This window comes from Lactuca saligna, chromosome 4 (assembly GCF_052625555.1).
Source record: "Lactuca saligna cultivar CGN05327 chromosome 4, ASM5262555v1, whole genome shotgun sequence".
NCBI classification, from domain to species: Eukaryota; Viridiplantae; Streptophyta; class Magnoliopsida; order Asterales; family Asteraceae; genus Lactuca; species Lactuca saligna.
In genome coordinates, this window is record NC_136420.1 from 113,698,873 (window position 1) to 113,843,051 (window position 144,179).

Below are 144,179 nucleotides of genomic sequence, written 5' to 3' on the forward strand. Positions count from 1 at the left end.
TTTAGTCTTTGTCAACAACCAGCATATCGGATCTGCCCATAGCTCATCCATATTCTCTTTTCGATAATTGTAGCCACCATCCTTGTATATTCCTTTGTAGCAGGCTCAAATAGCTCATCAACAAGAATAATCTAATGAATTGCAAGCTGATGAATGTCCCGCTCACCAAACTGGAGTAGATCCCTTTTGTCATACAAGCGAATGCAATCTTCTTTGAGCTTGATAACAGCAGCATCTGATGTTTCATCATACACCCAATAATGTATAGAGTGTAGAGATCCATCAGGACAATTTTAAGGAACAGGGATGTGTTTGACATGAGCAGTAGCAGGCCACATCACTGCCCGAATAGGCTCGCTGGTTTCAGGATCAAAAACACGCTTGTGGACTTCAACAAAAGTCTCCACAGTTTTCATTGATGGAAAACCCTTAGCCAATTGATCTTACAAGAAAGATTTGAATTGGCTGGCATTGGGATTTTTTGATGGATTAGAGAAGGGAGCTTTGGATAGCTCAATAAGATCAACCTTGGTAAAGGAGTGGAAATCATGAGCATCCTTGTATAATTCTTTATTCCCGTTCTTCCTTCTTACCATAAACATGTCCTGCGTGTCATGAAATCCCCACGATATGATTCCTGACCTATCACCATATGCGTCTCTGAAAGTTTGAGTGCTTAGATCAGTGAAAGTTATGCGAGGCCTATCCCAAGGTGATTTATGATCCACACTTCTTTTAAATAACCATTTGTTTTTGTCGGTCGATTTATCAACAACTTTCTTCCTTTTAGCACCTTTTGCCTTTGCAGCTCTGGAGGCCAGTTCTGGATCCACTTCAAAACAATCTACAACGATTAGGGATCTGATTGGTTGAGAGGAAATGGGAGCATCAACATGGCGAGTATCTGGAACAGGGGGATCGAAATGAGGTTCTTCAGCAGTTGTCCTGAAATCATCACCAAACCTGCCTTCAAGCTTCTTTTGCAATTCTAGGAGATTTGCAGCCAGATGACCATATTGTGTCTAAAGATCTGCAATTTGCTTTGTCTTCAGAGCATTTTCTTCATTAAGTTCGGCCATTTGAATATTGAGCTCGGTATTTTCAGATTGGAGGTCTGCGATCTTGATGACTAGCTCAATATTTATTTGATCAAGTTCTACATTTTTCTTTTTGATGGTGTCGAGCTAGCTTTGAAGTCCATGGAGTGATGGGGAGTCATCTCTTGTGTTGTCACCTCCGATGAAGATTCCCTTTCCACGAGGAAGTGGTGTCGAAAATTGATCTTCAGCTATCAGATGAGCTAGCTTAACTGAGGCATCATCTTTGTTTGGTCTAGGAGTTGAGAGATCTTCTTGAAATGAGGAACCACTAGCTTCAAATATAGTACTGGGACCCTCACTGATGGGTTTGGCAGAGACAATAGTTGGCATGATTGTTGGTAGAGCGATAGCACTTTGGGTTATTTTATTCTGAGTTGCTAACCTCAGTACGAGTCTACGGCGTTTGTTTGGAGTAGGAGTGGCATTAGTGGTGGTGGTATCTTCTTCCATTGGCATGGACGTAGGTAAACCAGTGTCAAGGGGAGGAGTCCCAGACACTATCACCATAGGAATTACTATTTCCGCCGCTGGATTGGAAACAGAAGGAGAGACTACGAAAACATCTTCTTCTACCCTTGTCTCAGTGGTCACATGAGCAACTTCATTGACATCGTCAAGAAAATTGTCGAGGTTTATTTCAGGCAGAGAGTCTTCATTGCCATCAAAGTTCAGTGGGATATCATCTCTATCAAATCCCGTTAAGTCAACATCCTCATCTTCTTTGTAATCTTTTCTCGAACCCTCATTGTAGTCACTTTGAACCTGAACAGATTGCAATTCGAGTTCATCATCAACTTGAGTCTTTGGAGCAAGAGTCTCGTCATCTTCATGATCGGAAGCAGTGATGATAAATTCACAGCACACCTTTTCAGATGAAGTCGGCTCTGATAGAGTCTTCTCATAAGTTTCATGGGATTCGGAAGACTCAATGATCTCTGCAAATTGTCCGAACTTCACCAAGGGATGTAGACCTTGAAACACCAGTTTTGCCTTTCGATTTTTTTATAAGACCAACAGTGTGAGGGCCTAAGGACTTTGTGTCCATCTTTTCACCAGACTTGACCATATCCGAGAATTGATCATCAATGAAAGCTTGAATGAATTGGGGATACAGCAGAAATGCGTCTCTGTTTCCCCGAGTCATAGCATCAATGTTCACTACAAACTTATCAAATACATATTTCGAGAAGTTAAATTTGCTGTCGGCTCCCAAAGACACAATTCCTCTTGTGCTTCTGATTGAGATCTCATCTGCTCTTGATCTCCTTCCTGATACACAGCTAATGAACACGTGAGCCAAGATGCGCCAGTAAGGAGGCAGAAGCTTTTTCATGGTAAGAGGATAAGAGCCCTCATATCCCATCCTTTCAAGAATTATTCGAATTTCTTCAACATCAGCTTCAGTTGGATCATCAGTGTGTCTCTGATATATTGCTCCGAAATCCTTACATTGCAGTTTTGCACTACAGCTTCAATAATCATTTCTTTATTCTTCTCGATCACCTTGGCTGTTCTCCAAAATTCTTGAATAAGACTTCATAGATGACAGGATTCACTGTGATAGCATAGGCCAAGCAGCATTCTCGTAAATGATACATCATGGACATGAAATCTTTGTGAGCCTCTGGTGGATCATCCAACACTATTGCAAGGTTGTGCATCTCAACTGTCTTAAGATATGCCATTATCTGCACTAAACAAGCCAAGTAAGAAAACAAGGTATCTAAAATTGAAATGCTTAATGTTTTCTTAATTTTTCCCAACTAACAAGTCAACAAGGGTTTACGGTCAACAGAGGTCAAAATATAGTTTACGGTCAAACTAGGTCAATGGACCGTAAACAGGGTTTATGGCCGTAAGGTCAAACCTAGTTTACGATCGTAAGATCAAGGGACTGTTTACGGTCTATGAATTTTCGGTGTATGAGTTTGCAGTCTATGAACATTCTAACACCGTAAACTCCGATAGACTTTAAACACAAATTACTCCTATGATTCTAAGTTGATTCGAACAAAAAAATTACAAGTTCATGGTCGGAATTGACGTACCTTTGACGTGGACTAAACGATTTTGAGAAAGCTAACACTTGATTTGTAACACCATAAAAATTTGAACAATTTTTCACTTTTTAACCCATAAAATATCATTTGTAATCATAAATAAAACATTGTATCAGTACAAAACCCAAGATCAATATATATATATATATATATATATATATATATATATATATATATATATATATATATATATATATATATATATATATATATATAAACTCTGGTGTGCGTGTGTACGAATCATGTCGGCGCCTTTCCGCGATCATCACTGGTACCTGAAACACATAACACAGAACACTGTAAGCATAAATGCTTAGTGAGTTCCCCAAAATACCACTCTAACACATAATAGCCACTCGAGGCTATAACTCTGTTGACCCTCTGGTCTAGGTGTCTCAGTGGGGCCCTCCAGCCCCAACTCTCTACAGGCCCTCTGACCCTAACTCTGTGGACTTGAAAGTCCTAACTCTGTGGACCCGAAAGTCCTAACTTTGTAACTCTGAATCATGTATAGCACATATCACAATAAATCATAGCACATAAGTAACATGAAATTACACTGGCATATAACTCTAAAATACTCTATCACATAACTCTGTTACGACACTAGGTAAAGTATAGTGAGAAGACTCACCTCGGGTATCTCGGTAATCTTTGACTTAGTAACGCTGGTCTAACCTTCGCCTCTAAGTGTAGTCCCTTGCTCTGTAGGTCTCAGATCCAAAATGGCACCTTAAGCTTTAGCTTCCATAGACTCCCAAAAAAAAGCTCAAAACAACACTCTCACACACTAAGGACGATGGGGGCTCTCTTTTAGGGTTTCACTCCTTGATATGGAGGCTGATAAATGAGCCTTAGCACCCTTTAAATAGTGCACAACACAGAATTAGGGTTTTGCACCTGGGCCGGGTACGCCCGGTGTAGCTCTTGGTGCGCCCAACGTACCTTGGCGATAAGCGTTCTTTTTAAGCACTTGAGTACGCGCATCGTACCCCTATGGTATGCCCAACGTACTCACTTGCTAAAAAAAAGTTCACTCGAGGGCTAAACATGACCAAACACAAAGGACAAGGATGAAAGAATAATACCTGAATCTCGGGGTGTTACAATTCTCCCCCACTCGAACCAGACTTCGTCCCCGAAGTCTCATTCCTCGAACAACTCTGGATGCTGCCCCCGCATCTCTGACTCTGACTCCCAAGTCTTCTCGGACCGCTTCCGATGCTGCCACTGAACCAAAACCAGAGGCACTTCCTTGCTCCTCAAAACCTTGATCTTCCGATCCCTGATCACCACCGGTCTCTCAGCATAATTCAGGCTCGCATCCACCTGAATATCCTCCAATGGCACTGCTGCCGACTCATCTGCTATACACTTTCGCAACAATGACACGTGGAAGGTGTCATGAATCTGACCCAACTCTGCAGGTAGCTCCAAGCACTACGCTACCCTGCCCACCCTCGCGATCACTCTAAACGGCCCAATATACCGGGGTCCCATCTTGCCCCTCTTTCTGAATCGGATCACACCTTTCCAAGGAGATACCTTCAAAAGCACCAAATCACCGACCTGAAACTCGAGCTCGGATCGTCGCCTATCAGCATAACTCTTCTGGCGACTCTGAGTGGTCAATAACCTCTGTCTGACCTGTTGGATCTGCTCTAACGTCTGAAGCACTATCTCCGTACTACCCATCACACGCTGCCCCACTTCTCCCCAACAAATGGGGGTTCGACACCTCCTCCCATACAACAGCTCAAAGGGTGGCATACCAATGCTTGAATGATGGCTGTTATTGTAGGAAAACTCCGCCAAGGGTGAGTACGTGTCCCAGCTCCCGCCGAAGTCCAACACACATGCCCGAAGCATATCCTCGAGCGTCTGAATCGTCCGCTCACTCTGTTCGTCAGTCTGGGGGTGGTATGAGGTACTGAAAAGCAGTCTAGTACCTAATTCCTCATGGACTTGCTTCTAGAATCTAGAGGTGAAACGCACATCCCGGTCCGAGACAATCGAGATCGGTACTCCATGCTGTGCTACTACTTCCCTTACATACATCTCTGCCAACCTCTCTGTGAAAGAGCTTTCGCTAATAGCGAGGAAATGAGCGCTCTTCGTCAACCGATCTACAATCACCCAAATTGCATCGACACCCCTCGCAGTCCTTGGCAATTTGGTGATAAAGTCCATGGCAATATGTTCCCACTTCCACTCAGGAATCTCTAACGGCTGCAACTTGCCGTGCGGTCTGTGATGCTCAGCCTTAACCCTACGATAGGTTAGGCACCTATCCACGAACCATGCAACGTCCCTCTTCATACAGGGCCACCAATACTCCCTTTCATGTCCAAATACATCTTAGTGGCCCCGGGATGGATCGAGAACTTCGATCGATGAGCCTCTTCCATCAAAATGGTACGCGTTCCTCCCACATGCAGCACCCAAATCCGACCCTAAAGCGTCATAAGCCCCCGACCATCGATAATGAACTCTGATACTTGCCCGATAACCTGCTCTCTCTTCTGGTTTTCTGGTCTAATGGCCTTGGTCTAAGCTCCTCGAATGGTGTCCAACACCGGAGTCATCACCGTCAACCTCATACAAATCTCCCGCATCAGAACACTCTCATCCCTACGACTCAAGGCATCGGCCACAACGTTGGCTTTTCCCGGGTGGTACAGGATCTTGCAATCATAATCCTTTACCACATCCAGCCATCTCCTCTGTCGCATATTCAGGTTGGGCTGATCCATCAAGTACTTCAGGCTCTTGTGATCCGTGTATATGGTACACCGGACCCCATATAAATAGTGACGCCAGATCTTGAGGGTGAACACCACTGCCCCCAACTCTAAATCATGGGTAGGATACCTCACCTCATGAGGCTTCAGCTGCCTCGATGCATACGCTATCACATGACCCCTCTGCATAAGTACTGCTCCCAATCCTGATATCGACGCATCACAATATACTACAAAATCCTCCATTCCTTCCGGAAGGGCTAACACCGGGGCTTCGCATAATCTCTGGCGAAGTGTCTCGAAGGAGGCCTGCTGCTCTGGACCCCAAGCAAAAACTACATCCTTCCGGGTCAACTTAGTGAGTGGCACGGAGATCTTGGAGAAATCCCTGATGAATCTCCGATAATAGCCTGCCAGTCCTAGAAAACTCCAGATCTCCGTGGATGACCTCGGCACCTCCCAACTCATCACCGCCTCAATTTTCGCCGGGTCGACCAATATCCCTTTCTGGTTAACGAGATGTCCCAGGAACTCGACCTCTCGTAACCAGAAATCACACTTGGAGAACTTGGCATAAAGCCTCTCCGATCTCAAGACCCCTAGGATCTCCCTCAAATGCTCCTCATGCTGCTCCCTAGATCTCGAATACATCAAAATGTCATCGATGAATACGATCACCGAGCGATCCAACATCGGTCTACACACCCTGTTCATGAGATCCATGAACACCGCTGGTGCGTTGGTGAGCCCGAAAGGCATCACCACGAACTCATAATGCCTGTAATGATTCCTAAACGCAATCTTCTGGATATCCTCATCTCGCACCCCCACCTGATAATATCCAGACCTCAATTCGATCTTGGAAAACCAAGATGCTCCCTGCAACTGATCGAACAAATCGTCAATCCTCGGCAACGGGTAATGGTTCTTGACCGTCAATTTGTTCAACTCCCGGTAATCAATGCACATCCGGTGTGAACCATCATTTTTCTTAACAAAAAGGATAGGAGCTCCCCACGGTGAACTACTCGGCCGAATAAACCTCTTTCCCAGCAGCTCCAGCAGCTGCGAGGATAACTCCTGCATCTTTGGAGGCACAAGGCGATAGGGCGCCTTGGCGATAGGCGCGGCCCCCGGAACCAGATCAATACTGAACTCCACATGCCACACAGGAGGTACGCCCGGAAACTCCTCCGGAAATACATCCAGGAACTCATGCACTATTGGAACCTCTCCCATAGACCTCGGTCTCTACGTCTCAACCCTCGCATCTATCACATACGCTATGAATCCCTTACATCCCTGCTGAAGACTCTGCCTTGCCCTGGCGGCTGAGCAAAACGCTGAACCGGAACGTGTACCCTCACCGTACACCGTAAGAACTCCCCCACTAGGGTCTCGCATGGTCACCAGTTGTCGCTCGCAGTCGATGATCACTCCAAATCTGCTCAACCAGTCCATGCCCATGATGACACAGACATGCCCCATCGCAATAGGGACCAAAACTATCGGAAACTCAACCCCGAAAATATCAAGTACACAACCACGAATCACCTCGGTGGCATACACCGCTCTCTCATCCGGTATGGAAACTCTCAGAGGTCGACTCATCGCCTCTCGACTAATACTGATGTGTCGGCTAAAGGCCAACGATACAAAAGATCGACTCGCACCCGAGTCAAATAACACTAGAGCAGGTACAGAATTCACAAGGAAGGTACCTACGTATAACATAATATAAGCACAATCATCACAGAATATAAAAGAATACATGAAAGAGTACATACCGGCCATAACATCGGGCGTTGCACGGACCTCCTCCGCAGTCAACTGGAAGGCTCTCCAGCGTGCCTTCGGTGCCTCAACCTTTACAGGCTGAACATTCGCAGCTCTCACTGTAGTAGGGGTTGATCCTGGAAATGCTCCCTGCGCTGACCCCCACAACTGTGGACACCCTGCCTTCCAGTTTCCACTCTGGTTGCAATGAAAACAGACTGAAAAACCCTTGGGAACATCCTTGGCCATGTGCCCCTCCTTGCCACACTTGTAGCAAGACCTTGCTCTGCATATCCCATCGTGACTCTTGCCGCACTTGACACAAGTGCCGCCCTTTTGGTTCCCAGATCCTGAATCAATGAGTTTGGCCAGCTTGGCTGCCGGCTGAGACTGAGTCGGCTGCCGATCCCTCCCCTGAGACTCAGCCTCCTCCCTGGCTTGGGTGTCCAGCTCTATCTCCCTCATCCATGCATTTGCCTGAAGCTTGGCAAATGTCCGGTTGGTCGAGTTCGCCACGAACTCATGTATATCCCTCCTCATAATGCTCAAATATCTGCTCATGCGTACCTGCTCGGAGGACACGTGCTCTGGACAAAACATCGCCTGCTCATGGAACATCCTCGTAATCACCGTAACAGACTCAGTACCCTGTTTAAGGGTTAGAAACTCCTGGGACAAATGCTCACTCTCTACCTGGGGAACGTACTCATCTCGGAACATAGTGGTAAACCTCTCCCAGGTCACCGCAGCAAGCTCAGCAGACGTAAAATGCGGAGTCAAAAACTTCCACCAGTCCTTTACTCCCAAGCGAAGCTGGTTCAGCGCGAACCGGACTCTCAAATGCTCTGGAGATGAGTAAGTAAAGAAACACCCCTCTATGTCTGAAATCCATCTCATCGCTGCGATTGGGTCCTGGGTCCCGTCAAACTCCGGTGGTTTTGTGTTGCTGAACTCTCGGAACAACAACGCATCACCACCCTGCGACCTAGTCGCAGCTATATCTGTAGTGGCCGCAACAACAGAAGCCTTAGAAAGAGCACCGTATCTCTCATCAAATGTCTCCATCAGATTGGTCTTGATAGACCCGAACATCTCTGGTATCTCTGCCCTGATGGCCACAGCCACCTTCTCCTGGATGATCCTACGAATTTCCTCATCGCTCGAACTGCTGATCCCTGGTGTGTGGCGCGTCCCAACCATGGTCTCCTTCTGAAATAAAACATAAGAATATTAGAGACCCCCTTCGAGTATAATCACACTCGATAAATCCACCCTACTCGTTCCTTGGTGCCCCAAGGATTCTTACTTGGACTGCGCATCGACCCGGTATCTTCAGTAGTACGGGCCTAATACTACTTTCCATACCGCATTGGCATTCATCCCAAGTCATCCTCCTTAAGCCCCAAATTCCAAGTACTCTACTCTCTCTATCATGTGCTACTCACTAGCAAAACTCTCATAAGCACCTCGATGCTATCTAAATCACTCCTAAGCATCTCTAGCAGCAAAACCCCTAGACTAAAGCATCATATATCAGGCCACTCTAGTCTTAATAAGAATATCTAGTCTAATATAGCATGCACATCGTAACTCATCATATAGCATGCATAATATATCTGATAATCACTTATTATGAGGGTATTTTAGGAAATCATCATTTGGTGCTGGCTGATCATACACACGGTTCTGCTCTGTTTGTCTCAAAACTCTTTTTACACTTTTTCAAAAATATTTTTTTTATTATTAAAAAATTCCTCAAATCCCCAGTTTGAGTTCAGATATGCCCGAAGATGTATCCGAATCCCTCAAACCAAGGCTCTGATACCAACTTGTAACCAACTTGTAACACCGTAAAAATTTGAATAATTTTTCACTTTTGTAACCCATAAAATATCATTTGTTCACATAAATAAAGCATTGTATCAACATTCTATCAGCACAAAACCCAAGATCAAAATATATATAAACTCCGGTGTGCGTGTGTACGAATCATGCCGGCGCCTTCCCGCGATCATCACTGGTACCTGAAACACATAACATATAACACTGTAAACATAAATGCTTAGTGAGTTCCCCAAAATACCACTCTAACACATAATAGCCACTCGAGGCTGTAATTTTGTTGACCCTCAGGTCTAGGTGTCTAAGTGGGGCCCTCTAGCTCCAACTCTCTATGGGCTGTCTGGCCCTAACTCTGTGGACTCGAAAGTCCTAACTCTATGGACCCGAAAGTCCTAACTCTGTAACTATGAATCATGCATAGCACATCTCACAATAAATCATAGCACATAAGTAACACGCAATTACACTGGCATATAACTCTAAAATACTCTATCACATAACTTTGTTACCACACTAGGTAAAGTATAGTGAGAAGACTCACCTCGGATATCTCGGTAATCTCTGACTCGGTAACGCTGGTCTAACCTCCGCCTCTAAGTGTAGTCCCTTTCTCTGTAGATCTCAGATCCAAAATGGCACCTCAAGCTTTAGCTTCCAAAGACTCATTTCCTTCTTCTTCACTAAATAACAAAGGCACACAAAAAGCTCAAAACAACAGTCTCACACACTAAGGACGATGGGGGCTCTCTTTTAGGGTTTCACTCCCTGATATGCAGGCTGAGAAATGAGCCTTAGCACCCTTTAAATAGTGCACAACATAGAATTAGGGTTTTACACCTGGGTCGGGTACGCCCGGCGTAGCTCTTGGTACGCCCAACGTACCTTGGCGATAATGCGTTCTTTTTATGCGCTTAAGTACGCGCAGTGTACCCTTATGGTACGCCTAGCGTACTCACTTGCTAAACAAAAGTTCACTCGAGGGCTAAACATGGCCAAACACAAAGAACAAGGATGAAAGAATAATACCTGAATCTCGGGGTGTTACATGATTTTCGAAGATTAGAGAGAAAAGAGGAGTTGTTTACGGTTTTTGAATGAGGGAAGCAGTAAAAAGGGTTTACCATAGTATACTCCTACTTTTATACCACTTTGACTTTTCAAACCGTATACACTATTAGATTATCAGTCCAATTTCTAAACATAATTTCAAAAATAAAACTTTTTGAGGATTATTAAAATAAAAGTAAAAAATAAAATTAAAATTAACATCAAAAATATCCTAATTTCAAAAATAAAAATTAAAATAAAAATATCCTCAACAATATAATAAAATAAATTTTAACTAAATAATACGCGTAAGTAAACTTTTGACTTCATCTTGTGATATCGGGATCAAATTTGTTAGATAATCTTTATCCACTTGTCGATACCTTTCATATTCACATCTTTGTCTGATCGATCGTCGGTATTGTGGTCCACTTAAACACGAAAAATTGTGACAGATTTAGGACATACTATTTGTTACATGGCAAGGTGAACTTAAGTTCCTAAAAATTATACTTGATCCTAATTCCTTAGATAATATATCTTAAGGACCATTCATCTGACGACGACTAGGGATATTGTTGTCCACCTAGATTGAGCAGCGAGATCTGTAGACAATCTTTGAGTGTTCAATTTTAATTGTACTGGAGCATGTCTCCCGCTTCTAGATATGCCCCGGTAATCAAGGACTTCCAGAGTACTCTTTACATCATATAAGAAGACCATCATTAGGGGAGAAGATAGATTCAGAGTATTATCATTTATAGTGAATATGATGTGTACCAGGTCGGATTGTTAGTCACGCAAAGGAGACAACATATGTCTAACAGATAAAAGGAATTTCATATATATATATATATATATATATATATATGTATGTATGTATGTATGTATGTATAGTATGTAGAGAAATAGAGTTGCATATGTTATAGTCCACGTCAGATCTCTTCCAATCACGCAGAGGAGGTAACATATGACTAACAGATAGAAAGAAAGAAAATGATTTTCTACAGACCTAATTTATCGGAATTTACCAGTTGCCCCATCAATACCGGAATTAATGACAGAATCCGCACATGGAGGAAAAGTTAAACCACGGTTCCAGATACGGGTTCAATTAATGTGACGAGTAGATTCCTATATATATCTCCCTACTCAACCTATCCGAGCATCGTATTGTCATGTTGAACGGATCTAACTAGGTTAAAATTTGTCAAGTCTTTAAACTTCCTAAGTTCAACTCTGCCTAGTCAAGTCCATTTAGAATCTTTCGTGCCTACCGACACATTAAACCAGAGCATAGACCCTTCAACTTTGGGTACATTACGTAGACTCAAGTTTCCTGTTATCACTTGATAATATCACTTCCTAGTCCTTCAACAACAAACAAAACTATTAGCAACAATATTTTTTAAAAAATTCTGAATTTTTGATGTTTTTGGATTTTTGAGAGTTTTTCTGAAAAAAAAAAAAAAAAACAGAAACAATTTTTTTTTTATGTTTTTGGATTTTTGATTATTTCTCCCCCTAACTTTGTGCATGGGAAAGAATGAAATGACTAAAAATGCACAAATTTAAACTAAGAAAACCTAAAAATTAATCCTTAAAACGAATCATTTTTAAAAATCCCACAAGCACATCGAATCGAGCTTTATTAAAGGGCTTTGTGAATAGGTCCGCCACATTATTGTCAGTGTGAACATGTTCTAACCTGATGACTGAACGCTCATAACAATCTCGGATAAAATGAATTTTGATGTCAATGTGCTTGGTTTTGGAATGTTGGACTGGATTTTTAGTGATTTGAATAGCAGCCTCATTGTCACAGTGAATTGGGGTTTTTAGAAAGTTCAAACCATAGTCCAACAGCTGATGTTGGATCCATATGACTTGAGAACAACAAGCAGACGCAGCGACATATTCTGCTTCTACTGTTGAGGTTGAGACCGTATGCTGCTTCTTGCACTGCCATGAGACCAGTCTATCTCCAATAAGTTGGCATCATCCTGACGTCGATTTTCTATCAAGCTCACACTCACCATAGTTGCTGTCTGCAAAAGCATAAAGATCAAATTTTGGATTTTTCGGATACCAAAGGCCCAGTTTTGGGCAACCTTTGAGATACCGAAAAATTCGTTTAACAGCAATAAGATGAGAAATTTTAGGATTGGCCTAGAAGCGTGCGCATTGACAGACTGCAAACATTATGTCTGGACGTCTAGCAGTCAGATACATGAGTGAACCGATCATCGATCGATAATACGTCTGATCTACGGATTCACCTTCAAGATCAGGAGCCAGTAAAGGTCTCTCTGCCATGGGTGTAAGAGCAGTTTTCGCATCTCTAAACTCGAACTTCTCCAGTATATCATCCACATACTTTTCTTGATGAATAAGGATTCCAGTAGAAGATTGTTTGACCTGAAGACCCAAAAACATGGTCATCTCCCCAAGATAACTCATCTCAAACCTTTTCTTCATTACGCCTTCAAACTCCTTGCAAAGTTGTGGACAAGTTGACCCAAAGATAATGTCGTCAACATTGATCTGAACAAGTATCTGATCATTACCCACATGCTTAATGAACAAAGTTTGATCAATGGTACCGCGAGAGTATCCATGCTCGAGCAAATGCTTTGTAAGAGTCGCATACCATGCACGAGGAGCTTGATGTGACCCATACAATGCTTTGTCCAACTTGTAGACACGATTAGGGAATTTTGATTCAATAAACCCAGAGGGTTGATCAACATAGATTTCTTCCTTCACCTTTCCATACAAGAAGGCAATCTTGACATCCATTTGGTATACTGTGAAATTCATGAAAGAAGCATATGCGAGAAAGATGCGAATAGCCTCCAACCGAGCCACGGGAGCAAATACCTCAGTATAATCAAGACCCTCAATCTGTCGAAACCCACGAACGACTAACCTTGCTTTATTTCTGACGATCACTCTTGAATCATCTTGCTTATTATGATAGACCCAACGCGTGTCAAGATCCCTTTTGCCCTTTGGTAAGTCAACCAGCTTCCGAACCCCGAGCTTTTCAAACTGATTAAGCTCCTCATGCATCACATCCACCCAGCTGGGATCATTCAGAGCCATGTCAATGTTCTTCGGCTCTATTTGACATATAAAGCAAGAGTAGAGACATGCATTAACATCTCACTCTGACTTCTGGTTTTAACTCCATCTCCTAGCTAGCCAATGACATTTTCGATCGGGTGATCGCGTTGGATTCTGGAAGGTATGACTTGGCTGATATCATTAAGAGAAACAGGAAGAGTGTGAATATTGAAACCTCCATCATCTGCTGATTGAGTTCTATTTGATGACTCTGCTACAAACTCATTTGCAATTTCTTCAGGAAAGAGTAGTTCCATAAAAGTTGAAGTGGCAGCGGAAGTATCTCTAGACATGAACTCTCTTTCAATAAGGGTAAGAGGTGTAACATCAGTATCAGGAGTTCCATCTTGAACTTTAGACTTTGGAGTAGATGTTTGATCAGATGGCTCCCCTTCGGGTGTAGCAGAGGACTCTTCATCACGTGTAGCAATGAACTCCCCCTCAACCGATGGGGGTCTGTAGACAACTTCTTCGTCTTCGTCTTCATACACAAGCTTCAAACTAGAGGAGGATCCACTTGAACTATCTGAAGACACATTAAATGATTTGAAAAGAGATGTGTAATCAAATAACCAGTCGGGACCCACTCGAGCATCTGTTTCATTCTCCTCCAGCCAACGCACGTCATAGGATTCAACAATCTGTTTCGTCCTCTTGTTGTAAACTCTATACGCGGTGCGCGCGTCATACCCCACAAAATAACAGTCATCAGCTTTGGCATTAAATTTAGGGTTGGAATCTAAGTGAAGAAGGGTGCAAGGACAGCCAAATACGTGGAAATGGCTGACAGAAAGCTTGTGTCCATAAAGCATTTCATACAGAGTCTTCATCTGTGCTTTGTTGATTAGAACATGGTTTTGCACGTAGCAAGCAGTGTTAATCGCCTCGGCCCAAAAGAAAACAGGTAGTTTGGAATCACACAACATCGTCCTTGCGGTGTCTTTCAACATTCTATTTCTCTTTTCAGCAACACCGTTTTGTTGAGGCGTGTGAGCAGAGTTATATTGACGTACTATCCCCTTTTCTGCGCAAAAATGGTCAAGAATCGAATTCTTAAATTCAGTTCCATTGTCAGTGCGAAGCGCCTTCATTTGATTGTTAGTCTGCTTCTCAATCATCACCACAAACTTCTTTATTAGATCAGCAACCCCTTCTTTGTTGGATAAGAAGAAGACCCATGTAAATCGAGAGAAATCATCGATCACAGCGAGACAGTATGAACTTCGGTTAATGCTCAGGATGTTGACCGGTCTAAATAAGACCATGTGTAACAATTGGAGCACTTGACTTATGGAATTGACTTGCTTGGGCAGGTGTGGTTTCCGATGATGTTTGCCTTGAGCATAGGAAAGACACTTTTTAAACGTGATAAAGTCTTTGACAGGAAGGCCTCGGACCATCTCATTTTTTGCAAGACGATTCAAGTTTTTCGCTTTAGCATGACCTAGTCTTCGATGCCACAACATTGCATTGTGTCCGGAGACCTTTGAGAAAAGACAAGTGACTTGTTCAGGGAGATTGCTATTCATATCGATGATATAAGCATATCAATCCCGTTTAGATTTGACTAGAATCCACTCTTCTGGGATGACAATGCTAGGCTTGAGAATCATACACTCTTTATCAGTAAAATGAGTTGAGTAGCCTTTGTTACATATTTGAGAAACGCTCAACAAACTATGCTTTAACTTGGGAGCATAGTTGACATTTTCGAAGCTCAGCACTCCATTCATAACAGTTCCGCGCTGTGTGAGCTTTCCACCATCTCCGCCCGCAAAGGAAACATAACCCCCATTAAAAGATTGAATTTCGCTAAGTTGGGAGATGTCTCCAGTCATATGTCGGGAGCAGCCGTTGTCGACGTACCAAGGACGAACGACATTCCTCCGCAATTGTCTCTGCAAAATAAGCGGAATCATTTAGATTTAGGGACCCAGGTCATCACTATCCTGGGTTTCCTTTTCACTTTTTCTGATTTAGATTTTAAAATTTGAAAATCAGGATCTTCATTCTTAATCACTTCAGAGGGTGGTAACAATGAATTAGAAAGTGATTTGGGCTTCCATTGAAGTTTAGGTTTTACAACATTCTCTGGTGGTTTTGAAATAGACTTCACAGGAGTTTGCACAAACCTTCTAGATGTTCTACCAAAACTAGTAGAAGATCTAGAATTGCTTTTTGACGAAACCGATCTTGGTGGAACCTTGTTCGGTTTTGGCAAACAGTTTTGAGTTTTGTCAGTAAAAACCTTTTTATTTGTTTGAAGACCAGCCCTTTTTCTGTTTTTATTATCTTTCTGATCATTATTTTGAGAACGAGTTCTTGAGGGTTTTCTAATTAAAGACCTTCCTCAAGACTCATTCTCCCCTCTTGGTGACAGATAGTTTACAAAGATCCTATTTTGACAATTCCTAGCTATGTGACCACCAAAACCACAATTAAAACAAATCTGTTTATTATTTGAACTTGTATTGCATTTTTCAGATTTATTTTATTTACAGACACTCTTACTCTACTCAGAAGAACATGCATGAGAATTAGATTGAGAAATAAGTGAGAATCACAAGCATCAGAATTACCAAACAATTCATCAAACATATCGAAAAAGTTAAATTCAATACTATCATATGATGAGCCAACACAAGAAACATTTTCAGTCTTAACATCAGAAACACAATCAAAATTATTCATGATAGAAACATCAGGTTTAAAAACAAAATTAGGTTCTCCAGCTTCGTGCTTTGCCTGATCTAATGGTTGATCTGCAGAGGAAGTAGAAACATTAGTATTTTCAATGTTAATAAAACCTCTTGAAACAAAACTGGTTGGTTTGCCATATCGAAGATGTGACTCCTTGTCAGTTTCGTCCTCTGTCATAGGGATGGATGTGTAGTTATGATTGAAAGGTGGAGGAACACAATCATACCCTAGACCCTTGTTTTGATTTTCTTTGAATTTTAATTGGGTTTCACACAAGGACTCAACTGTCTTACTTGATGTAGTGTAATTTTTGAAACAAACATCTATTGTATCATTCTTAATTTTTAAAGCGTCAAGTTCTTTGGTTACTGCATCAAATTGTCTTTTAACATAATCATATAGTTTACATTTTTCACTGTATTCTGATTGAATTTTTCGAAAATCCTTTATTTTAGCTTCTAGTTGGGCCTTAAGAGGTTTTTGTCCTTTCCTAAGTTGATAGCCCTCATACTTAAGGTCCTCTACTTTCCTACGTAAGACTTGTATTTCATCACGAAGAAGTGTAACATATTCATTACAAGCAAAAGAAGAAGATGGTAGATTTACGTCGCTTTTCTTGGGCTCGGAAGAGGTAGATACCATTAGGGTAAGCTGTAATTCCATCATCTCTGCTTCGGGATCAGCATCAGCATTCTTTGAAAAAGTATCATCAATTTGAGCTAGGTGAGCATTTTATGGACCTGAGATATTCAAGGCTTGAATTTGGTCCTCCCAGTCAAATGATTGTGCAACCATAGCTGTTTCTCCACTAGTTGTAGCTCCTGCACGGTTGTTTCCTACTGCAACCATCTGCCTGTTGTTGTTGATTCTGCGATCTGGTTTTGGGCAATCACGAGCAAAATGACCTTGCTCGTGGCAGTTGAAACATCTTAGCATGCTTATATTGAATCCCACCTTCTTGTCAGCATTCATGGCCCAATTGTTTTTTCCGGTTTTCTTGGCGATTTGTTTGGCTCTGAAAATATCCATGGCAATTTGCCATGTAATGTCCATTTCCTCTACATCTTCAGGATGTATCTGGTCCAAATCAGCAAATGATAGTTGAGGTGGAAGATCTCCAGCAACAAAGGAATTGTAACAATTGACTAGCCCAGCAGCTAGAGCCAGATTTTCATCAGATTCTTTGGAGTTCGAAGTAGAGGCTTTAACTGACACATTGGGAGCAAAAATGGGTTGAGGGATAGTGAATGACACATTTTGTGTTTGATGGTGAGGGATGGATGGTACAACATTGAAAGTTTGAATATGAAGTTGTTGAACTGCGAAAGCTTGACCTGAGGGAGTCATTTATGATGATAGAGCATTATTGGATGAAACTCCAAGATTTGCAGTATAATAAGAATTCACACGGTTGATTTCTCTCTGTTTATCATCAATGTCACATGCCTTGATAACCGCCATGACTTCTGCAAGAGGGAGATGACTCAAATCCTTGGTTTTCTTAATCACAACAACATTCATATCCCATGACCTAGGAAGAGCATTCAGAACTTTCTTGTTGATTTCTGACTTGGTCAAGAAAATCCCTGAAATGTTCATGTCAATTGTGAGTGCAGTGAATCATTGCAATTGAGCTTCAAGAGTCTCTCCTGGAATGATGTTGAACATGTTGAATTTCTGTCTCAGCATGTCCTGCCGACTCTCTTTCATATCTTCATTTCCCTCATAGACCTCAATAAGTTCTTCCCATAGAGATTTAGCTGAAGAGTACTCATGAAAACCTTGAGCAATATCAGGGGATAATGCCATGGTTAAGGTGGCTAAGGATCTTTCCTGTTCTTCAATCAACTCAAAATCCTCATCAGTATAATTGTCAATAGATTTGTCAACCAATTGACCTCCAATATTCACAGTAATTCTGACAGGATCTCTAAGAAGGCTTCTCTAGATCTTGAAATCTTTCATCTTAATGTATTTTTCTATCTTATACTTCCACTCTGGAAAACCATCAGCAGACATCAACCTTGGAATACGAGTAGTCGTGCCGATAACAACATCAAGTTCTTGAAATTGAGTTTGACTTTGAGAATCCATTTAAAATTGAAGTGATTTGAAGTTCCAAAAAGGTTTACGGTTAATCTATAAAAATAAAATGTTTATAGTCGTAAAGAGAGTTTACGGTTGATATGTTTGCGACCGTAAACTGAGTGTACGGTATAAGTTCATGGTTTATGGAGTTTACGGTTTATGGGTTTACTGTTCTTCAATCCTGTTTACGGTGCTTGAATATTAAGAGATTACGGTTTTTGAATATACCCTTTTACAACGGTAAACTGAGTTTACGGTTGGCAGTAAACTCTCAAATAGCCTTCAAAACTCGAGCTTTCAGATAAAATCAGTTCCTTCAACGCCTGGAATGTAGAATTTAATGATCAAACAATGAGAATAACAGCTTGAACACTCAATATCTCGATCGAATGAGTTTTGATACCAGTTTACGCTCTGATACCAATTGTAAGTCCCCAAATATGCCTATGTATCAATCAAATCCCTTTGATGGTGCAGAATCCCAATCAAATGGATGATGTCAGATTCAATAGAAGAGAAGGAGAAGAAGAAGAAGATGATGAATCTATGTATGATATGATTAGAATGAAGATCTGGATACAAAGATTCTCACACACAAAACTTATCTCTAATTTCTCTCTCTAGAACACCTTCAAATGCACACACTTAAGCTCCTTGGTGTTCATAACTCTCCCTCACACCCCTCACCCATATATATATATATATATATATATATATATATATATATATATATATATATATATATATATATATATATATATATATATATATATATATATATATACTTGGGCTGCAAACTAGGTTTACGGTCGTAAACACACTTCTTGACGGTAAACTTATAAAATATTACAAAAAATTACAATCAACAAAAAAAACAAAGTATAAACCATATTTTTGACCCAACAATCTCCCCCTTGGTTTATAGCTTTCTTTTCTTTTCTTAAAGTTAGATATCATTTTTATTTTTGTTAAATTTGTTCATAGTTTCTTCTAATTTAAATATTAGGGTAGAATTAAAAAAAAAAACAGAAAATTAAAAAAATCCAAATAATAGTGTTATTTATGTTTTATTTCTTGTTCAAGAAAATCAAAATTCCAAAAATATTTTTGTTTCTATGATAAATGTTCTTTTAGTTTTGTTTTGTCTTGAAAAGTGATTTCATGTATAGATAAGACTCATAAAGTTTGTGTCGAAGAATTCTGAGCCAAGGCTTCATCTGTGAGCATCGAAGAATTCGCATTCGAAGGAGCAAGAAATGAAGATTATTCTTTCGACATTCAATCCTTCAACCTTAGAAGAAAGGTCAAGCTGACTTGAAGAATATGTGACAGATTGCATTGAAGCCTCCTCAATCAGTCTGCTGCTATCTTAAACCTGCTGAAGTGATCTAGAAGATTTGTTCTCTCTGAAGATTTGTCAAGTTGAAAGTGCTATCTTTCAAGAATCAGTACATCAAGCCTCCTCACCCGACGTGTGTTCAAAGCCAAATTCTGAAGAAAAGCCCAACCACTCAATATGAAGTCTTTATTGAAGATTCATCAAGTTCATCTTGAAGTTGTGAAGAATTTGAAGATTAATGTTGAAGCCAATCTCCCATTGAAAATTGATAAGAAAAGCCAGCTACTTTTTAGGAGGAGCTTGTTGGGTCATTTAAGAAAAGAAAAGAAAATTATAAACCAAGGGGGAGATTGTTGGGTCAAAAATATGGTTTATACTTTGCTTTTCTAGTTGATTGTAATTTCTGTAATATTTTATGAGTTTACGGTCAGGAAGTGTGTTTACGGCCGTAAACACGTTTACGACCGTAAACCCAGTGTTTACAACCGTAAACCTAATTTGCGGCCCAAGTATATATATATATATATATATATATATATATATATATATATATATATATATATATATATATATATATATATATATATAGGGGTGAGGGGTGTGACGGAGAGTTAGGAACACCAAGGAGCTTAAGTGTGTGCATTTGAAGGTGTTCTAGAGAGAGAAACTAGAGAGAAGTTTTGTGTGTGTGAATCTTTGTATCCGGATCTTCATTCTAATCATATCATACATAGATTCATCTTCTTCTTCTTCTTCTCATTCTCTTCTATTTGATCTGACATCATCCGTTTGATTGGGATTCCACACCATCAAACGGATCTGATTGATACACAGGCATATTTGGGGACTTACATCTACAACTTTCGTTTAGACTCCATTGTCTATTTTTAACTTCATTTTTAATATTATATTTTTAACAAGCCGGGATAGGAAAGGTCCGTTAAAAATTCATAATTTCTTCATCTGATGTCCGTTTTCGTCTGTTTTTTTTTACCGTTGGACTACTATTGACGAGATCTTCGATTCTCGTTTAGTTTATGTCAGCTAAAAATTTCTCGGTCTGTAATTCGAATTTTGAGTTGTATACTGTTACGTTGATTTTTAGAAAAATCATAACTTTCTCATCCGAAATCATATTTAACGTTCTTTTTTTCATGAATGTTCTCGGTTTAACGAATATTACGACTTTCATTTAGATCACTAAAGCTAAAAATTAGTTTATCATAAACTCACATTTTACGTCATATGGCGTCATGTCAGTTCTGTCATGAAACTTCAATAAGTCATAACTTCTTCGTTATAACTCGGATTTCAGTGAGGTTTTCGCCTAAAATTTTCTAACGAGATAATTTGCAACTTTCAATTACATTAGTTTTACTTATTTCCGACTTCAATTTTACAGTTTCGTTAATTTCAATATTTTACTTTTTATTAGAATCTCATAAGACTTCCCATCACTTTTCCGAATGATTCTAAACATAGTTTTACTTCAAATCTCATAAACTATCTTGTTAAAACTCAACGTTCAAAATCATATATTATATAATAATATTCACTTTTAAACTAACAAAACACAATAACTAAACATGTATGTTACAAAAACATTCAATTATACAGTACCTTCTACTTACAACAGAAAATATAGGATTTTCTGGAATACTCTTGTTATACATTTTTAAAACAGAAACACACATGCTATACACAAGATTTGACACAAAACTTTCAAACCGATTTACAAAAAAATATCGTATTTTCTGGTGTTGACAAAGTGATACATGACTTTTCTTACACCATGCATATGGACTCACCAACATTATATATGTTGATGTTTTCAAAATAACCAATATTCTCAGGAAATCGTTAAGCAGGTGGACATCAAGAACGTGTGGATTTTTTTGCAATTTGTTGTTATCATACACTTTATCTTTTTGGGATGTAACTTTTATAAACAAGTACATTGGTGTAAACCCAGTACTGTTGTAATATTCTATGTGTGATGATGATGTTGTCTCGTTTCAATTATATACACTATGAATGTATTAAAAGATGAAGTCACCCAACTCCCAGATATTTCGTCATTTCTCCAGTTCAGGGGTGTGACAGATTGGTATCAGAGCAATGTTTATAGTGAACTGGCATATCTAATCATACAACATATGCAACTATAAATACATTGGGGCTAAACTAATCTGAACAAAATAATTAAAATACATACCTATGTGTGCATCATTAGAATAACAATAAAAGTATTTGGAGGAATTGAACATTGTGGTTAAACCCGGACAGTTATGTAGTCGTATTGAGGATAAATATAGCCCGATCAACAATATTTATTCAAAATACGACCAACATGTGTTTGGGAGTGATCATGGTGGGAAATGGCTCTAGAAACTTACCTCGTATACAAAAAAATTTAAGGAACTCAAACATAAAAAGTTAAAACACTATAGGAGTTTTTTTGGCATGCTATCTACATATACCCCCTTACAAACTTCTCACACCTCCATTTCTCGCACAGATATCATGGTCGAGCACCAGCACGGTGACCTATACTATCAGGCCTTAGAGGCCAGTGGATCGGTTGAAGAAGAACCACAAATGGTTCAAGAAGAGAATCCAGAAGTGAGGCCTGAAGAGTATGTGGTAACAGACTATGAGGATGGCGAATATGACGAGGAATCAGATGAAGGAGAAGATATTAAGGAAACCCCTAGTGAACCCCACCCTACGGAGACCCCACTAAACCAGCACGTAGTACAGGAGAGCACTACTGGCCGTATACTCTCTCACACACTCTCTCTCTCTATCTCTCTCTCTCTCTCTCTCTCTCTCTCTCTCTCTCTCTCTCGAGCAAGAAGTAGCCAACCTCAAGCAACAACTTTTTGTGGCCGAAGCTAGGGCCATTCGAGCAAGGAAGAGGGAAGATGTGATCACTCAGGAGTCGAACGAATTGGCCGAACTTCTGGTGCGTCAGTTCGACATTTGAGCATCGCTAACACTGTTGATAGGACTCTCTTTCCAGTCACTATTGTATGTAGAACCGACTTTATGATTAAGTGAGTACACTACTCATAGAGCCGCTGTGTTGTCGGATTATGCATTCTCTATATGTACTATATGCTTTTTTTAAAGGAAAATTTTCATACTCTGTACTACGAATATTATATCTTTAATGAAATAGTTTTATGTGTTGGGTCTATTATGTGTTGCATCTTGGGCTCGTTCCTTAGCCCAGTTTTGTATCCGGATTAGGCTTGTCAATTCATGATTTAATTATTAGGTTTTTAGTATTTATAGATGCTTGCATGCATCTTGGTACGTAGCTGTTTAGTTGATCATTCATAATGTTTATTGTTTCTATCGATTGTAACCCTAAAAGCCTCTACAACGGAAGTTCTTCATCGAGCTCTGCTGAGGAGTGAATTTATTGAATCATTCAGCTCATTGTTGGTTCATTCTTTTGTTTGTTATTTTGTTTGCATGATTCTGATAAACCTATGTAAGATCTAAACGATCAAAGAGAATTTTCATCTCATCAATTGGTATCAGAGCGGGAGACTGTGTAATTCATACACATCTCTTCTGTCAAAGAAGTGATTAGGGTTCATTCCACATTCATTGATATTTATTGAGCTGTCATTCCTTAATTGACTATCTCATTAATTATTAATCTTGCCCTAATATTACGTGTTACGAAGTCTGATCTTATAATAGGTTAAACAATCAAGCTTGGACGATTCTCAAATCCAATCCCATCAACATCTCTAATAGCATTGGAACAACAACCAAGATCCCAATTCTCTACGTTCAAGACTATGAAGTGTGGACACACCATTTTGAAGATTACATTATTAGATCGGAAGATAATGGGTATCTGATATGGGAAGCAATCACAGTTGGCCCATTCGCTCATTCAAGCACTTCAAGAATCATTAAAACTCAGAAGGAGTACAATGATCTTTTAAAAGATCTGAAGGACGTCGCTCAGGACAAAAAGGAAAAGTTCCAATGCAACATTAAGCCATTGAGACTAATTCGATTCGCCCTTCAATCCGACACGTTTCGATTAGTAAGTTCATGTGGTACGGCAAAGGAAATCTAGGATCGGCTGCGAGAACTGTATTCCACAGATGAAGATCTGTAGTACTCGATTTAGACCCTACTTCTCTCAGAATTTGGAGAGTTCAAGCAGAAGCCAGAGGAGGTTGTAACACAAACGTTCAATCGGTTCAATCATCTTCGCAGTAAGATGATCAAACACGATATAGAAAGAAAACTCATCGAACAGAAGGTCACTTTCTTAAATGGCTTAAGACCCGAATGGAGGGTGGTTGTGTCGACAATTAAAGCACACGAGCAGTTTAACTCATATTCTTTGGCGAAACTTGTGGGGATTATGAAATCCCAATTAAAGACTATGTTACAAGAGAAGAGTGTGGTCTCAAACTTTGGGTCCTTGGCCCTTCTGTCGAAGGGGCGGCAGAAGAAGAAGAATATCTGAATCTGGGAGACTACGATCTGACATCTGAAGACTATGCAATGATGGTGTCAAATCCCAAGAGGTTCATCAAGAAGAAGTTTTCTACCAACAAGAACCAAAATTAGCAAGGAAGCTACAACTCTGAAAAGGCAAAAGAGGAGCCGAAGGTTGAAGAATCAAAGAAAGAAGCGCAGGGTGAAGCTGATTCTGGTGTCAGCTGTTTTTACTGTGGAAGGAAAAATCACTACGCAAAAGATTGCGTGTTGAAGAAAATGGCAGAGAAAGATGATGAGAATGACGAAGAAGAGAGTCTCCTGAAAAGACTGGAGGAGATCAAAAGGAAGAAAACTACTACTAATCCCTCTATGAATGCTCTAATTGTACAGGGTTCGGTAGATGATGATGAATTCGGTGGCGTACAGGTGTGGTCGACCGACTCAGAAGATGATGAAGTGAGAAAGCCTTCTCATGGAAAGGCTTATGTGGCGAAGAGTGGTGACGCTAGTGGAAGATGTTTGATGGTGACAGATGTATCCCAGATGAGGGGATACAATACTGATGGTGGAAACGAAGTGACTAAGGAGTGAGAGGATGTGTGCTTTACAGCGAAGCCTCTCAGTGTGTAGATCAATGAACTGATCAAGAAGATACAATCCATTTTGTTTCATTTAAAATCCCACAAACATCGTATGAAAAAGAATTAAATAACTTGACTTCAAGAATTTCAAATCTAGATAGTTGTTTAACTCAAACACGTGTCACAAATTCTAATCTAACAGACCAAATGAGCAGGGTGTCATCCAAGAGTGAGGAGCGAAGAATGTGGATTGAGCAGAAAGAGATGGAGCTGGTTAGGTCCAGGGATGAAAATATCTATTTGTAAAGAGACAATCTTAAATTATTAAAACAAAGAAACGTTTTTTGTTTGATTGCAAAAAGACTTTATACTAACATTACACAACTGCATTTGAACTGTGAAATAGGCCAGAAAATACATCGCATGATTTTTCCCTTTCTTGAGCTAAAGGAGGATGAAATTGATGCTGAAGCATACAACTGTAAAAGTGTTGTATCTTATGATGATGTAAGTCCAACTTATATATTTGGTCTGGACAAAATTGAATCATTTATTAAGTCCAAAGACCATAAGGACATGCTTAGAGACCTTTTGGACGAATATGACAAGTTGAAACTCAGAGCCAAACCATACAAAAATTTGACTTATTGAGTACCAAATTAAGTTCAGAAAATAAAATTGATGTTGAAAATGCATCTGGACTCAAGGAGGACGATGACATGAATGAAATCTTTGTAGAGGATGAGGTTGACTGTTCAGATTTTATTAAGAGCGAACCTGAAAACAACAAAAACTTGATTTCTGAAAATTCTGTGGAATTCGCTCGTTTATCCAAAAGTAAGTCCCCAGTCCTTAAAGAAAAAGCCGTTGTTTACCAAAAGGTAAGAACAACTCCTAATCAATTTTATAAGGTCACATGAGTAACTGAACATCAGACAGCCGAACTCACTGCACTAGTGAATGAAGATAATGCAGATGTGAGTATTTCTGGTCTGCACCGATAGACAATGCAGATGAAACAGTTGGTTTTTCGGAGCGAACATCATGGAAGGACAAAGGTAGATACGTGGCAGAACCACTAAATAAACCTACCAACTATGACGTACCCAGTACCAGTGGAACAAAAGAGGTTCTACTGGAATACGTCTCCTCAACAAGCGAAACCTCTTCCATGAAAAGTAAACCTGTTGTTCAGAAGCCGAAAAAGAAGGTAAATATTCACAAACAACCGAAACAGGTGAACAATCAAAATCGCCAGAGGAATCTGAGATACAAGAAAAATCTCTCAGAGAGAAATCAATTTTGGTGCTCCCAAAATCCTCACTACAATCACTTTAATAGAAACTACAAGCCAAAAGGAGAAGAGAATAAGGATAAAAGGAGCTTCGGTCAGTTGGATCAAAAGAACCAAAAGTAGACTTTCGGGCAACAGAAAGTACAAGACCGAATGAATAGGTTCGGTCCCAATAGCAACAGCAACCGAACGCCCGGTTTCGGTCCACCAAACAACAACAGAGAAAGACTTGAGTTCAGTCTATCAAGCTCTTATAGTAGAAGATCCAGTTTCGGTCCAGAAACTCACAACAACCGAAAAGGCAGTTTCGGCCCATCAACAAACAGCAACCGAAGGTTCGGCTTCGGTCCCTCAAATGATCAAAACCGAAAGGATCATTTCAAACCACAAGTCAGGAAATATTCTCATTCTAAATTCTATTCCTCTAATTCTTCTCGTTCTCATTCCTCTTCTAAGCCTAATTATTGTCCTACACCAAGCTCACAATCGATGAAGGATTTGAAAGGAAAAAGTAAGATTTCTTCAGCATATGAAGACCGAAAGAAAGCTAAAGTCCAAACTCCTGAACCTAAATCCAAAACACATGAAACTAACCCTAATAAAATCAAAGTGTTTACTATTAAGAGGAAAGATAAAACAACTTTAATAAAATGAACTTATCTTGTTGATGCTTCTTTTGTTATTCCTGTTTCTGTGAAAGGATCACTAGGACCCAATAAAATTTGGGTTCCTAAATCTGTTTAATTTTTACAGGTTATAAGTGACGAGCAGTTCGACGAAGAATGGTACATAGATAGTGGTTGCTCGCGTCACATGACAGGAAGAAAGGAAGAACTAAGGGAGTTTCGGTCCTTTCAAAATGGTGGTAACGTCAAGTTTGGTAACAACTCCTATGGAACGATCAAGGGTTATGGGATGATAACCAATGGAGATTTTACAATCAGGAAGGTGGCTTATGTAGAGGGATTGTAGCATAACCTCATCAGTGTGTCTCAACTGGTGGGAGGTACAGGTCTCAAAGTTTCGTTCGATGACGAAGGTTCAGAAATAATAGAGAAGAGGACCAACAAAGTGATTCTCAAGTCAGAACGAAAGGTGAAATGTTCCCTCTGAATCTCAACCCAATCAAAGGAAAACCAACCATATGTCTATTGTCTAAAGCTCATTCAGACAAAAGCTGGTTGTGGCACCGAAGGCTCTCGCACCTCAACTTCAAAGACATCAACAAGCTAGTCATCGGTGATCATGTTCGGGGTCTTCTACTGCTCAAGTTCGATTGAGAACATTTATGTGCTGCTTGTGAAATGGGGAAACAAAGTCGCCAAAGTCACCCAACAACCATAAATACAAAAGTTGTTGAACCACTTGAGTTGCTTCACATCGACTTATGTGGTCCATCCTCAATTGAGAGCATTGGCGGTAACAAATACATCCTTGTTATTGTTGATGACTTCTCACGATTTACTTGGGTGTTCTTTCTAAAGCTCAAATCTAAGGCAACTCCCAAGCTAAAGATCTTTATCAAGCAGGTTGAAGTGCAACTGAGAAAAGTCGTTCGAAACATCAGGAGCGATAATGGACTAGACTTCAAGAACAAAGGATTGGAAGATTTCATAGCAGAAAAAGGCACAAGTCACAATTTCTCATCCCCCTATACTCCTCAACAGAACGGAATTGTCGAAAGGCGAAACCGATCCCTGTGTGAAGCAGCCCGAACCATGCTAAGTTTTGCCTCTCTTCCTCTATATTTCTGGGCAGATGCCATTGCTGCAGCTTGCTACTCTCAAAACAGGTCTTATCTCAATAAGCGTTTCTCTATCACCCCTATGAGATTCTTAACAACAGGAAGCCGAATGTCAAGTTCTTCTATGTATTCGGCTCGAGGTGCTTCATCTTCAACTCCAAAGAGCATCGCAACAAATTCGATGTCAAAGCCGATGAAGGCATCTTTCTGGGATACTCTCTTACTTCAAAGGTATACAGGGTTCTGAATAAGCGTTCTAAACATATTGAAGAAACATATTATGTGACGTTTGATGACAATTATGTCAAGAAGTTAAAGTCTACCGAAGGGACAATTAGAGAGATTTTCTCTCAAACCGGTCAGGTCACAACATCAATCGCCAATCTTTTTGACCAGTTCATGGATTTATTTGATGAACCTGAGAAGGCTATTCATTTTGAAGCTGGGGCTGCAGACAACAAAATGGATCATCTTAAGAAGATTGTTGAAGATGCAGCCAAACAGATTACAAAAGAAGAACCGGTTAGAAACTAACCTCCTCAAAGCAATACCTCAGTCGAGGGAGAGAATCAAGTCTCTTCAGATCAACAGGACTCACAAATCCAGGGGGAGAATCCAATATTTGATAGAACCGAAATTTTGGAACGACCCGATAGTCCAGAACGACCCAAAAGCCCGGTTGCACCCGAAAGTCCGAAACGACCCGAAATCCCGGTTGCACCCGAAAGTCCGGAACGACCCGAAAGTCCTGTAGCAACTGAAAGTCCAGAAGGAACAGAAAGTACTATAACACCCGAAAGTCCGGAACAGCCTACAAGCCCAATAGAAGAAGGATTTTTTGGTTCACATCCACAAGTTTCATCATCTGTCGAGGGGGAGAATTCCGATATGCTTTATGATGATGATTTACAATCAGAGTTGGAAGAAGAAGTAAATGTTGAGTTGGATCCCTCTTATGATCCAAATTATCCTCCTCTCACCAAATGGACCAGAGATCACCCTGCATCTCAAATAGTGGGTGATGCATCAGAAAAGGTTCTAACTCGATCACAACTAAAAGCGAAGCAAACTGCTCTATTCTCCAAAGTAGAATTATGCATGTTTAATTAATTCGTCTCCAAAATAGATCCAAAGACCGTCAATACTCCTCTCGATCATTGTGATTGGGTTCAGGCAATGCAAGACGAACTCAATGAGTTCGAAAGAAATAAGGTCTAGAGGCTTATTCCAACACCGAAAGATGCCTCAGTTGTCGGTCTCAAATGGGTATTCAGAAACAAATTGGACAAGGAGGGAAATGTGATCCGGAATAAGGCTCGGCTACTGGTGAAAGGATATTGCCAGGAAGAAGGAATCGATTACGAAGAGACATTCACTCCAGTTGCAAGATTGGAATCAGTTCGAATATTTCTTGCCTATGCCGCACACAAGAACTTTGAGGTCTACTAGATGGATGTGAAGTGTGCCTTTCTGAATGGTGAACTTGAAGAAACCGTGTACGTGGAGCAACCTCCTGGTTTTGTAAATGAAAAGCATCCAAATCACTGCTATATCTTGGATAAGGTAGTTTATGGTCTAAAACAAGCTCCTATGACGTGGTATGAAACTTTAACTAAGTTTTTAAAGATATCTAAATTCAAATAAGGTTTGGTTGACCCAACCTTCTTTCGTAAAAAGGAAGGTAACCACCTTATGATTGTTCAAATATATGTTGACGATATCATCTTCGACTCCACGAATCCCAGCTTAACAGTTGAATTCAAGAAGTTGATGGAGACTAAATTTGAAATGAGCTCAATGGGGCCGGTTAACTTTTTCCTTGGTTTAAATATTAGACAGGGACCCGAAGGAATCTTTCTCAACCAGGAAGCATACACAAAGACTCTCCTTGCTAAATTCGGCATGATGGGAGACTCAAAGGTCAAAGTCCCTATGGCGTTCGACACCAAACTCACACCTTCTTTGGAGAAACCGGCAGTCGACATCACGCTATATCATCAAATGATTGGTTCCCTAATATACCTTACAGCTAGCAAGCTCGATATCATGTTTTCAGTATGCTATTGTGCCAGGTTTGAAGCAAATCCTCGTGAACCACACATGCTGGCAGTGAAGAATATCTTCCGATATTTGAAGCGAACCACCTCTCTTGGTCTCTGGTATCCCTCAAACTCAGGTTTCTTTGTTCAAGCCTATTCAGATGCAGACTTAGGAGGATGTGGTCTAGACTGCACCACAGAAGGCTGCTAATTCCTAGACGGGAAGTTGGTTAGCTGGCAATCGAAGAAACAAACATGTGTTTCTCTGTCTGCAGCCGAAGCAGAGTACATTGCAGCCGCCTCCTGCACATTACAAATGATTTGGATCCAAAGCCAACTCGGGGATTATGGAATCAATATGAAAAATATCCCACTATATTGTGACTCAGAAAGTGCAATTAGGATCTATCATAACCCAGTGCAACACTCCAAGACCAAGCATATAGCACTAAGGTATCACTTTATTAAGGATCATGTGGAAGATGGAAACGTCGAAATTCACTTTGTTCGAACAACGGATCAACTGGACGACATCTTCACCAAAGCCCTACCTGAAGAAAAATGAACCGAACGCTCGGTCTATTTCGGGCGTGGTTCACACCGGAACCAAAATGAACCGAACGCTCGGTCTATTTCGGGTTCGGTCCCACTAAACTTGTTTTCACTTAACTCAAAAATGTGATGTATTTGGTTGTATAGTTTTGTACAATTCTTTTCCAACAATCTTTTTTTATTTTTATTTTTTGTTTGTCATGTTTTTGTTTTTCTCTTTTCAAAAATATCAAAATTCCAACAAAAAAAATTATATCTTTCGTCTCTACTTTTGTTTATGTTAACAGTTTCTAGAATATCGATGGGGCAGGTATCATTCTCACACTTTGTACTAGCTAAGTGTCCCTAGAAGCATGCTGCTGCATGTTGTCCAAAGCCTCACTTGATTTTGAATAAAGCCTTACTGACTGGGCATACACAAACCTTGTCTTCCCAATTAGGCTGCTAAATTTATTCTAATCATGAGCTACCTTACTCTTTTCTCATATGAGTTAAGAGTTTTCTACTTGGTCACTCTTTTTATAGTAGAGGTACTTTGCTTTCTTTACGACACCTCAAACATTTTTCTCCATTATATTTCGGTTCATACATGTAACCCTTGAGACTCTCAGATATAACCATTGAGGTTTATGGTTACACAATCTCTGTGTTTATGATCTTAGCTTCGTGTCACTACGTGCTAAGTGAAACCCACAATTCAATACCCACAATGCATTGACGGTGAACAATTAAAATTGCTCTAGCTTTCACCCATGAATTAACGAATCCACCCAAGTGGTTGTACCATGAAATCTCTAATTTTCTTTTTGTGTGATTCTTATGAAATTGTTAGATACCATAACATTTCTTCCCTTAGAATCCAGTTTTAAATTTTTTTTATGGGGATTTCATACCAAACGTTTCCATCAAGTCACTGAATATAGTCCAAACCTACTTGTTCAACAGACCACATCGGTCTCACAGCTATTTCGTTCAGTTTCGTTCTTATGTCAAGATCCAGAATTCTGCACTGAAGCGAAAGCCACCCTTCTAAGCCTCATCAAAAGAAGCCTTTCAACACTTCTTAACAAGTGTGTGATCGTAATTCAACGGGAAACCAAACAGACACTTTAAAGTCTCTCTTGACTTAGAAGGAAGAGATTCGTGCCCGAGATCCATTGTTTCGTGTCTATATTGAAATCACAAATTCCGACGTAGATATAGCTTTATTTCTTTATCTTTGACACTCTATGCACGAAAATCTTTGATTTTCCAAAAGTATGTTCGGTTCTCTACCAACTACTTTCCTTTATGTAGCTTCGGTTCTTAATGATGTACTCAACAAGGGAATGTTGTGGTTTTTATAAGTCTTTGCTTTTCTTTACTGATGACAGCTCATTTAAAAGATAAGATGCTGACTCAGCCGGAAGATTAACAGTATCAAAACTGATTTGACGGGCACGCTTGCTAAACGGAAATAGTATTCTCTCTCATGCGTAATCATCGGGGACGCCAACTGTCAATTTTCAATCACATCAAGCACCGTTCCGAGTTCCGAGAAGATTTGGGAGCGAATTTTTCTCTCTCCTCCATAACCGATATAAAGGGTTCAACCCCGAATGTTTTCCCTCTTCACCACAACCCACATTTCTGAGAGCAAACAAAGGTTTTTCTCCCACTGTTCATCTTCTTTTTTTGAAGCATTAAACAATGGCGGATTCCTCCTCAGTTCATGAAACATCTTCTCGATCTACCATTCTCCCAATCAGACCTTAGCAAAGCTTGGTCATCGATATCAACCCAATCTCTTATGATGCCTTTATGTATCCCATAGTGGAGTGTCTCAAATACTCTCCACTAATTCTCGCACTCTCCAAGGTTGAAATCGTGCCTATGGAATGTCTCTCGCAGGTTTTCTCCACGGCTCACTACGACAAATCTGTTGATCGTATCTACTTCGACATTCTTGACAACAAAATCTCCATCTCAAAGCAACGATTTTGCTGGCTTCTAGGGTTTGAACCTGATGAATCAAGGGTTAACCCTGATTCAATCTCTGTGGGTTAAGTTTTCTCCATGTTTTACAACATGGGTTACACAGAAATCCTTACACCTGTGACGAAATTCAAGAAGTCATGCCTTCCTCCCCAATGGAACGGCTTTTTCATGATTTTATTCAAAGGTTTATCTGAGTGGAGTGCAGGTTCTGACGGGACCATCCGTTTATTCATGACCATTCTTTATGGTCTGTATAATGGGATCAACCTCGATTATGGCTCGGTCCTTTGGCAACAGTTGATTCAAAGCCTCGGCTCTACTTCTCGGCACACTAAAATCTCTTATGCCATGTTTTGGATGCTCATCGCCAAATGGGCTATGGAAAAATATCATGTCCCCACTGTGGCCAATTCTCCTCTTTCCTCGATTGGTGTGTTTCATACCACCAAGATTATTGTAACTGATCCATCCAAATTCATTTTTGTTGGCTCAATTCCAGAGTCCATGTACACCGGTGTATCCAAGGAGAGCCGAATCTTCAAAACCTACAAAGAGTTTCCTCCTTCGGGTCCGAGAGAGTTGACTCCCGAGATGATTCAGTCTATCAATGAAGCAGACAAACCTGCTACCAGGGGCAAGAAACCAGAGAAGGGGAAAATCAAGAAAGTAGCAAAAGGAGCAATAGGCCCTACTCCTAAGAAGAGAAAGTTAACAAAAGCAGCCCAATCACCTCCACCGAAGAAGAAGAAAACATAGCCTAAGCGTAAACTTGTTCTTGCTTCTTCCTCGAGCGAATCAGAGGATGAAGGTTCAGAATCAGAAGAGTCGATTCGAGGCGACTCACCTCCCCGATCTCCTATACATGAGGTACCTGTTACAACCAAACTTGTCTCTTCTCCACCTATCACTATATTTGTTTCCATTCCCATCATAACCTCATCTATTTCTATTCCCCCCATAACTACCTCTACTCATATTCCACCCACTTCTATTCCTATACCACCACCCATTTTCTCTGAAGCCACCAAAACAACAACTACTGGAGTTCGAACCAACGTATCTGATACGGGGGATTGTACTTCAGCACCCGAACCTACACCTACACTCGAACCAACTTCAGCACCCAAACCTACTCCCATCACTGAACCATCCACATCACCTTTATCTCCCACTCACTCAGCCGAAACCGAGACATTTCTAGGAGGGGAAGAGATGACCTTCGATTCCATTTACTACAGCCCCTACTAGGTTCAAAGCGATGATGATGATGATGCTCCTGTCACCAAAAAGCACATCAAGGAACTCCACTAGAAGATTGATAATCTCGTCGCTTCTTCCTCTTCCTCAAAGTCCCATATCTCGGGAGCTGTCATTAAGGGGATGGTGGATACTTTCACCAAGGCACACGAATCCTCAATCAACTCCACTACTACTGCTATCGACAAATCAACAAAGGCTTGTGTTGCGGCGACCGAAAAATTCGAAAAACTATTTCAAGATGCTAACATCATTTTGGAGTCTTTGCAGGGGCAACCGAATCTAATGCCACAACGGTTAGTTCGGTTGTGGAGAAGCTGGCCACTTCCTTAGAAAAAGAAAAACAACATTTCGCCAGTCTTCGCCAAACCCTCAAAGAAGACAACCAATCATTTCAGTCATCCGTTGAAGATCGTCTGCTCAAGTTCCAACAAACCCTTGCAACGAAATATTCTTCAAGGGATGAGCTTGCCCACAAAACGTCTGAGCTCCAACTTACAAGTCATCAACTCTCCCAATCAGAGAAGGTTGATTCTCTTCGGTCAGAGAAAGATGTGGTCAAGAGTTGTGTTTCAGATGTCCATGGAGCCCTCTCAAATATAATTGAAGCTCATGACCCGATTAGCCGAATTGAGGGGCTTCCTGAGCAAGTGGACCACCCGAAACAAAGGGGGAGAAAAGACTTCAAAGGGCAGAGCTCAATCTCAACCTTCTCTTATTTCCAAAGCTCAATCTCAACCACTTCCAGTTTCTTCATTAGTTCCACCTAAAGCAACCGAACCAACAACTGGACCTGCATCAGGTTCGGGTGCTCAAGACAAACGCAAACAGGTTCTTGATGACAGTGATGGAAGTGAAGACAAAGAAACCATTTCTAACATTCTGAAGAAACAGGTCAGGGAGAAGGAACTTGATACGAATGCTCGGATTTCTAGGGAGGCCGAAGCTAATGAAAGGAAGATGAAGGAGGCTCATGATCTCCTTGAAAGTTGAAAAACCATATTCCCTCCTTGGCCTCTTGAATAGATTGTCAAAGAAGCTATCGAGTCCCCCAGCATCCTTTGGCTTGAACCCGTGATCTCCTTGGACAGGGTCAATTCGGTTGATTCTCAGTTTGACATGCCCTTGACCAGAAAGGCTTTCATCTTTCATGCATTCTCCCACATAGTTGAAGTCCCTCATCCTCACCCGAAGGTTGATAGGGAACTTGTTGATTTCTATCTAAGGACTCCTCAACCTCAGTATCAGACGTGGAGTGCACATAAGATTATCAACGTTCGGGTCCTCAAACTCGTTCAGGGGGTAACTTCACAAATGTTAGATTCAAAGTCTTGAGGGGGTCCGATAAAGCCAAACATGCCATTTCTCTCGCTGATCTTCCCAATATAAATCCTCATGACTGGATCATCCTGCACAACATCCTCTTCACCAATGAAACGGAATATGGGCCAATCATAGATCACCTCAAGAGGATGTTGGTGTGTTACATTTTGGAGGTTGCCAAGTTGGATCAAGAAGTTGCAAGTGTACTCAGAAAGAAGCCCACTATCACTCCAGTCAGTTCTGCAAGTAAAATGCAGATGGTGAAGATTGATCCACAGTGAAACTCAGTCATGTTCACTAGGGCAGAAGGTCAGAAATGTCTATTCGCTTTGGCTGACAAACATCTTTACACCACTTCGTGTTTGGAGCATGTTATGGGGATCATCAATTGATGCAAGCAAAATTATGAAAGTGATAAGAAATACTTCAACGACATGATCCACTGGTATATTCATTTCCAACAAACTCTTCTGTCCATCATTCCTTGCTTGTTCAAAACCGTGAAGAAAGCTAGTGCTGTAGGTTCAAGTAAGCCGAACTAAGGTCTCGCCCCAATTGACGCAAAGGGGGAGATTGTTGGGTCTATTATGGGTTGCATCTTGGGCTCGTTCCTTAGCCCAGTTATGTATCTGGATTGGGCTTGTCAATCCGTGATCTAATTATTAGGGTTTTAGTATTTATAGATGCTTGCATTCATCTTCATACGTAGCTGTTTAGTCGATCATTCATAACGTTTATTGTTTCTATCGATTGTAACCCTAAAAGCCTCTACAACGGATGTTCTTCATCGAGCTCTGCTGAGGCGTCAATCTATTGAATCATTCAACTCGTTGTTGGTTCATTCTTTTGTTTGTTATTTTGTTTGCATGATTCTGATAAACTTGTGTAAGATCTAAACGGTCAAAGAGAATTTTCATCTCATCACTATGTTTTATTTGTGATGTTGTTATCTGTTATGTATTTACATTCCTTGTTTCATGATATTATATGAAATCACTTATATGCACAGTCGAACCACGAAAACCACTATATGCCAAAGGAACTCGAAACCACAAACAACTATGTACTCACCATCTTTCTGTTCTATGACAGAAGATGCCTCAAAGACCGAATCACTGAAACAACACGACACCACCTGCACCACCACCTCCACCGGAGGTAGAATCTGTTGCATTCCAGGCAGCAATATCGGTTGTGGCCATCGTAACATTGGCACATATTCATAATGGAAACAACAGTGGAGGTAATGGTCAAGGGACTGGAAGCTCAAACCAAGGTCCTAAAAAATTTTGCACCTACAAGGACTTTTCAAACGCCAAACCCCGAACGCTCAATGGAACGTGAGGCATGATAACTTTAAAACGATGTATGGGAAAGATAGAGTCATTCTTTGAGATCTGTGGATGTCTTGAAGAATGCAAGGTGAAATTTGCAGCTTTCATGGTTGTCGACCAAGCGCTCTCATGGTGGAATGGTCATGTGTAGGCTAAGACACTCCTAGTGGCAAATGCCATGCCATGAGAGGAGCTCAAGGAAATGTTGATGGCATAGTACTGTCCCTGTGGGGAAATATATAAATTGGAGCAGGAGTTATGGAACCTCACATTACAAAACTCAAATATCGAGGCTTACATCTCAAGGTTCAGTGAACTAGCCCTTTTGTGCCCGGGTATGATCACATCAGAAGAGAAGAAGATCGAGCAGTTCATTTGGGGATTAACTTCACTAATCCAAGGAAACATGATTGTGTCAAACCCAAAGACTTTTGACAATGCGAAAAGGCTAGCTCAAAAGCTCTATGACCATGGCAACAAGCAATGAGTCAAAACTACTAAGACTAAGATCAAGAAGGAAGGGAATAACAAGAATAATAGGGACAACATACGAAAAGGGCAACAGAACCAAGGATCCTCCAAAAAGCAGCAAACCGTAGCAGTTAACGTTGCTACCGCTAAAGTTATGTCAGTGCCAACTGCTCCAGCCTCAACTGTGCAAACCACTACCAGACAATACTCAAGAGCTTTAGCAAAATATAACAAATGCAACTACCACCACTACGACGAGTGTAGAGAAATACAGTGTACCAACTACAACCGCAAGGAGAACACCGCTCGGTACTGCAGTGTAGCATACATGTTTTGAAATCGTGTTTTGTAATGAATAAAATTGTGAAATACTATGTGAAATTGAGTGTTGATTTCTAACAGATAGTTTTTACTAGAAATGAAGTAAAACTATGTTTAGAATCACTTAGAAAATATTGGAAGTCTTATGAGATTCCAATTAAAAGTCAAATAATGAAATTTAGCGAAAATATAAAATTTGAAATAAGAAAAATTTTATTATTGAAAGTTTTAAATAATCTCATTAGAAACTTGTAGGTGAAAACCTCTTCGAAATCCGAGTTATAACGAAGAAGTTATGACCAATCGAATATTCGCGATAAAACCGACACGGCGCCGAATTACGTAAAAAGTGAGTTTTGATAAACTAATTTTTAGCCTTAGTGATCTAAATGAAATTCGTAGTATTCGTTAAACCGAGAAGTTCGATAAAAAGAACGCCAAAATCTGACTTTGTATGAGGAAGTTATGATTTTTCTAAGTTTCGGATTAGGAGTAGACAGTTAAAAACTCGAATTTTACATGGAGCGATATTTAACCGATACAACCTAAATGAGAATTTAAGATCTCATTGTTTGTAGTACAATGGTAAAAATTCTGACGAAAATGGATGTCGGATGAAGAAGTTATGAATTTTAACGGATTTTCCTGTCCCGGTCTGTTAAAAATAATAATATTAAAAATAAAGTCAAAATTAGCTGATGGAGTCTAAACGAAAATTATAGAGTATATTCTCACCTATGCGTACATATAAATAACGTCAAAAACGGAGTTCGTACGCAAAAGATATGAATTTTTGAAGTTATTAAATATAAATAAATGAAAAATCAAAATCTTATCTGAGGCCATACGCCCCGCGTACACAAGGCTACGCCCAGCGTACCTCGCATGTATCTGGTCCAGAGTCAGCCACGTCTACCGTCTTCGCAAGGTCGCCACATAGAAGCCACATCTGAGGCCCAAATTCCGAGCTGGTGACACCTCGCGTACGCCCATCATACTTCAGTACGCCCAGCGTGCTCCGAGGCTTCAGCCTACTATAAATAGTAAGCGAGATTCTCTGGAAATTTTTGCTTATTTTCACTCTTTTACACCCTCTTTCACCCATTTAACCCACTTTTAACCCCTCGAAGTCCTGGTATCATCCCCGACATATGTAGCAAGCCCAGAAATCCCGAAGTTCCCAAGAAAATCTTATTTTCAAGTCAAAACACTGCCCAGAAAGTCCAGTTTTCAACTAAAAACCCCGGTTTCATCCCAGAAAGTCATATTTGGAGCCGAAGTGTTGCCCAAATTATTATTTTAACCCCCGTTATTTCAAGGTGAGTTTAATATATAGGAACAATTGTATGTTATGTTTTATATATGCTATGTGCTTTTCAGTGTTATTATTCCGAGTTATTTTCCCGTGTTATTTTATTCGCTATTATTATAGCAAAAGTAATACCTTTGACCATGTGATCAGTGAAAGGACTTAGATTCACTTTGGTACTGGTACGTAGCCTCTGGCCATGTAGAGCATGTCTCCGTAAGAGAATGACTTCTATTCTATGGTATTGGTAAATGGTTAGACAGGGCTATAAGGCTGAAATCTACCAAGATATTAATCAGAAATCTTATGTCTTCTGTGCCATTTGGGCCGAAGTTTTATTGATGTATATCAAGTTTGGAAATTGTTATGTCTCATTGATTGTATACCTTTGAATCAAGTCATTGTTTGATATGGAAAGCTTAACACATGATTCACATATGCCTTTGTTGCTCCTTGATTCTCTTTGCTTCTGCCATATTGAAGTATATATATGACATAACATTATATTGTATCTATTATTGAACTCATTAAGCGTCACCGCTTACCCTATCAATGTTTAACAATTGCAGATGATAAGTAACCAATATAATCATATATTGTTGAAAGAATTAGAATAGTGTGTAATAATACTTTTGTACTTTAGTTTATGTTTGTATAAATTACAATATCCTGGGTAGTTATGTAATATATAACACTTTGTAATAGTCGGTTTGTGTCCAATAGTTTGTAACCTCTTTATCAATGTAAAATATTGCTTTTATGAATATACAAGTAGCATGTTTTGGAGTAATAGTATTGTGAAGTATGAAAGTTTGGGACTTTCATAAATACGAAAGTTGGGGTCTTTCATGCAGATCTCAACCCCAACAGAACTAATAGCCAAACAAAAAAAACACAACCACCACCACCAACAACGACAACAACAACAACAACAAGAAGAAAGTTGAGGCAAATTGTACTTGTTATGGATGTGGAGAAACTGGCCATTTTAGACGCAATTTCCCCAAAGACAACAACCAAGGGGCAGGAGGATCGGGTAGGGCCCTGACCTTGGGTCAAGGAGAGCTGAGCGGTCACTGGTACGTTCCTCTTTAACAACACTTACACATGCATTTTATTTGATAGTAGAGCTGAGCAGAGTTTTTTGAGTAATAAATTCAAACACTTACTAAACCAACAACCCCAGAAGCAAAACAAAGCCTTCACAGTGGAGATGGCTAATGGGAAAAATGAAACAACCAAAGACGTTTACGTAGGGTGCACATTAACATTAAACAACCATTCATTTCAAATAGATTTGATGCCAATAAATATTAGGAGCTTTGATGTGATAATCGGGATGTATTGGTTAAGCCCATACCATGCTGACATTATGTGCCACGAGATTGACATTCGCCTTCACCTCCCCAACCACGAAACCCTAATAATCTTTGGTGATAAACCTGGTGCCAATCTCTGTCTTATCTCGTGCATCAAGACACAAAAATGTATGCATAAGAAAAACTATGCCTTCCTTGCTCACGTTGTGGATAAGCCAAATGAGGAAATAACATCAAAGATATTCTAGTGGCACGCAACTTTCTGGATGTGTTTCCTGAAGACCTTCCGGGAATACTCCCAGAAAGACAGGTTAAATTTCGAATTGACCTAATACCGAGAGCCACATCAATTGCCAAATCACCCTACATGTTAGCTCCCACCGAGATATATGAGTTATCCAGTCAATTAAGCGAACTTCTTAAAAAAGGATTTATCATACCAAGCTTCTTACTCTAGGGAGCTCCGGCCTTGTTTGTCAATAAGAAGGACGGATCCTTCAGAATGTGCATCGACTATTGGGAGTTGAACAAACTCACTATTAAAAATCGATATCCATTTCCAGGAATTGATGATATTTTCGACCAGCTTCAAGGAGCTAGTTATTTCTCCAAAATAGATCTACGGTCTAGTTATCATCACTCCGAGTCCAGGAAAAGGATATTCCAAAAATTGCTTTCCGAACCCGATACGGCCAGTACGAATTCGTGGTTATGCCCTTCGATCTGACAAATCCCCCCGCATTGATGATATACTCATATACTCTCGAAGTAAGGAGGAGCACGGTCAGCACCTACGCTACATCTTGAAAACTCTAAGTGCTGAAAATATATATGCAAAACTCTCTAAATGCGAGTTCTGGATTCACAGGGTGAACTTCTTGGGTCATGTAGTCAGTGAGGAAGGGATCTATGTGGATCCTTCCAAAATCAAGGCTGGACGATTCTGAAGACACCAACAGAAACCCAACAATTCTTGGTCTTGCGGGCTACTACTCAAGGTTTATTCAGAACTTCTCCAAGATAGCCAAGCCCCTCACCACTATAACACAAAAGGTGTACCCTTCAAATGGACGGACAAACAATAAGATGATTTCCAAACCTTGAAGTGAGCCCTCTGTAGTGCTCCAGTGCTATCTTTACTAGAGGGAACCAAAGACTTCGTAGTATATTGTGACGCTTCGAATCAAGGGTTAGGATGTGTTCTTATGCAGCATGGAAAAGTGATAGCTTATGCATCTAGGCAATTGAAGACACACAAAGTAAAATACACCACCCATGATCTTGAGCTAGGAGCCGTGGTCTTCGCCATAAAGATTTAGAGGCACTACCTGTATGGTACAAAGTGCACCATCTTCACGGACCACAAAAACCTCCAGCACATTATAAATCAAAAGGAGTTGAACATGAGTCAGCGAAGGTGGGTTGAACTCTAAAATGATTATGAATGCAAGATCAAGTACCACCCAGCAAAGGCTAATGTGGTAATCGATGCCCTGAGTAGGAAAGAATAATCAGGTTGATGGGTGAAAACATTATCGATAACCATCCATTCTCATCTAACCTTACAAATCAAGGAAGCTCAATTAGAAGCATTGAAGCCAAAGAATGTTGCAAATGAAGCCCCATGTGGCATGGATAAGAATCTAGAAGTCAAAGGAGATGGAGCTTATTACTTCATGGAGGGTATCTTGATCCCAAAATTTGGAGGATTTAGGGATGTTGTCATGAACGAAACACAGAAAACACTATACTTTGTCCATCCAGGGTCCGATAAGATGTACCTGGACAATAAACAACATTATTGGTGTCCGAACATGAAATCAAAGATTTCCACTTACGTGGGCAAGTGCCTCACTTATGCCAAACTAAAAATGGAATATCAGAAGCCCTCGGGATTGTTACAACAACTAGTAATACCCGAGTGGAAACGGGAAAGGATTACCATGGATTTCATAAGCAAATTACCTAAGATAGTGGACAGATTGGATGCTATCTGGGTGACTGTCGATAGGCTAACTAAATCCACCCATTTCCTACCAATAAATGAGATGTACAAAATGGAGAGGTTAACAAGAATCTATATAAAGTATATTGTGAGACTTCATGGGGTGCCGACATCTATTATCTCGGATCGAGATATTAGATTTACTTCACAATTTTTGCAGACGCTCTATAAAGCATTAGGAACACAACTAGACATGAGCACTGCCTATCATCCTCAACCTGACGAACAAAGTGAGCGAACCATTTAAACGCTTGAAGATATGCTCCGAGCCTGTATGATTGATTTTGGCAGGACATGGGATACTCACTTTCCCTTAATAGAGTTCTCATACAATAACAACTACCACACGAGCACTAAGGTTACTCCTTTTGAGGATTTGAATGACCGCAAATGCAGATCGCCTCTTTGTTGGGCTGAGGTGGGAGACACCCATTTGGCAAGAGGACAAACACCAAATAGACTCTTACATGCCCCGACATCATTTGGGAAACGACATAGAAAATAGTTCAAATCAAGGCATGACTCCAAGCATCGCGAGACCGATAAAAGAGTTATGATGATAAGCACTGAAAGCCTTTGTTATTTCAAGTCGTAGATTGGGTGTTATTGAAGGTCTCTCCCTAGAAAGGGATGATCCATTTTGGGAAGCATGGACAACTGAATCCATGATACATCGGGCCATTTGATATTCGTGCCCGGATTGGTCCGGTGGCATATAAGTTACAGCTACCTGTGGAGCTCAGCAATGTACACCCCATATTCCACATGTCAAATCTGAAAAATTTCTTATAAGATGAAACTCTTGTTGTTCCCTTGGATGAGATCGAAGTAAATGAGAATCTCTTGTTCGTTGAAGAGCCAGTTGAAACAATGGACAGGAAAGTGAAGCATATGAAGCAAAGCCGCATTCTGATTGTGAAGGTTCGATAGAATGCTAAGCGCGGACCGGAATTCACATGGGAGCAGGAAGTCCAAATGAAGAAAAAGTACCTTCACTTTTTCTCTAATTCCTAAGAATAACCTTCAAAAGAATTTGGGGACAAAATTCCCTTTAACGGGGGGATGATGTCACAACTAGCATTTTAGGCTAGGAAATTCCGTCTATGTGTGATAAACTCTTGATGTATCTTGTAACTTTAAGATTGATGCTACACATGTTATTCAATTCAAAAAAAATTGTTCAAATCAAAAATCACTCGTGAATCCCTAAAATCCGATTCAATGAACTATATTCACTCAATGTTGGGTTGTAACCCTAATTTCCCGGTTCAAACCTTTATTGGGCCAGAAATCATTTATTGGGCCTAATGGGCCAATAAACTCTCAATTTGGATTACTTTGGGTAAGTAATCCTTGTTTGGGCCCTAATTGGACCCACACCCATTAAACTATAACATTTTGCACCATAAGACTTTTCATGGGCCTTATTGGGATGTAAACAATTTTCTTCAACCTAAATGGACCGTAAACCCATTCTTTTTGTCATGTTGGGCCGTAAACACCTATTTGAGCCCATATGGATCAAAAATACCTAATGGGCCAAAGCAAGATCAATCCCAAGGTCCCTAATTTCCTCTTTACCTCTTATTGACGGCTCTATACAAAAAAAGGAAAAGTTGGGATAATATAATGGAAACACCTCAACATTACATGTTGAATATCCAAGCACATTACACATCATATAACAAGGCATTCCCATATCTCCATGCAACATTTTGTCCCCCCCCTCTCTCTCTCTCTCTCTCTCTCTCTCTCTCTCTCTTCTCTTCTCACTCTCGAACATAAAAGCCTCCACCACCACCATCCTTCTTCATTTTCAAACATATTATCCTCTCAACTCTCCAAAGAAAGTCTCTCATTTTTCCTCCTAAAAATCGTGAATTGGTGTGTGCTTCAAGAGATCCACTTCAGGCTTCTCATCAACTTGGTAAGTTATTGTGAAGCCCTATAACTTTTAATCCAAGTTTACACTAGAAACCTCTCCTTAAACCACTCTTATTTTGTGATTCATGCTCTTAGAACACCTTAAGCTTGAAAACTCCTCTCAAGAAGCTTGCTAAGGCCAAAAAATCCTTCCAACTCTTCACCAAAACCGTATCCAACACCTCAAAGTGCGTTCATACCCCTTATTTTCGGTTTCTACTGTGTTTTGGGGGGAGGATATTTATGCATGTTTATGTCTGTTTTCCATGTTATATGTTGTGACTATGTGTTGAAACTACATAAGTTCAAAAGATCTTCTATATCTTGGTGATATTTGCAAAACAAATCATTACATGCAACTTACTATTAAAAAGGGAAGTTTAAAACATGTTATGATACACTAGAAACAATACCAAGTCGTTTTAGGGGCCATTTTTGACAAATAAACAAAAAGGTAAAGCCTTTAGGGCATTCACGGTTTTACAAGGACCAAAGGAGCCATTTTATATAAAAATGGGTCTTAAATATACTTATATTTTTAAATGGGCCAAAAGTGTTAATTTTCACAAAATGGGCTTAAAGATCGGCCTTCACGGTTTTATATGGGCTAAATATGTCCATTTTGGCAAAATGGGTTTCACTTAGCCATTCATGGTTGTCAAGGGCCTAAAAAGGGTAATCATTGATTTTTGTGGATTAAATTTGCATTTTAAACAAATTTAGGCCAAATATGTAAATTTCTATACATTGGGACGCAAATGTAAATTTTCATCAAAGATTGGGCCAAAAAATCCATTTCTAACAAAAGTGGGCTAAAATGTTATTTTAATTTAAATAAGCCTTTATATGTAAACTTTTGGTTTTAAGGGACCTAAAGTGTCATTTTTACCAAAAATGTGCCTAACTTGTAAATTTTCGGTTTTATGGACCAAAAATGTCATTCTTACAAAAAGTGGGTCTTTTATGTTATTTTGGTAAACAATTGAGCTTAAACAACCAACTTAATAACAAATGGACTAAATACGTAACTTTCACTTTGAATTAGGCCTGAAAATATACACTACATGTTTATTATGCCTTTGTGATCCATTTACATGCTAATTGGGCCTGAAAAATACATTACATGTTTATTGGGCCTTTGCGGTCCATTTATATGATTATTGCTCCTGGAATATAAATTACATGTTTATTAGGCCGTTATGGTCCATTTACATGCTTGTTTAGCCTAGTAAACTTAAAACATACACGGAAACATTATTCACTGTGTTACATAGTGTAATACAATAGTTGCGTAAATTCAGTTAAGGCTCTTGCGAGACATTTCATTCACACATACCTCTCTAGTCTACAACCATAAGCATGTAGTTATAACCAGAGTCTCCTGGAGGGAGAGCGAGAGTTTGTGTATGGATCTATACAGGGTTGACCCCCCCACACACACACACACCTGAGCTGTTCACTACAGTTAGACTAAGCCAATCTAGGGTGACAAACCTTACCTTAAATAAGTCGGCGCCTGAAAAATGTCAAGACAGGCAAATCAGTCATTATCAAGTATGGTTATAACAACTCACATAGAGATTAATTCCACTGTAAAATTTACGGCATACATAAACAGTTTTGATTATACAAAAACATACATGCATACACTGGAATCCGGTCTTCGGGTTTTAAGACCACAACACTTTTATAAACAGAAAATATCAGATTTTCTGGGAAAAACATATAGTTATACAATACCTTCTACTTACAAAAGAAAATATAGGATTTTCCGGAATACTCTTTTTATACATTTTCAAAACAGAAACACGCATGCTATACACAAGATTTGACACAAAACTTTCAAACCATTTTACAGAAAATATCAGATTTTGTGGTGTTTACAAAGTGATACAAGAATTTTCTTAAAACATGCTTATGAACTCACCAATATTATATACGTTGACGTTTTCAAAATAACTTGTATTCTTAGGAAATCGTTAAGTAAGTGGACATCAAGAACTTGTGGATTTTTGTTGCAATTTGTTACTATCATACACTTTATATTTTTGGGATGTAAATTTTATAAACAAGTACAATGATGTAAACCTAGTGTTGTTGTAAGACTCTATATGTGATGATGATGTTGTATCGTTTCAATTATATACAATGTGATGATATTACAAGATGAAGTCACCCAACCCCCAGACCTTTCCGCAGTTTCTCCGGTTCAGGGGTGTGGCAGTTGCTGACTGGGTTAGAGCTGACTGGGTTAGAAGCTGACTGGGTTAGAAATGCTGACTGAGTCCATATCTGACTGAGTTTATGTTGTTTGATTATTTATCTGAATGGTTGTGCTAAATGAAAAAATGACCATATTACCCTTATGTTGTCTCTTGTGCTGGATAAAAAAATTATAAAACCACAAATTATCATATAAAATCCAAATTAAACATACATCAATTAAAATCCAAATACAAAGTGTAATAAAAAATCCAAATACAAATTGTCATACATAATAAAAAAAGTACACCATTTAACGTGAACCATTTGAAAATAACTGATTAGCAATCTGGTCACGCAAATTAGTCATATAGTTAACGGCTTCTGAACCCCATTCTATGCCTTCTATGTTTTGACCCTCATTTCCTCCACCACCCACATTATGACTAACCATAGTGTTTTGTTCAAAGTTCGTAAATAATTCATCTTCAATATCATATTTCCTTATAAAATTATGGACCGCAACACAAGAAATGACTATGTCTCTTTGCACTGGAAAAGGATAAGGAGCCATTTGTTTTAAAATTGGAAATCTCGCCTTCAATACACCATAAGCACGTTCAATGTAATTTCTAAGTTGTGCATGAGCATAATTGAACATTTCTTCCTTAGTCAAAGCTCTGTTTCTTCGAAAATCGGCTAACCAATACCTAGTATTGCGGTAGGGGGCCATAAATCCACGGGTGTTGGTGTATGCGGCATCACAAAGGTAATATTTATCTGTAGATGCATGACAAATTTATCATATAAATAATATAGATAATAAAATGTATAGTAAAGTTACAAACCTGGTGGAGGGAATGGAAATCCGGAAGTTGGGTTAAATGCAACTTCTTTCAAAACTTTAGAATCATGTGCTATGCCCTCCCATCCAGCCCATACAAAGGTGAATATCATATCAAAATTACAAATTCCAATTACATTTTGATAACATTCACCTTTTCCTCTTCCCCTATAACGAGTTTGTTGATCAACAGGCACAACTGCATGTACAAGTGTTCCATCTAGTGCACCTATTGCTCCGGGAAATATTTGCATTAGTCGTCTATGTCGTTCTGAGGTATTTGTTGTTGAATTAGACGAGGTTGGTACTATAATTTCTCGTGCAAAACACATCATTGCACGTAAGACCTCATGAAAACATTGATGAATCGTTTGTGTGGAGTGATGAAATCTTTCTTTAACGGCTCGAAAACGTTCATTATGTCCAATAACATGTAAAAACATAGCCATCTTCTCTTCAACGCTTATCGTCCTACTAGATTGCAACCAATTTATTTGTGTAAAGTGATTGCATAACAGTACAAATGCATCTTGTGAAAGACGTATCATATCGTAACATTGTATAGGACATCCGTGTATCAAATCTTGCGTATACACATATCCCTTTGCTACCTGTTCGCTAGCTCTTATTCTTTTAATTATTCTTTGCCTTTGTCGGACCAACATCAACCAATACCACGAGAATATAAGAAAATATAAAAAGTCACCTTCTTTATCCATGTGTCCTGTTAGATGTCAAATACAAATTACATTTTAATCAATAACATAGCAATCAATAACATACCAATCCATAACATAACAATCAATAACATAACAATCCATAACATAACAAATCGTAACATGTAAATACGAAAAACATAACCGCACCTAAGAAAAACAATCCATAGAATACTAATGTCTAACAATGAACCATAACATACTAAAGTCAAACGTAACATGTAAATACTAAAGGCAACCAACTAATCCAAACTTTTTTCCTGCATTTGTTACCCACGACTCGCAAGTTGACAAGTTAAGACGCAACCAAATTTTCCTATTACCAGCACTTTCAGCAAATAACATAAGAGCAGTGGTGTGTTTCGGATCATATTCTCCCCACTCCAAGCTTGTCAACTTCGCCATACAAGCATCCATCTCCTTGTCAAGATTATTTGCTTCGGTGAATGCTTGTGCAGCCTTGATAATCTCTTTTCCAACTTCTTTCAACTCATCATCAAGTGTGGTTTCTTTAGGACCATTTCGTTTGCCCCCCTTGTTTTTTGTCCGCCCAGATGATTCCTCACTAGTAGGTTGAGGTACTGTTGAGCTTGGGGTATCTGCATGAGGTGCTGGCTCATCCATCTCTGTATCCTCAAAATCATGTGTACTGAAGGTTTCATTGGGATGAGGTAATGTTGAAGATGGCCCCCAACTGTGAACACCGGTCGAGGTCGCCCCATCAAATAGTTGGGTACAATGTTCAAGGCAAGGGAGGGGTGCATTTCTCAGCTTATCTACGTACTTGTTCAACTGTTTGACAAATTTAATAAATATTATTAAAGTAGTAAAAAAATAATCTACTTTAAAAAATATGTATATATGTACCTTCGCTTCCGCTTCCCATTCTTCATTAGTCATGTTAAAAGAATTCGTAACGGGATTATAAATATTTCCTGTTTTGTTTTTAAGTTTTAACCACACTGCATACTTTGCTTTTAAATAGTCATATCAGTTTTTCATTTGTTTTTTGTCGAAAATAAAATTATGATCCGTTTTCAATTTCTCCGTGACCACAGCCCATGAGCTTGCTTTTAGTCCGCTACCCTCCCGGCCATTTCTTGTTAATTCTTGTATACATGCTTCTAAAAAAGTTTTGTCCACCAATTCCGACTTCCAACTAACCCTAATTCTTTTGTCTGCCATATCTATTGTAAAAAGAAAAAAAAATCTAATCATCCACATAACACACATTTACAAACACTATTTGCTTGATGTCAATAAGATAAAACATATATTTTTTTGTCTAACCTAAAGTTAATAAAACTTGAAGACAATACTTGGGAGATATCATATACACTGTATATAACCTGAAGACAAGATCTCATATATCAGTTTGGTAATACACATACACCTATGTAACAAATTCTAATCATTCTCTTGAGCATTTTGATCTTACACACATATGCACATAAACATATCATATACACACAGTAAACAATTCATTCGATTTAACAACTATATAAGGGGCTGTGATTTCACACATTAGTGCATACAGATTTCATACACAAGCAATTCATTCTTTCATATAGATAAAATCAGATTTCATAAACAATTTGACAGCAAACACTAATTTGACAGCAAACATTGGTAATACACATACACCTATGCCACCAACAATTCATTCCTTCATATAGATAAAATCAGATTTCATAAACAATTTGACAGCAAACACTAATTTGACAGCAAACATTGGTAATACACATACACCTGTGCCAACCCTTTGTTCTACTTGAATCCAAAAATAATGAAAGAAGTAATTTCAAACACTAATTTCAGAATGAAATCATCAATTTGACAGCAAACATTGAAGGGGTTTTGTGATTTCAGGAAAAAAAAAAAGGCACGAACAAGCGTACCTGCAGTCGATTTCCTCATCGGGGCTGTTACTTCGCCGGAGCTGTTACTTCGTCGGACAGGAGGTTCGCCGGAAGCTGGAGGTAATCGTCGATTTGTCAGCAAACATTGAAGGGGTTTTGTGATTTCAGAAAAAAAAAAAAAAAAAAGCTCGAACAAGCATACCTGCAGTCGATCTCCTCACTGGGGTTGTTACTTCGTCGGCACAGGAGGTTCGCCGGAAGCCGGAGGTAATCGTCGATGGAGTTGTTGCTGCGTTGCGCTGAATGTTGAAGGAAAAGGAAGAATAGCGGCGATTTGTGTTAGGGCGCAGGAGAAGAAAAATGTCGGTCAGCCTCTTTTTTTTTTTGGACCGAGTCAACTCCTTGGTCATTGATTACTTACCGAGTCAGCCACAATGAAGGCCCATCAAACAGTCTGACTATTGACCGGGTCAGCAGTCAACTCTGACCAGACTGGGTAAGTGCAAATCAAACGACCCCTAAGCCAATCTAGGGTGACAAACCTTACCTTAAATAAGTCGGCGCTTGAAAAACGTCAAGACAGGCAAATCAGTCATTATCAAGTATGGTTATAACAACTCACATAGAGATTAATTCCACTGTAAAATTTACGGCATACATAAACAGTTTTGATTATACAAAAACATACATGCATACACTGGAATCCGGTCTTCGGGTTTTAAGACCACAACACTTTCATAAACAGGAAATATTAGATTTTCTGGGAAAAACATATAGTTATACAGTACCTTCTACTTACAAAAGAAAATATAGGATTTTCCGGAATACTCTTTTTATACATTTTCAAAGCAGAAACACGCATGCTATACACAAGATTTGACACAAAACTTTCAAACCATTTTACAGAAAATATCAGATTTTGTGGTGTTTACAAAGTGATACAAGAATTTTCTTAAAACATGCTTATGAACTCACCAATATCATATACGTTGACGTTTTCAAAATAACTTGTATTCTTAGGAAATCGTTAAGTACGTGGACATCAAGAACATGTGGATTTTTGTTGCAATTTGTTACTATCATAGACTTTATATTTTTGGGATGTAAATTTTATAAACAAGTACAATGATGTAAACCTAGTGTTGTTGTAAGATTCTATATGTGATGATGATGATGTGTCATTTCAATTATATACAATGTGATGATATTACAAGATGAAGTCACCCAACCCCCAGACCTTTCCGCAGTTTCTCCGGTTCAGGGGTGTGGCAGTTATATATTTGCCAGTCTGTAAGGGAAAATATCCGGTTTTCAAATCCGATATGTTTACCTCATTGCTTTTACCTTCCAAAGTAGATTTCAGGCTGTAAAAACGACTTAAAAAATGTTAAAAAGTGTCATTTTTAGCCTACCATAAAATTATATTTTTAAGTCCGATATGTTGATTACGTTGTTTCCACATAGTTTTTCGTCAAAAAATATTCGAGTTTTAAATCCGATATCGTAGCCTCATTGGTTTTACCCTCCAAAGTCTGCTTCATACTATTAAAAACGTCATAAAATAACATAAATTGTAAGTTTTAGCTTACCATAAAATTATGTTTTGAACTCTTATTTTCATGTTTTATATGTTGATTATGTTCTTTGTATATATTTGTCCATCTGACCGGATTTCAAAGTCGATATCGTTATCTCATTATTTTTACCCACCAAAGTAGGTTTTGTGCTGTTAAATCGACATAAAATAACATAAATTGTCATTTTTAGGTTAGAATAAAAGTATCTTTTGAAGTCTGATTTTCATGTTTTATATATTTATTATGTTCTTTGTACATAGTTGTTCGTGAGAAAGTATTTGGATTTGAAATCTGATATCGTTATCTCATTATTTTTTACTCTTCAAAGTAGACTTCACGATGTTAAAAACAATATAAAATAACATAAAGTGTCATTTTTAGGTTACTATAAAAGTATGTTTTGAAATCTGATTTTCATTATTTATATGTTGATTACATTATTTGTACATAGTTGTTGCTCGGAAAATATTTGGATTTCAAATGCGATGCTGTTAATACCGACATAAAATAACATAAATTGGATTTTTTAGGTTACCGTAACAATATCTTCTTAAGTCCGTTTTTTATTACAATTATAAATATACATAACAAATAAAGATATCATTAAAACCGAAAGGAAATTAGATATAACATTAATAAATTAGAATTATAAATAAACATAACAATAAACATAACAAATAAACATAACATTAATAATAAACATAATATAACATTCTACTAACATGCAAATGGTGGTAAGACGACTATAGGTTCAACAACAATTGCTCAATGCATAAGGATTTGAATAGGATTGTCCATCTCAGATTCGAATGCATTTCAATAAACCGCAAAAGTCAACTTCAAATTTACCAATTGTTGTATATCTTCAATTGTAAGCCTTCGTAGTGATGTTATACCATGTTCACAAGGTATGTCGCATATTTTCCATTTTGCGCAACTACAAATACCACATTTAACTTGTACCATTTCAGTGGTTAAATTTAAACTCACTTCAAATTTGTAACTACTAATATTTGTAACCTGATAACCATTAGACTGGTTCATTCTTCTTTCAAGTACATATTGTGCATAAGGGTATGATGACCATGCATTTGTCCTGTAAAATTAATTGAGTTCAAATTAAAAGAATATTAATGAAAAAGTTAAATAACAAATATTTATTACCTCACAATGCAGCTGGTTCGGGTACACTATTTGTATCGACTAATGGATCACTTTAATGATTGACGTTATTGGTAATCCGTGCGTGTTTGTAGTTAGCCAATTCATTCCAATTGGGAATGTTGATGTAACTCGTGTGTGTTCGTAGAACAAATTTTTTTTTTTTTAAAACGAAAAAAATAATTAAAAAAACATAGGTTTAAGGAAAACTAGGGTGTACAACCATTTGATGCACAAAATACGCATTAAGTGATTGTACGTTTTTTTTCCAAAACAAATCACGGAATCAACAATATATACTAGTGTTTATTGGTTATAAGCTTTTTTTATTTTAAAACCCGAAAAAAAACCTGTAGGTTTAAAGAAACTTACGGTGTACAACATTTTAATGCACAAACTGTGCATTAAATGGTTGTACATCGTAGGTTTCCAAAATACCTACGGTTTCCTTATTTATTTATTTATTTTTTGAAAGAAAATCATGAGATCATAATATACATATAATTTCTTACAGGTTATAACAATTTAAAAAAAAAACAAAAAAAAATTCGTAGAGTTCATCAAAACCTACGGTGTACAAGTCGACACTGCACAATATGTGCATTGTGGACTTGTACACCATAGGTTTCGTATGAAACCTACGGTTTTCTTATTTCCGGTTTAAAAAAAAAAAAAAAAAAAAAAAAAAAAAAAAAAAAAAAAAGATCCCCATCTACTTCTAATCAACAATACGGTAAAATTTTGATTAAAAACGGATGTATCTCATTGTTCTTCGGGTTCTACATTGAGAGAAAATAGTAGATAGCGTAATGAAAAAATAACCTAAACTGAAAAATAAGAAATTATATATTATGGATCAATGGATCACAAAACAGTAGACGGGCTACGAAATAGTAGCTCATTGAGATAAAATAATAGTTTTCGGGAGTTGACCGTAGTTAATCCTGGTTGATTGTAGTCAACTCTATAATGTCTACTGTTTCGTAGTCTAATTTTAGATAAATAATTAAAAATTTTGATTAGATTAGTAATTTTCCGTTATTTTTTCCTTTTGGTTTTTAAAATTAATAAATTTTGTCGTTTGTAATGGTGTCCTATTTGCTAATGCAAATTAGGCTGCTGGTATAATAGAATAGGCTTGGGTCCAAACGATTCCTTGCTAAGATTAGGCCCATTTAATCTTCCTTGTCAATGGATGCTAGAATGTGACCGTAGCTACCGGCCTACTAAGTACTACCCTTGTGCCTTTGTGGCCAACAAGCTCACCACAACCATAATATTTTAGTTTTCTTTTTGTGATGTTTATTGTTTCTAATATAATAAGAGTTGATTTTCATCATACTATATTAGCTTTTACTAAATAAAATACTGAATTTTATGTTATTTTTGGTAAACTAATAGAAAGAAAGTTAAATTTTAGTTAAAAAAAACTAATTCACGTTTGATAGATTAGATGTTACTTAAATGATAAATTAATTTATGAATTAATAATATTTGATAAAAATTAGTATATATTATAAATTACAATATAAAATGATATAGAAAGTTATATATATATATATATATATATATATATATATATATATATATATATATATATATATAAGTAAAAAAGAAAAATGGATACAATAAAAGCATATTTTGAATATCTAAGAAAAAGTTCATAAGTTTATCAAAAAAATTATTTTAAAGTACTTTATGCAAAGCTAACTTATAAATTAATTCATAAGCTGAAATATTCAAATATCAAATTACAATAACGTAATACATTTTTACCGAATATCAAATTACAAGAGAATTTGGACTTTGTGGTTTTATTTGTATTTTTACTTTTATTTTTTGAATGGACAAATATCATATTAGCCCATCAAACTTTTCGTATTTATTTTAAAAGGTCATCCAATTTATTTTTTTATTTTTTTAACATTAAGGGAATAAACTATCGTTAGATTTGTTAAAAAAGTCACTTGACCCACTATAACAAGTTTTAATCTCAGACTGTAGAATCATCTCCTCCAACCTCCTCCCCTATAACAGTAACATGTTTCCCTTCTCTAAACTTATCCCCGGAACTAAATTGAAGTACTTCTCACTTTAGAATCATTTGTGGTGAATCGGAACAATCTAACTCATCTTCTTCATGAATCGGTGTACCAGAAACGCGAATTGGAGCAACATAAACATGAATCAGAACAATCCAATTCATCTTCTGTTTTTGTTAATCCGAGCTTCAATTGTTGATTTCAGATTCTTTGTACATCAGTTTCATTGTAATGCTACTTAAGATTAAAACCTGTTATACAGCAATTTCAAATTTCAGATTTTGTACAGAATTTTATCCTCAAGGGCTTGAAATCGAATGAAAACCCGATTTGGTCGATTTAAAGAAAATCTAGAACTTTTTGGATGCCTTTTGACACCATGTTCATCCCCATTGCAGCACTTGTGCTACATGTGAATCTGATGTTGAGATTTTTTTCCAGCGATTGAGCATTTTATGCTTTGAAGTCGAGCAAATCGCAACCAAATATCCCTCTGTCGTAGCCATGGGCACCATATACTCGCCATCATTCAACAACGATGGTCATACGATTCCGACAGGTACCTAAACATGACCAATAAGCATCTCACAACACTGCCCCAATATCGAATTGTAATCAAATCCTTCAAGTGGTAACCCTAATAACGACCTCCCCGGTTTTCTCTCTAACGTCTCCCGTCGAATCGAAGCCGCTCTCCGACAGTCTACACATGAGGTGCCGATGAAGGATTGAACGAAATCGATGCCAAAGAACCCTAGAAGGTAGATGAAGGAAGGAATAAGGGAGACGATGGAGGTGAGTTTGAAGAGGGTAACGACGTGAAGAGGGGTAGAGGACCAGATTTTACCTGGTTATCCGGTATCAAGTCAAATAAGGACCTTTTAAAACGGTAAATTCATACTTCATTCCCTAAATGTACAAAAAATAATAATTTAGTGACCTTTTAAAATAAATACGAAAAGTTCGATGGGTGACATTTGCCCTTTTTGAATCAGTAAATCAATATACCTAAACTATTCATAATTTTACTTATGTCTCACACATGATTTAAACATTTGAATCTCTTGTACATTGTTTCTGCCAATCGTTTCGCACACAAAGTTCCAATAGGAGTATGAAAGTAAAACAATTCCAGTTTTTAGTTTCCAACACATATTTCAAGGTAAACCACTACAATCGATTTTGTTCTTCCGACTACATACCCGAGGTGAGTTCGTTCCCTTTCTTCCTATTTTATTTTATGTGCTTTAGTTGTTATTATATATAATGAGGGCGTTGTATAATTAATGTGTGAGGTATGGGGATTGGAAAAATTACAACAAGCATGCTCTCTCTCTCTCTCTCAATCTATATATATATATATATATATATATATATATATATATATATATATATATATATATATATATATATATATATATATATATATATATATATATATATATATGTTAAATTGAAAAGGAAAAATTGGAAATATAAAGTTTTGAAAATTGGTCTACATAAGAAAATCAATGTATGCTTGGAAACTTAACAAAAATACATTGAGGTTAAGAGGTCTCTACATCATGCTGAGCGTTGCCATGGTTGACTGTTGACTTTTTGGACTGTTGACTTTTCCTAATTTGACTTTCGATCAAACTTGAAGAACTTAGGTTATTGATTAAGTATCTATTTTTTTTGTTAGTCGGTTCAGGGGTGCGGCAGTGCAGGGAGTCAAGGGTGTTGATGTGTTCATTGGGTCTTCGATTAAGGTGAGTTTTCCTCATTTTATTACAAATACCATACGTTGTATTTGAGCTATTGATAACTTGAGGTTGTTGATAACGCAATTTGTTATATATGAGCTGCCAATTGCTCAGGTTTGTTAAAATCTGAATTTACCGTATGTGAGCTGCTGATAGCTTGAGATAGTTGATAAATCCTTATTTGTTAAGACATTGGAGTAGTGTCATGTTGATTAGAGTAACAGGTGGTCAGAAATCATCTAGTTGAGTGCCTTAAGGGTTGTATCTATTCATGTAGGATAGTCTGAAAACACTTGATCCAGGCTTTCTTGTCTGTTCTTTTTTTGGTTGTGGATCTAAAGTGGGATTACATGTTTGACTGTCTATCTCATCTTTAATTACATATAGTTATGCATTCATTAGTGATCTGTTAGTGGTGGAGTAGAGTATTGTATGAGGCGCGATATGTTGTAGCTAGTCTTCTCATTATATTACATATGTCACAGCAGGGTGCATAATAGACTGGCTGAGTCATATTTGTTGATTTTTGTTGTGTGTATTTATTGAGTTACTAATAACTCTAGGAATGTTGATAGTCCACAAGGTTGCTAATAATCAATAGAGCTTTTGGGGGGAACTCACTAAGCTTTGACTTATATTTGTTGATTAAATGTTTTTCAGGTACCATTGGTGATCATTAAATTGTGAAGGTATGATTGTACACAATCATTAGCAGCATTAGATATTTCACAAATATTATATTACTTTGACTTTCAAACAATAGTATTAGAGAATAAATGGGTTTTCTTAACATGGGTTTTATGGAAATTGAGGTTTTACCTTAATTATTAATGAAAACTTTGTTTGTGAAAATGGGAAGTTACAAGTTGGTATCAGAGCCCTAGTTTGAGGGATTTCGATGAACACTCGTGTGATTCCTGACTCAAACTAAGGATATGAGAATTTTCATAAAAACTTTCGTAAAATATTAATTCTTAAGGAAGGAAAGGGAAGATGCTATGGGTACAGTCAGCCAGAGCTCGAAAAAAGTGATTTCCCAAAATATACGTACTTGCTTTATATGCTGTAATTGAGTTGTTGTTATATGGACTACCTAGAGAGGAATGATCCGAGTGATGAGGAGATCAATGAAATAATTGTTGTCGAGGTGGCCATGGAGATCAGAGGGCCAGTTTTAGAGTTGTTTGCGTCGGTCAAGTCCTCGTCAATTAAGGAATTTCTTGATGTTATGAGACCATCACACAGGGTGCTATTGATGTTGTAGAACTTCAGAGAGGTGGGACAACGTAGTATCGAGAGTTCAATGACATGAAGCCTGCAGAATTTAGTCGATACAAGGACTCAATGGTTTCTTTGAGATAGATTTGAGGCGTGTAGGGATGTTTCTACACATGTTCATGTCTGGTTGACCAGAAAGTGAAGTTTACGATGAACATTCTCTGCTTGGAAGCAAAAGATTAGTGGAAGTTTGGAATCAGACCTTACCGCATCTAGAGCAAGTTGTAGTGACATGATAGCAATTATTTGAGATTTTTCAGGCGGAATATGTCCCACATGTGGAGGGAGAGCAACTAAAACATGAATACATGTCACTCAAGTAGATGAAATTGTTATTGACCAAGATTAGTAGGATGTTTCATGAGAGGGCACTATTTTTTCAAAAGTATCTGCCCTCAAAGCAGGTGCAGATAACCCATTACTTGATTATGCTCACAACCGATATTAGTGAGTTCGCGGCGAACACCCCATACCAGACCTTGGCTGAGTTATAGTCGAATGCGTGGAAGAGAGATATTGCGATAGAGATTCAAAAATGAGATGAGTGGTCAGTTTCAGAGCAGTCACATTCACCTGCCAAGCGGTTCAAGTCTATAGACTCAATATCAAGAGTAGTAGAGTAGAGGATTTCCTTGTGTGATAAGTGTGGGAAGTTTCATGATGGAAGTTGTCGATATTTTTCATGACGTAGGTGTTGCAATGGAGGACATTTTGGCAGGAATTGCAGGAAGAGTGTGCGAGTTTGTTTTAATTGCAACTAGGAGAGCCACATCATAACTCATTGTTCCTTTCTCATTTACGATGAGATGAAGAACCCTACACCTTTAGCATGGTAGATGCCAAACGAATGCTATGTGATAGCTGAGATTCCTAGGATTGAAGAAAGAGCCCACCAGTTTGCTGCATATGATCCATGTGTGGTGACTATGTTAATTGTGGGTATGTTTCCAATATATTTTTCATTTTGAAATTGGTTTTAGATTTTGGAAGTTTCCCTCTAGATAAATGTTGTCTTATATATGCATTCGCATTGTAAGTGTTAAGAGCTTCTCGATGGACTGTAGTATCGAGGTGACATATACTCAGAACTTTCAATTTGATCCCTCTACCTCTTATTATTTGATGAAGGTTTTTAGATTGAGGTTAAATGTTCGAAGAACTATCTTACTCCATTTCGGTTTTTTCCTTATGAGAAGGAATAAGTAGTGCCTTAGTTAGTTCGAGTTGGAGCTTGATTTTCATTTTGATGATTTGTATATTAGGGAGAGTGGAGAATTTGTAGCAGGAGAATTTTGGATCAGGTTCCAATATTCGACAGAATTATCAAGTTAGTGACCTTTACATGATTGTTTAATCTTCAAAGTTCTAAGGCAAGTTCATTTGCAGTTGGTAGATATTTTCTGTATGGTCTTAGTTATAGGTTGCATAGTGGTTCTTTATGATTTTTCCATGTTTAGAGTCTGGGAATATCAGAAGGCCATGGTCAATGGTTGTGGTGCGGATCTCCTTATTTGTTCTTGTTTGTTTAGGACCTGGGGGTCCAAGTGATGACCTAAAGGCATGATATGGATAGTTAAGTTCATAGGTTCAATGTACCTATAAGAAAATGATTATAGTTGTTAGTGGTTGGCAGTTCAGGAGTAAGCTCAAGAGTTGTTAGTGATTGGTGGATTGAGGTAAGAACGAGAGTTGTTAGTGGTTGGCAGATCGGGGGTAAGACCGGGAGTTGTTAGTGGTTCGCAAATTAAGGGTAATCTCGAAAGTTATTAGTGGTTGGCGGATTGGGGGAAGCCCAAGAGCTATTAGTAGTTAGTGGATTAGGGCTGGTAGATCCAAGTTGGTATATAATATAGTTTGGTGTATTTTTGGTTGGGTTCCGTTTAGGATTTTGCCAGTGCATTGTATACGAGGTTAGCAGTAGAGGTCGGCTATGGATTTTGTATTTATGATGATCAGTAGGTCGGCGTGAGGATTAGGAGATGTTGGTCAGATCAAATATGTGAACTTTTTTCAGTGTGGTTGATTATATGATGAAAATTTTCTCCTGATTGTCAGGCACGACCTTGGAGTCTTCGATTTATGTTTAGGGAGTTAGTGTCTCGTAATGAGGTTAATTTTCATCTCTCCTATAGGGGGCGTGTTTTCCCTAGAAGTTTAGTTGGCAATAGCTTCAGAAATGGTTTTCTGGTTAGGGTATCAATCCAGTCTTACAACAGTGGAGATATCAATTGTTAGGTGTCTAGTCAAATAGCAGACTGTGCTTTTGTTCAGGAAGGCCTTGATGTGGGAACTGAAAACCATAGTAAGATACTTTTGTATCCATTACAACTATAATGGGACGCGAAGAACCCATACGAAGGTTGTGGTGTATATAAGAGCTAATTTTTAAGGACCAACTTCTAGGAGAAAATATAATTTAAGCGATGGAGAATTGTAACACCCGTTTTCAGAATGGATCAATTAAGCACTTAGAAGGATCAAAGGTAAGGTTTTTAGGAAAAACTTGTGTGACGACATGGAGAATGGAGTTTCGAGAAGTGCCATGTTGATTTCTAGAATGTGTGTTTTGATGGCCGTTGTGGTGTGGCAAAAGGAAGGCCACGATGCGGCAGCAGTTGTCGCCCAAGCCCATATTTTAGGTTTTTCTCAATATTTAAGCAATTAATCTCAAGGATTAGATCATATTATTGATTTAAGACCTATTCTTTGGATTTTGGTGGAGCTTGCGGAAGAAGAAAGTTCATATTGGTGGAAGGAAGCAATGCAGTTTTTTTGATCCATCACTCTTTTCTAATTTATTAGTTATTTGAGGTATAAAGTTCATCCATAGACATTTCTTATGCTATATTCAAGTTTGAGGTCATCTTGGGTGGTTTTGATCCCATCCATGGATACTCTTGGAGTTTGAGGAACACTTAAGCTTGTTCTGGTCCTCTTGTGGTCTCTAAGCTTCTGGTAATTAAGAAAGGAGTCTTGGTTCAGGTTACTTTGTATCCATGTTCCTTATTTGGTTATGACATTTCTTCTGTGTTTTCGCCAAATTCGGATTTTTGGTTCCCACATCATGGAAAAGCCATTTATATGATTTGGCAAATCAAAAAAAAATCGTCTACACTACGGAATACAACTTCGACACGTGGAAAAGGCATTTCCCTGCCACAACAATGCTGAAACCTATAAATAGAGCCAAAAACTATCCCTTATGACATATCTTAAAGCCTAATTCATTTCAAAAAATAAACCCCGAAGCTACAATTTTGAGAGTCTAGAAGGTTGCCGAAGGGTTGTTAAGCTGATATGGAGCAAAGATCTGAAGGATTCGAGAGTGGATTCAAGACTTGAATCATTCGGTTTGCCTTATTGATAATGGTTTGTATTCAAATTGTGTTCCTAGTGATTTTACCTGTTGAATTTAGGTGTTAAAACCTTTTAGTTTGTGTTTAATATCAGATGAGTCATGAGTCCTTGGATAAATTGGTATTTTGATTGTTTATTCATATTTAATTTATCATGTCAAGTTTGATTGAAGATTCATACGTATTAAAGATCTTTACTTTATTAGCTATTTTTGAGTCTATGTGATTAGAAGAACTATCAATGGTGGATCAAAACCTAAGCTTAGGTTACTAAATTTCTGAACTTTAATTTGTGTGCATATCTTAAATGACCAATCTTAGCATGATTTAATTTTAATAATATTTAGGATTAATAAAAATAGAATCTTGTATGCTACAAACTGAATAATGAATTTAAGAATAATTAATATCATGACGATGAAATTAAAAGTCCTTAGAGTCATTAGTATTCGTGTATGGACCAAATATATGAATCAATTTAGGAATCGGTGCAGAATGAACAAATAACTATTGCACTAAGGTAATTATCCATGACTTTGATATGTAATCCAATTTGAACCAAAGTACCTGAAGTGTTTCATTTCGGATGTCAGCTGAATTGCTTTGCTCCTCACCACAGGCACCTTCACCTTACCCTAGTGGTCACCAGTGATCCTTAAAGTCACCGAAGAAATTGCTACAACTTGTCCTGCCACTGATAGACTAGGTTAATCAGCCTTCTTATGGCCCCTCTGATTGCAATGAAAGAAAAATTAGACTCAATCCCTGGGTGGTGACAGTGCAATCCCTGCTAAAGTTCCTAGTCTTGACGCACTTATAGTATCCTGAACCACCTACCATGTAACCTCCATCGTGCGTCTTTCCCCACTTGCCACAACAGCCTCGAACCTGTTGGTGCTTCGGCCTCGAATCAAAAACCTTGGGCCTCTTTCCTGAAATTGTTGGATAAGGTGTCTAAGTCCATAACTATATTTGGTATGTACTTGACCCGGTTTAGCATTGTCCATTTGGGTAACACTTCACCGGAATAATTTTGACTTTTAAGAAGAGGATATTTATGATTTATTAATCTATTATAAGTTATAATATGTTAATATGAAATCATATTATTTAATTAGTATTGATCAAGAATTAATTTGGAATTAATTTTTTGGTCAAAAGAGATAATTAAATATATAGGGATTGATTGTGTTAATCATTCATTCTTATAATGTGGGCTAATGATCAATGATTCCTTATGTTGGGCTTAACCCATGTGGTAACCCATGGATACTCCATGGAGGTTAAAACCCATGGATTATGAAGAATGTGGAAAGTCATGCACAATAGGGTTTACATGGTGTAACCCTAATGTAACCATACTATATAAAAAGCCCTTTGGTTCAAGAAATTCGCACCTAGAGTCTTTGAAAATGTGGCTGATTTTTGTGAGCTAAAGAGTCCTCTTCCAATTCAAAATATTGGTGCTAGGCTCTTAAAGCTCCAAGCAACAAGCTACAACAAAAGGTATGTTATCTAACTTGTTTTATTACCCAAGTATAAAAGTTTTGTATGATAGCTAGGGTAATACCTTGGAAAGTTCAGGTTTGCATGTATAATAGAGAAAACATAGATCCAAGGTATTTAGGGTTACATTTACACATTAGGAGTGTTAGAATTCTCAAAACCCTTCAATGGTATCAGAGCGTACGATTGTTTTTGATTATACTTGATGCTACTTGTTGTTTGAAGTTGAAAAAATTCAGTTTGATGCATTCTAACTGATGAACTCGCCGAGTCAACTGATGCACTCAACAAGTCCATGTATAAAATGAGCTACTCGACAAGTCCAGTTCATGGAATCATCGAGTTGGTTGGGTAGAGTGCAGAAAAATGATTTTTTGCCCACAAATGGATAGGATCATTACCCCAAAATGTTTTGAATCATAAAAATATGTTTTTAAACATATGGTAATGATCATGCTCATCCATTTAAAAGGTTATTGTCAAAATTTCATGTTTTGTATTAGTTTATATGATTAGTCTAATTACATGGAATCCGTTTGATTTGAATTACCTTGTTCATATGAGTTTAATCAAGAACTTGAACATGCTTGTTAGTTTAATTGATGATCATGATATTTTAATGGACTCCATAACTTGTCCTCAAGTTATGGAATTCCAAAGGTTTTCATTTAAATGAATCATTAAGAATCATAGGTTATAGAAAAATGAATAGTCTCATTTTAAAAGCCATTAAATTCATATGTTATGAAGTTGAAAAGTTTTGAAGAGTTTCAAAACTTGCCCTCAAGTTTTGGAATTTGTGAAGTCACACATTAAAACTTTAATTCCAAACCCTAGAATTTTAAAAGTTTAAAATTCAACCCTTATACTATTATAATATTATAAGTTTAATAATATATATATATATATATATATATATATATATGTATATATATATATATATGTGTGTGTGTGTGTGTATGTATAAGAACAAGTCAGTCTTACCGTTAGTATACCTCATTCATGAAGCCGATCTATAAGGGGGTATAAGGTTACTACCTATAAAATGGTGGTTTAATGGGTGTCCACTCTCACCCACTGCTTCCTTGACTGGTGGAGGGTCATTAGCCGAACGGGTAGGATAGGACATTAATTCTAATTAAGTATAATGATAATTATAAAGTAACTAAATGTTTAATAAAACCTCAATCTTAGTTACTTTAGGAAAATGTGAAATTGATGCTAACACATTGAATTACACTTTGCACCTTACCAAGTCGTTAGTGGAGCGTGTGTGGTTAACTAGCACACTAACATGGACTATTAAGGGTGGCAAAGGGTAACTTAATGTTTGTCATAGATTGATGGAGCGTGTGTGGTTAACCGACACATCGATTAGGTGATAAACAACATTAAGAGTACCAAGTATATTTGCATGGTTATTCACACCTTGTTTGTGATCCTCGGTATCCCAGTCACAAACTTGAAGGGCATGATCGAGATTTAAACATGCCACTGAAAAGTTCAATGAGTCTCAAAAGAATCTAGGAATTTCAATTCATCTAAAACCTAATAATCAATTTTGTTTTTCATGGTGGAAATTGGTAAATCTTCGTTTACCTACCTTCAAATATTTTGCAACTTGGATTATGGCATCCTTCTTCCAAATTGTAAAATATAGTGATGGGTCCTAGCTTTAATATTTCATTTTGGGTGTTATGTTAAGGATTCTATATCTAATAAAAAATTTGTCTTTCTTCCTTTTCAGATGTCTTCCAACAATACTTCTGGGTCAAACCCTACCAACTCCTTCTTTTTCATGAAACTTTGTGGGAGCGTCATCTTCAATGCAACTAATTTCAATGAATGCATTAGGAACATGAGGATGGTCACGTGTTATAAGGATAAGTATAATGTGTCCTTGACAAGGAGCTAAAGGTCATTGATAAGTCTTCTGCTACTCCCAAGGAGATTGTTGAGTACACTACCCATGAGAAAGATGCCACTAAGGTGTATTATATCATGCTGGCGACAATGACAAGAGAACTCCAAAAGTCCGATGATGACTTCTACCATTTCGAGATGCACCAAGACCTGATGGAAAGATACCATCATAGTGCATGTCAAGATAGGTATGAAATCATCACCTCCATGATAACAACAATAATGAAGGATGGAGAGTTGATCATGGCCCACTTGCAGAAAATGCAAATATTTGTGGACTGTTTGCTTAAGTTAAATGTGAACTTTGATGAGGAGCTTGTTATAGATATTATTCAACACTCCTTACCTCCATGTTATGATCAGTCCCGCAAGACCTATCATATAAACAAGGAGGAGGTCACACTTAGCAAAGTTCAGGAACTTTTGAGGACTGCTAAAAGTAGTCTCAAAGGTAAGAATGTTGCTACCACTCCTACTATTGCCCCAATTTTGGCAATCGGGCAAGGCAAGGGAAAGAAGAGGAAAACCCCTTCCAAAGGTCACAAGGGAAAGTCTCTTGATGGTTCCTCTTCTATCAACACTAATGTCGGTCTTGCTACTCCCTCCTCCAACCCAAAAGAAGTAGAGTGCTTCTATTGTCATGATAAGGGGCACTGGAAGTGAAGCTACCCAAATTACTTATAGGATGTTAAGGATGGGAAAGTAAAACCCACCTATGCAAGTATTTACACTATATTGTCTAATATCTCAATGCATGCTAATTCTTGGGTCCTTGATACAAGTTGTGGCATTCACACTTGTTCTAATTTGCAGTGACTAAAAAGAAGTGAGGATGTGGAGCACGGGAAGATAAACTTAATCATGGGGAATATGAAAGCTTCACCTGTCACCAAGATTGGAGTTTATTCTTTATTTCTTTGTAATCGGTTAAAGTTAGGTTTGAATAATTTTTGTTACTCGTCTGAAATGGCAAGAAATATTATTTATTTTCATGGTTTGTACAAACAAGGTTCACATTTTCATTTGATAATGAAATTGGTGCAATAAATGCTTTTTAATGGTGTTTTTTTATTTTAAAGCATTGCCTTGTAATGGTGTATATGAAACTGTGATGATTGTAGACAACTTGCGAAATAACGTATTGTATATTGATTCTTCCACTAGCTTGGATAAAGCATCCTTGTGACATTGTCATCTTGGACGTGTAAACTAGAAGTGCATAGGGAAACTCCAAAAGGCTGGAGTCTTGGAATCATTTGACTTAAAGTCAAATGATAGTTATGAATCTTGGTTGCTTGGAAAGATGACTAAATCACCCTTCATTGGTTCTTGTGAGAGGGGTGAAGGTTTGTTGGACCTCAGACACACAAATGTGTGTGGACCCCTCATATTCGACACAAAGGATGCTTACAGCCTTTATGTGACTTTTACTGATGATTATAGTAGATATGGTTGTGTCTAATTAATCAAGCATAAGTCGTAAACCTTTGAAAGATTCAAAGAGTTTAAGCAAGAAGTGGAGAATCGGTTGGGTCGATCTGATCAAGGTGGTGAGTATCTTAGTACCGAGTTCCTAGACTATCTTAAGGAATGTGCAAATGTTTCACAATTGACACCTCCTAGGACACTGCAACTTAATGATGTGGCTGAGAGGCGTAATCGAACCTTGTTGGACATGGTTCGTTCCATGATGAGTCGAGCTTCGTTACCAATCTCATTCTGGAGGTACGCCTTAGAGACTGCCGCCAAAAAGAACATTGAATCTAGAGAATAGGGGCTTAATATTTTAAGATGGCCCAAACAGACAGAAGGACTCGTTGAATCCATAAAGGAAATCGGCGATTTGGGCAGTGTTGTCCCATTCCAGTTTTAGGTAGAATCGACGAGTCTGTAGAGGGACTCGACGAGTTGATTCACTAAATCACGACTATAAGCAGCTCGGTACGACTCGACGACTCGGGAGGAAGACTCAGCGAGTTTGGTCATGATTCTAATATTTCTGAGTTAAAGAACTCGGCGAGTCAATAGGTTGACTCGGCGAGTTAGTCAAACCAGAATGTTGACTTTGACCAAAGCATTGAATTTGACCACCGGTAAAATGGTCATTTTACCGTAAGGAATATTATCAGGTTTTGACTAAGTGTTTTGTGATATTAGTAGCTGAGGAATCTTTGGAGCAGTCATCGGAGATTCCTCACTTGAGATTTCAGCAGTCAGCTTTACGAGGTGAGTTTTCGTTAGTAAGAACGGGTTTAAGGCACCAAGGTCGGATCATATATGTGAAATGTTAGTAGCCGAGAGTGGGTGGGGCCCGAATATCATAGTAGCCAAGTGTGGGCGAGGTGCGAATTTCATAGAATTATTTGAGTATAGATATGTGACTGCTTAATAGGAATAGATATACTTGTTGTCTGTGTGATACTTGTATGCATGTTAGTAACGGAGTGTGGGCCGAGCTCAAATCTCCCAGACAGCGAAGTGTGGGCAGGGACCGAATCTCCTAGACAGTAGAGTGTGGGTCGGGCCCGAATATCCTAGACATCGAAGTGTAGGCGGGGCCTGAATCTCCATGAGAATGGGTGGGGACCGTATCTCCTAGTTATATGTTATGTATATGGCATGTGGTAGATTAGGGAGACTCACTAAGCTTCATGGTTATAGTTTTCAGTTTTGGTTTCAGGTACTTCCACTAGCAAGGGGAAGAGCTCGGGATGATTGCATGGTACACACCACAACTTTTAGTCTGGGATGATTTACTCTGATGTTTTGACAAATGATTTTGATACATTGAAAGTTGTTATCATATTTTGAGATACATGACTTATAATTTTTATATGATGATCATATTTTTGGTTTTATTAATGCTTTAAAAATGAAATTTTTGGAATGTTACAAGTTGGTATTAGAGCTTTGGTTTGAGGGATTCGAGTACACTCTCAGGTATGTCTGAACTCAAACTAAGGACTTGGTATGAAATTTTTCAAAAGGAAATCATTGTTATAAGTACTCCTAAATTACCGAGCTCAAGTAAGTACTCCTAAATTACCCATAAAAAGTTTATTTTATTATATGTTTATGAGAACTGCATGCTAGATTAGGACTAATGATCTAGGAAGGATGCCTTATGTGCCTCTTATATGTGTATCAGCTTTATGAACTACATGCTAGTACAAATTAGTCAGTATGGTGGCCTAATTAGTATATGCTTGATTACGTGTACTCAATTCTCGAATGTTTCTTGCTTTGTGATTTTAGGAGTTCTAGTTATCTTTTTCTAACTAGTAAATAAATACGTTAAGTTGCATATTGCAAGGACTAAATAATTTCAGAAGGTTACGTTTAGCCTTAGTTCGCAGCTCTCGTTTGAGTCCAACCGTTGTAGGGTAGAACCTATCATTCAAAGAATTATCTGGTCTTAGTGATATGTAATAGTATTCTCAAGCTAGTTAGGGGGAGGCAACAGGGACTTCTTAAACAGCTGATGGCGAAGAGTGGGATGATGTTTACCCTAGGGCAAGCCTAGGATGAGAGTAGCGTGTGAAGCAGTATTAGTAGAAAGAACATGGTGAAATCAAGGCAGATCTTGAGGAAAGTACGGATAGATGTGGAAGGTAGTACGGGCCCGTACTACTGAAAGTAGAGGATTCGTACCCGAGTCAAGGAAGGCTAAGATAAATCTTAGGAACTTGTAGTACATGTATGATCCCTCGAGATATGATTAGTATTCTAATATTTTTATGATGTGTTTTTCTGAATGGTGGTATTAAGCATTAGACCAGTCGGCAGTTCAGATGCCAGTGAGGGATCAGGCTCGGGCTAGCGAGTTGGACAGCTAGACAAGCAGGCGAGGGAGTTTATCTCCTCTGTGGTCACATGTAGTATCCTGGATCACACTCCTGTGATCTTCGACTCAATCAAGGAGGGTATTTTGGAGCTTCTAGATGAGAGATTGAGTGCTTTTCGCACTGAGGTGGCGGCCATGATGGGGTCGCACATAATGACATTCAGGGAGTTCAGAGCTATTGGATCTCCTAACTACCATGGGGCTCAAGACCCCATTAAGAGAACTAGATAGTTGGTAGATGTCGCCAATGCATTCTGCACTAGTAGATGTCCCAAGGGAGATAAGGTTCAACTTACATCCTATGTTCTGAAGGATAGGGCACGTGATTGGTGGGAGGAGGTCGGACAATCCATTAGTAATGATGCAGCTCTTGATGCTACGACTTGGAGCTAGTTATCGACTAGGTTCAGAGCCGATTTTGCACCTGTGATTGAGGTGCAACAACTTTCTATGGAGTTCCAAGATCTGGAGCAGAAGACAGAGAATATGGCGGAGATCACTACTAAGTTTAGGGAGAGTGACCTTCTCGTTTTGTAATATGTGGGGGACGAGGAGATGAAGAAGGCTTGTTATCATGTAATTTCACGGAGTGATATCCACCAGTTTGTGAGTTGCTCCAGCTACAAGACGCTGGAGGACATGATTGCTAGGGCTCGTAAGAGAGAGAGAGAGAGAGAGAGAGATTGATTTAGAGACGGAGAGGAAGAGGAAGCAAGAGGAGGTGTCTAGCATGGAGGGATCAGGCTAAAAGACCAAGGTAGATTCTCGGGGTAGGGCCAACAGGGTCGAGGCCCAGCTACATTGAGGATTACAGATGGCCGATAGGGACGTACAGTGGTGCCAATAGCGAAGTGTAGAGCCTTCCGGTTGACATCAGAGGAGGCACGTGCAGCTCTTGATGTCGTTACGGTAATGTATCTTCTCCTTATCTCTTTATTTATATTGATTATTGCTTATGTTTATGTGTTTCATTGTAGGATTGTTCCTTTTGAACGGCATACCTGCTCTGGTATTATTTGATTCAGGGGCTACCCGATCTTTTGTGTCACTTGCGCTCAGCAAGCGATTTGTTATATCTTTGGGGGAGCTAGATTTCCCACTTGATGTGGAAATAGTAGATGATAGGACCTTTTAGGGTTGTGATGGTTCATAGAGGTTGTACACTACTATTATTCAATGAGTAGTTTTTAGTGGATTTAGTTCCTATTCCCATGCGAGGGAATAAAGTTATAGTGGGTATGGACTGGTTGAGCCCCAATGGGGTAGTGATTGACTGTGAGCTACATCTAGTAGGGTTTGGACTCCTAGTGGGGGAGGGTTAGTGATTCAAGGAGAAAGGTCGCATGGTGGACCGACATTATGTTCAGCAGCAAGAGCGAGACACTAGCTTCAACACGGTTGCACGGGCTACATCGTGTATGTTATGGATACTTGGGACAAGGTTAAGACTTCAACGGATGATGTATCGGTAGTGCGAGAGTACCCGGATGTATTTCCATAGGATTTTCCTGGAATACCTCCGGAGAGACAGGTCGAGTTTACGATTGACTGAGTCCCTGGTGCGGCTCCGATAGCCAACACACCATATCGGTTTGCTCCTCCAGAGATGCAATAATTATCTACACAACTGCAGGAGCTGCAAGACAAGGGATTTATCAGACCGAGTAGTTCGCCATGGGGACCCTGTAACAACCCGAAGTTTTCCATCGTCGAAAACTTGTTCTACCTGTGAAATTTCGCCGTTAGTCAATTCATTTCGTTCTCGTTTTGGGTTAAACTAATTAAACTTATATGTTTATATTATAATTGAATGAGAGTCCAAACCTCGTAGGAACTCATGAAATTAACCCAAAAGTATTTATTTCAAAAAGTTAGAAACATTCCCGCCGGGTGACGGTAACTTAATCGGGTGCGACCAAAAGCCCCGTTTAATGCCGGTATCGGGTAGAATTCCACTGTTTCCAAAACTTAGACACTATTTAAAGTGATCTAAGCACTCATTTGAAGCTTTTTCTTCCTCTCTCTACTCTCTCTCTAACCTCTCTCCTAAATCCAAGTTTAAAGGTCCAAATCATCAATTTTAGCCTCCAAATCTTTGAGGTCCTTCCTCTAGCTTGTTATGTAACATCCCTAGCCTTCAAATTCGAGTTCAAAGCATGAAAAATGACCATAGTCATGAGTTTACGGCCATGGAACCATCCTAGGCCGTAAACTCATATATCATGGGTTTTGCAGCACAATAACCCTTCCTAAGCACAATTGGACCTTAGATATGGCTAGATGGCTTTATGAATTGGACTTATAACATTTTAAACTTGGATTTTGAGTCATTTGAAGGAGTTTACGGCCAAGGCACAAGCTTGGGCCGTAAACTCATATAAAAGGGGTTTTCATGACCTTAAACCCTTCCAAATCACAAACAAGACTTAGATATGACCTGTAGAATATTGGTTTTAGCATTTGGACACCTTAAACATAATTTTTGAGGGGTTTGTGTGAGTTTACAGCCAAGGCATGTGCTTGGGCCGTAAACTCCTTAAATCATGGTGTAAACTCACTTCTAAGGTGTTAGAAAGCCATCCAACACCACCAAAAGCCTTGGAATAAATCAAAGGACCAACCAAAAATAGTTTAAGGGATTTAAACATAACAAAACCTCATATATGAGAGTTTACGGCCATAGAACATACTCCATGGCCGTAAAATCCCAAAAACATGCCAAATGGTGCCCAAAATTCATTTCTAGGCTTGTGGGAATTTTTAGAATCACATGTGATTAATTTTAAGACCTTAAAAACACTTAATCAAGGGGATATGAGAGTTTACGGCCAAAAGACCCCATGCTTAGGCCGTAAACTCCCTTAAGTGTTGCAAATGGTGATTTTAATTCAATCCAAGCCTTAGGTAAAATTATTCCAAGCATTTCCATGTGTCCATACCCATTTGTGACCCATTAAACACCATAAACCACCCCACCATGAGTTTACGACCGTAAACTCATGGGAGTGGGTGTTTTAGACCAAAAACTCTTGTATAAGTTTATTCATGGGGAGTAAACTCAAGTCCCAAGTCCCTCGCTTCAATTCCCATCCTTAAACGCCACCTGGGTCCCTCTAAACACTTGTATCGGGGTGTTTCGCGACTAGAAGCAATTGTCCCTACCAAATAATCAATCTAGGTCCTAATTAGATACAAATGTGTATCTTTACATTATACTTAGGAACCTCGTGCTTTTACAAGCCCCGGACCAACACTTAGCATCCAAAACGTCATATTTCTCGTCCGGTGAGTTCATACCCCTACCCTTTTTCAACTGTTTTCACTGTTTTCAGGGGGAATACAAGCAAAAGTGCAAGGAAATCTTGTACTCAAATTTATTGTTTTCAGTTTAATCATTTTCATTCTGTATGTTCTAATATCAATAACTGTGTTCATCAAATAGTTCGAATTACGAATTTAGCTTTCAAACTAATCATAGATTTCTTGATAAAACGTTCTAATCTAAACTATGTTTCATAATCCACGAATAATTTATACTAATTTCCAATTATAACTAATTACGAATACGAATACGAAGATGAAACTATAACTAGGAATAGAACGAATACGAAGCTATAACTAGGAATAGAACGAATACGAAGACGAAACTATAACTAGGAATAGAACGAATACGAAGCTATAACTAGGAATAGAACGAATACGAAACTATAATTAGGAACAGAACGAATAACGAAACTACAACTAGAAACAGAACGAATAACAAATCTATAACTAGGAACAGAATGGATAACGAAACTATAATTAGGAATAGAACGAATACGAATACAACTGCGAATACGGATACGACTGCGAATAGTAATATGAGTAGGAATAGGGAAACAAATACGAATGCGAATACGAATACGACTGCGAATACGAATACAACTGCGAATAGTAATAGGAGTAGGAATAAGGAAACGAATACGACTACGAATATGAATACGACTGCGAATACGAATACGAATACGAATGCGAATAGTAATAGGAGTAGGAATAGGGAAACGAATACAATTACGAATACGAATACGAACACGAATAAGTACAAGAATATGTTAAGAATAAGAACACGAATATGAAGATATGTATCTAAGTATATTTCGAGATAATACCATTAGGATATCATAATACCTAGTTAATACAATAGGTACGAAAGGAAATAAATCAGTATATCTAAATTCAATAACTAAAATTACTTTTAGGAAAGTACGGGACTTTCCTAGGGAAATGTTACACAACTAAAAAGGAGTAATAAACTAGATAACTATATATCTTTCACAATTAGTAATACACAATTAGGAAAGTATGGGACTTTCCTGGGATCATATTTAAACATAACCAGAACCGTGTAACCTAACAATCAACCAACCTTCTCTTTTAAAAAAATGTAGGATTTTCTTGGATAACTTTTCGGTAAACTAAAGGAAACTCGTACATTTTCACAAAGCAAACATCTTATGAACTCACCAGCTTTATGCTGATTTTCAAACTGCTTGTATTCTCAGGTCAACATTAGACAGGTACCTAGCGAATCTTTTGGAGAAGACGAAGCATACAAAAGACTCATCTCTACTTTTGTTCATATGATATATGTATAACACTTGTAACACTTTACTTTTGAACAAATGTAAATTAGAATATGTAATGTAATGGTTGTTTACTTTGCTTACTATGTACATTGGATTGATACTCAACGTGGAGTCAACCCCGGAAACGTTTCCGCCTTCGGTTTTCGGGGTGTGACAGACCCCGATCATGTTTGCGAAGAAGAAGGATGGGTCACATTGCATGTATATAGACTACCGGTAGCAGAATAACGTAACGGTGAAAATTTGTTATCCCCTCTCGAGGATTGATGATTTGTTTCACCAGCTATAGGGCCCATCTTGGTTCTCAAAGATTGATCTATGATCGGGTTATCACCATATGCGAGTCAAGGATGAGGACGTGTAGAAGACAACTTTTAGGACTCGCTATCGTCATTATGAGTTTGTGGTGATGCCGTTTGGGCCCACCAATGCTTCGGTTGCATTCATGGACCTCATGAACCGCATGTGCAGACCGATGGTGGATCGGTTTGTGATCATTTTCATTTATGATATCTTGGTCTATTCCAAGACTCAGGAGCAGCATGAGGACCACCCGAGGGAGATGTTGGAGACACTGAGGAAGGAAGAGACTTTACAAAAACTTCTCCAAGTGCGAGTTCTAGTTGCACGAGATGCAGTTTCTTGGGCACCATGTCAACCAGAAGGGTATTCTGGTCAATCCGAACAAGATAGAAGCCGTGATGCGGTGGGAGATTCCAAGGTCTCCAACTGAGATTTGAAGTTTCCTAGGTCTAGCAGGTTATGACCGGAGATTTATTCAGGATTTCTACAAGATCATTGATCCCTTGACCCGACTGATCAAGAAGTTAGTGACCTTCCACTGGGGACCTCAGCAGCAGGCAGCCTTTGAGACCGTCAGACAGCAGTTGTGTGTGGCACCGATTCTGGCCTTGCTAGAAGGAGTTGATGACTTCATAGTTTACTGGATACTTTGATCATAGGCATGGGAGAAGTTTTGATGCAGTGGGGTCACATGATAGCTTATGCTTTAAGGCAGTTGAAGTCTCATTAGGCTAACTATGACGCACGATTTAGAGTTGGGGCTGTGATTTTTTCCCTCAAAATTTAGCGGCATTACCTCTACAGGGTTCGTTGTACCACTTACACGGACCCCAAAAGTTTGAGGTACCTCATAGATCTACCAAACCTGAACATGAGGCAGAATTAGTGGTTAGATGTGGTTAAGGATTACGATTGTGAGATCCTTTACCACCCGGGAAAGGCCAATGTGATGGCCGACGCCGTGAGTCATAAGGTGGTAGCGACCCCGATTCGAGACATTTGTCTGAGGATAACAATGATTACCCCATTTTTGGAGTAGATCAGAGAGGAACGGCTACAGAGCCTGAAGGAGGAGCTACAGAAGTGTGAACGGGTCATAGGCCATGCGGCTTCCTTTTGATGGGTTTTAGCCATAAGAACCTTCCTATGTGCGCATGCAAAACCCTAATGCTTGGATCTAGGCTTTCTAATTAAACATGCTTTGAATCCAAGACTTCTAATGGATAATTAGGTTAAATAACAACATTGAAACAGATCTAGAATCATACCTTTGAGTTCCTTGTTGATCTTGTTGTCTTGGAGCTTTTAGAGTCACAAATGTCACTCCTCTAATGGTTTACAAACACCAATAGCAAGCAAGATGATTTAGGAGAGAGGAGAGGGGAGGAATTCGGCCAGAGTATCTCTACTTTAGATGGTGTATCGAATTCCCTCACCCCTAGGGTCTATTTATACTTGTAGACTCCTTAAGGGTTACAACCTAAACCCTAATTGGATAATCTTCTCTTAAGGCTATCCAAATCCATTCCATAGATAAGCCTTTGGACGATTTTAGCTATCCTATATCTCATAGAATTCGTCCAAAGCATATCCCAATGGATTTATAATCTAAAGTTTAACTATCAAACAATTGACAGTTTATACCCCTTTATTTAATTAATCTCTTTAAGTCACCAAATTAATTCCAATTAATCTATGACTTATATTAATCAAATAACCATATATTATTCCTTATAATATTTACTCTCTTTTAACAAATCATCCATCAAGTTGCTATGGTGAAGGCAACCCAAAAGGACCATGCACAAACGGATCAAATACTTGCCTAATATAGTTGCAGCCTTAGACACTATTCCAACAGTCTCCCACTTGGATAAGTCTAGTAACTATACAAGTACAATTCGGTTTGCAATCGTAGCTCTCAAAGACGCAGTCAACTCTGATCTAATCAATCTTGTCCTTTAGATAAGGGATCGTACAGTCCTCTGTTAGATATCATGCTGACAATCCTATGGAATGGTTAGTCAAGCATTTTATTTCTCGATCTCCGATTTATTTGACATAGAACTTAATCAAACACATCAATTCAGTTCTGACAGGGCCCGACACATAAGTCAAATCAAATCATCGAGCGGTCGAGATATCGCTTTTACCTTCTTAGATAAAAGTTACAGATAAACTTCGACTTATATGCATTTACTTATTCATTAACCAACTATACACAACAATGCGTTTTATAACACCGAGTTACTGATGCATTTTCGCATTATCAATGCACAATCAATTAAAATATAATAAATCATATATCTAGGTTTTAAGACTATATGATATTATCGTCTTGCGATCACCTTTTATATCGTATTCCATAAGGTGATTCCAGCAAGCACGGGTTTATTCCAATGCTCAAAACCAGTTCATAAGCACTCATGAACGTTGCAGCAACCCTTGCTATGTCTAAACACCATTTAGACATTCTACACACCAATTCATGACAATCTTCATTCATATCTACTCCCAACATATGAACGATTGTGGACCATTTGAATAATTCGATTATTCCTAATAAACTCAATTATTCTGGAAGTCAAAACATGCAAAGTGAAACAATAGTTAAACAATTAACATGTGACAGTAACTTTACTCATAAATAAAACTCCTTTATTTAATCATCAAATGTTAATTACATTTATCTATTATACGTTTCTAACACTATCTAATATATACTAATATCATCCTTCAGCCCAATACTCCTAGCATGCTGCAAGTGCTTAACCCTACTCAGTCCCTTCGTAAGCGGATCTGCTGGGTTATCTTCTGATGGTATCCTCTTCACTACGAGTTGTCCTTCTTCTACACGATGTCTAATGAAGTGATATTTTCTGTCGATATGTCGAGATCTACCATGATCCCTCGGTTCCTTGGTCAAGGCAACCGCACCTTCGTTATCACAGAAAATCTCCATGGGCTCCTTTATGGCCGGCACAACTCCAAGATCACCAATGAAGTTCTTTAGCCATATTGCCTCCTTCGACGCTTCGCTCGCTGCGATGTACTCTGATTCGCACGTTGAATCAGCTACGGTTTCCTGCTTGGAACTCTTCCATGTCACTGCTCCTCCATTTAGGGTAAAGACCCAGCCCGACTGCAAACGGTAGTTGTCCCTGTCGGTCTGAAAGCTGGCGTCACTATACCCTTGCACCTTCAAGTCTTCACTCCCTCCGAGGACTAAGAACCATTCCTTCGTCCTCCGAAGGTACTTAAGGATGTTCTTCACCGCAATCCAATGTGCTTTTCCAGGGTTCCCTTGATATCTGCTAACCATGCTCAAAGCGAAGGCTACATCAGGGCGAGTACAATTCATAGCGTACATGATTGAGCCAACTGCGGAAGCGTATGATACTCGGCTCATTTCTGCTATCTCAGCTTCGGTACTCGGACTTTGAGTCTTACTCAACTTGGCATTTCCTTGTATCGGTAGTTCTCCCTTCTTTGAGTTTTCCATACTAAAACGTTTTAGTACCTTCTCTAAGTAAGTATTCTGACTAAGTCCAATTAGTCTCTTACTTCTTTCTCTTACTATCCTTATTCCCAAAATGTAAGAAGCCTCTCCGAGGTCCTTCATAGCGAAACACTTCCCGAGCCAGGACTTGACCTCCTGCAGAGTCGGGATGTCGTTCCCTATGAGTAATATGTCATCGACATATAGAACGAGAAAGCTTACTATACTCCCACTGGATTTGACATATACACAAGATTCGTCTTCGCTTCGTACAAATCCAAACTCTTTGACTTTCTCATCGAAGCAAAGATTCCATCTGCGAGACGCTTGCTTAAGTCCATAAATGGACTTCTCAAGCTTAGACACTCTATTCGGATGCTTCGGATCCACAAACCCCTCTGGCTGAGCCATGTAAACATCCTCAGCCAACTTTCCGTTAAGGAAAGCGGTCTTGACATCCATTTGCCAAATCTCATAATCATGAAATGCGGCAATTGCTAGCATCACTCTAATAGATTTAATCTTCGCAACTGGTGAGAAGGTCTCATCATAGTCAACTCCAGGAGTTTGAGTAAAGCCCTTCGCGACCAATCGCGCCTTATATGTGTGTACGTTCCCATCCACGTCGGTCTTCTTTTTAAAGATCCATTTGCACCCAACGGTCTTACGTTCGGGCACATAATCAACCAAATTCCAAACTTGGTTATCGTACATGGATTGGATCTCGCTATCCATTGCCTCTTTCCATTTCGCAGACTTCGGGCCTGCCATGGCTTCCTTATAGCTATTAGGTTCATCAAGATTTACTAGTGTACCATCACTAATATACGTGTCCCCTTCGGTAGTAATATGAAAACCATAAAACTGGGGTTGAACTCTAAATCTATCGGAACATCTGAGAGGTAAGGATTCGTCAATCGGTTCAACCGGAGTTTCCTCCTCGGGTTGAATGCCAGCGGTGGAGGTTCCTTCATCTATCGACTCTTGAATTTCTTCAAGTTCGATTTGCATCCCACTGTCTCCTTGGCTTATGAGTTCTCGCTCTCGGAAAACTCCTCTCCTCGCAACAAAAACAACATTGTCTTTCGGTCTATAGAAGAGATATCCAAAGGATGTTTGCGGGTAGCCGATGAAAATACATCGCTCACTTCGAGGTTCAAGCTTGTCGTGAGTATCTCGTCTTACGAAAGCCTCGCAACCCCAAACCTTGATATGTGCTAACGAGGGAGCTTTCCCTGTCCACATCTCGTGAGGTGTTTTGGCAACCTTCTTAGTAGGGACTCGGTTAAGGATATGGGCGGCAGTCTCTAAGGCATACCCCCAAAAGAAGATAGGTAGTGAAGCACGACTCATCATAGAGCGAACCATATCCAATAAGGTTCGATTACGCCTTTCTGCCACACCATTCAACTGCAGTGTCCTAGGAGGCGTCAATTGCGAAACTATTCCACACTCCTTGAGATAATCGTGGAATTCAAGACTTAGGTACTCTCCTCCTCGATCGGATCGAAGCATCTTGATTTTCCTGCCCAATTGATTCTCCACTTCATTCTTGAACTCTTTGAACTTTTCAAAGGTGTCTGACTTTTGCTTGATTAAGTAGATATACCCATATCTACTATAGTCATCGGTAAAAGTCACATAGAAGCGGTTCCCATCCTTCGTGGTTGATCTAAAGGGTCCACATACATCGGTATGTATTAGGTCCAATAGCCCCTCACCCCTTTCACAAGTACTCGTGAAGGGTGACTTAGTCATCTTTCCAAGTAAACAAGACTCGCATGTGTCATCTTCCCTAAGGTCGAATGACTCCAGCACTCCATCCTTTTGGAGTTGGGCTATGCGTTTCTTGTTGACATGTCCAAGACGGCAATGCCACAAGGATGATTTATCCATACTAGTGGAAGAATCAATATTCAAAACATCATTTCCTAAGTTATCAACAATCATAACAGTTTCATATATTCCATTACATGGTATAGCTTCAAAGTAAAAGACACCATTTAGATAAACCAAAATAGAACCATTCTCATTATTAAAAGAAAATCTAAATCCTTGTCTATATAAACCATGAAATGAAATGATGTTTCTAGCCATTTCTGGCGAATAGCAACAATTGTTCAAATCTAAAACCAAACTATTCCTAAGCACTAAAGAATACACTCCAATCTTGGTCACAGGCGACGATCTTCTGTTCCCCATGATTAGATTGATCCTTCCTTGCTCTACATCCCTACTTCTTCTTAGTCCCTGCACATTAGAACAAATGTGATAACCACAACCGGTATCAAGAACCCAAGAAATAGCATGATTAGAATCGTTAGATTTGATTGTGTATATACCTGCGAAAGATGGCTTGATCTTTCCTTCCTTGATCGCTTGCAGGTAATCCGGGCAGCTTCTCTTCCAATGTCCTATCTTGTGGCAGTGGTGGCACTCTGCCTCCTTTGGGTTGGAGCAGGGCTTAGCGGGATCAACTTTGGTCCCACTAGAAGAGGCACCATCTCGGGCTTTCACCTTGCGATAGTTATTCGATGAAGCTTTCCTCTTCTTTCCCTTCCCTTGACCAATAGCCAAGACAGGAGCAGCGGACGGATTGGGAGTTGGTGCAACAGACTTGTCCTTGAAGTTGCTCTCAGCGACCCTCAAGAGACCTTGGAGTTTGCTTAGGGTGACCTCTTCTTTATTCATGTGGTAGGTCATCCTAAATTGGTTGTACATTGGAGGCAAAGAGTGAAGCACCATGTCGATCGCCAAGTCATCACCGAAGTCAACATTTAACTTGCGAAGGCGGTCGACATACCTTTGCATCTTTTGCAGGTGCACGGTAAGAGATTCTCCATGACCCATCTTAGCGGAGATCATGTTAGTGAAAATCTCATAACGCTCTTGTCTCGCGTTTTGGTGGTATCTCTCCAACAAGTCTTGATGCATCTCGTATGGATACATGTCCTCGTAGGACTTTTGGAATTCGGAGTTCATGGTGGCGATCATGATGCAATGTACCTTCGTTGCATCTCGCTCATGAGTTTCAAAGGCGATGATTTCTTTGGGAGTAGCAACTTCGGGGTTGATTTTCTCGAGCTTCTCATCGAGGACATACTCTTTATCCTCATAGCGAGAAATGGTGCGAATGTATCTTATCCATTCGCTAAAGTTCGTTCCATCGAAGGTGACCTTTTGGCAAAGGCTCATCAATGTGAAAGAACTAGCAGCAGCGTTGTTTGCGTTCGACATCTATAGAAAGGACAAAGATAGATTAGAATAAGAATCCCTAATTATCACCCAATAAGAAAATTAGGGCTAGGATCCAACAATAACATTTACATACTAGAAAAGGGATGCCGTAATCTAACATGCATATAAATTGAAGGTAAGTGAATGACGATTCACTAATTCTCCATTACAAAACTTAAACTATTAGTCCTAAGTGTTTTTGAGAATTCCTAGGTTCGGATGAGATTCATTGAACTATTCAATGGCATGTTTAAATCTCGATATGCCCCTCTTGTTTGTGACTGGGATGCCGAGGATCACAAAGTGGGTGTGAATTACCATGCAAATTCACATGGTGCCTTCATTGTAACGATCACCTATTCGATGTGCCGGTAAACCACACACGCTCCATCGAACTATGATAAACAATGAATCACCCTTTGCCACCTTCGCTTAGAACCAATTAGTGTGCCGGTAAACCACACACGCTCCACTAACTTCTTAGCAAGGTGCAAAGCGTAATTTCATGGGATTGCATCAATTCACTTTTCCTAAAGTAACTAAGATTGGGAAATTTTTAAAACGTGTAGTTACTTTGTATTTCTTATTATACTTTTAATGAGAGGATGAGGTTGCCCTATCCTACCCGTTCGGCTAATGACCCTCCACCAATCAAGCAAGCGGTGGGTGTGAGTGTACACCCATTAAGCGCCATTTTATAGGCCGCAACCTTATACCCACCTTATAGATCGGCTTCGTGAATGAGGCCTACTAACGGTAAGACTAGCATTTAGTTATACATATATATATTATTCTAGTAATATCATATTAGTATAGGGTTGTATTTTAAAACTTTTTAAAATCTAGGGTTTGAAATTTAAGTTGTCTAAATTAAAACTTTTAATCACAAATAAAAATTTCAAAACTTTAGGGTAGGTTTTAAACATTTAAAACATGGAGGATCAAATAACAAATAATTCCAATTAACAATTAATATCCTAATTATCTTTATTTGATTTATCCAAGATTTCTTTTAAGATAATTATCAAAATAATTAATCATTTATCACATAAGGAAATTAAATATTTTATTAGATGATAAATATCTTTAATTAGATCAAGATAATAGTCATATATATCAAAAAATCGAATTAGGGTTGATCTAATATGATTAAGGTAAGTTTCCATAAGATAAACATGAAAAAATCCCGGTTTTGCCTAATCCAGACGCTCGGACTCGCCGAGTACAGGCCTACTCGCCGAGTCCACTTTGGAACTCGCCGAGTACATGACTCATAAACCCAAAATCGAATTTTGCAGGTTTGTTTTAGTTAATCAAGCAACAATTTAAAGAAAACCAAGCTAGGCTTTGATACCACTGATGGGTTTTAGCCATAAGAACTTTCCTATGTGCGCATGCAAAACCCTAATGCTTGGATCTAGGCTTTCAAATTAAACATGCTTTGAATCCAAGACTTCTAATGGCTAATTAGGTTAAATAACAACATTGAAACAGATCTAGAATCATACCTTTGAGTTCCTTGTTGATCTTGTTGTCTTGGAGCTTCTAGAGTCACAAATGTCACTCCTCTAATGGTTTACAAACACCAATAGCAAGCAAGATGATTTAGGAGAGAGGAGAGGGGAGGAATTCGGCCAGAGTATCTCTACTTTAGATGGTGTATCGAATTCCCTCACCCCTAGGGTCTATTTATACTTGTAGACTCCTTAAGGGTTACAACCTAAACCCTAATTGGATAATCTTCTCTTAAAGCTATCCAAATCCATTCCATAGATAAGCCTTTGGACGATTTTAGCTATCCTATATCTCATAGAATTCGTCCAAAGCATATCCCAATGGATTTATAGTCTAAAGTTTAACTATCAAACAATTGACAGTTTATACCCCTTTATTTAATTAATCTCTTCAAGTCACCAAATTAATTCCAATTAATCTATGACTTATATTAATCAAATAACCATATATTATTCCTTATAATATTTACTCTCTTTTAACAAATCATCCATCAAGTTGCTATGGTGAAGGCAACCCAAAAGGACCATGCACAAACGGATCAAATACTTGCCTAATATAGTTGCAGCCTTAGACACTATTCCAACACCTTTGACTATGACTATCGTAGGCTGTTGACTTTTTATTGGAGGGTGTGGGTACGATATTTTGGCAGAGTACGACAGATTCTGATGGATGATGCCCACAAGTCCATGTTCTCCATCCATCCCGGGGAGACAAATATGTACAGAGATTTTCATCCTGATTACTGGTGGCCCTACATGATGTGGGATGTAGCCTGGTACGTGGGGAGATGCTTGACCTACAAGAAGGTCAAGGCAGATCACCAGAGGCCTCATGACAAGATGCAACCATTAGAAATTCCTTTGTGGAAATGGGAGGATATCACCATGGATTTCGTCACTAAGCTTCCGAGGACTGCACGTGGAATTGATTCGATATGGGTCATTGTGGATCAGTTGACCAACAGTGCTCATTTTATCCCGATCTAGGAGAGTATATTGGCTGAGAAGCTGACTGAGATTTATGTGCGAGAGATAGTGGCATGACATGGAGTGCCTATCTCGGTGGTGTCAGACTGAGATATCCATTTCACTTCCAGATTGCAGAATTGGTTTCATGACGAGATGGGTACTCGTCTCCATTTCAGCACCGCTTTCCACCCCCAGACAGATGGACAGGGCGAGAGGACAATACAGAGTCTCGAGGACATGTTATGCGCATGTGTTTAGGATTTTGGTGGTAATTGGGATACGTATCTTCCGCTAGCAGAATTTTCGTATAACAACAGTTACGATGCCAACATAGACCGTCCTCCCTTCGAGATGCTCTACGGGAGGAAATATAGGACCCCAATCTGTTGGGGCGAGGTCGGTAAGAGAGTCATGGGGAGTACTGAGGTAGTACTCAAGACTACAGAGTAGATCCAGCAGGTCCGGAGCATGCTCTAGATTGCTCATAGTCGACAGAAGAGCTACACTGACAAGTGCCGTTCAAAATTAGAGTTTCAGGTGGGCGATATGGTTCTCCTGAAGGTGTCACCTTGGAAAGGTGTTATCCGATTCTGGAAGTGGGGCAAGTTGGGTCCTAAATACGTTGGTCCTTTTAGGGTTATAGCCCAGGTGGACAAGGGGGCGTGCCGATTGGATCTTCTAGCAAAACTTAGTCAGATCCCCATCACTTTCCATGTTTCTCATTATGGAAGTTCTTAGTGGATGATTCAACGATTGTACCCTTAGAGGATATTCAGGTTGATGATAGCCTGAACTAAATTTTTAGACCGATGGCAATTTTGGATTGCAAGACAAAAACCATGAGAAACAAGGTTGTTAAGCTAGTGAAGATACAGTGGTAGCACTGCAAGGGTTCTGAGTAGACTTAGGAGCCCGAGAAGGAGACGAGGGACCACCTAGAGCTATTTCTAGATGCAGCAGACTTTGAGGATGAAGTCTAAGTCAAGTGAGGGAGAATTGTAATGCCTCGTTCCTTGTACGCATTTAAATTGTATTTTTTTAATTTTGTAGAGCTCCATAACGAGTTGGGAGCCCCAGACTCGTCGAGTAGAAATGGGAATTAACGCGGGTTTAGAAGTCATCTACTTGACAAGTTGAGAGCCTTCAACTTGGCGAGTAGGTCTGCAAGAATGAATCCCTAATTTTGGGGTTTTTCACCCTATTTAAGCATCTTAATCTTCACCTTTTGGCCACATTTCTAGCCACCAAGTCCCAAACCGTAGTCCACAAAACCATAGAGCATTTTGTGAGTGTGTGAGCCATTTTTAATCTGTCTTGTGTGTTTTTGAAACTTGAAGAAGAAGAAGAAGTTAGAAGGCTCAAGAGGAAGAGAGTAGACCCAGAAACTACATTTCATTGGCTACATTTTCTGGTAATCAAGTTTCTATCTTGACCTCTAGCTCATTAGATCTCTTCCTTCCTCTTTTATGAAAGTTTTTAGCCTAGGAATAATAACCTTTGGAGAAAGGACAACCCAAGTGGGTAATCTTCCAGATCTAACACCTTGAAGGGCTAGTATGGCATAAAGGTGCAATCTTTATGCCATTAGAGCCCCCATGCAAGCACTAAGGACATTATTATGGCCTTTTGAGTCCCAAAAGGCCATGCACGGAAGCAAGCTCGAGACTTTACGTTTTTAAGTGGTATCTAGGACCTAGATCTAGGTTTTCATGCTTTGGCTTGGGATATTAAGGCTTTTGGACAAAGATCAATGTCCTAAAAGAATTAGGGTTTTAGCTAAACCCTTTAAGAAGGGTTATCAATGGGTAAAGTTGGAAACTTTACCCTAAAAAGATCATTTCCAGTTAGTAAACGAAGTATGGACATTGGATCTAGAGAATAGGGGATTAATCTATAAAGATGGCACAAAAAGACAAAGGGACTCGTCGAGTCCATAATGGAACTCGGCAAGTAGGTTCATGTTGTCCCGTTCTAGTTTAAGGTAGAACTTGACATGTCTGTAAAGGGACTCAATGACTTCCTTCGCTAAATCATGACTATGAGCAGCTCGATAGGACTCAACGATTCGGGAGGATGGCTCGGCGAGTTGGGTCGCAATTCCAGGATTTCTGAGTTAAAGAACCCGACGAGTTGATAGGTTGACTTGACGAGTTGGTAAACCCAGAATGTTGACTTTGACCAAAACGTTGACTTTGACCAAGAGGTAAAATGTTAAATTAATCGTAAGGAAAGTTATTAGGTTTTGACTAAGTATTTTGTGATATTAACGGTCGGGGAATCATTGGAATAGCCGTCAGAGATTCCTCAATCGAGATTTAAGTAGTCAGCTTTATGAGGTGAGTTTCCTTCAGTAGGAATGGGTCTACGACACCAAGTCCGACCCGTATATGTGAAATGTTAGTAGTCGAGAGTGGGCGGGACCCAAATCTCATAATAGACGAGTGTGGACGGGGACCGAATCTCATAGCATTATTTGAGTAAAGATATGTGATTGCTTGATAGGAAGAGATATACTTATTGTATGTGCGATACTTGTATCCATGTTATTAGCAGAGTGTGGGTGGGGCCCAAATCTTCCAGATAGTTTAGTATGGGCGGGGCCCGAATCTGCTAGACAACAAAGTGTAGGAGAGGCCTGAATCTCCTAGATAGTGGAATGTGGTTTCACACCCCCGAACTGTCAAACGAACAATGAAAACGTCCGGAGGTGGATGACGTCATGTATAGTATCACAACAATTGATTCATAGTAACTAAAGTAAACACAACCATTACATTATAATATGAATATTTACATTTTTTCAATATAAGATTTGTATACATCAAAAGTAGCAAAAGATAAAGACGAGACTTCAAAAATGCTCCATCTTCTCCAAAAGCTGATAAGAGTACTTGTCTATTATTGTCCTGAGAATACAAGCGGTTTTGAAAATATATCAACATAAAGCTAGTGAGTTCATAAGCATGTTTTTTTAATGAAAACTAGTCACTAAATTTGTATAAATGTTTGATTTCACTTGTATGTAAAACATGTTTCACTTTGAAAACTAGTCACTAAATTTGTATAAATGTTTGATTGCTTTCCCAAAAAAATCTGATATTTTCTATCATGTTTGTTGAATTCGATATGAATAATGTGATCCGTTTGAAAATCCTGGCTACCACCAGTATGTATATTCTTGTTTGAAAACCCTGGCTATCACTAGTATGTAAAGTAGTCTTATTAATTAAAATGATACCAAATGATGTATCCCAGGATTACCCTCCAGTGTAGTATGTAGGTAGTCTTATTAATTAAAATAAAACTATTAAAGAGTCATAATCCCATAAACAAAGGTTAGTTTATACTATTGTGAGTTCGTATAGCCATGCTAATGTGACTGATGACCTCCACGATGTTTCTTCAGGCGTCGTATGTTACAAAATTTGTCACCCCAGGCATGCCTGCCTAACTGTAGCTAACAGTTCAAGTGTGGGATTGTTAGTCCCAAATAGATTTATTGATAAATCTCACGCTCTCCCTCCAGGAGACTCTGTCTATACTAAATGTAGAGGATTTACCAGTACCCCGAAGTATACAATGAAGAGATGTGTCACAATCTTGTATTAACTAGTTTATGTGATGTTTTATTTTTCTCATGTTTGAAAGCATTTGTGTACTGTGTAGAGTATAAATAATTATACGAAAAATAATTATTTAGTATGATACTCTTGTTATCTACATGTAATAATAAATAAACTAAATCTATCATAGTTTATATGTTCAATCATGTACGTAGTTTGTGTTTGTAAATCTGTTAATGAATTCCCCAAACTATACCTATTATAGTTTAATTGATATGTTATGTTTATCTATTGTTTCTGAAAATTATGCAATTATCTATAGAAAAAGTCCCTTATGCTCTGCATAATACAAAAGGGAATAAATGTCTATATGTTTTACGAAACACATTGGATATGGTCAATTGCATAAGTTTTAACATGTTGACAACATTTATATTTTAGTTCACCAAAATCTTTTTGTGTTTGGCTTGTATTCCCCACTGAAAACATTTCAAAATCTTAAAAGCGTAGGGGTATGAACTCACAGTTTGTTGGGTGCAAAGGATTGAACTGGAAGATCCTCGAGTCGATGCAAGTGGCACTTAACGGAATCCTAATATCAATAAATACATATAGGTATCTAAATTACCAATTTCGTTAGATAAAGTGTTAGAGAAACACTTGTTTTTGGTTAAGGAATGTTACCGAGACTTGGTTGAATTGAAGGAACAGGATTTTACCACTTAAGAGTTGTTTACAGTCGTAAATGGGGGTTTACGGTCGTGAACTGGGTTTGCGGCCGTGAACAGGGTTTACGGATGAGAGTTGGGTTTACGGCCGTGAACAGGGTTTACGGTCGTGAACTGTCCTTTGAAGGGTTTACGACCTTTGAAGATTTAAAGGGTTTACGGCCGTAAACTCAAGAACAAGGTTGCTTGATTTCGACGAAAACATGTTCCAGATGCTCCCAAACGGCCCGAAATGACGATTTTTGGTGTTTTTCGGATGAAAGGAGGAGTTTTATGTGTTTACGGTTAAGAGAATTAGAGAGAGAAAGAGAGTGTTTTCGGCCAAGAAGGTTCAAATGTGGGTGGGGGTCTTGTATTTTCAGGCTGGAGGGTATGGTTGGTGGTGGGATCCACCTGGCATCGACCGTAATCGGGTTTACAACCGTACACAAGTTTACGGACATAAACTCGTCCTGGCTGCACACACACGTTGTTTTATGAGAAAATACGGGGTTTTCTCAGGATTTTTGGTTTTCCGACTCGTATAGAATTATAACTATAACATTGGTTGATTTTCTAACCCAAGAAGTTCGACAGAAAAATCAATAAATTTCAAATTTTATTAACGGAGATCGGTTAAAAATAACGGGAGAAATCTCGGATTGTCACATGTGAGCGGGGCCCAAATCTCCTCAGAGCAGAGTGTAGGCGGGACACGAATCTCCTAAACATTGGAGTGTAGTCAGGGTCTGAATCTCCATGAGAGTGGGCAGGGCTTGTATCTCCTAGTTGCATGTTATGTATATGGTATGTGATAAAATGGGGAGACTCACTAAGCTTCGTGCTTACAGTTTTCAGTTTTGGTTTCAGATACTTCCACTAGCAAGGGGAAGAGCTCGGGATGACTTCATGGCACACACCATAGGTTTTAGTTTGGGATGATTTCCTCTAATGTTTTGAGAGATGATTTTGATACATTGACAGCTATTATGATATTTTGAGATACATGACTCATGATTTTTATATTATGATGATATTTATGGTTTTATTAATGATTTAAAAACGAAATTATTGGATTGTATTTTTTGGATGTTACAAGTTTGTATCAGTGCCTTGGTTCGAGGGATTCGGGCACACTCTCGGCTGTGTCTGAACTCAAAATGAGGAATTGGTATGAAAATTTTCAAAAGAAAATCATTTTTATTAAATGAATTTAGAAAAGAGAAAATAATTGAAAGGACAAAAGAACTTTGAAAAGGGAAAAGGGTGTGGTGCATACAATCAGCCGAGCTAAAGTAAGTACTCCCAAATTACCCATACAAGTTTATGTTATTATATGTTTATGAGAACTACATGCTAGATTAGGACTAAGGATCTAGGAAGGATTCCTTATATGCCTGTTATATCTGTATCAGCTTTATGAGCTGCATACTAGTACAAATTAGTCAGTATGATGGCCTAATTAGTATATGCTTGATTACATGTACTCAATGCTCGAATGCTGCTTGCTTTGTGCTTTTAGGAGTTCTAGTTATCTTTTACTAACTAATAAACGAATACGTTAAGTTACATATTGCAAGGACTAAACAATTTCAAAAGGTTAGTTTTAGCCTTATTTTGCAGCTCTCATTTGAGTCTAACCATTGTAGGGTAGAACATATCATTAAAATAATTATCTAGTCTTAGTGATATGTAATGGTATTGGCAAGCTAGTAAGGGGGAGGCAACAGTGACTTCTTATGCAGTTGATGGCGGAGAGTGGGATGGTATTAACCCTAGGGCAAGCCTCGGATGAGAGTAGCGCATGAAGCAATAGTAGTACAAGGTACTTGGTGAAGTCAAGGAAGTTCTTGAGGAAAGTATGGATAGATGTGGAAGGTAGTATGGGATTATACTACTGAAAGTAGAGGATCCATACCCGAGTCAAGGAAGGCCAAGATGAATCCAAGGAACTTGTAGTATATGTATGATCCCTCGAGATATGATTAGTATTATGATATTTTTATGATGTGTTTTTCAGAATGGTGGTATTACTCACTAGACCAGTCGGCCGTTCAAATGCCGGTGAGGGATCAGGCTCGGGCTCGGGAGTCGGGATGCTATAACTAGAACTCTTTACCTAGAAACCACATATTCGGTTTCTCTATTTATCAACCATTTCAAGTGTGGATTTACTTCGATTTCTCGGTTTATTAACCATTTTAAGTGTGGATTTACTTTTCATTTTCTATGTTTATGAAACATTTTAATTTTTTATTTTCTTATTATTTCTCTATTTAACAAACATTTCAAGTATGGATTTACTTATGATTTCTCTATTTTAACAAACATTTCAAGTATGGATTAACTTATGATTTATATCTTTATCAAACATAGTTTAAACTACAAAAATAATATTTTTTAGACTTTAAAGTAGAATACCTACTACTCTCACCAAACATTGTGTTGACTCTCAAATTACATGTATTCTCAGGAGATCATTGAACCAGTTTTTATCAGGAGAAACGTTCATGGATTTCAGGAAGCTTAATTTTAACTAAGTTTTTGTTATATCGAGCAACCTGTTTAGAAAAATTTAAGAACTTATTATTATTATGGACCTTGTATTCAAACCTAAAAGTGGAATGTAACTTTGTATGTTGTTATTGTTATAACTTGTGATGTATATTCATTTTTCTTGTGATTCATGAACTAAGTCGCACAACTCGGCATATTCCGCCACCTCAGCCAAGAGTGTGACAATGATGTTGTGTTCTGCTGGAAGCCTGATTACAATGAATGGCAGGTAGATCGTGCCTAGGGGCCACAAGTTGTGCCCTATGAAACGCATCAATTATCTTGTCATAGGCTTGAGGATCCCTTTCCACTTATCTAGAAGGAGATAGAAACAGTGCTCGTAGATAATGTATGTTGAACTTCTAGTGTCTATATACACCTAGTATATAGTGATGTATTTGATGGACCCTTGGATTATGAGCGGGCCATCTCCTCACCAGCCTACTGGTCATGGATCTTTTACCAAGAACGTTAAGCCCTGAATGGATTTTGCGAGGTTGTCCAACCCATTGCATTCTCCTTGCCTCCCTCTTTTGGATCTGATCATCAGGATCTCTTAGGGCTAGTCATGTACCTTCGCAACGTCTTTAGCATTTTCGGTGTCAAACTTGGAGCAAAGGCTCCATTTTACCTCTATTAGGTTTCCTTTTAGTTGTTTCTCCTCCATGTCCCTTTTTAGTACTGAACAGTATCATGTGTCTTGCTCTTATGGTATTCGCAGTACCATCCTTTTACTCCTTTTGTTGGTTGTTTGTTAGAGATGGCATAGACGCCCGGTCATCTACCTATTCTATCGTCTCTCTAGATGGTCTAAAACGTCCTTGTGGGTGTTTCCCACATCCAAAGTTTCCGTTGCCGCCACAAGTTTCTTGGTAGTATTTCGGATGACTCTGGTGCTTTGTGGCTAAGGAAGGTATGGCGTTCAAGCATGCTTGTTTAGTTACCTCTCCTTGTTCTTTCCTTAGGTAACGTTACACCTTTTCATTTAGTTCAGTGCATGTTTGGGGTTTCTTCTCCATGAGCTTCTGGGACAATGGTCCTAGAATGACGCCTCATGTGAAGGCTCCTTCTAATAAACCATTGTCATGCTCTGGGACATCTAATGTAGCATTATTGAATCTAGTGAAGTTTCCCTACACTATCTCTCCTTCCTTTTGCTTACAGCTAATGCTCGAGTATGAATCTCCTTTGTACTTGCATAGTTACATGAACTTTTTTAGGAAAAGATACCTTAGCTAGCCAGAATTGTTGATACTCCCAGGGTGAAGTGTTTTGAACCACATTCCTACATTGTCATATAGGGTTGTCGGGAAATACATACACCAAAATTGTTCCTCTAACTTTAACAAGGTCATCATCCATTTGTACGTGTCGACGTGGCTATCTGGATATGTGGTTCCATTGTAGGTTTTAAGGTGTGGCTACTTTGTTGTATTTGGGATTTCATAGTATAAGAGTTCCTTAGAGAATGGAGATGTCACGCTCCCCGAATAACAATCTTGGTTTGGTATAAGAAAGATGTTATGGGAGTTGAACTATTGAGCAGTAAGGTATGGTTGTACCAACATGTTGTTGTATGTTGAGAGGTGTCCCGATGTTGGGCCATAAAAACTTTATTGTTAGAATAGGAAAATTGGTGGTTGAGTTGCTATAAGTGGCAGGTTTGATACCAACAGGTGGTTTTATGTGAACAGAAATTATTGTGGGATCGTCGTGGAGAATGGTATACTTGTTGCGAATGAGGATGTTTTGAAGGTCTTCGTTTGTTCTCCTGTCACTTGGTTTAATGGTGGTGCTTGTGGAATAGTGAACATACCTCCAGCATTGTCGACCCATTGGAAGTGTCATACTGCTTGAGCTTGTTGTCAGTCATTGCCTATGCGATGAGGCATTTTACACCGATGCGGTGGCAGTAGGCATTGACCCTTCAATGACCGGTCTCCATAGTTCACTCATCAGAGCGATGTGTCGAGCCAGCTTTTTGTGGTGCTTCACTAACAACCGTCGTTGTCTTCTAAGATGTTTAGGTGGGAGTAATGACAGATTCCAAAAGGATCATGGGTCTTATGGGGCTCGTCGGTGTTCTACTAGCCCACCAATGTTGTCGGTTGTCATCTTTGAGCATTTATAGGTATGATTTTGTTTGTCATTAGTCACACACCAGATGGCACCGAATTGTGTGAATTGGTTCTTCGGCGATGCTCTTCAAGGGTCCTGATTACTACGGTGACCCTGCAAGGTCACAACAGGGAGAAATCATCAACCGTTCTCTAGGAGGGGATCCCGGTAGAAGGCTGACGGTCAAGTCAGTATATGTGTTGCTATTACTCTTCGGATATGTCTAGAAACAGAGTGTTCAGTATATGAGTTGTAAGGACAAGTTTCAATTTTTCGTTTATTTTCCATATAAGTGAAATTTTGGTTTCTCTGGTTGCCTTATTTTATATTTCCTTTAAATGGCATTTATGAAAGTGTTTGTTATGTTTCTAATATTAGCAATATTAATTGTGGATTTGATGATTATGATATCGCTTGTGATATTGTCATAATTAACCAAGTGAAAATGAATTATCATCACCAAGTTTCAAATTAGACAAAAACTTGGAGTCGTGCAATTAGAATTGTGTGATGCATAAGAATCTTGTTCATTGGAAAATTATGACTAATTAATTGATCACATGTTTAAGTGAGTCAAGTCAAGGACTAATGGATCTAGTACATTTTGATATAGACCCTTCATATTTACCACAAATGATGATAAATCTATTCTTCATGTTTTTTGATGTTTCAGTAAATATGGTTGTGTTTATAAGATTAAGCATATTTCTAATACTTTGAAAAGATTCAAAGATTAGTAGAATGAATAAGAAGAATCTATTAGGAAAAAAGATAAAAATTTCTCCAATCCGATAGGAAAAGAGACTACTTTAGTATCATGTTTATGATCATCTTAGCGATTGTGGATTTATATCATAATTGATCCTCGAAGAACATCTTAGTGCAATTGTATGACTAAGAAGAGGAATCAAATATTGTTGAAAATGGTTCATTCAAGAGATGACTCATGCTTCATTCCAAATCAAGTTGTAGAGTCATTCTCTAGTAACTATGAATCACATCTTGAAACTTGTTTCAAACTAAGAAGGTTTTAAAACACCTCGAAATATATATTGAGTAAAAAATGTTCTCTTACTCTAGCACATATATAACTACGTTTATGATGTTTTTGTCAAGAATACACACAAGGAATGTTCCTTGAAAGAAAACTCATATGTCAAGAAGTTAGTGGGATTCGTATTGATCTTAAGAGTTTCATGAGTCAACCGACAATAAACCTTTTAGTTATCACTAGCACGCGACCTGAGGTTGATAACCAATTGTGTTTGGTTGAAACAATCTTATTTCTATGAACTTCTAGTTGAGTTGGAAGTACTTATGATTTTTATGTCTCCATTTACCTGCAAAAGCAAATGCTTGTTGGTTAGTGAAAGTGGATTCACCAATATGTGTGATCTACTAACAACATGGAAGCACTGGTAGGCCCTTTTGCAACCATAAGGCAAAAATTTTAGAATAGCGAAGTTCAGTTCATGAAGGAAAGCTAAATTTGAAGTTGGTTTTGTCCTAAACCGTGTCTTATAATTGTAGGTTAGAAATGATTGATTCATATGGATGGGAATGTATGCACCATAAAATCTATGTGGCAAAGTTTCCGCTCTAATTCATGAGAATGATTATGAGGAAATACATTCACTGATAGATTTTAAAGATCTAATAAATATTAATATGGATATTGGTTGTGTTAATTGCATTCTCAAATTCACAATATGATTACGACATCCCTCTTCATATTTCAAATTGTGAGGAAGTGCAATGAATTGTTTTGAACTTTCAAGACATATATCTATAACTTCTGAAAGGCTTTAAAAAACACACATATGTTATCCAATGAAGGTGTATAAGCTTAAGAAGTCTAGTTGGAGACTTATCAGAGCATCACGTAAAAGAAATATATACTTCAAAAAAAACACACATATGCTATCAAATGAGGGTGTATAGGCTTAAGAAGTCTAGTTGGAGACTTATCATAGCATCACATAACAAAAATCTATACTTCAGTAAGATAGTCAAAAGTATTGATTTCTAGAAGTCCAGTTTATTTTCAAGTTAAAGTCAAAGCTAGTGGGAGCATAATTGTTATGCTAGTATTACATGTTGACAACACTGTTCGTAGGGAACAATGTTTCCCATTTGCAAATTGTGAAGCTTAGGAATTGTTTCGTTATAGTAGACTTAAGGGAGAGGGAACTCATACATCTTTTTAAATATAAAGGTTTAAATTTTATATTTTAATAGAAATTATTCATAGAAATATATTAATATAATGTTGAAAGGGTTCAACATAGGAAATTTAATATATGGAAATATTATAGTAAGAGTTTGAATAGATATCAGATCCTTATATAAGATATAATGAGTCGAGTCTCATATGCTTCAGATATAGGATCGATTATATATGCTATAATATTCACTTATTCTAATATTTCAAATGCTCAGAGCATTGTGAGAAAAAGGACTATAATTTTATGTGAATAAAGTCGTTAAACAACTTTCAAGAACATTCTAATGTTATACCAAAAGACTGGTTACTTGTGAACAGTTAGAAGTATGATATTAATTTGTACGGACCATAGCGACATTATTCTGGATGGAGATGATTCTTGATCAGAATTGATGGTCATATGGGAATATGAAAATGTTTCATAATGCAAGATACTTGAAAATTCTACGTGTGGGTTGGAAACTGTAATGCAAGAGAAGTGTTCAAGGCGTTAATTACCATAGAATTATTTCTACTCACAAAGTTCTAATGGGATATTATTTAATATCAAAGACTCAGTCTTTGAGACTTTGGAATCTTGATATCATAAGAGATTAATGCATGTTAAGTTGGAATTCCATCACATCTTGGATAGTGATAAGAATTTGGAATAATGAAAAGAACATCATTAGAATAATGTCTAGTTGACCCGTTCACAAAGGAAGGACCATAAAGAGGCATGGTATGCATGTTCATAACATGGCATGACTGATGTTTAATTCAAGTTCTTAGCTGATTAATTGAAACATTATATAATAAATAAAGTCGTAATTATTATGGTGATTAAATAATAGAAATTGTTTATATTCAATAGATTTGAGGCCATAGTTAATTAGTTTATTATTGTGTTTCACTTTGCATGTTTTACTTGCTGAATGATTTGATTATTTGAATTCCATAATCACTCATACTTTTAGAAGTAGTGTATTAAGATTTTCATGAATTGAATTGCAGATTGTCTATGAGGATTAGATATTTCAATAAGATTGCCACAATGTTAATGTGTACTAAGAAAAATGGGGATTTTGAGTATTAGATAAACCCACGGTCAGAGAATTAATTTGTGGATTCTATTACGAGTAATTGTGAGAAAATAATATCTTTCATTCTTAAAATCGATATATGAGCTGTAAATTGCAACTCGTTTGTGAATTTGTATTGCGAAAACATATTAGTAACATGATGTCATAAAACTTAGTGTCATGCATAATTTGCTAAGTAAAAGATACAAGCATATAAGTTGAAGTTTATCCATTCCTTTTTCCCTAATGGGAAAAGCGATGTCTTTGGCCCCCTTGATGATTTGTTGTCGACATCTGAAGTGCTTGGTCGAGCCTGGACTAAATTGATGTGTTCAATTGGTAGTCTGAATTCGGTCGTCATAAAGCAAGAAATCGAGAAATAGAATCTTGGACTATGAGATTAATTCTCATCCATATCTTATGTCAATATGATATCTTGTAGATCACAGGAATATTTGATCACCAATTTTAGGGCCAATGTCTGATTAGATCAGAGTTCAGTAGTGGCTTTGGAAAGCATTTTTTGTTGTTTGGTTATACTTACAATTGTAGTTATAGACTTATCCAAGTATAACACTCTTGGATTAAGGTGTCTAAGCTCATAACTAAATTGGTATAAACTTGAAACTAAAATTAATGTCCTTTTGGGTTGCCCTCATAACCAGAAATAGCTAGAAATGATATTAAGAAAGAGAGGGGGAGAGGCAGAGAAATTTTTTAATTGGGAATAGATAATTGATATGTTAATTTTTTATGTGATTAATAAATTAACATGATATGAATAGTTAAATAACTAATTTTCAATTTATATGGTTATTAAAATAATAAGAAATCAATTAGAATTAGTTTATTATTAATCAAGATTAATTTGGATTTAATTTGGGATTAATTGGAATTAATTAAAAGTTCAACGAATGAATTGTAATTATTTGATTGTTGAACAAAAGATGCAATTCTAGAAACCTCCATGATATGGAAGGCTTTGGAGGCCCCTCTATGGTTTCTGGAAGCCTCCTTGATGCATAAAAAGAAAGGATTTAAATTAGGATTAAATCTTTTATTTAATCAATTCAAATTTTGCTTTGCTTGTAAGTTACCTAAATGATAAATAGAACCCTAAGGCCATTAATTTTTTTTCATGAACTTCCTAAGAAGCATAGGAACAAAATGTATTCCTCTCTCCCCTCTCTCCTTTTCATTCTAGGATTTCTAGGGTTTTGGGTCTAAGCTATTAGAGTCGTTAGATTTCTAGTGCTTGCTTTCCAAAGTTTTCAAGAAGGATATTGATGCGATTATTATCTACAATAATCAAGAGGTATGTAAACCCTAACTCTATGTAAAATTCGATTATTATAGAATTCCCACAGGGTTCTTAATGTTCATAGGTTATTGCTATCAATAGAGAAAACTTAGATCAAAATAGATTGTACATGAACTTAAGGGTTAAATTTTTCCACCGTATGTTTTAATTATAACCTATAAAACCCATTAGGTTTCGCATTAGAAAGTCTTATTCGGTCCATCGGTCTATTCTGGGTAGCAGATAGGGTAGGTAAGGTGACCTACCGATAAGATTTTTCAGATGAGCCCAGTTAGATTCATAGCACCTTCCATGTTTTCCAATTGCTGAAGCGTGTGACTGACAAGACTGCAGTGGTGCATGTAGATGATATTCAGGTTGATGAGCGCTTGAATTATGTCGAGCGGACGATACCGATTATCGACAGGAAAAATAATACCCTATGTAACAAGGAGGTAGGCTTGGTGAAGGTGCAATAGCAGCACCGAATGGGTTCTTAGTGAACTTGGGAACCCGGGGATGAGATGCATACCCACTACCTGCGTTAATCGAGAATAAGGAATTCAAGGGTGAAGTCTGATTCTATTATTTATTTTAGGTATCTGATTTCTTAAAGTTTAATTTGGTTAATGCATGAAATTCCCTAAATTTATGATGTGACACATAGGTTGTCATGATGTGAAATTGGATTTCCCCTAATCGCGTGTTTTGTGAAATATTTAAAGGAAGTGGATGGTTAGGATTTGTACACCTTCAGCCTCCATCACCTTTCTCCTGCTCTAATCGTAGATAGCTTCCCTTGTAACCTTGAAGAGCTTATTTGGTGAATTTTGATTCCCTAAAGAAGAAGAAGACTCTTTGTGTGCATCCTTTTGGCAAAGAATTACTTCCTCATCATCTTGCAATGCTTTTGGACCTTTGTAAGTCCTAAAGATCCTGTCATTATCTCTTATGCGTGTTAGATATAATATTTATGTTTTCCTTTTCATGGTTGGGTTGGGTAGCATGCATGGGATCCACAAAGTAAGCAACTTTATGGATCATTGAGGCCTTTTATTTAGTATAAGTTTCAGATCTAAGGTTTAATGTTGGTTTTAGACTCCAAGCATGAATCTTGGCATCAATTTTTCCTTATTGGCCTAGTTAGTGTTCAAGTCATGAGTTGGACATGCATAATTGAAAAGCTATGATTTTTATGGTCCTTAGGGTTGGTAAAACCCTCTCGAAAGTCTTAATGTGTCACGGCGTACATTTTTAAACCAATTTTTTTTTTTTTTTTTTCAAACACAAGTAAACACATGTCACATTTCTCAAAAATCTCTAGTATCAAACATCAACACATATTTCAAAAATTGGTTATCACAAATCTAGAATCCTCAAAAAATAATTCTTTAATGCGAGTGTGTGTACAATCAAGCCGGTGCCTTCCCACCATCCTGAGAAGTACCTGATACACGTAACACATAACACGGTAATCTAGAAGCTTAGTGAGTTCCCCAAAACACCACACACATCACATTAGCCACTTGAGGGTAACTCAATACGACCCTCCGGTCAATGTGTTCCAGTGGAGACCCTCCGGTCTCACAATTCGGGTGGACCCTCCGGCCCTAAATTAGTAAGTTCATTATAATAGGCATAAACCACAAAGAAAAAAATGCAGAATATCACAATACACCAATAAGCACATAAAACACCTCGGCCACACAAAGATACCACTAATGGTAAGTATAGTGAAAAGACTCACCTCGTAAGAAATCGGCTAATCTCGAACTCAAATCTCCGGCCTAGCCTCCGCCTAACACATACGACAATTATCCCTAATTAATCATGGCTCTCAATGAGCTAAACTAACCCTTCTACAAACTCATACTAGCTCTCTACGTTGGGCGTACTCTATTGTCATGCATGCATCGGGGATGCTTGAACCCTACGCTACGCGTACTGGGATTACGCCCAGCGTACATCCCAATTTCATTCTTCTCACTCATTTAGTCTTAATCAGTTTAGACCTTGGCTCATATCACGGATTTGGACTCCCTAATAGCTCTCAATCCATAAAGTCAATGACAAGCCTTTGCATGGCTGGAATGGTCACAAATGCACAAAACACTCACTCTCTTATCTCAAGAAGCCCATATCTTATGCATAGCTTGATTCCAACGTCCAAGATTGGATTTTTATGACACTACACCACTAAATACACTCATAGGGGCTTGATCATAGTCTCTGGAGCTCAATATCACATAAAGTCTCCAACTTTTAGGACAAAACCCTAAATTACTCTATTATGATGCACAAATCAAAAGAGTGAAAAATCATTGAGCTATATTCCTCAAAAAGAAGCTCCACACTCAGATAAGCTCAGATCCAAATCCTGGAATCCAACTCCTTCTTCTTCAAGAATCCTTCTTCACTCCAAAGAAACACAAGAATACTCTCAAGGATCTAAAACGCACTCACAAGCTCTAAGAATGAAAAATAGGGTTTAGGAGGGTTGTTGTCTGAAAATGGTGGCCAAGAATGAGGCCAACATATCCTTTAAATAGAGGTCTCACCCTAAATTAGGGTTTTCACTCTAGGCCTAGTACGCCCTGCGTACCCTCTGGTATGCCCAATGTACTAGGTGGCTTTCGCATCAAATACACACATATGAGTACGCTAAGCATACACTCACATACACCCCGCGTACTCCTTCGCTAGCTTTTTCTGATAAAGGGACTAAAATGGACAAACAATCAAAAGACCAAGGGTTATAAGGTATCCCTGGACTTGGGATGTTACAATTCTTCTCCACCAGAATCAGACTTCGCCCTCAAAGTCATTTTCTAAAAATAACTCGGGATACTGCTTTACGATGTTGCCACTGGACCTAAACCAGGGGCACCTCTTTGTTCCTCAAAACCTTCACCTTTCGATCCAAAATCACAATCGGCCTCTCAATGTAATTCCAACTCGCATCCACCTAAATGTCCTCTAGGCGTACTACTTCCGTCTCATCGGCTACACACTTCCATAACTGGGACACGTGGAAGGTGTTATGAATCTGACTCAACTCTGTAGGTAGCTCCAACCGGTATGCTACCTTACCCACTTTGGTGGTCACTCTGAAAGGACCAATATATTAGGGCCCCAACTTGCCCCGCTTCCTGAAACGAATCACCCCTTTCCAAGGGGATACCTTTAGGAGTACAAAATCTCTAACCTGGAACTCCAGCTCGGATCAGCATGTGTCTGCATAACTCTTCTAGTGACTCTAACTCATCAGTAACCTCGGTCTGACCTGCTGAATCTGCTCATTCGTCTTCAACACTATCTCAGTGCCACTCATCACTCACTGCCCTACCTCTCCCCAACAAATGGGAGTCCGACACCTCCTCCCATAAAGAAGCTCAAAGGGAGGCATACCAATACTTGAATGATGGATATTTTTGTAAGAAAACTCACCCAAGGGAAAATAAGTGTCACAAATTCCTCTGAAGTCTATAACACATGCACGCAGCATGTCCTCAAGTGTTTGAATTCTCTGCTCGATCTGCCCGTCTGTTTGTGGATGGTATATGGTACTAAAATGTAATCGGGTACCCAACTCCTCATTAAATTTCCTCCAGAACCTGGAAGTAAAGCGCACGTCTCGATCTGACACAATCGAGGTTGGCACTCCATGCCGAGCTACCACCTTTCTCAAATAAATCTCGACCAATCTCTCTACAGATTAACTCTCACCCATAGCAAGGAATTGAGCACTCTTTGTCAGCCGGTTCACAATCACCCATATTGCATCAACTCCACATGCAGTCCTCAGTAACTTGGTGATAAAGTCCATAGAAATTTGTTCCCATTTCCACTGAGGGATCTCAAGAGGCTGCAATGGACCATGATGTCATTGGTGCTCCACATTAACCTGGAGACAAGTCAAACACCTCTCTACCACCCATGCCACATCCCTATTCATACAGGGCCACCAATAATCTCTCTTTAGGACTAAATACATCTTAGTAGCCCCTAGGTGGATCGGGAATCTCAATCTATGTGCCTCCTCCACCAATACACAACAAGCTCCCCCTATGTAGGGCACCCAAATCCGCCTATGGTGTAACACCCCAAAAATACGAGCCAAAAATTTCATTTTTAAAACGTGTGCTTAGCCAAAACATTAGGAATAAAACGTTCAACCATCATATCATTTCACAAAAGATATTGCATGTCTGGAAAACATTGTTATAAAAACAGAAACGTGTCAGAGTACAAATCCCCAGGTGATATCATAATACGGAATATAAGCATGTGTGTGATGTACCGCTACCGTGCCAGCTCCTTCCCCTTCAAAGAAGAGGTACCTGAAATCAAAACTGAAAACTGTAAGCACGAAGCTTAGTGAGTCCCCCATCATACCACATACCATACAATCACATGTCATACATATTGCCAGGCATTTCTGGGGTGCCCGACCTACCCGGTACGGCCATTCTGGGGTGCCGACCTACCCGTGTAAGGCCATTCTGGGGTGCTGACTACCCATGTCGAGCTATTCTGGGGTGATGATTACCCTTCGGTCCTAACAACCGAACCTCGGGGACTATTTCACCCCCTACTTCTACTATCATATATATCATAACACAAACATAATATTAGACATATCTGGGGTGCCTGAACTACCCTTCGGTCCTAACAACCAAACTCAGGGACTAGTCCCCTCCTACTACCTCTATCGCATATATCGTAACAAGCCAGCATGCAAACATATCATCATATACTGTCAGGCGTATATGGGGTGTCTGACTACCCTTCGGTCCTAACAATCGAACTCTTCTACTATCACATACAACATATCATGCTAGCATATAACATATCAGGTAGTATCAAACCTATATGATATCACAAAGACAATCATCTATCATACATCTCCTACTGGTGGGCCGACATTGTGGGTCGGCATCATAGTAGCTGCTAATCTGTGTGGGAATGGTCCGTCTGCTACTGCTGCTCCGGAAATCCTCTGGATGCAATTCCCACCAAACACTTAGTCAAATATTTCTAACCGCCTTCAGGGTAAATTGTCCATTTACCCTTAACAAGTCATGAGTCAAGTCACAGTCAACTGCCAGTTGACCAGACTCGCCAAGTTGGCTTACCAACTCGCCGAGTCCCTTTCTCTATACCCAAGGCTAATAGTCCTTCATCCTACTCGCCGAGTTGTATGAACAACTCGCCGAGTTCACCTTCATCCGAAGAACACACTAAGCTGTGACTCGCCGAGTTGTTCCTGAGACGAGAAGATTGCCATGAACTTGCCGAGTCATGGCATTGACTCGCCGAGTGACTTCATAAGTGATTCTAGCTTCCGACCCACTGAGTCACACCCAATGACTCATTACTCCCAACCCGCCAATGCGAAAAAGGGGAAACTCAGGGACTCGCGGCTCGACTCGCCGAGTCCGAGGGACGACTCGCCGAGTCGGCCACATGAAATTACTATACACTTGATTTTTCTTGAATCCAGCTCATGCCATTCACAGATATGGGTTTCTAGGGCATGGATTACACGTAAAGTTTCCAACTTTACGTGTAGATATTCACCAATGAAAGTTTTAGGGCTCAAAGTGCACCAAAAGGGGTAGATCTAGGGCTTTCATAAAATATGACTCCATAAACGCAGTAGATCCAAGCTCCAGGGATTAAATCATGCCTAGATCTAGAGGCTAACAACTTATTACAACCCACAATGCACAAACAAGCTTGGGGAATGGCTCAAGAAAGATTTTCATGAAGCTAATAAAGACTACAAGCTTGAAAACATAGGGAAACGAGCTATACCTCAAGGAAAACGTTGAGATGACACAAAGATGCTTGTCCTCCTTCTCCTCTTCTTGATCTACTCTTCTTTCTCCTCAAAATCTTCAAGAACACACCAAAACACTTCAATCTCACTAGGAATAAGGGTATAAACGATGTTGGGAGCTCTGAGGGTGACGGGGGCGAGCTTAGGGGCGGATAAGAGGGTTTAAATAGGATGCAAACCCTTGAAATTTAGGGTTTCAACAGACAGCGGTGACTTGCCGAGTCCAAAATATGGACTCGCCGAGTCACCAACTTAAACGTGCCCCCGGACCCGTCCCTACTCGGCGAGTCGGACCTACAACTCGCCGATTCCAAGGCTAACAATGACAAATACTTAGATAAATTTTACGTACCAGGAACCAGGTGCTACATATGGAAGGTCATAAGCCCACAACTGTCCGTCACAAACTCAGAAACCTACCCAATCACGCGCTCTCTCTTGTGATTCAATGGTCTCATAGCCGCCACATAAGCCTCTCGGATGGTATCTAAGAATGGATTCATTATTGTCATCCTCATACACACATCCCGATTTTTCTCGGCTCTGCGACTCAAGGCATCAGCTACCATATTAGCCTTGTCTTGGTGATATAAGATCTCACAGTCGTACTCCTTCACAACATCCAACCATCTCCTCTGTCTCATATTCAGGTTGGGCTGATCCATCAGATATTTCAGGTTTTTATGGTCCGTGTATATAGTACACCAGACACCACAGAGATAGTGGCGCAAAATCTTGAGGGTGAACACCACTGCCCCTAACTCCAAATCATGGGTGGGTTACCTCTTCTCATGAGGCTTTAGCTACCTCAACACATATGCTATCACGTGATCCCTCTGCATCAACACTACACCCATCCCTATAATAAACGCATCACAATAGACTACGAAGTCCTCCACTCCCTCTAGAAGGGCTAACATCGGAGCTTTGCATAATCTCTGGCGAAGAGTCTCGAATGATACCTGCCATTCAGTCCCCCAAACAAAAGTAACGCCCTTCCAGGTCAATCTAGTGAAAGGAACCGTTATCTTGGAGAAATCTTGATAAATCTCCGATAGTAGCCGGCCAATCCCGATCTCGGATGAGGATCTCGGCACTTCCCATCGCATAACTACCTCAATCATTCCCGGATCAACCAAAATTACATTCTGATTAACGAGATGTCCCAGGAACTGAACCTCTCGTAACCATAAATCACACTTGGAGAATTTGGCATACAGCCTCTCCGACCGCAATACCCCAATAAACTCTCGCAGACGCTCCTCATGTTGCTCTGTGGACCTCGAACACACTAATATGTCATCGGTGAATACGATCAACGACCGGTCTAATATAGGCCTGTACACCTGGTTCATTAGATCCATGATTGTTGTCGGTGTGTTGGTGAGACCAAAAGGCATCACCACAAACTCGTAATGCTCAAAACAAGTTCTGAAGGCTGTCTTCTGAATATCCTCCTTGCATAATCTCATTTGGTGATATCTAGATCTCAAATCAATCTTGGAAAACCAAGATGCCCCTTGACACTGATCAAACAAATCGTCGATCCTCGGAAGTGGATAACGGTTCTTGACTGTCAACTTTTTCAACTCCGATAATCAATACACATCTGGTGTGAACCATCCTTTTTCTTGAAAAAAAGGATTAGCGCTCCCAATGATGAGCTACTCCGTCTGATAAATTCCTTCCCCGACGGCTCCTAGAGCTATGAAAATAACTCATGCATCTCTAGTGACTCAAGGCAATAAGGTTCGTTGCCAATAGGTGTTGCACCCGAAACTAAATCAATCCGGAACTCCACCTGCCTCTCGGGAGGCACACCTGATAAATCCTCTGGAAAAACATCCAAGAAATCGCACACTATAGGAACCTCGGAGATAGAACTCGGCCTCTCTGAAACAATCTGTGTATCCATCACGTATGCTAAGAATCCCATACAACCCTGTTCTACGCTCTGCCTCGCCCTGGCGGCAGAGCAGAAGGCTGACCCATATCTGGTACCCTCACCATACACTGTAAGCACTCCCCCACTAGGGTCTCGTATAGTCACCAACTGATGCTCATAGTCAATCACGACTCCAAAGCGGCTCAACTAATCCATACCTAGAATGACACAAACATCACCCATCATAATCGGTACCAGATCAATTAGAAACTTGACACCAAAAATCTCCAGCACATATCCTTGGAACACATCATTAGTGAAAACTGCACATTCGTTAGCTATAGAAACCCTCAAGGGTCGACTCAATGTCTCACGCACAATACAGATGTGATGACTAAAAGCTAAGGACATGAATGATCGACTCGCACCCGAGTCGAATAACACTAAAGCAGGTACAGAACTCACAATAAATGTACCTAAATATAACATAGAATAAGCACAATAAACCTCAAAATAAATAAATATGGAAATACGTACCAGCCACGACATCTGGTGCTACGCAGACCTCCTCCGCCGTCAGCTGAAAAGCTCCCCCACTAGACCTTGAAACCTCGGCCTTCACCGACCAATTATCAATAGCACGCAAAGAAGCAGGTGCAGATCCCTGTGTTGATCCTTGGAAAAGCTCAGGGCACTAGGCCTTCCGGTGGTCGGTCTTGTTGCAGTGGAAGCAAACTGCAAACCCCTTAGGGCAATCCTTCGCCATATGCTCCTCTTTGCCACACTTGTAGCAAAATCCCCGCTCGGCACGACCCCTCGTGACTATTGTCGCACTTTCCACAATTGCGGCCCTTTTCACCCCCAGTCCTCAAATCAGCGGGCTTATCCAGCTTAACTGTTGGCTGCGATTGCGCCGAACTCCGATCTCTCCCCTGAGACTCCGCATCCTCCCTTGCCTAAGTCTCCATCTCGATCTCCCTCCTCCTAGCATTTTCCTGAAGCTCAACAAATGTCAGATAACATGAGTTCGCCATGAACTCTCGAATATCCCTCCTCGGAATGCTCAAATACCGACTCATGCATGCCTGCTCAGTCAACACATGCTCAGAGCAGAACAATACCCTCTCGTGAAAATATATGTGTAATCTCAGTCACCGACTCTGTCTTCTACTTAAGAGATAGAAACTCCTGGGTCAACCATTCCCTCTCCACTCGGGGAACATACTCATCTCGGAACATCATAGTAAACCTCTCCCAAGTCAATGTATTGTGCTCTGTGGGAGTAAAATTGGCCGTTGCAAACTTCCACCAGTCCTTTGCTCCCAAGCAAAGCTGGTTCAGCGCGAACCGTACCGTCAAATGGCATGAACATGTGTAGAAACACCCGATGATATCAGAGATCCATCTCATTGCAGCAATCGAATCCTGAGTCCCATCAAAATTTGGTGGCTTCGTGTTATTGAACTCCCAGTACAGCAATGAGTCACCTCCCTGTGGCCTGGCAACAACAACAACTACGATGACTGCAACAGCAGCCGCCTCAGAAACTGCATCATATCGCTTGTTAAACGTCTCGATCAAAATGGTATTAATATATCCAAACATCTATGGAATAGCCTCTCGTATGGTTGTGTCCACCTCGTTGTGAATCATCCTGCGAATCTAATCATCGCTAACTCCACTGTTCCCTGGGGTGTGGCGTGTACCCACCATGATGTCTCTGAAACGCAACACAAAATCATTAGAGACTCACTCGAGCATACTCACACTCGACTAATCATCCCTACTTGTTCATTAGCATCCTAAGGGTTCTTACTTGGTTTACATACAGACAGGGTGCTTTCAGTAGTACGGGCCCAATGCTACCTTCCACACCCCACTTATAGTCACCCCAAGTCCTCATCCTTAGATTGCAATTCATAAGTAATATATCCCTCACAAACTTTAGACTACTCTCTCAGTAGACTACTCACATGCTCATCTAAGTATCTCTTCCTAGATTATCTCCCAACTCAGAACTCATCACATACTCAGAGCAAATAACACATAACACTGATCAAAAGTATCTCCTAGGCTAAGGCATTAAATATCAGGCAACTCTATCCTAGAATATGAAATAACTATCCTACTCTCTATCATGCAATTCTAATAAAATAACGCATAAATATCTCATAACAAAAAAGAATGGGTATTTTGGGAAATCGTTGTTCGGGCTCTGGCTGATTGTACACACCGCTCCAACTCGTTTCCTCTGAAAACTCTTTCCCGTTTTAGAAAATCATTTCTATTGAAATTTTTTCTCAAATCCTCGGTTTGAGTCCAAACATACCTGGAGGTGCATCCGAATCCCTCAAACCAAGGCTTTGATAGCAACTTGTAATTGTTGGGTTAAGGGCATTCTAACACTCCTATGGTGTACATGCAACCCTAGAAACCTTGGATCTATGTTTGACTAAGATACATTCAAAATGATTTTCCAAGGTTCATAATCCTATCTAGCATACATGGGGATCTTTTATTCTAATAGTTAGTAAGAATTACATACCTCTTTGTAGCTTGGATTCCTTTGAAACCTTGTGAGCCTAGCACCTCAAGTATGATGCCTCAAATGCTTCACACAACACCAAGTACACTTGGAATAAACTCTTAAGAGAATAAGAACACTTGCAAAATTGGTTTTCCATCCTCTTTCTTTTTAGTGGCTGATTTTGGTGAATAGAATAACCTTTATATAGTGTGTCACAATTAGAGTTACACCATTTAAGCCCTAATTGTCATGACTTTTCATTTCATGACCCATGGGTTATGTAACCTCCATGGAGCATCCACGGAGCATCTTGTGGGTTTAACCCAACTTGATAATCCACGGAGCCTTGGCCCACTATATAAGTTATGGATGATTGACACAATCAACCCATATATTTAATTAGTCTTCTTTTGATCACATAATTAATTCTAAATTAATTATTGATCAATACTAACTAAATATTATTCTTCTTATTATTAATATATTAGAACTTATAATATATTAATAAACCATAAGTGTCTTATTTCTCTCATTTAGTCTATCCAAGTGCATGATGCCATGCAACCCAAATGGACCATGTTGGGTCGGGTCAAGTACATACCAAATATAGTTATGGACTTAGACACTATATCCAACAGTCTCCCACTTGGATAAGTCTAATAACTATAGTTGCAAGTATGACTTCAGGAACCGATCAACAATCATAGCTCTTTCAAGGTCTCTCGGAACTGAGAAGATGATGGTGTGCCATTTTAGATAAGTGGTCATATAATCCTCTATTCTAGATATCATCCGGACATATACATGGAACAATGTCTTTCTATTGTCTAGCAGTTGTTTCCAGATTTCCGATTTGTTTGACATAGAACTTAATTGAACACATCAATTTAGTTCTGATCGGGCCCGGTACATGGGTCAAAACAAAATCATCGAGGGGCCGATATATCGCTTCTAATCCAAAAAGGAACAGATAAACTTCGACTCATATGTTTGATCTACTACTTATTGAATTACACACAAAGGTACATTTTATAACATCGAGTTACCAATGCGTTTACGTACAATCGATGCATAACCAACTCATAGGTAACAAATCATATGTCTATGTTTGAAGACTTATATGATATTACCGTCTCACGATCACTCGAGATAAATTCCATGAAGTGATACCAGTGAGCATGGGTTGAATCCAAAACTTATGAGCACTCATGAGTCTTGTAGCCCCCTTTGTCCAATATCTTGGACCTCTATAAACCAACCCATCACAGTCTTGATTCATATGTACTTCCAACATATGATTGACTGTGGAGAATTTGAATAATATGATACATACCATAACATAATTATTTTGGAAGTCAAAACATGCAAAAAGAAATCCTAGTAAATGATTGACTAGAGATAGCAACACCTTACTCATAAATAACAACTTTTATTTATCATCAAATGTCAATTACATTTTACGTATTTCAAAATTATCTAACTTCTAAAAACTAATATCATCTCTTAGCCCTATGCTCCTACCATGCTGAAGATGGTTAAGCCTACTCAGTCCCTTCGTGAGGGGATCTGCTAGGTTCTCATCTGATGATACCCTCTTTGCCACGAGGATTCCTTCTTCTATTCGATGTCTGATGAAATGATATTTTCTATCGATGTGTCTGGATCTCCTATGATCCCTTGGTTCCTTTGCTAAGGCAACTGCACTTTCACTATCACAGAAATTTTCCATGGGCCCCTTAATAGCTGGTACAACTCCAAGGTTTCTGATGAAGTTCCTTAGCCATATAGCCTCCTTTGCTGCTTCACTTGCTGCTATATACTCTGATTCACAAGTGGAATCAACCACTATATCTTGCTTGGAACTTTTCCAAGTAATTTCCCCTCTATTTAGGGTAAAGACCCAGCCTAACTGGGAGCGGAAATTATCCCTATCAGTCTGAAAGCTAGCATCACTATACCCTGCTACTTTCAAGTCATCACTCCCACCAAGGGTAAGGAACCAGTCCTTAGTCCTTTGTAGGTACTTGAGAATATTCTTTACTGCAGTCCAGTGAGCCTTTCCAGGATTACTCTGATATCTGCTAACCATGCTTAAAGCAAAAGCAACATCAGGACGAGTACAAGTCATAGTGTACATAATCGAGCCTATAGCGGAAGCATATGGGACTCGACTCATCTCAGCTATCTCTTCATCTGTACTCGAGCTCTGAGTTTTACTCAGTCTGGCATTACACTGAATACGTAAATCTCCTTTCTTGGAATTTTCCATACTGAACCTCTTCAGCACTTTGTCCTAGTAGGTACTCTGACTAAGTCAAATTAGTCATTTACTCCTATTTCTCAAAATCTTTATCCCGAGAATATAGGAAGCTTCTCCTAGGTTTTTCATAGCGAAACACTTCCCAAGCCAGGATTTCACTTCCTGCAAGGTTGGGATGTTATTTTCTATGAGCAGTATATCATCCACATACAGTACCAAAAAGCTAACTATACTCCCACTAGCCTTGACATATATACAAGATTCATCTTCACATCTCGAAAAGCCAAACTCTTTGACTTTCTCATCGAAGCAAAGATTCCATCTGCGAGGTGCTTATTTCAATCCATATATGGATTTTTCAAGCTTACACACCCTATTAGGGTATTCTGTACTTACAAAACCCTATGTCTGAACCATGTAAACATCCTCAGCCAACTTTCCATTAAGGAAAGTGGTTTGACATCCATTTGCCATACTTCATAGTCATGAAATGCAGAAATGGCTAACAGAACCCTAATAGACTTAATCTTGGTCACTGGTGCAAAGGTCTCATCATAATCAACTCCCGGAGTTTGAGAATAACCCTTTTCAACCAGTCGTGCCTCATAAGTGTGTACATTACCATCCATGTCGGTCTTCTTATTCAAGATCCATTTGCACCCTACTGTCTTACGACCTGGTACATTGTCAACCAAGTTACAAACTTGATTGTCATACATGGATTGTATCTCGCTATCTATAGCCTCTTTCCATTTAGCAGACTTAGGGCCTGCCATGTCATCCATGTAGCTGTTAGGCTCTTCCAGATTTAACAGTGTATTATCATTGATAAGGGTATCACCTTCTGCAGTAATATGGAAACCATAATCATGCTCAGGTGCATTCCTAGTTCGGGTGGAACGCCTCAGAGGTATGGACTCTTTAGTCGGCTCAACAGGAGTTTCCTCCTCGGGTTGAGGGCTAGGGTTTGAGGTTCCTTCACCGCTTGACTCTTGAATTTATTCAAGGTCAACTTGCCTCCCACTATCTCCTTGGCTTATGATTTCTCTCTCTCTCTCTCTCGAAAGACTCCTCTTCTTGCTACAAAGACCACATTGTCACTAGGTCTGTAGAAGATATAACCAAAAGATTTATGTGGGTAGCCGATAAAAATACACCTCTCACTTCGAGGTTCGAGCTTGTCGTGAGTCTCGCATCTCACGAAATCCTCACAAACCCAAACCTTGATGTGGTCTAGATTTGGAATTTTTCCACTCCACATCTCATAAGGTTTTTTGGCAACCTTCTTTGGAGGGACTAGGTTAAGGATATGGGTGGCAGTCTCTAAGGCATACCCCCAAAATGAGATTGGTACCGAAACTCGACTCATCATGGAACGAACCATGTCCAACAAGGTTCGATTGCGCCTCTCAGCTACACCATTCAAATGTGGTATTCTGGGAGGTGTCAATTGTGAGACTATCCCACAATTCTTAAGATAGTCAAGGAACTCGGTACTAAGATACTCACCACCTCGATCGGATAAGCATCTTAATGTTCCTACCCAACTGGTTCTCTAATTCTTGCTTAATCTCTTTGAACTTATCAAAGGTTTCCGATTTATGTTTGATTAAGTAGATATATCCATATCTACTAAAATCATCAATAAAAGTCACATAAAAGCGATTAGCATCTCTAGTGGCGGTTCTGAAGGGTCCACACACATCTATGTGTATGAGATCCAACAAACCTTCACCCCTAGCACAAGTGCCAGTAAAAGGTGACTTTGTTATTTTTCCAAGTACACAAGATTCACAACTATCATCCGACTTTAGGTCGAATGATTCCAAGACTCCATCCTTTTGGAATTGGCCTATGCGTTTCTTGCTTACATGTCCAAGACGACAATTCCACAAAGATACTTTATCTAAGCTAGCGGAAGAATCAATACACAATACATTATTCCCTAAGTTATCTACAATAGATACAATTTCATACACACCATCACAAGGTAATGCTTTAAAGTAAAGAACACTATTATAGAAAGCATCAATACCACCACTTTTATTATCAAAATAAAAGGTGAAACCTTGTTTATACAATGCATGAAAGGAAATAACATTTCTTGCCATTTCTGGGGAATAACAACATTTATTCAAGTCTAATGTAAACCCACTATCTAGTAACAAGGAATAAACTCCAATCTTGGTGACAGGTGAAACTTTCCTATTCGCCATGATTAGGTTTATCTTTCCACGTTCCAAATCCTCACTTCTTCTTAGTCCCTGAAAATCAGAACATATGTGAATTCTACAACCTGTATCAAGGACCAAAGACTTAGAATGAGGTGAATTATTAGACAATATAATGTATATACTTGCATGGTTGGGTTTTACTTTCCCATCCTTAAGATCTTGATGGTATTTAGGGCAGTTTCGCTTCTAGTGCGACTTTTCATGGAAATAGAAGCATTCAGCCTCATTAGGGTTAGCAGAAGGAGTGAAAAAACCTTTCTTGGTTTTGCTTGAAGAGGAACCTTCAAGGGTCTTACCCTTGGTACCCTTAGAAGGGTTGTTTCTCTTCTTACCTTTGCAATACCCGATTGCCAAGACATTGGCCGTAGTAGGAGTAGGAGGAGTAGTAACACCTGACTTACCCTTAAGACTACTTTCTGTAGTCTTTAAGAGTCCTTCATTTGGGTGTTTATCATGGAGGAGATTATTTCATACCTCTCTTGACGATCACTTTGATGGTACGGCTCCATCAAGTCCATGTGCATCTCAAAAGGGTAACAGTCCTCATAGGACTATTGGAGCTCAACTGTCATTGTGGCAGTCCTGATACATGCTACTTTGGTAGCATCCCTTTCATGTGCTTGAAATGCAGCAATCTCCTCTGGTAGCAGTTGACTCATCAATCTCCTTCGGCTCCCAATCAAGGATATATTCTTTGTCCTCATAGCGAGTGACCATCCTGATGTTTCTGATCCAATCCATAAAATTGGATCCATCAAAGAAGACTCTCCCACAAAGGTTCATGAGAGAGAAGGAGCCAGTAGGGTTTGAGCCAGAAGCATTGTAATTGGAAGACATCTGAAATGAAAGAATAAGTTTATATTAGATTTCAGGATAGTCCTTAATAAAGCACCCAAATGCTATATTAAGGCAAGGACCCAACATAATATTTTATAACTTAGAAGAGGGATGCCGTAATCTAAGCGATAAAATATTTGAAGGTAGGTGAATGGCGATCCACCAATTTCCACCATAAAACAGAATAAATCTTATTAGGTTTTAATTTGGTTTAAAATGCCTAGGTTCTTTAAGATTCATTGAACTTTTCAATGGCATGTTTCAATCTCGAGTGTGCCCTTCAAGTTTTCTGACTGGGATGCCGAGGATCACAAAACAAAGTGTGAAGTAACCATGCAAATTACTTGCTACACTTAATGTATTACCCCTCAATCGAAGTGTCGGTTAACCACACATGCTCCAACAATACTATGATAAACATTAAGTCACCCTTTGTCTACCTTGATAAGTCTAAGTTAGTGTGCCAGTTAATCACACATGCTCCACTAACGACTTAATCAAAGTGCAAAGTGTAACTTCATGGATTAGCACCTTATTCACATTTACCTAAAGTAACTAGGATTGGGAATTAATAAAGGTTTAGTTACTTTAGTATATTCATAATACTTATTATGAGAATTATAGTCATTGTTCTACCTTTTCAGCTAACGACCCTCCACCGATCAAGCAAGCGGTGGGTGAGAATAGACACTCATTAAGTTTCCATTTTATAGGCAAAAACCTTATACCCCCTTATAGACCGGCTTCGTGAATGAGGCCTACTAATGGTAAAACGACTTTTATCTTATACATATATAATAATTATTCACTTATAATATTATAAGTATAAGGGTTGAATTTTTATATTTAAAATTCTAAGGGTTGGAACTAAAGTTTTAATTATGACTTTACTTGTTCCAAAACTTGAGGGCAAGTTTTGTAAACTTTCAAAACTTTTCATTTCTCATAACTTATCATTTTATTAGAGTACTAAAATGAAGACTTTTCATTTTCATAACTCTTGTGTTCTTTTAATGGTTTTAATTCAAGCGTGACTCTTGGTTTTCCATAACTTGAGGACAAATTATGGACTCCATTAAAACACATAATGATCAAGAATTAACTAACATAGAGGTTACAAATAATTCCTATGATCATTTAAATTCATAAGTTCAATAACATGATTATCAAGAATTTCAAGAATCATAACAAACTTATATAAAACATGTAATTTTTTATAATAGCCATTGTAAATGGATTAGCATAAACATTACACCAACTAAAACAAGTTTTAAAACACCAAAACAATTTAGGGTAATGTTTCTAGTCCGTTTCCAGCAGCATAACTTGAAAATCTGAAAACCATGAACAGACTCGATAAGTAGCATGCATTTCATCATGGACTCGTCGAGTCCCCCATGGACTCGGCGAGTTCATACGTGCAGTGAACAAAAAAAAATTCGTTTTTCAGCTATTTTTCATCAAGTATCAAACAAACAAGCCTAGGCTTTGATACCACTGTTGGGTTATGGGCATTCTAACACTCCTATGGTGTACATGCAACCCTAGAAACCTTGGATCTATGTTTGAGTAAGATACAAGCAAAATGATTTTCCAAGGTTCATAATCCTATCTAGCATACATGGGGATCTTTTATTCTAATAGTTAGTAAGCATTACATACCTCTTTCTAGCTTGGATTCCTTTGAAACCTTGTGAGCCTTGCACCTCAAGTGTGATGCCTCAAATGCTTCACATAACACCAAGTACACTTGGAATAAACTCTTAAGAGAATAAGAACACATGCAAAATAGGTTTGCCCTCCTCTTTCCTTTTAGTGGCCAATTTTGGTGAATAGAATAACCTTTATATAGTGTGTCACAATTAGGATTACACCATGTAAGCCCTAATTGTCATGTCTTTTCATTTCCATGACCTAAGGGTTATGTAACCTCCATGGAGCATCTTGTGGGTTTACCGCAACTTCATAATCCATGGAGCCTTGGCCCACTAAATAAGTTATGGATGATTCACACAATCAACCCATATATTTAATTAGTCTTCTTTTGATCACATAATTAATTCTAGATTAATTATTGATCAATACTAACTAAATATTCTTCTTCTTATTATTAATATATTAGAACTTATAATATATTATTAAACCATACGTGTCTTATTTCTCTCATTTAGTCTATCCAAGTGCATGATGTCATGCAACCCAAATGGACCATGTCGGGTCGGGTCAAGTACATACCAAATATAGTTATGGACTTAGACACTATATCCAACAGTAATGACGTACATTTTTAAACCAAAAAAAAAATCATTTTCAAACACAAGTAAACACATGTCACATTTTTTTAAAATCTCCAGTATCAAACATCAACACATATTTCAAAAATTGTTTATCACAAATTTGGAACCCTCCAAAGACAAATCTCCAATGCGAGTGTGTGTACAATCAAGCTGGTGCTTTCCCGCGACCTGAGAAGTGCCTAAAACACGTAACACATAACACGGTAAGCATGAAGCTTAGTGAGTTCCCCAAAATATCACTGTCACACCCTAATACCAGAACGGCGGAAACGTTCTGGGGTGGATGACATCATGTCAAGTATCACAACACATGCATTATAGTAATCAAAGTACAACAAAACATTGCATTAATAGTAATGGTTTTACATAGTTTACATAACAGGGTATCAAAGTAATACAGAAAAATGTAATAAAAACAGCATGGTACTAAGCTATCTTCATCAACAGCTCCGGGGATGTACCTGTCTAATGCTAACCTGAGAATACAAGCTATTTGAAAAGTGAGTATCAGCATTTTTACAAATGTCGGTGAGTTCATAAGTAATTAGTGACATTTTATTCAAATAACTTTATAATGTAGTAGTTTAAGAGTTCACAGTGTATTAGAGTTCTTTCCAGAAAATCCTATATTTTCTTTAATAAAAGCAGCCTTCAACCAAGACTGGACGGAGTTATGTGGTAAAAAGTAGTTTTCCCTTAATAGCTATCATTATCAAAATACTGAATTTGCTTATTAAGGAAGCAAGACAAGTCAGGGAAATAACATATGCCTCAGCAGTGAGGACTGTTGACTAAGTCAAAGGAATCATAGACTCCAGGAGAGTATCAAACGAACGACACGCCTGGTTCCGTCTAAAAAATGGAGACACAAACCCCAGAAGGTACCAAATGAAAGGTACAACTGGTAAGGTCTAAAACAGTGAATACCGACCGCAAACAATATCAAATGAAAGATACATCTTGCAAGGTCAAAACAGAGAATACAGACCGCGGACAGTATCAAATGAAAGATACATCTTGCAAGGTCAAACAGAGACTACAGACCGCAGACAGTATCAAATGAAAGATACATCTTGCAAGGTCAAAACAGAGAATACAGACCGCAGACAGTATCAAATGAAAGATACATCTTGCAAGGTCAAAACAGAGAATACAGACCGCAGACAGTATCAAATGAAGGATACATCTTGCAAGGTCAAAACAGTGTGACTCTAAAAATGAGTTACCAGCATACAGTGTAAATTTCCGGTGAAATACTGTTACCTTAAGGCCATGAATTATAAGGCAACCTGGGATACTCGTAACCATACTAACCGACACTAGAGTACCTGACGCCCTACAAGCATCTATAAATTATGACATTTGTCACCCCTTGGCTTGGTGGGCCGTGGACTGTAGCTAGCAGTCAGGGTGCGGGGCAGTCAATCCCGTATAGATCTATACACACAATGTCTGCTCTCTCTACAGGAGACTCTGGTTACCAACTAGATGATGGAGAAAGCCGTGTCCCGAAGATGCATACCAAATAGTGGGTAGTGGGTTTCATACGTAAGTGTTGAACTAGGGGTAGAGACTCATAACTGGACTGACTAATGTAAACCTATATGTTTATACTCGTATACATAACATACAACAAATGAACCAAACGACCTTCGGACGGCCATCCGATCCCACCAGACCACATCTCAACGAAGAAAAGGAAATAGGGCAGACAAACCTTCCTAAGTCCTTCAATCATTATTTATATGCACCTATACAAGTAAAGACATACATCTAACTACGATTGAGTGTGTAACAAGTGGAAACGCATCGTGATGTATAATTGGGTCGTGGTGTGTAAACGTATAGTGTGGAATAACCGAATCGTGATGTATAACGTACAGTGTGAGCGAATAGTGTGGAATAACTGAATCATACAGTGTGAGCGAATAGTGTGGAATAACTGAATCGTAAAGTGTAAACAAACAGTGTGGGATAATCGAATCGTGAAGTATAAGTGCACAAAGTATAAGTGTATCACAAAGTGGAAACGACAACTGATGAAGTAGAAGCGTCTAATAAGTACAAGTGACTACAAGTATAAGCGAAATAGAGGAAATAACAGTTATAAGCGTATCAAGAAGTGAAAGCATTATCAAGTAGGAGTTTACAATAAGTGAAAGCGAAGCAGCGGTAACTAACAAGTATAAGTATACGACGTGAAAGAGCAATTTGACGAAAACCTTGGAAAACCTTTATACTTAGGAAAATCAAATTTTGGTATTCTTTGGTAAAATAAGTTTGAAAACCTGTAGAAATCTTTGGAACCTTTATAAACCAGTTTGAAATGATTTTAGATACAACAGTACAAGTAAGAGTTTTGAAACAATTGAAAAGCTTTTTGAAAACCATTATAGTATCCTACTCGGTAAAACAGTTTACAGTGTGGTAAAATCTTGTGCATGCGGGTTATCAATCACATGTGATTAATATGATAACTGGCATGTTTAACTTGTATTCCCCTTATAAAACATGTAAAAACATTTAAAAGGTTCATTCAGGGGTATGAACTCACCTGGTGTAAGTAGGTCCGACGGAGGTGCCGGTTAAATGTTCGGTGTCACGTAAAGACTCGAACACACTCAATGACCTATTTAACATATGATAACATATGTTCACATACAATTAGTATATTTAATACTAATTAAACACGTATACGCACTTAAAGGAGCGGAAAACACTTTGGTTAAGTGTTTGGGGTGTCTCGGGTAGCGTCTAAAGGTGTGTATGCCTTAGGAATGGAGTTTACTCTCCGAGAGTAAACTCCCAAAGCTTAGTTTACGGCCCAGGGACATCTCACCATGAGTTTACGGCCGTAAACTCATGGTGAGGGGTTCTAGTGTGTTTTAAGGCTTCTAACTTGTTCATGGAATTATTCTAGGTCCAAAACTATATAGTATGAATGAGTTTAAGGCTTCTAAGGGATTCATTAGGGAGTTTACGGCCCATGAACTCCTATGCCATGAGTTAAGTGAAGTTTTAAGCCCTTAATACCTTCCTAGCATTTTACAGTAATAGTCTAAGGCCATTTGGGGGACAAACACCAACATTTTGGCATCATTAAGGGTGTTTACGGCCTTGACATGTGTCTGGGCCGTAAAATCCTTTTAACCCCTTAAATCTTTGTGTTTGGATGATGTAAACCCGAAATAGCAAGCCCCTAATTCATGTATTAAGCCTAAGGGTGGTTTGGGAGTGTGTTTGGGGCATTTTGACAACGTTTAGAGGTGTTTACGGCCTAAGCATGTGCTTGGGCCGTAAACTCTCTTTTATGCCTCAATTTGGTTGTTTTAAATGAGCAAACACTGCTAGGCTAAATCCTCAATTTATTTCCAAGCTTTTAGGGACAAGTTTGGGTCTTTTTGGCCTCAATTAAGGTGTTTACGGCCTAAGAAGGATCTTAGGCCGTGAACTCCTTTTCAACAGCATAACTGGTCAAATTTTAAGCTATAATCACGAGTCATAATGTTTAGAATAAGCTAGGGTAAGTGGACTTACGATGTGGAAGCGTTTGGTTGCGGATTCGGGTTGAAAACGAGTCTAGAGAGAGTATAGAGAGAGAGAGGGTGGAAAAGGCTCAAATGGAGTTTACTCCCCCTTATATATGAGTGGGAGTTGGACTTCAGTGGTATTCTACCCGATACTGTCGTTTAATGGGGCTTTTGGTCGCACCCAATTTAGTGGTCGTAATAATAAAAACTAACTTTTCCAACTAAATGGAAATGTGTATTATGAGTTTTTATTTCTCCTATCATGACTTAACGACATAAATAAATGAAATATTTATTTAATTGGCGACCTCTAATTAACGGAACTTTTATACAGTGGAATATTCCGTTAACGATAACGGGGTAATATAACGGAATAACTTTGGGTTGTCACAATCACACACATCACATTAGCCACTCGAGGAGAACTCAATACGACCCTTCGGTCAATGTGTTCCAGTGGAGACCCTCCGGTCCCACACCTCGGATGGACCCTCCAGCCCTAACTTAATAAGTTCATAATAATAAGCATAAACCACAAAGACAAAAATGCAGAATATCACAATACACCGATAAGCACATAAAATATCTCGGTCATACAAAGATACCACTGATGGTAAGTATAGTGAGAAGACTCGCCTCGCAAGAAATTGGCTAATCTGGATCTCAAATCTCCAGCCTAGCCTCCGCATAACACATGCGGCAATTATCCCTAATTAATCATGGCTCTCAATGAGCTAAATAACCCTTCTACAAACCCATAGAAGGGTAAAAGACCATTTTACCCCTGAATGGCCTTAATAATTCATAAATTGACCAAACCCTAAAAGTAAACCAAAAGTCAATAGAAAAGAGTACGCTATGAGTACCAGCTCTCCATGTTGGGCTTACTCTGCTGCCATGCATGAATCGGGGATCCTTGACCCCTACATTGCGCGTACTGGGATTACACCCAGCGTACATCCCAGTTTCACTCTTCTCACTTATTTGGTCTTAATCAGTTAAGACGTTGGCTCATATCACAGATCTGGACTCCCTAGTAGCTCTCAATTCATAAATTAAATGACTTTAAGCCTTTGCATGGCTGGAATGGTCACAAGCGCACAAAACACTCACTCTCTTATCTCAAGAAGCCCATATCTTGTGCATGGCTTGATTCCAACGTCCAAGATTGGATTTTTATGACACTACACCACTAAATACACTCAAAGGGGGTTGATCATAGTCTATGAAGCTCAATATCACATAAAGTCTACAACTTTTAGGACAAAACCCTAAAATACTCTATTATGATGCACAAATCAAAAGATTGGGAAAGCTTTGAGCTTTATACCTCAAAATGAGGCTCCACACTCAGATAAGCTCAGATCCAAAGCCTGGAATCCCACTCCTTCATCTTCAATATTGATTCTTCACTCCAAATAAATACAAGAATACTCTTAAGGCTCTCAAATGCACTCACAAGCTCTAAGAACGAAAACTAGGGTTTAGGAGGGTTGATGTCTGAGTATGGTGGCCAGGAATGCGGCCATCATATCCTTTAAATAGGGGTCTCACCCTAAATTAGGGTTTTCACTCTGGCTTAGTATGTCCAGCATACCCTCTGGTATGCCCATTGTACTAGGTGGCTTTCGCGTCAAATGCACGCATATGAGTACGCTAAGCGTACACTTGCGTATGCCCCACGTACTCATTCGCCACCTTTTTCTCATAAAGGGACTAAAATGGACAAACACTCAAAATACCAATGGTTACAAGGTATACCTAGACTTGGTATCTTACCTAAGGAGTAGCTTAAGGGATTAAAAGCTTAATGCTCAAAGTTGTCCAGAGCGAATCTCACGACATGAGGAATATCATGTCTCGTCGTGAAAGGGGGTGTTTGTGATTGTTTTGTCCTAGTTCAGTCACGACATGACCATTATCTAAAGTTGTCCATGGTTGACTTTTTGGGTCAAGCTAGGGTTTCAAGGATGTAGGACGAAAGGGTTTGTCTTTACTGCTGTTAGATGTCTTATTGTTCCTGTCTACCCTGTATGTGAGAGTTGTTGTAGTCCTAGCTGCCAGTCGCAAGGTTATGACAACCTGAAATTTCTATTATGTACAACCCTTCAATACAATAGAAGCCAGAAAAGTTATTGCTAAGTTTCAAACTTTTGGAACAAGTTTGAGTATTTTAGGATTTACACTTTGGGTGATATCAGGAGAGAGGATGCCCTAGGGTTATTGTACAGCACTGTTATTCCAATACTCTAAGAAATTAGGGTTTACTGCTTGAATAAAATGTTTTCTGCCAAAAACCCTAAATTTGGGAGTATATATATGAGAGTTAGTCATTATTTACACTTTTTCCACATCTCAAGATCCAAACCCATTTCTCTCTCAAGTATCATCCAAAAAATTTTCGAGATCTTCGATCTAGTAAGTGTTTCTAGCCTTCTTAAGTTATTATATTGCTTAATCTAGTGTTTTAAAACACTTCTAACCGTGAAATCATTCCAAAAGGGTCAATCTTCAATTTACACCAAGAACACACACTCGTGTTCTTGGCCTTTTGGACCTTTTCGAGCTTATACTTTGTAAGTGTTCCTATCCTAGAGTCTTACAAGCTTTGTTACACTTCTATACCTCAAGAAATCATCCAAAAACACAAAGATCAAAGGTGTTTACGGTCCAAGAACACCTTGGACCGTAAACCCTATTTAGGGTGCCAAAGTGTGCTTTATCTTATCCTAGGCCTTGGGTATTAACTTGGAACCTTTCCTTAATAGTTTAGGCACATGAAAAACACCTGAATACCCCCTGTATATGTGTTTACGGTTTGGGGATCTCCCAAAACCGTAAACACCCCTAAGGTGTGTAAAAATGGCCCAAGTCCCTTCACAAGCTAAGGAAACTAGTCTAGATTTATTCCTTGAAGTGTTTAGGACTTGAAAATATCATATAACCATTTTTCCTTAGGAATTTACGGTAGCAAACTCATGGAGAAATGGTCCATGGGCCGTAAACTCCATTTAGAGGTGTTTTGATGCCACAAACACTTCCATAGGCTTATACTTCAATGGAGAAATGCTTCAAGGGACTCACTAGACTTCAAAACAACTCATGGTCAAGAAGACATGAGTTCATGGTCGTAAAATCAAGAGGTTACGACCATAAACTCAAGGGGTGATGGTCTTTAGGGAGTAAACTCATTCTAGGGGTTCCCTTGAACCCTAAGCTCAATAGCTTTGTCCTACAACACTTAGATGCACTCCTTAGCACTTATAACACTTATATAAAGTGTTTAACATGTCTTAGGATGTCTTGACTTTGTTATTTAGTTGTTGAAAGGCTAATGGGTTACATATATGTGATATTATATGTTAAATAGGATCATAGAGTGTGTGCAAGTCTTCACTTGAGACCTAGCCTCCTATACAGTCCGTTCATCCTAACCACTTGCTACAGGTGAGTTCATACCCTTTAATCTATCTTTAAATGTTTTTAAATGCTTTTATGGGGGGATACAAGTTGAATCATGTTAGTTATTATATCAATCACATGTGATTGATAACTAGCATACAAATAGATTTACTACATTTTTAGCGGTTTTACCAAACAGATTACTTCAAATGACTTTCCAAAACATTTTTACTACTTTACAACTCTTTATCAAACTGTCTTACATACTAAATGCTTCTTTTCAAAACTCTGTTACGATTTTGTTTCCAAAACAAAGGTTTCATTATACTTTAAATTGTTCTTATCAAATAAACTGTTTTCAAACTGTTTTACAAACTGACATCAAGTCATCTTTTCCTAGTTATAAAACTTTTCAAAGGTTTTACGAAACTTCTTTTATACTTCTAAATTGTCAATTGCATGCCTAGATATGTATAGTTATATCAGTAATGTTTGAAGGACTTAGGAAGGCTAACCCGCCTTATTTCCCCGTTGGGATGTGGTATGGTAGGATATCGGGTATCCATCCGAAGGTCGTTTAACTATTAGTTATATACCATGTGTACATATATAGTCATAAAGGTTCATCCGGTCAATTCAATACCCTTGGGTAGCAAGGGTATACTTCCATGTTCATACGTACAAGTTATATTACTAGTAAGCTACAATAGGCGTAGTTTAGGGTTTTACTAATACTAATACTAGAACAATGAATCATACAAAGAGTTAGTTCATGCATGAGTCAATACTTGCTAGATAGAGAGAACACACAATATAGCTAGTACACATAGAACATTACAATACCTGCTAGATAGAGAGAACACACAATACAGCTAGTACACACAATACATTACAATACTATACAGAGAGAACATACAGGCTAGACAGAGGGAGAATATACAATACAGCTAGCATACATTACATATACATTACATTCAGTTATGTGAGCAATTAAACGGGTCATGGCACTACCTGCCATGACCGTTTTTGTATCCAGAATCCCCTTAATTGGGGAGCGTATGAGTTTGCGTATAGATCTATACTGGATTGACTATCCTACACCTTGCTGCTCGCTACAGTGGGACTTGCAAGTCTACGGGTGCCAAATGTCATTTCTTAGGGCGTCTTACATCGTCGTTTTACTATTGATTCGGTAGCAGGATACAGGCCGATTACATGTTACTTTAAATTTTATTTGGTTTAAGGTAGTTAGTACAACATTAGTCACTTATTATAATACTACAGTACATTATTATTTCCCCATTACATTCACTTCGTGAACATTCACACGTTGCACGGTAATGTAAATACTATATTTTTGGTTAATGATAGTTATATTTGGGAAAATACACACACTAGACATAGTCAGATACTAGATGCCTTGGTAGAAGGCTACGTTCAGTAGGAAGCATAGGGTTTTCTAGGTTATTTAAAACTTTTACATACTCATACTTACAAATACAGTCTTACAAATACATTCTTACAAATACATTAGTACAAATACAGACACTAAAATACTTATGATCTCACCAACTTTAAAGTTGATACTCTCTTTCAAAATAACTTGTATCCTCAGGTCAACAGCAGACAGGTACCGATGCAAGGTTTAGAGAAGATGGAGCTCGTTGAAGACTAATCTTTCATTTTGATTCATACTTTAGTGTCTATTAAACATGTCGGAACACTTGTATTAAAATTATATTATTAATGCAATGGATGATGTTGTTGCTTGTTTACTACTATTCATTGTTGTGATACTGTACATGACGTCCTCCGCCCCAGAACGTTTCCTCCGTTCCTGGTTTTGGGGTGAGACAAAGTTGAGTCTTCTCACTATATTACATGTGTAATAGCGTATGCATGTTGACCAGTTGGGTCTTACTTGTTGATTGATGTTACTTGTGAAACTGTGATGTTGACAGCTCCTGCAAAGTTGTGAGTCCACGGGACTACTAATAATCCCAAAGGTTTCTAATAATCCCAGAAATATGTTAATCCACAGTGTTGTTGATAACCCATAGTTGTTTACTTTGCTAAGATGTATGTAATATTTTGCTAACTCACTAAGATTTATGCTTACAGTTGTGGATTAAATATATTTCAAGTACTTCAAATGACCACGAAAAGGAGAATGCTTGACTGTACACTCCGGCTTGCAAATTTTTATGATTTTCCGCATTTTGATACTCTTGTTTGGGATGACTGTATTTGATTCACCTGGAATTTTTACGACTTGGTTTTTATAATATTTAATGTTTTCTCTATTTAAAAATGAAAAATTGTGTTAAAAATATGGATGTCATATGCATAAAAAAGTTTATGACTTTTTGGCTTATTTAAGCACCTCTTAACTACATTGTTATTAAACCGAGTTGTTTTCCTCAATATCTAGAAACTCTCCAAAAAAATTTATTACCATTAGCATAAGAAATGACATCTTTGTTACAACCTTCTTAGACCTTTCTTTCTACATTATAAAATAACTTTCAATTTTATTTTCAATATCCTGAATCAAAAGCTCCAACCTTCATTTCAATAACTTGTTTTATGTGTGATTTTTCTTCTGTACACTGTACATAATCATATTTCGAAATGTATGCTAATAAATTTTGACTTCATGGTTAGATCCAACGTAACTATCAAATACATGTAATCATTAAGTTTATTAAAATTTCTGTAATATTTTGCATATTTTAGGCGTATCGAATTACACATAAAAAAAAATTTCCAATTCTATTTCTCATACCCGTAGATGTTTCCTGCATCTAAAATTTCCATAAAAAGATATGTCAGTGGCTTTGAACTTCCAAATAAAAACTCTATTTTATTCCTGATTATTTTTCAAGAAAATCAAGGACCATAAGATGGGACATAAGGTGTGTAGAATAATTGTGCATGTTTTAGAAAGGAATTAAAAGGTCCTTGTGATTGATCTGTGTGAAATGCACTAGTTTTAATCCTACTAACTTAGATACAAAATAAACACACGAAAGACAGTGTACCTATCAATTAGTAATATAGTTCAAGCAAGTAGGGTATCGAACACAAGGAACGGTAAACAATTAAAATAAATGCTAATATTATCTAAATAAAACAAGTAATAGAAAGGTTTTCTCTAGTTTTGCAAGACTAAAAACTTAAGTACTTAACTAATACTCAACTAAGCAACTAATAGCTAAGCAAATGAAAATCAACTAAATTCTGTAATGGAAAAGACTTATGTTTAGATTTTAAATCATTTATTCATATGGTTGATTTTATGACAAGTGCAATGGATTAATTAGCATTGGCTACCGATTAGTGTGATTAGGTTCACGTTCGCTATTACTAATCCTTAGAAAACAAATCAATTTAAGCAGTGATCAAGTGATTAAACTAATAGATTTTCTAGTTTATTGATTCGGGTTAAGTAAGACTTGTAGTAGCTAATCAAATTGTTAATTCAACTAACCTCTTGTTGATGGTTTTTCACACAAGCTAACACATTAATTTAACTATTTTCTAATTAACCATAGTTTCATGTTCGCTATTCCTAGGCATATAACAATGTTTTCACACAAATCATATGAGATTAGCAATTAAGAGATGTCCATGCAACGTAATATGCTGGTTAATTAACATAAATTAGTTGTAATTAACACATAAGGTTCTTTAACAAGCTTAACAAAACAAAATTACCAAATTAAATTAATCCAATCATAAAATCAAACCATATTCATAAAGTCATCTATCATAAACAGAAGTTATTAGTTTTTAGCTTATAATTATAGCAGAAAACAACTCAAAAACGAAATCAATTAATGCAAACATAGTTTAAACAACAGATTAAGCAAAGAGTAATAAATATTTGCCTATGATCTCTTCTAAATTGCTTCTTTGGTTGAATTCTCGAAAACTAGAGCTACAAGAACCCTTCTGGCCTCCAAAAATCGTCCAAGGCTTCCCCCATTAGTTAGGGTTCGAATGAGAACCGTTTCTATATATATATATATATATATATATATATATATATATATATATATATATATATATACTGAAAACAGGGGTGACTCGGCGAGTCCAGTGACTAACTCGACGAGTCCATCACTTAAAATTCATGGACGGCAAGCCAACTAAAAGAATCGCGAAACTTCTGAACAAATCATCGAGTCCATTTGGAATCAACATTTTCTGAAAACAGGAAAGTCGTCCGAAATTGTGTCTAGTTTTTAGAACATTTTAGATCACGTCAATCAGAGTTACGGTTCATGAGATATGGCCAAAATACTAATGATGGGTCAAACTGTCCAGCAACATCGTTCTTTCTTCAAAATCCAAGATCCAAGCTTCCAATTGCTAAATCCGCTACCTTTTGCTTCATAGCACATCTTTTAGGCTGAAAATACAGATTAAACATAATTAATTACGTTTTTCCATAAATTCCAATAAAATAGCCAAAAAAGTATTATGATTTAACACAAAATATATGACTAATTATGCACGTATCAGTGATCTTGTTTGTGTACTTAAGACTAAGGAAATTGAAGTTTAGAATAATAATAAATGGGTAGTTTTTAATTAATTCACAATAATAATATCTAAAAGTGCATACATTTATAATTTACATTACAAATAATGGTATCAAGTTAAAAATGCTCAAATAAATAGTTTTTATATTAATTAATTATAAATAGTGGCTTGCTAAACCCGAGTTTGTTACAAGAACTCATGATATGGTGCTATTACATATTCAATGGAAAGATTATTTGATAAATCTTACATCGAAATACTTAGTCTGGACGGTGAGGGTTAAATCCTAATTTACAGGAGCTACCACTTACATGTTGAGTGAGATTTAGCTAATGACGTACAAGGTTAAGTCATTTAAAAGTTGTATTAGGGAGTTTAATTAGTCTAGTGACAATTGGTCATGAAGTTTAGATCATAATGAGTTGTAACATGTTCTGAAGAAATTGTTAATTCTTGAATAGGTGTTGGTTTGTGGCAAGTTGAGAGGTAGTGCAAGCTAGAGACTAAGTTGGAGTTAGTCTACTAATTAGTTGTGTGAGTGACTTGACTCTAGCACCTATATTTGTTGTTGATGTATGGAGTGCATAATATATATGGATTAGATATATTGTGATATCAACATACTTATATTTAAGGATGATATGTTGTAGTCCGGTGAAATAAGTAGCAGATGATAAATGGTGTATTTACTTTGGATGGAGTATATCGAAAAGGATGTATGACGGTAATAATGATTCATTGGTTAGCCTTAATTGTGTTAAAAGACAATAACCATTAAGGTGAAAATAATGTTTGATTAGTGTCTAAGTCCATAACTATTTTGGTACGTACTTGACCTGATTGTGAGCACGATCCTTTTGGGTTGCCTTTACACTGATGACTAGACAAGATGACTGTTGAGGAGAGAGGTTGGTTTATTGTTAAGAATAATAAATTGGTGTATAAATATGATTTGTTAATATATTATATGAATAATATATTAATTTGGAATCATATTATTAATTAGTATTTAATCATAAATTAATTAGGAATTAATTTCGGGATTAAAGGAATTAATTAAAAGTAAAGGGGTTGTTTTGTAATTATTTGATAGTTGAGACTTTGGGCTATTGGATCACCTTTATTATGGCTTGAACAAAAATCCTAGAAGGATCTAGGAGTTTTCGTCCAAGGGCTTAAGGAAAGGAGTCCATGGACTTGCTTAGACCCTAAGCTAAGGGATTAGGGTTTCCACCTTGAAACCCTAGCTAGCCTCAAGTATAAATAGCACCCTAAGGCACTAGAATTCGACCACCCCTTGGGAAAACCCTAATAGCGCCGAATTTTGGAGCTTAGTACCTTTCCTCCTCTCTCTCTCTCATATTCATCCTCTCACTCAAAGTGTGTTTGCAAGCCATTAGAGGTACTACATTTGTGGTACTTGCTTTCAAGAGCTAAGGAAACTCAAGGAATTAGTTGTTCTTACTATATAACAACAAAAAGGTATGTATTCTATTCTCCTATGTCAATTTCGAAAATAGTAAATGCATGCTAGGTTTTCTTTTGTGTTCATAAAGTTATATGACTAATAGTGAAAACATAGATCCCTATCTAGGGTTGCATGCACACATAGGATTGTTTGTATATAACCCAACAAATAATACTATTAGGTATCATAAGGATTCATAAGACAATAACCAGTTAGTGTAATTTAATTAGTATAACTCTTGTGTTGTCTATAGTGTTTCTTTGTTGATGTGATGCATGTTAGATTGTTGTAGCGTCTAGCTCGGATCTTGTACACGACGCCAGTACAATTCCTAGCGATAACTACTTTTATTCTGATGTGCTAGTGTACAAAAAAATGTTTTATAAATTTGTAAATAAATAAATTTAAGGGTATACCTAGTATTAAAAGTATGGGCATTACATTTATAAAGATATTAATTCCCACACCGGCTTATGAACAATAATTTCTCTAAGCTAGCTAGGGGTGGAGCTATCGACTTCCCTTTGAATCTGTGGAGGTTTACTCCTTTAGTGTTTTCCATTCATTAGTCGTCTCCACCACCTGTCTACTCTAATCAAATTCTTACAGCCTCTTATGAAACTGTGGTTATTCATCGTGTTAGGCTTTATTAGCATCAATACATATCAATAAGGTACCAGAATCAGCAGGTAGTGTTTAATCCCTATCAGTCTATTTATAGGCAACTGATGAAACCCTAAAGGATACAAAATCTTAAGGTTTCTCCTTATCTTATCTTAAAGTTGCCTTATCCCTATTAGGGATGTAGTCAAGACCATTCCCCCTTAGCTCTCTAGGAGCTTCTAGAATATTCCAATTGATATCTTGGATTAATTAATACTCAAGTCCATTATTATTATTTTTTTAGCGGCAAGGTTAGGGGTTAGCAGTTAGTATCTCGAAACCGTTAACGTCTGGAATAGAACCTGAGATCTCCAACCTAAGAGACAAAGCCTATACCAAGTGGGCTAGTCACACATTGGCCCAATCCCATTAATTGATTAAAACAATTTAATTAATTTCCAAAATAATTTCTAATTATTTTATTACATCCTTAATAAATTAACATCTTAATTTCTCAATTTCCTGAATGTTATTTGTGTAATGAGGCCAACCTAAAATGACCCTTCTATTATTAGAAATATCACCAAAACATTTAATGACCTTGAACACCATTTGTGACAGTCTCTCACTCGTACAAGTAGTTAACTTCACATGGTCTTAATATTTCACTAACAATCAATAAAGAGTATTCATCCAATGTAACTACTAATCTCTGATCGTAATCAAAATCTAGTCCTTAAATAAGTGACCAATTATTCGTTTGTTCTAGATATCTCTATGAACATGAGAAATAAATAAGGTCAATCTCATTATTCAATATTTTGTTTCCCGATTAACGATTTCTGACAACATATCTGACTTCTAAATCAAATACATCAATTTAGTTAGGGCTCAACCAAGCTCTTTATATGTCAACACCAAATCATCAACGGGTCCATAGAGATTGCTTCTCAGTTATGAGAAGGAATAAATGAACTTTGACTATATGGTTTTTTCCTACTTGTCTAATCACACATGAACATGTTCTTATGACTATCAATGACAGATATTGTTGGAGCACACCAATGCACAAGAGGTTTCACAAACAAAACCCAAATGTTTATCGGATCGAAGAATAAAAGATATTGTCATCTTAAAATTACTCATGACTAGATCAATGAAATAATCTATAAGTGCAGGTTGTTCCAATACATAAAATCTATATTTTCAAGTACTCATGAGTCTTAACGTAATCTCTATTGCAATGTCCAAAATAACTTGGTCAATCAACCAAAACTCATGACAATCTTAAATCACTCACTCACTTCCTAGAGTATGATTGACTGTAGATATTTGAATATAATTTAACATTCTGTAAGTAGGTTTAAAACATGAAACAGTGAAAACATAGTATTTGAATTAACACAATTTGGTAGCACTAAAAAAGCTCTTTATTAAGTCGCTAAGAAATAAATATCAAAAGGTTAAAATTCATACGGTAAAAATGTTTACAAATTAATTAAAATTAAACAACTAAACTATTACATCAAATCACTATCTAATTTCATGCCAATGGTCATTCTATTATCATCATGTTTCTCTCTTGATAATGGCTTTGAGAAAGGATTAACAGGATTCTCCTTGGATGATACTCTACTCACGATGATATCCTCGTCTTCTACCTTATGTCAAACATAATGGTATTTTCTGAGTATGTGTCTTAAATTACCATGGTATTTGGGTTCTATAGTCAAGGCGGTTGCACCCTCATTATCACAAAAGATATCCATGGTCTCATTGATGATGGGTTTTAGCCATAAGAACTTTCCTATGTGCGCATGCAAAACCCTAATGCTTGGATCTAGGCTTTCTAATCAAACATGCTTTGAATCCAAGACTTCTAATGACTATTTAGGTGTAATAACAATATTGAAACAGATCTAGAATCATACCTTTGAATTCCTTATTGATCTTGTTGTCTTGGAGCTTCTAGAGTCACAATTGTCACTCCTCTAATGGCTTACAAACACCAAATAGCAAGGAGGATGATTTGAGAGAGAGGAGAGGGGAGGAATTCGGCCAGAGTATCTTTACTTTTGATGGGGTACCGAATTCTCTATCCCATAGGGTCTATTTATACTTGTAGACTCCTTAAGGGTTACAGCTTAAACCCTAATTGGATAACTTAGACTTTAAGTGATCCTAATCCTTACTTTGGATAACCCTTGGACGAATTTGAGGCTATCCCAAGCCCTAGAATTCGTCCATCCTCTATCCAATAAGGATTTACAGTCTAAAGTGTAACTATCAAACAATTGACAGTTTATACCCTCTTATTTAATTAATCTCCTTAAGTCACCAAATTAATACTAATTAATCTATGACTTATATTAATCAAATAACTATATATTATTCTTTATATTATTCTCATAATATACTAATAATATTGACTCTCTCTTAATAAATCATCCTATCAAGTTGCTATGGTGAAGGCAACCCAAAAGGACCATGCACAATCGGGTCAAATACTTGCCTAATATAGTTGCAGCCTTAGACACTATTCCAACAGTCTCCCACTTGGATAAGTCTAGTAACTATATGCGCAGGTACTTTCCGATTTGCAATCGTACCTCTCAAAGACGCTATCAAACTCTGATCTAATCAATCTTGTCCTTTAGATAAGAGATCGTACAGTCCTCTGTTAGATATCATGCTGACAATACTATGGAATAGTTAGTCTAGCATTTGGTTTCTCGATCTCCGATTTATTTGACATACAACTTAATCGAACACATCAATTCAGTTCTGACCGGGCCCGGCACATAAGTCAAATCAAATCATCGAGCGGCCGAGATATCGCTTTTTCCTTCTTAGGATAAAAGTTACAGATAAAATTTGACTTATATGCATTTACTTATTCATTAACCAACTACACACAACAATGCGTTTTATAACATCGAGTTACCAATGCGTTTTCGCATTATCAATGTACAATCAATTAACCAATAACAAACCATATATCTAGGTTTTAAGACTATATGATATTATCGTCCCGCAATCACCCAATTACTATCACATTCCATAAGGTGATTCCAGCAAGCACGGGTTTGTTCCAATGCTCAAACCTAACCAATAACAAACCATATATCTAGGTTTTAAGACTATATATCTGGGTTTTAAGACTATATGCATTGGTCAAGGCAACCGCTCCTTCATTATCACAGAAAATCTCCATGGGCTACTTTATGGCAGGTACAACTCCAAGATCTCCAATGAAGTTCTTTAGCCATATTGTAACAGCCCGGAATTTCAGGTATTGCTTTAAAACTATTTTTGGGGCATTTTAGGAGGGGACTCGACGAGTTGGTGCCTGACTCGCCGAGTAGGACCACAGGCTTGATCGCGGGTTCGCGACTGGACTCGGCGAGTCGACGCTGTTCAGCAGAAACCCTAGCCGTTTGGTCTGGATCGTATATAACGCCTCTTAGGCCGTCATTGTTCATTTTTGCTCACTGAGAAGAACCCTAGACGATTGTGTGCATCTGGAGCAAGGATTGAAGACCATTGTTGGGTTTGGAAGAGTTGTGTGCAAGGAAGAGGAAGGTTTAGCTAAAGGAACAGCAAGAGAATCACGTTTTGAGGATTGGGGACACAGAAAGTGCATCAATCAGGTAATATCTCGGATTTCGTTCTTCTGTGATTGATGTGTATATGAAGTTAGGGTTTATAGAACCCATTTGATGATTAGATGGATTATTATGTTGTTACCCAAGTGTTTATACCCCAGTAATAGGATGTTTAGAGGTCCAGATAGTCCCATGAGTGTGTATTTCGGGACCATACGTGTTTCAGGAAGCAGTTGATCGACTGCATGGCATGGACTCGCCGAGTCGGATGAGCAGACTCGGCGAGTAGCTTGAAGATTCACTAGGACTCGCCGAGTTGTTCTTCAGACTCGGCGAGTGGAGTCGGGGTGGCCCCGCGATTCTTCCACGAGGACCTCGTCGAGTCAAGAGGGATACTCGACGAGTAGAAAGGGGAACAACAGGGAAAATTGGGGAGGACGTCTAGACTCGCCGAGTCGCCTTTGCACTCGACGAGTCCGGTCAAGTTGACCATTGACCAGAGTTGACCTGCATGTAAATTCTTAGGGTCAGTTGTCTTGAATGATAAGAGTATTAATAAGGGTATATGGTATTATAGAAAGTCTGCAGATCGGCGGATCGAGTGCGAGTAGTTTCAAGAGTTGATAGCTTACATTACCACGAGGTGAGTCTTCTCACTATACTGTACCCGGAAGGGTATCTATGTGTGACCGGAAGGTCGAATATGTTATGTGTTATATATATGCTATAATTGAAAAGGTAGTTGCTATGCATGCTATGTATGTTCTATGGGCCGGAAGGCAAAGTATTGTGTGACAGAAAGGTCAGGTATGATATATGATATATGTGCTATATGTGTTTAATTAATTGTACTATGTGTTGCATATGTTTATGGGCCGGAAGGCAATATGTTACGGGCCGGAAGGCAATATGTTACGGGCCGGAAGGCAATATGTTATGGGCCGGAAGGCAAAATATTATGGGCCGGAAGGCGATTATCTCATGGGCCGGAAGGCGTTGTACTGTGGACCGTAAGGTTCGGGCCTGGAAAGGCGTATATGTGTAGTGGTATACTGGGGAACTCACTAAGCATTTATGCTTACAAGTTGTTATGTATGTGTTTCAGGTACTAGCGAGGACCGTGGGAAGGCGCCGGCATGATGCATACACACTACTGCTAATTGAGATCTTGGGGATTTTATATATGTATTTGATATGAAACATAAAATAAATACTATTGGTTGAATGAAATCACTTTGTTTTAAATGAAAATTTTATTTGAAAATTTGCGTTGTTACAATTGGTATCAGAGCCTTGGTTTGAGGGATTCGGGTGTACCTTCGGGTGTAACTGAACTCAAACCGAGGATTTGAGGAAAAATCTTTTTAAAAATAATAAATACATAAACTTTTATAAATGGTAAAGTGGTAAACAAGAAAGAAGCAGTGTGTACGATCAGCCAGCGCCCGAACGGTAAAGATCCCCAGAATACCTTACAATGTTATGTTATGCACTGAATTATGAATTGTTATGCATGCTAGAAGACTAGGTATACATGATAGGACTAGAATGGCCTGTTTTGTGATGCCTTAGTCTAGGAAGATTGCTTATGTGAGATATTCGGTAGCGTGCAGGTAGGTAGTGCATATTAGAAGTAGAGTACTCACTATTCGGGGTTCGGGGAGGAAGATTTGGGACGAATGCTGATACGGTGTGGTCGGTAGTATTGGGCCCGTACTACCGAAGACACCGGGTCGGTGGGCGACCCAAGTAAGAATCCCTGGATGTCGGAGACTGAGTAGGGTTGCGTTATCGAGTGCAACAGTACTTGATGGAGTCTCTGATAATCTTATGTTATATTTCAGAGACATTATGGTTACGACACGCCATGGAGCGAGTTCGAGCAGTATGAGTGACGAGGAGATTCGTCAGATGATTCAAGAGGAGGTAGCTGCGGCGGTTCGGGCTGAGATCCCGGAGATGTTTGGGTCCATTAAGACCACCCTGATGGAGGAGTTTGAGGAGCGGTACGCCGCACTGACTGAAGCTGCAGTCGCTGCCGCTACCGCAGCTGTGGCTGCTGCTAGGCCGCAAGGGGGTGATTCGTTGCTATTCCGGGAATTCAGCAACACGAAACCCCCTGAGTTCGATGGGACGCAGGATCCGATTGCGGCGATGAGGTGGATCGCCGACATTGAGGGGTGCTTCTATACTTGCTCATGCCCGGAGCACCTGAGGGTACAGTTCGCCTTGAACCAGCTCCGTCTGGGAGCGAAGGATTGGTGGAAGTTCGTAACGGCGAACTTCACTCTGTCGGAGATTTCAGCGGTGACATGGGAGAGGTTTACTGAGATGTTCAGGGATGAGTACGTTCCCCCAGTGGAGATGGAACGATTGATTCAGGAGTTCTTGACCCTTAAGCAGGGTACTGATTCCGTTGCGGTGGTCACACGGAAGTTTCACAAGAGGGCGATGTTCTGCCCCGAGCTGGTGTCTACAGAGTAGTCACGGATGAGCCGGTACTTGGGCGTGTTGAGGAGGGATATCCGGGAGTTTGTGTCAAACTCCACCTATGGTACTTTTACTGAGCTTCAGGCGAACGCCAGGAAGCGCGAGATCGAGTTAGAGACCCAGGTCAGGGAGGAGGCCGAGTCTCGGCGGGCGGACCGGCGACCGGCTCAGTTTCAGCCGGCAGCCAAGCGGACCAAGTCCGCTGATTCGAGGATGGGAGGTTCGAAGGGCCGCACTTGTGGAAAGTGCGGCAAGAGTCATGAAGGGGCGTGTCGAGCGGGGGGTTGCTACAAGTGTGGCAAGGAAGGACATATTGCCAGGGATTGCCCTAAGGGGTTTATGGTCTACTTTCATTGCAACCAGACGGGCCATCGGAAGGCCGAGTGCCCGCAGCTTCATCAGGGATCTACACCTACTACCAGGACTACTGAGACACGATCGGCGAAGGTCGATGCCCCGAGGGCTCGCGGGAGAGCTTTTCAGCTGACTGCGGAGGAGGTCCGCGCTGCACCCGATGTTGTGGCAGGTATACTGTAATTCGCGTATTTATTTAAAGTTGAAATGTTATGCTTATGTTAATATATGTGTAGGTACTTTTCTTGTGAACTCTATGCCTGCGCTTGTGTTATTTGATTCGGGTGCGAGTAGATCCTTTGTATCTTTAGCTTTTAGTCAGCATATCAGCATTAGTCGTGAGTTGTTAAGTCGGCCTCTGAGCGTTTCTATAGCGGCCGAGAGGGTGGTTTGTGCTACGGAGGTTCTTCGGGGATGCGTACTAGAGATTTTTGGGGTTGCATTTCCGATTGACCTAATTCCTATTGCGATGGGTGATGTCTGTGTCATCGTGGGCATGGACTGGTTGAGCCGATTCAGTGCCGTCATCGACTGTGAGCGCCAGCTGGTGACTATACGAGACCCTAGTGGGGGAGTTCTTACGGTGTACGGCGAGGATACCCATTCGGGATCAGCTTTTTGTTCGGCCGCTAGGGCGAGGCAATGCCTACAGCAGGGATGTAGAGGTTTTGTGGCGTATGTGATGGATACGCGGGAGGCTTCCGAGAGACCGAGGACAGTGGAGGAGGTTCCAATGGTGCGCGAGTTTTCAGATGTTTTTCCTGAGGAGTTGCCGGGAATACCTCCTGCGAGGCAAGTAGAGTTTGGTATCGATCTGATTCCGGGGGCTGCGCCTATTGCGAAGGTGCCTTATCATCTTTCACCTCCAGAGATGCAAGAGTTGTCCTCGCAACTCCAGGAGTTGCTGGGGAAGGGATTTATTCGGCCGAGTAGCTCGCCGTGGGGAGCACCGATTCTATTCGTCAAGAAGAAGGATGGTTCACACCGGATGTGTATTGATTACCGGGAGTTGAACAAGGTGACGGTCAAGAACCGCTATCCGTTACCGAGGATCGATGATCTATTCGATCAGTTGCAAGGGGCATCTTGGTTTTCCAAGATCGATCTGAGATCAGGGTACCATCAGGTAAGAGTGCGGGATGAGGACGTCCAGAAGACAACATTCAGGACGCGGTATGGGCATTACGAGTTCGTGGTGATGCCTTTCGGGCTCACCAATGCCCCGGCAGTGTTCATCAACCTCATGAACAGGGTATGCAGGCTGATGCTGGATCGGTCTGTGATTGTATTTATCGACGACATCCTAGTATATTCGCGAACTAGAGAGCAGCATGAGGTACATTTGAGGGAGGTCCTTGAGGTACTGAGGTCGGAGAAGCTATATGCAAAATTCTCCAAATGTGACTTCTGGTTGCGGGAGGTCCAATTTCTTGGACATGTTGTTAATCAGGCAGGGATATTGGTCGATCCGGCCAAGGTGGAAGCAGTGATGAGTTGGGAGACACCGAAGTCACCTTCCGAGGTCAGGAGTTTCCTTGGGTTGGCGGGGTACTATCGGAGGTTTATTAGGGACTTCTCCAAGATCGCGGTACCGCTCACCAGATTGACCCGGAAGGGTGTTACATTCTCATGGGGACCCGAGCAGCAGACTTCCTTCGAGACACTTCGTCAGAGACTGTGCGAAGCCCCGGTATTAGCTCTTCCGGAAGGGATGGAGGACTTTGTCGTATATTGCGACGCATCGATTTCGGGACTAGGTGCAGTGTTGATGCAGAGGGGCCATGTGATAGCTTATGCATCGAGGCAGCTAAAGCCTCACGAGGCGAGATATCCCACGCATGACTTAGAGTTGGGGGCAGTAGTGTTCGCTTTCAAGATTTGGCGTCACTACCTATACGGGGTTCGTTGTACTATATACACGGACCATAAGAGTTTGAAGTATTTGATGGATCAACCCAACCTAAATATGCGTCAGAGGAGATGGTTGGACGTGGTTAAGGATTATGACTGTGAGATCCTATACCACCCAGGCAAGGCTAATGTGGTAGCAGATGCATTGAGTCGTAGGGGGAAGAGCATTCCATTGCGAGATGTATGTTTGAGACTGACGGTGATGACCCCGGTATTGGATGCTATTCGTGGGGCGCAGGCCGAGGTTGTGAGATCCGAGATGCAGAAGAAAGAGAGAGTCGTTGGGTTAATTTCAGAGTTCGTTAACGATGGATGAGGACTTCTGACGTTTCAGGGTCGGATTTGGGTACCATTCGTGGGCGGTACGCGTACTATTTTGATGGAGGAGGCTCATAGATCGAAATTCTCGATCCATCCTGGTGCTACGAAGATGTATTTGGACTTGAGGAAGGAATATTGGTGGCCTTGTATGAAGAGAGACGTCGCATGGTTCGTTGAGAGGTGTTTGACTTGCCGTAGGGTTAAAGCCGAGCACCAGAGACCGCATGGTAAGTTGCAGCCCTTGGAGATTCCTGAGTGGAAGTGGGAGCAGATTACTATGGATTTCATCACCAAATTGCCAAGAACTGCTAGGGGAGTCGATGCAATTTGGGTGATCGTGGATAGATTGACGAAGAGTGCACACTTCCTTGCCATTAGCGAGAGTTCATCAGCGGAGAAGTTGGCGGAGTTATACGTGAGAGAGGTAGGATCTCGGCATGGAGTGCCGATCTCGATTGTTTCAGACCGTGATGTACGCTTCACTTCCAGGTTCTGGAAGAAATTCCATGAGGAGCTGGGTACTAAACTGCATTTTAGTACCGCATACCATCCCCAGACAGACGGTCAGAGCGAGCGGACGATTCAGACATTGGAAGACATGCTTAGAGCGTGTGTACTAGACTTCGGGGGTAGCTGGGATGCGCATTTACCCTTGGCTGAATTTTCCTACAACAACAGCCATCATTCGAGCATTGGTATGCCACCTTTTGAGTTGTTGTATGGTAGGAGGTGTCGGACTCCCATTTGTTGGGGAGAGGTAGGACAGAGAGTGATGGGCAGTACCGAGATCGTACTCCAGACGACAGAGCAGATTCAGCAGGTTAGGCAGAGGTTATTGACCGCCCAGAGCCGACAAAAGAGTTATGCGGACAGACGCCGGTCCGAGCTAGAATTCCAGGTTGGCGACTTCGTTCTCCTGAAGGTTTCTCCTTGGAAGGGAGTGATCCGGTTCAGAAAGAGGGGCAAGTTGGGGCCCCGGTTCATAGGTCCATTTCGTGTAATTGCAAGGGTAGGTCGGGTAGCTTATCGGTTGGAGTTGCCAGCAGAGTTGGGACAGATTCACAATACCTTTCACGTATCACAGTTGAGGAAGTGTATAGCCGATGAATCGGCGGTGGTTCCATTAAAGGATATTCAGGTGGATGCGAGCCTGAATTACGCCGAGAGACCAGTAGCTATCAGGGATCGGAAGATCAAGGTTCTGCGGAACAAGGAGGTACCTCTGGTGTTGGTTCAGTGGCAACACCGGAAGGGATCGGAGATGACTTGGGAGCCGGAGCATGAAATGCGGGAGCAACATCCGGAGTTATTCGCAGAGTGAGACTTCGAGGGCGAAGTCTAGTTCTAGTGGGGGAGAGTTGTAACAGCCCGGAATTTCAGGTATTGCTTTAAAACTATTTTTGGGGCATTTTAGGAGGGGACTCGGCGAGTTGGTGCCTGACTCGCCGAGTAGGAGCACAGGCTTGATCGCGGGTTCGCGACTGGACTCGACGAGTCCAAATATGGACTCGGCGAGTCGACGCTGTTCAGCAGAAACCCTAGCCGTCTGGTCTGGATCGTATATAACGCCTCTTAGGCCGTCATTGTTCGTTTTTGCTCACTGAGAAGAACCCTAGAACGATTGTGTGCATCTGGAGCAAGGATTGAAGACCATTGTTGGGTTTGGAAGAGTTGTGTGCAAGGAAGAGGAAGGTTTAGCTAAAGGAACAGCAAGAGAATCACGTTCTGAGGATTGGGGACACAGAAAGTGCATCAATCAGGTAATATCTCGGATTTCGTTCTTCTGTGATTGATGTGTATATGAAGTTAGGGTTTATAGAACCCATTTGATGATTAGATGGATTATTATGTTGTTACCCAAGTGTTTATACCCCAGTAATAGGATGTTTAGAGGTCCAGATAGTCCCATGAGTGTGTATTTCGGGACCATACGTGTTTCAGGAAGCAGTTGATCGAATGCATGGCATGGACTCGCCGAGTCGGATGAGCAGACTCGGCGAGTAGCTTGAAGATTCACTGGGACTCGCCGAGTTGTTCTTCAGACTCGGCGAGTGGAGTCGGGGTGGCCCCGCGATTCTTCCACGAGGACCTCGTCGAGTCAAGAGGGATACTCGACGAGTAGAAAGGGGAACAACAGGGAAAATTGGGGAGGACGTCTAGACTCGCCGAGTCGCCTTTGCACTCGACGAGTCCGGTCAAGTTGACCGTTGACCAGAGTTGACCTGCATGTAAATTCTTAGGGTCAGTTGTCTTGAATGATAAGAGTATTAATAAGGGTATATGGTATTATAGAAAGTCTGCAGATCGGCAGATCGAGTGCGAGTAGTTTCAAGAGTTGATAGCTTACATTACCACGAGGTGAGTCTTCTCACTATACTGTACCCGGAAGGGTATCTATGTGTGACCGGAAGGTCGAATATGTTATGTGTTATATATATGCTATAATTGAAAAGGTAGTTGCTATGCATGCTATGTATGTTCTATGGGCCGGAAGGCAAAGTATTGTGTGACAGAAAGGTCAGGTATGATATATGATATATGTGCTATATGTGTTTAAGTAATTGTACTATGTGTTGCATATGTTTATGGGCCGGAAGGCAATATGTTACGGGCCGGAAGGCAATATGTTACGGGCCGGAAGGCAATATGTTACAGGCCGGAAGGCAATATGTTATGGGCCGGAAGGCAAAATATTATGGGCCGGAAGGCGATTATCTCATGGGCCGGAAGGCGTTGTACTGTGGACCGTAAGGTTCGGGCCTGGAAAGGCGTATATGTGAGTGGTATACTGGGGAACTCACTAAGCATTTATGCTTACAAGTTGTTATGTATGTGTTTCAGGTACTAGCGAGGACCGTGGGAAGGCGCCGGCATGATGCATACACACTGCTGCTAATTGAGATCTTGGGGATTTTATATATGTATTTGATATGAAACATGAAATAAATACTATTGGTTGAATGAAATCACTTTGTTTTAAATGAAAATTTTATTTGAAAATTTGCGTTGTTACACATATTACCTCCTTCGATGCTTCACTTGCTGCGATGTACTCTGATTCGCACGTTGAATCAACTACGGTTTCCTGCTTGGAATTCTTCCAAGTTACTACTCCTCCATTCAGGGTAAAGACCCAGCCCGACTGCGAACAGTAGTTGTCCTTGTCGGTCTGAAAACTGGCGTTACTATACCCTCGCACCTTCAAGTCATCACTCCCTCCAAGGACTAAGAACCATTCCTTCATCCTCCTAAGGTACTTAATGATATTCTTCACCGCGACCCAATAGGCTCTGCCTGGATTCCCTTGATATCTACTAACCATGCTCAAAGCAAAGGCTACATCAGGGCGAGTACAAGTCATAGCGTACATAATTGAGCCAACTGCGGAAGCGTATGGTACTCAGCTCATTTCAGCTATCTCGGCTTCGGTACTCGGACTTTGAGTCTTACTCAACTTGGCAATGCTTTGTATCGGTAATTCTCCCTTTTTCGAGTTTTCCATACTAAAACGTTTTAGTACCTTTTCTAAGTAAGTGTTCTGACTAAGTCCTATTAGTCTCTTACTTCTTTCTCTTACTATCCTTATTCCCAAAATGTAGGAAGCCTCTCCGAGGTCCTTCATAGCGAAGCACTTCCCGAGCCTGGACTTAACCTCCTGCAGAGTCGGGATGTCGTTTCCTATGAGTAATATGTCATCGACATATAGAACAAGAAAGCTTACTATACTCCCACTGGCTTTGACATATACACATGACTCATCTTCGCTTCGTACAAATCCAAACTCTTTGACTTTCTCATTGAAGCAAAGATTCCATCTGCGAGATGCTTGCTTTAGTCCATAAATGGACTTCTCAAGCTTACACACTCTATTCGGATGCTTCGGATCCACAAACCCCTCTGGCTGAGCCATGTAAACATCCTCAACCAACTTCTCGTTAAGGAAAGCGGTCTTGACATCCATTTGCCAAATCTCATAATCATGAAATGCGGCAATAGCTAGCATCACTCTAATAGATTTTATCTTCATAACTGGTGAGAAGGTCTCTTCATAGTCAACTCCGGGAGTTTGAGTAAAGCCCTTCGCAACTAGTCGCGCTTTAAACGTGTGTACTTTTCCATCCACGTTGGTCTTCTTCTTGAAGATCCATTTGCACCCAACGGTCTTACATCCAGGCACATTATTAACCAAATTCCAAACTTGGTTATCATACATGGATTGGATCTCGCTATCCATTGCCTCTTTCCATTTCGCAGACTCCGGGCCTTCCATGGCTTCCTTATAGCTATTAGGTTCATCAAGATTTATTAGTGTACTATCACTAATATACGTGTCCCCTTCGGTAGTAATATGAAAACCATACAACTGGGGTTGAAACCTAACTCTCTCGGAACGTCTAAGAGGTAATGATATGTCAATCGGTTCAACCGGAGTTTCCTCCTCGGGTAGAGCGCCAGCGGTTGAGGTTCCTTCATCTATTGACTCTTGAATCTCTTCAAGATCGATTTGCCTCCCACTGTCTCCTTGGCCTATGAGTTCTCGCTCTCAGAAAACTCCTCTCCTCGCAACAAAGACAACATTGTCCTTCGATCTATAGAAGAGATATCCAAAGGATTTCTATGAAAATACATCGCTCAATACGAGGTTCGAGCTTGTCATGAGTATCTCGTCTTACGAAAGCCTCGCAAACCCAAACCTTGATATGTGCTAACGAAGGTGCTCTCCCCGTCCACATCTCGTGAGGTGTTTTGGCAACCTTCTTAGTAGGGACTCAGTTAAGGATATGGGCGGCGGTCTCTAAGGCATACCCCCAAAAGGAGATAGATAGCGAAGCACGACTCATCATAGAGCGAACCATGTCCAACAAGGTTCGATTACGCCTTTCTGCCACACCATTCAATTGTGGTGTCCTAGGTGGCGTCAATTGTGAAACTATTCCACACTCCTTGAGATAATCGTAGAATTCAAGACTTAGGTACTCTCCTCCTCGATCGGATCGAAGCATCTTGATCTTCCTGCCCAATTGATTCTCTACTTCATTCTTGAACTCTTTGAACTTTTCAAAAGTTTCTGACTTTTGCTTGATTAAGTAGATATACTCATATCTACTATAGTCATCGGTAAAAGTCACGTAGAAGCGGTTACCATCCTTCGTGGTAGATCTAAACGGTCCACACACATCAGTATGTATGAGGTCCAATAGACCTTCCCCCCTTTCACATGTACCAGCGAAGGGTGACTTAGTCATCTTTCCAAGTAAACAAGACTCACATGTCTCATCTTCCCTAAGGTCGAATGACTCCAAAACTCCATCCTTTTGGAGTTGGGCTATGCGTTTCTTGTTGACATGTCCAAGACGACAATGCCATAAGGATGCTTTATCCATACTATTGGAAGAATCCAAGTACAAAACATCATTTCCTAAGTTATCAACAATCATAACAGTTTCATAAATTCCATTACATGGTATAGCTTCAAAGTAAAAGACACCATTTAGATAAGCTAAAATAGAACCATTCTCATTATTAAAAGAAAATCTAAAACCTTGTCTAAACAAACCATGAAAAGAAATGATGTTTCTAGCCATTTATAGCGAATAGCAACAATTGTTCAAATCTAAAGATAAACTATTCCTAAGCACTAAAGAATACACTCCAATCTTGGTCACAAGCGACGATCTTCTGTTCCCCATGATTAGATTTATTCTTCCATGCTCCACGTCTCTACTTCTTCTTAGTCCCTGCACATTAGAACAAATGTGATAACCACAACTGGTATCAAGAACCCAAGAAGTATTGTGGGAATCATTAGATTTAATTGTATATATACCTGCGAGATCTTTCCTTCCTTGATGGCTTGCAGGTACTCCGGGCAGCTTCTCTTCCAATGTCCTATCTTGTGGCAGTGGTGGCACTCTGCCTCCTTCGGATTAGAGCAGGGCTTAGCGGGATCAACTTTGGTCCCACTAGAAGAGGCACCATCTCGGGCTTTCACCTTGCGATGGTTCTTTGAAGAAGCCTTCCTCTTCTTTCCTTTTCCTTGTCTAATTGCCAAGACAGGAGCAGCGGGCGGATTGGGAGTTGGTGCAACAGACTTGTCCTTGAAGTTGCTCTCAGCGACCCTCAAGAGACCTTAGAGTTTGCTTAGGGTGACCTCTTCTTTGTTCATGTGATAGGTCATCCTAAATTGATTGTAGCTCGGAGGCAAAGAGTGAAGCACCATGTCGATCACCAAGTCTTCCCCAAAGTCAACATTTAACTTGCGAAGGAGGTCGACATACCTTTGCATCTTTTGCAAGTGCACGGTAAGAGATTCACCATGACCCATCTTAGCGGAAATCATGTTCGTGAAAATCTCATAACGCTCTTGTCTCGCGTTTTGATGGTATCGCTCCAATAAGTCTTGATGCATTTCGTACGGATACATGTCCTCGTAGGACTTTTGGAATTCAGAGTTCATAGTCGCGATCATGATGCAATGCACTTTCGTTGCATCACGCTCGTGGGTTTCGAAAGCGGTGATTTCGGCGGGAGTAGCGATTTCGGGGTTGATTTTCTCAAGCTTCTCATCGAGGACATACTCCTTATCCTCATAGCGAGCTTCTCGTAGCAGCATTGTTAGCGTTCGACATCTACAAATAGAAAGGACAAAGATAGATTAGAATATGAATCCCTAATTATCACCCAATAAGAAGAATTAGGGCTAGGATCCAACAACAATATTTACACATTAGAAAAGGGATACCGTAATCTAACATGCAAACATTTTGAAGGTAAGTGAATGACGATTCACTAATTCCCCACCATGAAAAACATAACTTTAAGTCCTAAATGTATTGAGAATTCCTAGGTTCGGATGAGATTCATTGAAACTTTTCAATGGCATGTTTAAATCTCGATATTCCCCTCTCGTTTGTGATTGGGATACCGAGGATCACAAAGCGGGTGTGAATTACCATGCAAATTAACGTGGTGCCTTCATTGTAACGATCACCTATTCGATGTGCCGGTAAACCACACACGCTCTATCGAACTATGATAAACAATGAATCACCCTTTGCCACCTTCGCTTAGAACCAATTAGTGTGCCGGTAAACCACACACGCTCCACTAACTTCTTAGCAAGGTGCAAAGTGTAATTTCATGGGATTGCATCAATTCACTTTTCCTAAAGTAACTAAGATTGGGAATTTTAATAAAACATGTAGTTACTTTGTATTTCTTATTATACTTTTAATGAGAGGATGAGGTTTCCCTATCCTACCCGTTCGGCTAACGACCCTCCACCAATTAAGCGAGCGTGGGTGTGAGTGTACACCCATTAAGCATCATTTTATAGGTCGCAACCTTATACCCACCTTATAGACCGGCTTCGTGAATGAGGCCTAATAACGGTAAGACTAGCATTTAAGTTATATATATATATATATATATATATATATATATATATATATCTTGTAATATTATATTAGTATAGGGTTGTATTTTAAACTTGTAAAATTCTAGGGTTTGAAATTTAAATTGTCTAAATTAAACTTTTAATCACAAAACATAAATTTCAAAACTTGAGGACAAGTTTTATACATTTAAAACATAAAGGATCAAATAACAAATAATCAAAATCACATAATTATCTATATTTGATTAATAATTATCATATAAGGAAATCAAATATTTTATTAATTGATAATTATCTTCAATTAGATCAAAAATATAGTCATATATATCACAAAATCGGATTAGGGTTGATCTAATATGATTAAGGTAAGTTTCCATAAGATAAACATGAAAAAATCCCGTTTTTGGCTAATCCTGACGCTCGGACTCGCCGAGTACACAAAGGGACTTGCCGAGTCAGGCCTACTCGCCGAGTTCATGACTCAGAAACATAAAAATCGAATTTTTCAGTTTAGTTTCATACAATCAAGCAACAATTCAATGAAAACCAAGCTAGTCTCTGATACCACTGATGGGTTTTAGCCATAAGAACTTTCCTATGTGCGCATGCAAAACCCTAATGCTTGGATCTAGGCTTTCTAATCAAACATGCTTTGAATCTAAGACTTCTAATGACTATTTAGGTGTAATAACAATATTGAAACAGATCTAGAATCATACCTTTGAATTCCTTGTTGATCTTGTTGTCTTGGAGCTTTTAGAGTCACAAATGTCACTCCTCTAATGGCTTACAAACACCAAATAGCAAGGAGGATGATTTGAGAGAGAAGAGAGGGGAGGAATTCGGCTAGAGTATCTTTACTTTTGATGGGGTACCGAATTCTCTATCCCATAGGGTCTATTTATACTTGTAGACTCCTTAAGGGTTACAGCTTAAACCCTAATTGGATAACTTAGACTTTAAGTGATCCTAATCCTTACTTTGGATAACCCTTGGACGAATTTGAGGCTATCCCAAGCCCTAGAATTCGTCCATCCTCTATCCAATAAGGATTTACAGTCTAAAGTGTAACTATCAAACAATTGACAGTTTATACCCTCTTATTTAATTAATCTCCTTAAGTCACCAAATTAATACTAATTAATCTATGACTTATATTAATCAAATAACTATATATTATTCTTTATATTATT